Here is a 144,179-nt window from a genome sequence, read left to right on the forward strand (position 1 = left end):
ATAATATTATTTATCTGGACTGCAAGACGTTATACCATTAAACAGCTTGGTGGATTTAATCCTCAAGTGCAAGTTGATATTAAAATCATACAAAATGTTCTGACAACATAACTAACAACATTAGTTAAAGGGTGCAAGAATACCCAACCACTTTTTCAGTCATATGGATTACTTAAGTATTTTTTCCATTCTATCCATTCATTTTCCCATCTATATGGGAAAATCTGACAAAATAAATAGATTTTACAAGTCTGTGTACTTACTATTTTTCATGAGAGCAAAAACTTAAATCCCATGAAATCAACAACGATGGAAACATACTGTATAAAACTACTGATTTAAAGTTCTTGATTAAAAGTATTTAAACAATATATACATTTTTTTTTTTTGGAAAATATTCATATATTTGTAAATATATAAGCAGTTTAAGCAGTTGTAGGGATTCGATTGCATCATTCACAATGCGTCACGTGACAGGGCGATCGCTGCAGCTTTTGTTTTGGCGCACAATGTTGGCCTTTCTCTGCCGGATCATGGATAGTGTAGTTCTTCACAAAGAATTCCGCTATTAAACATAAAACTTTAAAGTTAAAATAACATTGACTGATGACTTCAACAGAAGCATTTACCATTGATTAGCAACATCAGTGCTCACGGTAGTTCTGTCTTTGCAGTTTTATAGGTTATCATTAAAAATCGCTTCGCCTATGGAGAGAATTAATGATCATTTTTCCTTAGGAACCAGCCTTTTGTGCTCTATTAGATGGAAACACCTGCTCAGATGAGAAAAAACTGTGCAGATGACTAGACATAGTGACACAAATGAAGACAAACAAAAGACCTTTAGACTTTTAGTTTCATATAGCTCTTCCATTTACAATACTACCACAAGCACTACATATGCAAAAACATTCAAAGGGGAAGCAAAAATTCTAATAAATAACACAAATCAAATGTATTCTTTTCCCCTCCATTTGGCGGTTTTCACAGAGTTGATGTGAATGAGGCAGTTTGAAAAATCAGAGAACATGGGCATAAGAGAGATAAAGACTCTTATTACTTTTGTATATGCATAGTAGTATGTAAACTGACTGTCTAAGAGGCAATGAATGATACAAACTTTGAGTAACTAGAGTACCATTTCTGTGCGTAGTTGTAACAAAGACACATATTTTTGATCTACTTCAGCAGTGGAGTGCATAGATAAAGTGAGAGATCATAGTTCCTGAGAGGAGAGAGAGCAAAAAAGACAGGAAAAGTAGAGAGAGAATGATGCAGCTGGAACAGCTATAGTAATGTCTTCCAACAACCACACAGCCAGTGTGAGTTCAAATAATCAGTACCTTCACATTAGACAAGATGTCCCTTTAATTAAATACTAGATCATTCTCTCAGACTTTCCTTTCCTGTGTGTGAGTGTCTGTGAATAAATGGGAGCACGCTATCTGCAATCTTCCTGTAGTGCTGCTCTCCACAGCTCATATATTATGCCTTTCTGTGCTCCAAATGTTTCCATTTCAAAATTATTTGGCTCTACAGTGAGAGAGAGAGAGAGAGAGAGAGAAAATGGGCAGTTCCAAGAAATCATTTCCTTGGGTCGTCTGGCTTCAGCCATGTCCCATCATCTTCTACTTTCTTTTCGACGACAAGGAGCATCTCCGCAACATCTTGAGAAAGCTGTTCAATGAGAAATGACCTAGAAGAAGAAGAAGAAGAATGAAGAATCAACAACAAACTGTCATTGGTAATCTGAGCAATATTACCCAGGCACAATTATAGGATGCAGAACAAAGGTAATTTAGTATGAACAAGAGCATACAGCACTTAATATGTCACTGTGTTACTGTTGATAAAGCACAAAAAGAAATCACTCAAAAGTCGACACGCTTTTACTCCAAAATATACCTAAATTGGAGAGGTGGTGGTGTAGTGGTCTAAGCACAATAACTGATAATCTTGTAATCAGAAGGATGCTGGTTTGATCCCCACAGCCACCACCATTGCGTCCTTGAGCAAGGCACTTAACTCCAGGTTGCCCGTGGGGATTGTCCCTGTAATATGGGCTCTGTAAGTCGCTTTGGATAAAAGCGTCTGCCAAATGCATAAATGTAAATGTAAATGTAAATCTCACCGAAAAAATTTTGTTTCGAGTGGAATGCTCGATGTTAATTGGTCATGTTCATTCAAGTGTATAAACTGAACTTTGTTGTTTCACATGATCTGTGTCACTACATGTTGAATTGAGGTATACTAAAGATATTCCATTATGCATATATGCATACATGTATGTATATACTGGATATATTTTGATTAACCTCCGAATGTGGTTTGAGTGAGTGAAACTGAAAACATATAGTGAAAGTCCCTTTCAAATGTACTCAAGTGAAAGCATTATTTTTAAATGCTGGCAACTGGTTAATAACCAGTTCATTTCGTTCCAATTTTTCATGAAACAAAATTGTTTTTCACAGTTAATTTTAAGAATAACATCACTTCCTATTGCTCCAAAAAGCATGTGCTTTGATCCTGAAAGAAACTGCTGCAACACACATTTCATTGTCTTATTGCACATTGTGGATGTAGCCTTCTATGATATGCTGAAGACCTCTTAGACAACTATATACAATTACTATACATAAGCAGTTAAACTAGATACAGATACAGCTGTGATCAACTGAGACAGATGTTAATGGCAGACTGTTAAAAATCTTCATCTATGGTATCTCACCTGAGTTCTGTTTCTCCTCCAATACAGGCAGGCCCCTTTAATTTGGAGTCTAGGTTATAATACTGTCCATTCACCTCTCGTACCGCCAGCCAGTGTCTGCGTCTCAGTGGGAGAGAAACAATTCCCAGTGACACTCTTGATGGGACATTCAGAATGAAGCCTTGAATCTTGTCCAGGCACAAATTTTGTACTGACCTAAAGGACAGAAAATGAAAAGGTTAACCATCCTTTTATAATTATCATGAAACACATGTAGATACATGACTTCTAAAGTGACAAACATATATGTCATTAGCCAATTTCCCATTCATTTTCGCATTGTTTATCGATAAAGTGAAGATGTGTAAAAACAAATTCTGAAATTTGCTGTCTTTTGCACGTTCCCATCACAATTGGCCATTTACTCATAAAATAGTGTGCAAGATGATGTCATCCTTAAAAAAAACACACTGTCACATACGTTTCTGGTTTATCGCAAAATAAATCTGCCCTTGAGCTGTTTCCATACAGAATTTGGTGTATATCGCAAATTGTGTACCTTTCGCTTCCCAGATTTCCCCAAATTTTGCCCCCCAATTTTATTTTAATGGAAAGAGTATTGAGACAATTAATTGAAATTGGCCAGCTTACTGTCATTTTAATTTAAAAAAGAATTGCAATAGTAGGAAATATCAGAAGCGGACATCAAAATGATATGACTGCAAGTGATTGCCCTTATGCAATGAAACCCATGGGTCTGGAAGAGATCACACAGTAGGGTGTTCTGCGAGGTTGTGGTGGAGAGACACTACAGAAAGTCTCTGGCTGCAACATTTTAGAATGTCACGGCCGATGTTTGAGATGCTGAGCCAATTCACTGGTCCTGAAGTTGCGCCCATCGCGGATCACCATTGCCCTGTTCAAGCTGGCAACCTGCGCTGAGTACAGAGTAGTGGAGGATGCTATCAGGGTTAGTAAAATGACTGTCCATCGATGTGTATATGCAGTGTAAAACGACCGTCCATCAATGTATACAGTATATGCTGTGTGCTTAGCTTTTAAAGAAAAACTGATAGGTCTTTATAACAGGCTGCCAAATGTAGTGGAGGCCAATGAAATTGCCTAACATAATTCCTTGGCACACCTTGTGCCAAAAATGTATTTTGTGCTGGATGGCACACACATCCAAATTCTTCTGCCGAAGGATGGTTACCACGATTACATAAAAGCAAAGGGTGGTCATCCGTCCAGGCATGTCTTGTCGATGAGAGGTACATGATACGTGATATTTGTGTTTCCACTCTTGGAAGTGCCCATGACGAAGCTGTGTTTGCAGCGTACGATCTGTACAGGTAAGTCTAACCTAAATTCTGTAAATTCTGATCCAGTCCCGTATTAGGCTAATCAAGCCTTCCGAGAGGGATAAAGGTCGACTGCAGAGGATCGTGAGGGAGAGAGAGATAGTTTACGGACATGTCCGTCATGTGTGTTGGTGTCCTTGTTTTAAGTTTCTCATTAAAATATTATTTATCTCGTCAAGCCGGTTCTCGCCTCCTCCTTTCCATTGATCCTCTACATATATTTATAGAATTGTTGTTATTAATTTCATCAGCTATATCGGTAAACAATTTGATGTCCTAAACCTTTTTATGCAAAATAATCCTTGAATGGTAACAGTTATTCACAGTTTGAGAGAATTGTGTGTTACCGTCACACTAACCTGCGTTTGTCCCACCAAACAGCAGCAAGTCCCCGACACTGCAAAGCTGCCATAATCACGTTCACGTCATAGTTTCCAGTGCCTAACACTGAGCGGTGTGGATTCATCACACATTGTGGGGCAAGCCTGCAAAAACAAAACACACAAAATTACATCCATCACATTATACCCAAGTTGACCTTTAGATGTTCTTTCATGCTCATAAGTTATTGCTTTTGTTTGGAATAACTACTGTAGTTTGGCAATCCAAATTCTGTCAACCCAAAATCATGTGTAAGACGCATTATTATGATTACTGTATAAGACAAGACTGAAGAGAGATACTGAAGTATGCAGGGGAGGTTCTGGAGCCCTTACGTGCACTGAAAGCCCATTGGAGCATTTTTAGGCATAATTCTCCAGCTACAACAAGGGTTGACCGTTTCATTTCAATGCTTTATGCCTGTATGATATAGTAATATATTCTTTAACCTAATTGTGCTAATGATATAATTGTAAAATTGTCAGCTCAAGAGAGCGTGGGTAGGAGAAACCAAATGTCAAACGAATAAAGAGCCAACAACTTCTAGATAAGCTAGAAGTTCAGCATTAGTTTTGCATCTTTGGACATGCCAGCTCCAGTTTCAGTTCTACTTAATGTGGATTATACCAGCTGGTGTAAATGTAAGTGCAAGTTAAGTTTCTTTTATAGTGCAATTTCCCACATTATTATCAGGAAACACTGGATCTGATTTTCTGCCTTATTGAATGCACCTGAGCCCAACTCGTTGATGGCTCTTATTTGGCAAGCATTCATAATAAAATATTTTTGTATATGCATCTGTCGGGTTTTCATTTCTGGAACAACATGCAGTACACACATATGGTATTATAATGAATCATTTTTTCCACTGTCTTTAATTTAGTTTTTTGCACTGAACAATGCAGAAACAATATAAATGTAATGCAACAAGTTCGGCAAATCAAACAATGAAGCGACCGAAGAAACAGCATGCAGGAACAAATTTAAAGAAACGGGTATGAAGAAACAGCAGCTAGCATTATACAGGGCCACACTGCACCTGCAATGGCAAATGTATTATGAATAGATGAAAAAACTAATTTGAACCCTTCTAAACTACCCCACTAAAGCCCAAATAAATGTATTATACACTAACCTCACCACATCAGTTCACTTCAATTTAATAATATATACAGATTAATATTTGAACTGTTGGGTACAGATGCAAAAACAAAAAGCAAACATACAACTAACTGGGAGAGAGAACAAAGCTGCAGAGTTAATCCTTCAGCTTCTCTTGCAAACGAAGTGCAAGAGAAGCACTAAATAGTTTATAGGAAAGATAACAAACACAACATCCTCTTTATAAACACCATTTATCAAATATCTAATGCGTGGCACACCAGTCTCAAGGGAAAGGCACATGTGTGCTCAGTAATGGAGAATTGAGCTTTATATTAGCAACCGCATTCTCTAATAAGAGGTGCACACTCTTGCTCAATAAGGATTGCTCATAGACACTGATAGACATAATAATGATATAAAATCTTTTGGTCACTAACGATGCATGCAACCTTTTTAAATTAATAGTAACTGAAGATAAATACATGCATTTAAAAATACACTTGTTACACTGGGTCATTTAAAACGAACTAGTGCATTTAAAAATGTGCTTAAAAATTCTTAGAAGAATCTTAAAGGAAACGGCGACCATTTAGAAGACCTGTATATGCTGATTATAGCCTACTGATTAAATTCTAACCTAAAATCTTGATGTAGCCTATCATTCATTTTAACCATGTATTTTAATGCATTAGTCATTCTAAAGAACAGCATGGCATTTTTCATGAGCCTGTTTGTTTATATATTTTAAAATTAAAATTTTCACTACAATTTGGTGAATCTTTGCTTGTCTTAAAAAAATGTCATGTCCATAAATATTAAAACAGAAAATTATGTTTTATATGTGTACAGGGGACATTTATGTTGCCCCCCTACAAGGACACCAGGCTCCACCCTGAACCCCCAGTCACAATGGTCTAGAACCACCCCTGAATGTATGTGACCTAGATGTACACTGCCTGGCCAAAAAAAGAGTTGCATACTCTAATATTTAATTGGATCGCCTTTAGCTTTGATTACGGCACACTTTCGTCAATGCATTGTTTTGACAACCTTATGCAATGTCACAACATGTATTTCTGTCCAGACTTGCATTCATTTTTGGCCAAGACCTTGTAATGATGACGGGAGAGTCGAACCACTCCATAAAGTCTTCTCCAGCACAACCCAAAGACTTTAAATGGGGTGAAAGTTAGGACTCTGTGGTGGATGTTTCCTCATGCTCTCTGAACCACTCTTTCACAATTTGAGCCCAATTAATCTTGGCATTTTCATCCTGGAATCTGCCCGTGCTGTCAGGGAAGAAAAAATCCATTGATGGGATAATCTGGTCATTCGGTACATTCAGGTTGTCAGCTGACTTCATTTTATTTAGACATGACCAACTGAAGCAACCCCAGATCATAACACTGCCTCCAGAGACTTGTACATTGGCACTATGCATGACGGGTGCATCACTTCATGCGCTTCCCTTCGTACCCTGAAATAGGGTAAATCTGGACTCATCAGACCACATGATCATTTTCCATTGATCTACAGTCCAATCTTTATGCTCCCTTTAAAATTGAAGTAGTTTTTTCTGATTAGCCTCACTAACAGCTGTTAGTCCCAAACCAGTAAATTATCGTTGCATTGTGTGTGTGGAAATGCTCTTACATTCACTGTTAAACATAGCCATGAGTTCTGTTGTCAATTTTTTTTACAATGTGACTTCACCAAGCGTTTTAGTGATCTCCGATAACGATCATTTTGGATTTTTTTCTGACCACATTTCTTCTGTGAAGATGACGGATCACTACTCTCAGGGGTGTAAAGTAACAAATTACAAATACTCACGTTGCTGTAAAGTTGTTTAAAAATGTATATACTAATGTATACTTTTACTTCAGTATATTTTAAGTGCTGTAACTGTGTTATTTTCCCACCGTCTGTGTTCGCTACTTCCCTGTCCTAATTTTATTTTTATCTATCAATATGATTGGCTAGAGAGAGTCTCGTGACTCCCATCAAATGAAATCACTCGTAAAAAACTTGAATAGCAGCTGCAGATTTAGCGCCAACTGTGGTGGATGCCTCACAGCACAGTTTACAGCTGAACATCTCGGCAGCACCTGAAAGGGCTTTTCGCAGTGAAAAAGGCCAATTTCTTGACTGTGTCATGTGAGTTTAACTTGCTCAAGCCAGATATCAGCATTAATCCTGCCTCTAATTTGAAGAAACATATCGAGATAAATTTCATCTTTCTGCTTACTAGATTCTGTGTGTCTATAATATAGCCTGTAAATTAACTATCTATCACTGAGATTATTGGTCTGCTGTGAGAGATTAATGCAATGTTATCAATAGGGCTGGGCAATAAAATTATCAAACTTTTGAGTAGTTTTCTATATTTAGCCTATATTCTACATCTATAACAGGGGTGTTCATTACATCAATCATGATACCAAGACAACCACTGGTTGGTTGATCTAGATGAAATATAAAAGATTTTTTGTTTCTTTTTATTTCTTGATGTCTGTAGCTGCGTGTTATTTGATTAACAGGCGGCTAATGTTTGAGCGCTAATGATCAAATACACTCTATAATTCCACCAATGCCCGTCTTGATAAAATATTAATTTAAACGCAGTCGTTTATGCCTAAAGTGAATTTAAACAGTGGGACAAAATGCGTATTTGCATCAAAATGTCAGACTTGAAGTGTACATGTCACCGAATTCAGCACTGTCAATGTCATACAAAGGCTATTAATCAAACAATAATATCAAGGAAACAAGAAAATTGCTCACTACTTTTGGCCGAATAACTTCTTTAAAAGTATTAATGTATTATAATGTATTAATATTATTAATGATAATATTTTTTTTTATATTTTTTGTTTTTTAATAATACCGACCCCAGATGTAGAGAGTGTGTTAATTGGTATAATAAATTACCATGACAGTAGAGATGATAAAATAATTTATAATTATGCTTAGCCTTTATAAATATAGAAAAGTATCAACATTTGTAGATAATACTTCAGCAGAATATTCCACCTGTCACAAACTTCAGAAAACTGTGCATCATGCATTAGAATGTGAACAACTGTTTCTGGGCTTTAAAGATACAAGAACTAAATCAATGTTGAACATTGTATCTCAAATGGAGGACAATGTGGCCCCCATTTGATACTTAAAGAAATAATTCACAGACTTCACACAAAAATGAAAATTATCCTATCATTTCCTCACCCTCATGCCATCCCAGATGTGTATTACTTCCTTTCTTCAGAACACAAATTAAGATTTTTAGAAGAATATTTCAGCTCTGTAGGTCCATTCAATGTAAGTGAAGGGGTGCCAAGAACTGTTCCTTTTTAAGCGTGATGTTGCCCCTGTACCAAACAACTTCTCCCATGCCTGCTCTTCCTCCTCTATTCTGCAGGACATGACATGCCAAGTGATCCTGCTTATTTAGCATTTTTTTTACATTTCTTGTCTTGTTTGAACATGTTTTACACACAACAAAAACAATCTGTCTGCATTAAGGGAAATGTAGACCCTACACATAAAATAGTTGTTATACATTATGATTTAAAATGGTGATCAGTGTATTGAAAATAACTATTTAATCTTTTCATTTCTGTTATCATGTCTCCCTATTAATTTTTTGGAATCAGATTAATGTAATGTTTATCATAGATAAGTGATGTATTTTAAAAGGCATACAGTGTTCATTATAATGGGTCATAGGTTTTGCAACTCAGTACTCAATATTCACATCTCATGAGTACTTTTAAATGAGCTTCTCTTTTACTCTTACTTGAGTAGTTTTTAGGACAGCTACTTTTACTCTACTTACACTACATTTTTTGGGAAGTAACAGGACTTCTACTTGATTTTTCAGTTCTCTTTCCACCCCAGACCACTATCCTTATAAGTTTTATTATGTGTTGGACAGTTCTTAACCCAATTCCAGTGATTTATCTCCTTAAAAAAAGTTGTTTTCTTTGCATGATGCAGGCCAATAATTTCCCCCTTCTGAAACACAGTAACATAATTTCCACAACCACAGGATACATCTTCTGACATGGTTGTTTAAGAAATGAGAAGCTACACACTGCATCAGTTAGGGTTAAAATAATTGTTGCCAGCTGAAACATATTAATCACTGCAATAATGATCCTATCATAGGTTCCTAATTATCTGCTAATTTAAAACCCTTTTTCTTTTTTTTTTTGCCAGGCAGTGTACAAGGAAGAGTGCAGCGCTGAACACAGTGACATATGCCGCACACTGCTCACCGCTTGCAGATGTCATCTGCTGTCTCCTTGGTGAACACTCTCTCTTGAAGCACGTTGTTCAAGGCATGAATGGCGCAAAGCTCCAGTCTCTGTTTCTCATGAAACACCTCGCCGTCGCTCATCCTCACCCTGCATTAATCACAAGTACATTTATGAAGCACACAGTCCATCGAATAAGGTTTAACTACGACCAAATTCTTATTTCTAAACGCATTATTTACTCATACGTTTACATTGCCATTGTATGTGAGCTGACAGCACATACAAACACATGACTGAATACATCATACCTTATGGGAGACAGTATCCGCAGTGCAATGACTCTCTCAGTTTACAGTTATCCACAGTAGGAAAATAAAGGGTACTGAGACGTACCGTCAAACTAATGTGTATTGTTCCATTTATTGTTCGCAAAAATGTAATAACCAGTTAATTACTAAACAAATGCTCTCTGAAATAAAAATGCTATCGGTATCTTGTGTGTGAGGATCGGGCGGAAGTTGCCTTGTTATTGTTGCGTTGCGGTAACGCCCCGTGAAGTCATCCAGAGTCATGTGACATCTCGAGTGCGTTCTAAAGGCTCTTTTTTTGTTTTGTTTTTCACCCATTGTTTAGCGTTTTGATCTCTGTCCACTAACGAAAGATGCTGTAATATGACGGCGTAAACCATGTGGATACCATTTTATCCTAAAAAAAAAAAAATGGTTTATGTTTTATAGGTAAGAAATCACATTTAGGAAATGATTGAAAGATTATTACTTATAATTATTATTCGGAAAGTATTACCTACTCTGAGAAATACATTTTTTATGTTATGTTAAAGAAATCTAAAGCCTGCCTTTGAAATCGTAGCTTATGGATTCGAGTGCTCTCTTGTGGTGGTTTAGTGGTACTACAAAACAAAATTAATGTCTGGGGGAATTTTGTGGGTTCACTGACAATGTCAAAATTTCAAAAACGAATTTGTCAGTCTGATTCACTGACAGCAGGTTTAATTAAATCTGTAATAATGACAACGCATGTCATTTAAAGGGGTCTTGACATGAGGAATAAACATTTTCTTGATCTTTTGACATAGAAGAGGGCATTGTTATATAAATACATACTGAAAGTGAACTCAGAACTCAAAACTTAATTCTCATTGCAAAAAGAGCATTTGTTGAAACTAAGCTGCTAAATCATCCAATTCTTTACTTCCTCCACATTGTGATGTCACACTGTGGTAGCAATTTGCATCTGACCGCCTCCATAACAAAGCGTCAATGCCTACTTTTCAGTAGCCCCTCCCACTAGCGGTGAGCAGTGAGACGGCAAGGAGAGGACAGGTCAGCCAAGAGCAGAGAGACAATCATAACAGTGGGTGTTTAATGCCAAGTCTTAAAGTAGAAACCACACCTAAACTGAGCGATTCTGACAGAGGGCAAGAATGAGGATGGAAAATGATCATGTTTAACAAATATTTGACTGTTTTTTATACAAAAAACTTAAATAAATTAAAATTAACCTCCCAGGTAACATATTAAAATAATTAAAAGGCATGTCTAAACTAATCAGTTTTAACTATATCATTTTAGTGATAAAGGGCAAAAACAATGCAGACAACTATTTCATTGCATTCAGATCACAGATCAGTCCTGAGTTACTGGTATCATTCATATCATTCTGAATAAAACATGTGACAACTAAAACACCATTAAAACTGCTGTTTAATTCAGGTTGTTGTGCATCTTTGGAAATTGTAGACATTTTAAAAAGCTAATAAAGAGGTGCATCCCATCCTTATAAAGTGTTGACCAAGAACATAAATAATACTACTTGTTAATTGTCATCATAGAAGAAATGTTAATCAAACGTTATGCCTTTTTATTCTTTCAGTTCTTTCACAGCTTTTTAATGGCACTGGTTGTGTAACAATAACAATCCACATCTGAAAAACAATAATATGAAGAGAGGGAGAGAGATGTATCATGTCAATAAATCTTGTTAGCTTATCTTTTGATTTTTTATTTTTTTTTTACACTTATGGAATTGCCTTCGGCTCTGATACTGTAACGAATGAGGCAGTGAAGGCAGACGATGGTTGAGGATCCAAACACAATTATCTTTGACTAGTAGACAGGCAAAACACAAAGGAAAGCCCACAATGGGGAAACAAAACAAACTAGAACACTCGGGCAGGAGGACACATACCAGGCTAACAACATACAATGATAGACAAGGACTGAATCAAAAACCAGGGTATAAATACATGAACATAGGAAAAAGGGGCCAATGAACAAACAGAACTCAAACAAGATAACAAGGTGATAAACAGAAGCAAAATGGCAAATTAACGAGGGCAGGTGCAACCAATGAACGTGAACACGAAAGCTAACAGAGAGACTATGGAGTTACACAAGGGACAAAAGTGAAAACTAAGGAATGCAAAAGTGACAAAAATGGCAAACAAAAGGGCAACAGTGAAACAAGACAAGGTAAACATAACAGAGCCCCCCCTCAAAGGATCGGATTCCAGACGATCCTAAGGAACAAAAAACGAAGGACAGAAAACCCACAAAAAACAAAATGAGGGCACAAGGGGCAGACAGGCAGACCGGGGGGGGGTACAAGTCCAAAGGGGCAACGAGTGGCAGACAGGCAGTCCAGGGGGGCAAAGAGGGGCAGACAGGCAGTCCAGGGGGGCCGAGAGGACAGGCAAGCAGTCTATGGGGCACAAAGGGACAGGTTTAGGGGGCCGGGGGCTGGCCATAAGGCAAGGGCCGGCTCAGGGGGCCTAGGAGGAGGCCACAGGACAGAGGCCGGTTTCGGTGGCCTAGGAGCTGACCTCAGGGCAAGGACGGGCTCAGGTGGCCTGGGAGCTGGCCACAGGGCAAGGATAGGTTCAGGAGGCCTGGGAGCTGGCCACAGGGCAAGGATAGGTTCAGGAGGCCTGGGAGCTGGCCACAGGGCAAGGATAGGTTCAGGAGGCCTGGGAGCTGGCCACAGGGCAGGGACAGGTTCAGGAGGCCTGGGAGTTGACCGCGGGATGAGAGTAGGCTTGGGGGTCCTGGGTGGTGGCCGCAGGATAGGGGCCGGCGGAGCCGCGTGAGGCGGAGCCAAGGAGGACTTCGGAGGCGGAGCAGTAGAAGACTTGGGAGGAGCCAAGGAGGACTTCGGAGGCGGCCGAAGGAGGCGTAGGCAGGACCGTGGGGGGCTCAGGAGACGGAGCTGAGGAAGGCTCAGGAGACGGAGCCGAGGAAGGCCTAGGAGATGGAGCCGAGGAAGGGGGCGCCATAGGAGACCTGGAAGGCTCGGGAGGCGGAGCCGAGGGGGGCTCGGGAGGCAGAGCCCTGGAAGGCTCTGGAGGCGGAGCCGAGAGTGTCTTCGTCGTCTCCTCCTCCTCCTCCTCCTCCTCCGGACGGACGAAGTTGGCCGTGCGGGTTCAAGGGAAGCCATTGGCGTGGGGGGTTGTTCGCTGACAGGAGGGGCTGGTGTGTCAGGGAGCGGTGAGCTGCACGCTAGTAGGGTCATTTCCAGGTAGTCGCGGAAAGTGCAGCCGGGCGCTGCCTGTGGCACCCGCTCCCTCAGCGAGGGGTTCAAGCTGTTCTTGAAAAAAACCATCAATGCAGAGTCCGGGAAGTCAGTAGCGTTCGCCAGGAGGAGAAAATAGAAAGCGTGGTCTACAAATGGGTGGTCTTCTTGCTGCAGGTTGAGCAGCCGACATTTGGCCCGAATAGCTGCTGGATCCATGTGTGTGGTCTATCGTTCTGTAACGAATGAGGCAGCGAAGGCAGACGAAGGCTGAGGATCCAAACGCAGTTATCTTTATTGACTAGTAGACAGGCAAAACACAAAGGAAAGCCCACAATGGGGAAACAAAACAAACTAGAACACTCGGGCAGGAGGACACATACCAGGCTAACAACATACAACGATAGACAAGGACTGAACCAAAAACCAGGGTATAAATACATTAACGTAGGAAAAAGGGGCCAATGAACAAACAGAACTCAAACAAGATAACAAGGTGATAAACAGAAGCAAAATGGCAAATTAACGAGGGCAGGTGCAAACAATGAACGTGAACATGAAAGCTAACAGAAAGACTATGGAGCAGAGCCGTAGAAGGCTCTGGGAGCAGAGCCGTAGAAGGCTCAGGAGGCCCGAGGGGCGGAGCCCTGGAAGGCACAAGAGACTTGAGAGGTGGAGCCCTGGAAGGCTCGAGAGGCTTGAGAGGCGGAGCCCTGGAAGGCTCGAGAGGCCTGAGAGGCGGAGCCCTGGAAGGCTCGAGAGGCCTGAGAGGCGGAGCCCTGGGAAGCTCGGAAGGCGGGACTCTGGAAAGCTCAGGAAGCTCGGAAGGCGGAGCTCTGGAAAGCTCGGAAGGCGGAGCCCTGGAAAGCTCGGAAGGCGGAGCCCTGGAAAGCTCGGAAGGCGGAGCCCTGGAAGGCTCGAGAGGCTTGAGACGGAGCCCTGGAAGGCTCGAGAGGCTCGGGGGGTGCTGGCTCTTGGACGGTCCTGGCTACTGGCGCTGGCCCTTGGACGGTCATGGCTACAGGCGCTGGCTCGGGGACGGTCAAGGCTACAGGTCCTGGCTCGGGGACGGTCGAGGCTACAGGCGCTGGCTCGCTGACCGTGGCTCTGGCTCGCTGACCGTGGCTGACGAGGGCTCTGGCTCGCTGACCGTGGCTGACGAGGGCCGGGAGGCGGACGCCTGTCTCCCCTCCTCCTCCTCCTCCTCCTCCTCCTCCGGGCGGACGAAGTTGGCCGTGCGGGTTCAAGGGAAGCCATTGGCGTGGGGGGTTGTTCGCTGACAGGAGGGTCTGGTGTGTCAGGGAGCGGTGAGCTGCACGCTATAGTAGGGTCATTTCCAGGTAGTCGCGGAAAGTGCAGCCGGGCGCTGCCTGTGGCACCTGCTCCCTCAGCGAGGGGTTCAAGCTGTTCTTGAAAAAAACCATCAATGCAGAGTCCGGGAAGTCAGTAGCGTTCGCCAGGAGGAGAAAGTAGAAAGCGTGGTCTACAAATGGGTGGTCTTCTTGCTGCAGGTTGAGCAGCCGACATTTGGCCCGAATAGCTGCTGGATCCATGTGTGTGGTCTATCGTTCACACACATGGATCCAGGGCAACAGTGAAACAAGACAAGGTAAACATAACAGATACTCCCTTTGAAGTAGCATCATTTTGGCTCTTTGTCATTTGAAAACTTTACTTGAGGATAAGTACACATTTAAAATTTTCTTAAAATGTAAAAGCCATAACAATGCAATATGTTGACATAGGCTCAATTTTCCTCAGGCCTAGTGGGACATTTCCCCTCATTATCACCATCTTGTCAATGCTGCTTCTATTTGACAACACGGCCCTTAAAAAGTCAAGCAGAACAATAGTTTATTTAACTGTAACTTTAGAAAAAAAAAATATGTTTGATACATAAATATTATATGAAATAGAATATCCTATTTTGCAAATATATATATATATATATATATATATATATATATATATATATATATATATATATATATTAGGGCTGTCAATTGCTAAAAAACATTTAATCTAATCAATTATATGATGTCCTGATTCATTAACCATGATTAATGGCATTTAATCGCATATACAAATATTTGCTGAGAACGCCCTCATATAACAATTCAATATATAATGAAAATAATTATACATAGTTATCTTTAAATATTAAAATTTTTATATATATATATATATATATATATATATATATATATATATATATATATATATATATATATATATATATTCTCAGGAATCTTCCTTATTACGGTCCGGATATATATATACAGGTATATATATATATATATATATATACACACACTGTCTGGCAGCTTTAAAGTTTGGAATAATGTACAGATTTTGTTCTTATAGAAAGAAATGGGTACTTTTATTCACCAAAGTGGCATTCACCTGATCACAATGTATAGTCAGGACATTAATAAAGTGAAAAATTACTATTATAATAATAAAAAAAATTATACTTCAAAGAGTTTTCATAAAAAATTCCTCCACGTGCTGCAATGACAACTTTGCAGATCCTTGGCATTATAGTGGTCAGTTTGTCCAGATACTCAGGTGACCTTTCACCCCACACTTCCTGTAGCACTTGCCATAGATGTGACTGTCTTGTCAGGCATTTCTCACACACCTTACAGTCTAGCTGATCCCACAAAAGCTCAATGGGGTTAAAATCCATAACACTCTTTTCCAATTATCTGTTGTCCAATGGCACACTTTGCACACTGTAACCTTTTCTTTTAGTTGTTCAAAAGTGGCTTTTTCTTTGCAATTCTTCCCATAAGGCCTGCACCCCTGAGTCTTCTCTTTACTGTTGTACATGAATCTGGTGTTGAGCAGGTAGAATTCAATGAAGCTGTCAGCTGAGGACATGTGAGATGTCTATTTTTCAGACTAGAGAATCTTATCCTCTTGATGTACTTATCCTCTTGTTTAGTTGTACATCTGGCCTTCCACATCTCTTTCTGTCCTTGTGTCAGTTGACCTTTGTCTTTTAAGAATGTATTGTACACCTTTGTATGAAATCTTCAGTTTTTTGGCAATTTCAAGCATTGTGCAGTCTTCATTCCTCAAAACAATCATGGAATGATGAGTTTCTATAGAAAGTTGTTTCTTTTTTTGGCATTTTTGACCTAATATTGACCTTAAAACATGCCAGTCTATTTCATACTGTGGCAACTCAAAATCAAACACAAAGACAATGTTAAGCTTCATTTTATGAACCAGATAGCTTTCAACTGTGTTTGATTTAATGGCAAGTGATTTTGTAGTACCAAATGAGCAATTTAGCATGATTACTCAAGGATAAGGTGTTAGATTTTTATCACAAATGACTTTTTTTAAATAGTGATGGTGTTTTTTTTTACATCGGTAATGTCCTGTCTATACTTTGTGATCAGTTCAATGACACTTTGGTGAAGTAAAATACCAATTTCCATAAAAAACAGCAAAATCTGCACACTATTCCAAACTTTTGACCGCCAGTGTATATTCTAACAGTCAAATGTTATATTTTAGCATCTTCAGAGTAGTCACCCTTTGCCTGGAATTTGTAGAAATTTACTCTTGGCATTTTCTAAACCAACTTCTTGAGGTGTCACCCTGGTATGCTTTTTAAACAGTTTTGATGGAGTTCCCATTTATGCCAGCACTTATTGTCTGCTTTTCTTTATTATTCGGTTAAAGTCGTCCATTTGTTTTTTAAATACTCTTTTACCTTTGTAATGAAATCAAATATGATATGCTGACACAATTATATTTTTGTCTAAAAAACTAATTTGAAACATTGCATTCATGCCTTCAGATCAAAGTTTATGAGAATCATTTCAGTCAAGTAACCCCAAACTTTTGAACAGCAGTGTGTGTGTGTATGTGTATATATATATATATATATATATATATATATATATATATATATATATATATATATATATATATATATATATATATATATATATGTGTATGTGTGTGTGTGTGTGTGTGTGTGTGTGTATTTTATTTTATTTTTTTGAAAAAATATAAAATGTTTTTAATTCCATGATTGATTTAACTGTAAAGAAAAAAACATGGGTAATCAATAAATAAACATATAAAAGCTTCCAAAAAGTTTATAAACCTCTGTATGTTACATTTCAGAGTTTTCATTGGTTCCTCCATTGAAATACATTTGTCCCTGCCTTTGGGAGGGCATGAGTTATTCAAACGCACCTATTACCAAGAAGCGTTTTTCGCATTCTCAACTTTCTCTGGTCCGTGAGGTTTCCATGGTCATCTACGTCAGTGCATCCTCAGCTTTTGATTGGTTATCCTGATTTGATTGTTTGGCATGTGCAGCCTTTCTCAGATTCTGATTGGTTGAAGCGCATTCGAAGCGCTTGGTTGAAGAATTGGTATTTTTGTTCCTGTGTCAAAGACTGCTAGCTGATAACTGGCTACAGTAGCAGTGGCACTAAGCTATCGGCCAAATCAACTTTATCAGAGACGAAATTGGCAATTTTTTGGACTGAAAACCTTTACACGGCATATTTTATCTGAGGACAACGTCGGCCAGTAATTTCACGAAGAAAAACTCTGGAAAACAGCCATATATTGAAATTGCTCAGCAAGCCTACCGTTAGCTTAGCTTGATTTGATAGCAATACTAGCAATCGGACCGAAAATGATTTTGAATTGTAGGATACTGTAAGTAGTTAAGGGTCTTCATATACTGTACAATTTTGATAGTTTATAATTTTTCGTTATAGCTGTTCTCAATCGAACTTGACATTGATCGCCGGATCTATCTAGTCTTCTTAGTTTTTATTTATTTATTTTTTTTCATCTGGGACAAATTCACTGGCTATCTGTCTGTGTGCTTCACACAGCTGGAAATGGTATGTATATTCTGTGCGATGATTTTTCTGGAAATTCAAATGATTTTGTTGATCTAAGAAAATAGAGTTTCAGTTTATGGCCGTACCTTTAAAACAGTTTAGCTTGTGAAATAAACCTAGCTTGTCTGCCAGATGCTAGCTTGTTTGAGCTGTAACTTTTTCTTATTTGTTTTATTCATAATTTAAAAATAAATAAATGTGTGTGTGTGTGTGTATATATATATATATATGTCCTGATTACGGCTTTGTGTTAACAGAATAGAACCCAGATTGTCCTATGCTGAGTTCGGAATGGAATACTACTATAGTATTTGCCATAGACAGATATGTCAGACGTAAAAAGAGTAGTATAGTATGCCACTGCGAGCTCCGCCATACAGTCTTATACCAATAGTTACAAGCTCACTTGGGAACTTTCGATGGTCATTTGCACTTCACCGAAGTAGTCGGGGAAATTATCAACACGAACAAGTTTATTTTCAGATCTTTGCCATTTTTAAGAATCGGGCGACTCTAGGATTTCGATCTTAGGGGGGCTCAGCCTCAATGACATTATTAAATGTGCACATTTAATGTATTCCACTCTTTAGCATAGATGGTGTTTTTTTTATTTTTTATTATTGTTCACATCATTCAAGCAAACTATACATTCAGAAGATTGTCTTTTTAAAAAAAATATATAAACGCACAAAGTTATAAAAAAAAAACTGAAACCATTCAAATATTTTTAATATTTTTGCAACAACAAAAAAAATTTAATTTAAAAAAGTGTTTATAACAGTAAATAATTTAGCAGCTTCTATAAATTAAAGTTATATCAAACACCACAAAAAACTATTATAATGATTATTGGTTGTATGTAAATAAATATTGGTTGTTTTTTAGTAGATTGAATTAACTCCAGATTTTGTTCTCTGTATGTCATTTTCTCATAACTCGAGTCTTTTGAATGTGTTCAAAAGAGAAAATTTCAATAGAATAACCCTGGTAATAATATATATATATATATATATATATACAGTGCTGGGCAAATTACTTCAGAATTGTAATCGTGAACTGATTTGCGACCATTAACATAATCACACTTAAATCCTTACTTTTAGATTACTTCCAACCTAACTCATTTATTTGATGTCACTTGCTTTTGTTGCCAAGTTTCTAGAAATATGGACAGGTTCCCGGGGCATGTTACACAAAGGTCATGCAATTTCACAAATGCCATCCTTGTGTGGTAAGAGATCAGACAAATTATGTTTGGGAATTAATGTCACAAAAACAGCCTCAAAGATATCTTTAAAGCAAAAAGGCATTCTGAAGCAAATTACAAAGCAATTAACAAAACTAAATCTTTTTACACCACTAATGCAATTGGATTACATCATGAATATAAGTTTGATGGACAAAACCTTCCAAACACATTGTGACACATGGTTCAATTATACACAGTGATAATTCAAATAATATTTCAAATGTGTTCATCAGGAAATAAGTTAAAGTTAAGAAAACATGCAAACATATCTTCAAATGCTTCTTTAAATTTGACTTTGAATCTTTACAGGCAAGAAAAGCCACCAAAATGCTTTAAACAAGTGCAGCATTGTGGCTGAAGCTGTTTTAAACACTTTCGTGCTGATTGCAAAGTCACAGATTTTTAGGGGGGCTAAGATAAATTTTAGGGGGTCTAGTTACTCCTATGGCACTAATGTACTGATGTTGCCCATCACGTTATCTGTGATTTTACAAGAAGATGTCAAGTTTGTAACACAATCAGTGCTGTATATGAAGGGTGTGACACTCACAATTACTTGTGTGTGTGTGTGTGTGTGTAGAATTCGAATGTGGAGAACTTGCCTCCGCAAGTGTTGAGACTTGTCTATAAAGAGGTTTCTGCCCTGGCAGCAGACCCTCCAGAGGGCATCAAAGTCTACCCCAGCGAAGAGGATATCACAGAACTTCACACTGCTATTGAGGGCCCCGGTAAGAAGTGAAATGATATTGGTAGTTGTTTCACCTTGTGTTCCTATAACTTTGTTGCAGTAGGATTGGCATGGCCCATATCAATTTCTTATTCTCCTTTTGTACAACAGAAGGAACTCCTTATGCCGGAGGGGTGTTCCGGATGCGTTTAGTCCTTGGGAAGGATTTCCCTGCTGCACCGCCCAGAGGCTATTTTCTGACTAAGATTTTCCATCCTAATGTTGGGCACAAGGGTGAAATCTGTGTCAATGTACTGAAGAGAGACTGGAAGGCAGAGCTGGGCCTGAGACATGTATTGCTTGTAAGTAGCATGACAGGCTGAACTGAAAATGCATCATATAGCTATAGTTCTTTGAAATATTGCCTTAATTATAACCAAAGATTTAGGGTATCGTTCATTTTTACTTGGCATTACTCATTAAGGTGAATGACTTTCTAAGGCATTCCTTGTTTTTTCTCTGGCAAATTATAAAGTTTTTGAGATCAACTTAAACTTTATTGCAGTTTTGGTGGGTAATTTTCATGAAAAACTGATTTCATTCAGGTCACATAATAAAAACAATATCATAAAATCAAGAAATTTTTTCAAGTTTTTAAACAAATTTCCGGTGCATGTCCATTTATCGTTATAGCTATACAGAACTTTGGCCAAAAAAACAGGAGCTGATATGTTTGAGAAAACAATTCAAATTAATTTTAACTTTACATAAACTTGCATGTCAATTTAGGTGAGGCTTTAGGTATTTCTATGGTATTTCACACTTTGTTTTTTGTGTGTGTTTCAGATTAACCCAAACAGTTTATATATAGGTTTGTCTATTTGATTGACAAGGATAAATCATCAGAATTGGCATTTAATAATCATAAAAGCTTCTTGACCATGTAAGTCTCCTAAGGTATTGTTAGTATGTGTTTCATAAATAACAAGTTGCGGTAATGTGAATTAGTTCACAATTTACTGTTAAATAATTTTTCACACTCAAGAACCTAAATCATTATTCATACCCATTAGTGGCTATTAATGAAAAGTATTTTTGTCTACCAAGCCAACCTGATTTACTTTGCAAGTGATCTAGGTTGAGTAACATGTTGCAAAAAAGTCATAAACCGTGATACACATTAGACACTGACGTTTAGCTTTTGTGACAAGTTGTCATAATGGAACCTGCCATGTTTACTCTACAAGATAATTACTCAAAGCCCATCCCTACATTAAAGCAGTGGCATACTTTTAGGTTTCAACAAAAATTTCAGAAGGTACATGCTTTACTTGACTGCACATCCTAGCAGAGAACTGATTGTGTGGAGCAATACACACACTTATTAATTACGTGCAACGCATATCCTGTGCATAACAGCGGTGTAACGATTCATCTGATCTGGATTGATGCATCAATCAAATAACCAACATTGCAATGCAACGCGTAAAAAATGTATGTGTATTATTTTTACACATCAGCCATGTCTGTATGCATTTCTATTGAAGTGTGAAGTAAGTGCCAGGCGATGCAGCAGCCTAGCCCTCTAAGCAGTAGCAGCCACGGAAAAAAAACACTAACACATAGATGAAGTTACATTTTAAAAGCAAATGCTCTGCTCTAGCACTCCCGGGTTCTATTGACAGCGCAGAAAAGAACTGCTCTATATGGGTGCTTCGCTGAAGTTGTTTCAAAAAGATTATTGTAGGTTTGGGCATATTTTAATTCCAGATTGGTGGATCAGGAAAAACACATGGTTTGACATGATTTATGATATTTCATGGATATCCGTCATTTGTTATTTCATCTGCTCTATTTAGACTCATTCACACTGCAGCTGCTGTTGGTAGATTTGAATTTTTCAAGAAGGGATCGCACAAACGCTGATTGTAAACATATCTTTTCAGTTTCCAAAGTGCAATTGCTGAGACTGATATAAGGCCAAATATGATTTAATGTTGATCTTATATGAACAAGACCCATGGAAGATAACTGGAAGAAAGGGACCCCATCTCTACCACTGCAGTTCATAAGCTAATGTTTGAGAAAGGATATGTAAATAAAAATAATGTAATTGTAGTATAATACTTCTACAATTATGTCATTAAGTTCATTTTATTTTGACTGCAGTAACTTCAATCAAAACTGGCTGTTATTTGGTTTGAATATTGATGAACATTGAGGATCATATGTGTGTTACTTGATTGTTTATATTATTATAAAAATAGCCACTAATATCCTTTCATATTGGTCTCAAGCCCCTAAATCAAAATCACATCAGTAGGCATGGGTATTGCAAACACTGGATCGCTAGCTAAGAGAATTGATCGTTTGTATCTTGATGAAACTGGTGATTTATACCTGTAGTGCATAAATACTGGAGCGGATTTACTCTACAGAGAATGGAGACATCTGCAAGGGGTGAACCAGGTGTGGGAGAGATATGGACATGCTGTTGTATCTCTTTGCATCGCTGAAAATGCTCTCTCGCTGTCAGCTGAACCAATGTCAGAAGCGAAACTTCGTGAGAGAGACCCAGCGTGTGAGCAATAGAGAAAGAAAGGCAGCCAGAGAAAATAATAGTTTTGAGATTGTAAACTTTAAGAAATGAAACTGCAACATTCAATGTGTTTTATATCTGAATGTATAGTGTATAATAATACCTTGACATGGTACGCTTATGTTTATCTTGCCAATAAAGCTTGATATGAGTTGAATCTTCCCAGCCCACTATTGATATTTCAGAGTAGCTTTGCTCTACAACAGTTACAACACTTTCAGTCAAGGCTAGATGTGGCCATGGAATCGAGAAAATTTTGTGATCTTCGCATCTTTCCAATATTGAAATCTTTGATTCCCTAAGTGTCTTTGCTGAATATGCACAAAGATTTATTTAAAACCTCTAATTTGTATTTCACAGACCATCAAGTGCCTTATGATCCATCCTAACCCAGAGTCAGCCCTGAATGAGGAGGCTGGGAGGTTACTTTTGGAGGACTATAAGGAGTATGCATCCCGTGCTCGCCTCCTGACAGAAATCCATGCTATGGGAGGCACATCGGGGGCCCCTCAGGAGCCTGCTGATGGACCTCAACCCAAGAAACATGCAGGAGATCCAAACAAACGTGTGGCAGGGGCTGGTTTGGTAACAGCGGGCACTGGGACCAACAGCTCGAATAACAGCAGCACAAGTAGTAACAATAGTAATATAGTCGCAAAGAAGAAAACAGATAAAAAACGAGCTTTGAGGCGGCTATAAAAGAGTGAATCAGTATTTTTGTGTGTATATAAATATTGAGTTGTTCAGAACACCTTTTCCCCTCCTTAAATTGTCTTTCTATTTTAGGATAGCACATTCATTTTGCCATGATCCTACCCGAACACTCCTTTGCTTGTTTCTTTGAACTTACTCTCAGGACTTGAACTGTCCTTGTGACAATTCTCTTTTTCACTCACAACTGGAGTTTCATCTGTGTTTTCAAAATGTTACAATCATTCAGATTATGAATACAATAGTAAAGGTTTTTGTTTAATATTATTTGTGGCCTCTAGAATTATGTAATGACATTTTGACTATCAGTGAATGCTACAGTTTCCTGTACCCCCCTGTTCTGCTGGGGTGTACAGCCAGCACAGCCTTTCTAACAAGTTGTTTTGCACAGAAGTTATATTATATTTAGATTTCAGGTGTGACCGGTCAATTACTGTAATTCTGTCCTATTTCATTGGACTGCTAAATTACAGATGAGAGATGAGGTTTAATTCAGGGGATTATTGAAGAATAGTACCTGGCCCTGGGTATGATTGCTGTGTTTTTGAGTAAGATATATATATAAGATCAGGAATAACAGAGGGGATGGTTAAAATGTGGTCTGAATATAACCCGTGAAATATCACTTGTCTTTTCTTTTTTTTACTCTTGCGTTTTTTTTTTGTTTTTTTGTGAGTGCATATTTGTGTGGTATTATTGTCAATTTTTTTTACTAACTTTTAATTTATTTTTCTTTGGCCACTGTGCAAAAGGCCTTGTTCTCCATTTCAAGTGAATAGCTAAATTTTCCAGACACTTTGGTGCATGAGTTGAAGCCGTAAGACCAGTTGGGGTAAGAGTAAGGGGGCAACCAACTAGTTCATCATGCTGTTGAACCATTTCAAAAATATAGAGGTCACGCAATGTTTTTCCATTTTTAAATTTGTTTCAGAACCATTTTTAGTTTTGATGTTATATTGTCAAAAAGAACATTAACCCTCCCTTTTTATATGATCACAGCTGCACTTTTCTCTAGCACTGCTGGTCTCTCGATCAAAAGTCTGTTAAGAAATCTTCTCCGATAGACTTCAGTTCTGGGCGTCAGTTCTCCAACAAATTGCTCTGAACATTAGGCAGGATGTGCTTTCAGCGACTGTTTGCCCTTACTTAAAAGCTTGTGGGTGAGCAGTAGGGCATTTTTGTGACCATTTTAAGTTATTTAAATAAAAAAAATAAAGGAATTTTAGGGAGATATATATATATATATATATATATATATATATATATATTTTTTTTTATTATAATTGTGTTAAAGGAAAATCTGTTTTATTCTGTCCTTGTGTGTGCATGCATCTTGCTTTGAGTTCATCTGGAGTATAGCTGGGCAAGAAAAGTTAGACTATGGAGGATCCTTGAATTTAAAATACATGTTTGTAAATGCAGGAATTAACATTTTTATTTGCTAGAAAAAAATTATAATGAAGGTTGAGATTAACTGTAGGCAATATGATCTGTTGTCTTATTAGGTGCATTCTTGTCCACCCAGTGGTTTCATTGTCGTCTTGCTGTGCAGGCCACAAACAGGATCAACAGCAATATTTTCTGTTTAAGCATTGTATGAGAATGAGACCCATTCAGTGTATGTTACCCCTTAAAAATGTTTAACTCAAACAGCGTATCGCAGACTTGTAATTTGAATGGATATGAACGGATGAATGGTTCTCGTCGCAGGTTTCCTGAGCGGCCGAAAAAGCAGCCCACCCACTTGTATCGGAATAGCTTGGTGCATGCTGCTAATTGCTGTCTGTAGGAAGGAAAGCCGAAGAGGGGAGGGGGTATGTGAGCTTGCAGTACAACAGTCGAAAGACTCCAAGCATATACAGTACACAGCTCTGAAAAAATTATTTAAGAGACCACTGCAACATTATCAGTTTCACTGGATTTACTATTTCTAGGTATGTGTTTGAGTAAATAAAATTTGTTGTTTTATACTATAAACTACTGACAACATTTTTCCCAAATTCCAATTAAAAATACTGTCATCCTGATGATCTGGGGGTGCTTCAGCAAGGCTGGAATCGGGCAGATTCCTCTTTGTGAAGGATGCATTAATCAAGCAATGTAAAAGGTTATCCTGGAAGAAAACTTGCTTCCATCTGCTCTTATAACTTTCCACAACTTGAGAATTGTTTTTTCCAGCAGGACAATGCTCCATGCCACACAGCCATGTCACTTAATATGTGGATGGAGGACCACCGGATCAAGACCCTGTCATGACCAGCCCAATCTCCAGACCTGACCCACTTTGAAAACCTCTGGAATATGATCAAGAGGAAAATGGATGGCCACAAGCCATCAAACAAAGCCGAGCTGCTTGAATTTTTGTGCCAGGAGTAGTATAAATTCACCCAACAGCAATGTGAAAAACTGGTAGAGAGCATGCCAAGATGCATGGAAGCTGTGATTGTAAATCAGGGTTATTCCACCAAATATTGATTTCTGAACTCTTTCTAAGTTAAAACATTTGTATTGTGTTGTTTAAAAATTAATATTAACTTGTTTTCTTTGCATTATTCCAGTATCTTTTGTTTTATTTTGAACAGTTGACATTTTCAGCAAATATTTATTTGGAATTTGGGAGATATTTTGTCATTTTAGAGTAAAACAAAAATGTTAATTTTACTCAAACACATATCTATAAATGGTAAATCCAGAGAAACTGATAATTTTGCTGTGGTCTTAATTTTTTCCAGAGCTATATATAAACGAGTTTCAAATTTGTCAGATGCACACTTTAAACATGGGCCTAAAAAGAACTTTAGTCCACAAAACAGCTTGCCATTTCATTCTTGAAATTAATGTGTCATACCACCAAGTGGTAAATATTTCATGACCTCCACGGATTATGTACTGTGCGGTAGGGTATACATGCATGATGAGCTGATTGCATCGCTCTCCATGGTGCTGAAATGGCAATTGACGGCTGTCGATTAGACAGGCGCTGATTATCCACAGAATCTGACGATGTATTTATGGACTATGTGCAGTCGCAGAAGAGTAATTTTATATTTGCTGTAATAATGGAGGTGATTTATGAGTAGATTATGTGTACATTAAAAATAGAAATATGTGCTGATCTTATTATGCATTTCAGCCTATTTGCATAGATGTATTTTATAGCAGGTTGGCAATAATTGTGTAGTGATTATGTTCTCCTACCTAAAATACAAAGTTTTTATTATTGTAAATATGTTACACTTTATGCACGAGAGAATCGGATACTGTGATTACAGTTTGTGTCGAGAATTACCCTAAAAGCATCTACAAGTAAAACATAAAATCAGTAGACTCTTGTATATTTAAAGTATAACGTGAAGCTTTTACCATGGGCTTGGGCAGTGTCATCATGCCGGGGTTTTTCCCCCCCACCCGTTTATCTTTTTTTAATACGTTGCATTTTGTTTACGAAATCAGTCACGACCATTAACACTTAGCAATTGTGATTATTTCGTCTTCTACAACCAATTATCTGAATCTTGAAGGGAAAGGCATCAAAATGATTAGAGTCACAAACAAAATGACACTGTTGCCATGGCAACCGATCGGTGTGACCATAACCTCAATATGTTTAGCCAGCCATATTCATGTTAAGATAAGAAGTAGTTTGAGAAAAGAAACACTTGAAGCGGTCGGGAGTCAACATCGTCAGCGTCTCGTGAAACACAATAAATGCACTTTTCAGCGCAGCGGACCTCTGTGAGACCACCTGCCTCATTCCACCGGTGTTTCGTGACAGGGTCGGAATGTTCTTGTGTGCACACTTTGCAGGCGGCGTCGATTAACAACAACGTGAAAGAGCAACACTCGCATGTCGTTTCAGAGAGAATTAACGTGAAAAGACATTAATGGCAACAGGCGTTTTTGTTCCACCTTTGCCAACCGTTATACTGACCGTTATCAAAAGTATATCAAGGACGCATTTGGTAACTTAGGCAGCGGTTAACTTACCTGGAACACTTTCTCAGTACTATATACAAGCAAAACAGTTGAAATCAAATTGCAAGATCTGTTGCATAGGTAAAGAAAATGTATGCTTTGTCTGTAGTACAAACATGGAAACAACTGAGGTAGGTGAAAGAAATCCTGGAAAGATATTAGTTACTAATTATTGTTTTGCTGACAAAAGACAAGACTAACATCAGTAAGGTTGTGCTGCAACACTTTGGAAATAACAGCCATCGTCGTCGCTCAAGCTTGAATGTGATGTGAGATCGGTGGTGTCGTGAGGCTCAACAGAATTCTGTACAGGTAAATCACCTAAGTTGGACTGTACTGCTGCATGCATGTCATCTAATTGTCTAATCAATCGTTCCCTATGTTATTATGCAAATGTTTTGTTCTATAGCATTCTATTCTCAGTTAAGTTTACTGAGCTGTTCCTGGTTGCGGGGGGAGGGGGGTTAGTGGTTAAAATGCGTAAGTGGGATCATTTTATGTTTTCAGTAAATTAGCAAGCGCCCAGAGAAATATCTGTAACATATGCAAGTGTAAAGTGGCTACACATCACCTTCGTGCGATTCATTGCTCTCTCGCTGGTTGTCATGTACACCTACTTACCCTCGTGCAAATTTCAAGTCCTCAATCCGCATGAGACACGCTGATACACGATGGTCATAGTCTCTTAATGCGTAAACAATCTTTGTGTTATCAGAAATGGATCAAACCCTCTTATCTAAGGAGTGTTGCGCTGTAGCAAGACCAACAAAAGTCGGATTTGCTTGTTTGGTTGCGCAGTGTACTGAACTGCGTTTCATTCTGTGTGTGTCTGTACAGGTATGATGTTTAATGTTTGTTTACGTTGCCTTATATTACATTGACTAATAATTTGACAGGATCCATGAAACTCCAATGTGCCCTATAATGCCTGATGGTGGCCTACACATCACATATTTGGGCACTATCTTTAAAAACAATTGTGAGACAATAGTATGACTTCTTGAAAGGCAAACGTTGAGGTTATTCTTTCCTTGCACATTGTTTCAAAAACAATTTTTCTTAGTTCCACTAGGCTTCCACTGTTAATCATTTATTTGTTTGTTCACTAGAAATGATGTTGATTCAGTATGGATTGTATCTTTTAATAGGGTTCGATTGGTAGCATTCATTACAACATTTTCCAGGATATTTGACAAAAAGCTAATTGTTTTGGATAGTTTTGTTTGCAAAATTGACCTGCAATAAAAGGATATGTGCTATCAAGGTGTACCAAGAACAGCAGATTTCCCCACAGCCATTCAAATGGCAACTGGCATTTTACTGGTTTGCAACATATTTTACTTATGAAGTCAGACTTTTTGGGACTGCTATGACAAAAGTCTTGCTTGTCTTTACCACAGTCTCTCTCCTATACACTCTCTTTCATTCTGTCCGATGTGATAATTACATGCTCTGCCTTGTAATGCCTTTAGATCTAGAGCTGAACGTGGTCCATTATGCACACACAATGGCTTTTTTGTTTATTCTCATTGCATTCATTTTATAGTATGGGCTCCAGACAAGCCTTTTAACAAGAACAAAGCAATACATTGGGTGAATACTGATTGTTTGTATGTGAGAGGGTGGTGCAGATGCATAAGATTTGGGATGTCAAGGACTGCTACTGTCATACCACCTCACTCTGTACTGTCAACAGTACAGAGTGAGGTGGTATGTCACAGTGGTATGAAGGAAAGGGCCATCTCTTTCTCTTTCAAGAGAAAATCTGTGCCATGTATCTCAAAAAAAGCTGAACAAATTCTGGATTCCAGGATTGGTTTTGGTTTGACAAAACTCACCAAAACCAACCAGGTCCCTGAATCACTCGTTACCAACTTTCTCTATCAATTCAGAGCTTGATCCCGAGGTTATGATGAGTTTACTAGCACGTTCACATGAATGAAGCGAGATTTACTTCTCCGCTGCAGATATTTATGAAAATTATGATAAATTATAAGAATACAGTTACAACAGTTATAACACTAACCCATGATCAATCAAAACACATTTACACACGAATAATCACAATTAAATCATGAATAATTATCATACATTCACACAGCACTAAGTATGACTTGTAAATGTTAAATAATTTAAAAGCATTTACACAGCAAGAAGAAACATTACTGCTGCTGAATGTGAAGAAAATATTAAAATAGATAATATATTGATGTGAAAGTAACTTTGTATAGGTCCACAACATTCAGGCTTGTAATTTTAAAAGTTTAATATCTTGATTTAGAATGTAAAAAATTGAAATGAAAAGCTTTAGTATTAATTTAAATTACTAACTTAATATAATTTAATACTATTAGACATCACACATTTCTGGTATATCTACAGTATATCGTGAAGTGACTACGTTTTTATATTTTATTCGATCATTATTGATATTGTATTAATATCTTACTTGAAATTATATGATTATTTTAAGTTTATTTATTCATATTTTATGGCCAGTGTGGGAAAATTATTGTCTTTAAACAAATGCCAAAATCTATTTCTTGCAATAAATAATGATCATAAATAGCTTATTTTGTACATTTATAAAAATGTCTTGTTGAAGTGCACTTTAAATTGGAGTGAGAGATACAGGGGGAGTGACTTTCACTTTGCTCACAGCTGATTGGTCCAGAAATTGGATGAGATCTCTGATCGGAACATGACCTGCCCCGGAGCAGGTTAGCTGATTTGTGTATGTTACTATGGCGAAGAACCCCTATGAAAGCTACTTTACTGGTACTGAAAATTCAGGGTTTGCTTAAACTAAGCTTAAATTTATCTAGCTAGCTGCTTAATCCTGCTTTGTGACATAGGCTACAGGTTTAGGGGAGAGAATAAGGTCAATACATCCTATCTATCTATCATTGTCTTTCTCCTTCTATACAATTCTGAACTACTGCAATGCTATTCTAAGAGAGAGTGAGCTGCCTCAACCCACGCACTGAATATCAGAGAGAGAGAGAGAGAGAGAGAGAGAGAGAGAGAGAGTGAGTGAGGGAAATGAAGGGAGGGAGATAAAGAGAAGTCGAGAGAACATTCAAAACAGAGATGTTTTGCAACAGAAATATAATGAAATTGAGAGAGCAAGAGCAAGATTTCATAATTCCACATTTAAACGAGAAGAATTGCCTTTAATATGTCTGGAAACTCTAATTTCTTACTGTTCTAGAAAGTGTTTGTGAATGCGCCACATCTTCAGTGTCACATCTCTTAGAAGTCGCCCACAGTGCCTTGCTGACTGGGTGCCGTGTTCAGGAAAAGCTAATCCAGTTTGTAGAGGCGCATACTGTTGCACAGAGACAAGAAGGTGTTGAAATGGCCTACGCTTTATTATACATATGCAAATGAGAGGTTACTGTTTTTAATGTTATAGACTGTTCTTAATATTGCTCCTGTGAAAACTGTAAATGCTCACAGACCTTTGCATGAATCACTCAACAATGCACCTGTTAAGATCAGTGTTCCATGTATACATTTTTCCTTGTTGCTTAGTGTTTCCAACAGAACTTTTGACAGGTGTGCAAAAATACAATGGCAAAAATGTGAGGAAAAACATTCTTCCCACGTTGGTCAAATTAAGTATGGTGTTCATTGCTCTGTACGTGCAAGAACTGTAATAGCATCTGTCAATGCAAAATCCTTTCTGAGTGTTCTTTGGCCATTAAACTCTTCCATATTAATTATGCAGAAAATGGGGGCAAAACCATAAACGGGTTGTGTCCTGCTAATTATGAATGCTTCATTATAAGCAGCTGTTGTTAGGAGAACATTTTATCATAGCATTCATGAAGTCCCCTGCATTTCATAAGCGAATACAGTCTGATCGTTTGAATAATTTTTATATTATTTGTTGAAAATTTGCATTGACCATGTTTCAGGCATTAAAGGATGTCATTTTGGTGTCTGTATATTTTACAGTTAACTACTGTACACCCAAAATATAATTCTTTGCTCCTCGTTAAATCAAGTTACTTAAAATGAGCTAATGCCACACTATTCTTGAATTCGTGTCACAACTTATTTTCATTGTGTGCAATCAATTTAAATGTGTAAAATTGAAGTTCACGTCATCCATTTGTGTTGGGACAACTTAAAGAATTTTCAGTGGCTAAAACCAAGATGTGATGTCAGGTTCCCAGCGTTCACCACAGCATGAGTAAAAACCGCATGTATCAAGTTCAAGTTTCAAATGCTGGCATACAGAACAGTCACCGGGTCTGCTCCAGCTCACCTACAATCATTCCTGCAGAGCTACGTTCCCACCAGAAGCCTGAGTATGCAAACGAGAGGTACCTTGTCATACCAACACAAAGCAAAAAAACTTTCTCTGACTTTCGGCTTCATTATGCCTCTGGTGGAACGACCTCCCCAACTCCATATGTGTCCTCCATGTCCTGTGGAGCACCTATTCCAGTACAGAGTAGTTTCTGGTGGGTCTGGTCGGGGAATTCCTCCGCTGAATTTGCGGACCAGAGGGCTAGGGAGGAGTCATCCAGGGAGCTGAGTAAGTGGGATCTCCTGGGATAAGAGCACACATGATCGCCTCAGTGGAGGGGAAAGGCGCTAGGTGCAAGCAGTACACCTGGTCAGTTGTTCCGCTTTACTGAGTTATCTGCTCGGACCTGAGAAAACATGGGAAGAGACCGACTCAGCCCTGAGATTGTAAAATCTCATAAAGGTATTGGGTGTTGCCCAGCCCGCTGCTCTGCATATGTCTGCTAGGGAGGTGCCATTGGCCAGTGCCCACGAGGATGCCACACTTCTCGTAGAGTGTGCTCGAACCGGTAAGGGGAGGGGCACGGCTTGGGTGTGATAGGCCAATGCTATTGCATCAATGACCCAGTGGGAAAGCCTCAGTTTGGAGACGGTGTTCCTTTTCCGCTGTCCACCAAAGCAGACAAAAGAGCTGCTCAGAACATTTAAAGCTCTGCATGTGGTCCACATAAGTACGCAAAGCGCACACCGGACACAGAGAAGAAAAAGGCTGAAGTGGTGGTGTTGTCTGAACGGATCAAGACGTGCTTGCCCCAATTAGTGGGAGGAACCTCCGTAGTGCAAGAAATACAGCCAGCAACTCTAGGCAGTTGATGTGCCAAAGCAGCGGGGGCCCTTTCCCGTTGCACACGGCACCCCAAACCTGTTTGGAGGAGTCTGTGGTGACCAGAACGCATCGGGACACCTGCTGTAAGAGGACTCCTGTCTGTAGAAAACAGAGGTCTGTCCAGGGTTTACACCTGGTGGCAGGGGGGGGGTGATAAACACGCGGTGCATGCCATGGTGCCATGCCCATCTCGGGACTCAAGTCTGGAGCTAGTGCTGAAGCGGTTTCATATGCATCAACCCCAGTGGCGCGACTGCCGCAGAGGATGCCATATGCCCCAGGAGCCTCTGGAAATGGTTTAGAGGAACCGCCGTGCCTGGCTTGAACAAAGAGTGGGCCAGGATGAGCCAGTTGTCGAGGTAGTTGAGTATGCGGATGCCCACTTCCCCTAGCAGGGCAAGGGTTCTGCGACCTTCATGAGGACGCGAGGGGACAGAGACATGCCGAAGGGGAGTACTGATACGCCTGGCAGTCGAACGTGAACCGTAGAAAGGGTCGGTGTCGAGGCAAGATAGAGACGTGGAAGAATGCGTCCTTCAAGTCTACTGCTGTGAACCAATCTTGAAGGTCTTGGTGACCTTCGTGGCCCCGGGGGGCGAGATCGGTCGTCGAGTGCAGTTCCTGCAGCACATCAGGAACAGAACTAACCAAGTGCTGATCTTAAAGAGCTTTGGCCTGGTGGATTGCAGGGCGGGGATGGCATGCAGGGCGGAGACAGCTTGGAGCCGCTCTACCGTCGAGGGTAGTGAGAACGGAAGAGTGAGGAAGCTGGTTTCGGGCAGTAAAAGGTGCCCTCTACGGCTTTCTCAACTCGTCATGTAACTCCGGGAAGAAAGGAACCGGGGGGGCATGGCTGTGACCGGGCCTGACCCGGGGAACCAATCGTCTAGCCATGAGGGGTGAGGGGGGACAGAGGGTTCCAGTCCCGCCCTCGCTCACAGCGGTCCGGGCAAGCATAGCGGACATCTGCGTGTCAGGCTCAGACTGGACGAGCCGACCCGGAGGTGGAAGCCCAGTCGAGTCATCAGCATCAGACGCCCCTGTGACACCCCGATGCAGTGGCAAAATCATCATCCAGCTTGCGGGGTCTGAGGGAGTAAACAGTCTGGCCATGAGGTGAGCCGCTCACACCTCGAGCCCGAACGGAAGCAAACAAGCGTGCTGGGGAGCGGGTGGTTCGTGGGGATTTACCCGGCAAAACCGAGCCCGCTGTACGGCTTAAGTGGCTTTCTCTCGTGAGGAAAGAAAGCCATGACCGCAAAGTTGCCATGGCTGTGTTCTCGCACTGAGAACATGAACCATTCATAAAACGCTGCCTACGTGTGATCGCAGCCCACGCACACGCGGCAGCATTTATGACCGTCAGAAGTGGAGAGAAATTTGACCGCATCCAGGAACTACACAGGGGTGGAAAGACATCTTTAAAAGAAAATTCTGAATGGACAGACACATATTTCGCTCCCTTTATACCCGTATGTCCGGGGGCAGGACATGCAAATTCTGTCTGCCAATTTCTCATTGGCCTTTTCTCAAGTTCAGAGATGCATGAGGCTCTCAAGAGAGACCCCTAGTGTCAACACAATGCCGAAGTGAGTGACATACGGGCAACAACAACAATAATAATACAAATAATAAAGCATATAAATTATTTAGTTAAACTCTAATCTCTTTCTTGGATACAGGGGAAATTCTAAGATTTAGATTTTAGCGGGGCTCAGCCACTAGTGATACTATTAGATGTGCACATTTAATATATTCCACTCTTTAGCATATATAGTGATTTGTCATCAGCAGCCATATCACCCTGTAGCTCAAGACCCATTGCCCACTGAAGCTAAGCAGGATTGAGCCTGGCCAGTACCTGGATAGGAGACCTCCTGGGGAAAACTAAGGTTTCTGCTGGAAGAGCTATTATTGAGGCCAGCAGGAGCTGCTCAGTCTGTGTGGGTCCCAATGCCCCAGTTTAGTTACAGGGACACAATACTGTAAAAAAGCACTGTCCTTTGGATAAGATGTTAAATTGAGGTCCTGACTCTTTGTGGTCATTAAAATTCCTCATATTGGCCCTTCTCAGTCATGAACTCCTAATAATCGCCATCCATTAATTGGCTCTATAACTCTACTCTCTCCACCAATAGCTGGTGTATAGTGAGCATGCTATGGCTGCTGTTGCATCATCCAAGTGGATGCTGCACACTGGTGGTGGTTGAGGAGAGTCCCCTGTTCACTGTGTGAAGCGCTTTGAGTTTAGTGTCAGAAAAAGTGCTATATAAATTTAACATTCATTAATTTCATTCTTTTTTTTATACTGTGTTTACATCATTCAAAATAGCCAACTAATGAACATTTAAAATATTGTCATTTTCTATATTAGACACAAATTTATATTAGAATTATATTAAACCGATGACAGATTTTTTACAAATGTATTTTCTATTTATTAACAATAAAAGTTTTTATTATCATAAAAAAAATCAGGAATTTTGCAACTTCTATAGATTAAAATTATGACAAACACCAGAAAAACCTATTATTACAATAAAAGTTACATTTAGCTTGGTTGTTTTTAGTAGAGTGAATTAACTCCAGATTATGTTTCTCTCTATGTCATTAACTAATGACTTCAGAATTCATCCAAATGAGAAAATCACTCCAAAAAGAGATTTCAATAGAATAACACTGGTAATATACTGTATATATAAAAACATATATAGTTAATATAAATATATAATTAATATAAATCCACACACAGTAGATTAGATCAGATTTGTTAAGTAACCATTTTTGTAAATCACTCTTTTACACCAGTACGTGGCAACAAAGGAATGTCTTTTATGTGTTTTTGGGCCATTATACCATTGATAGAGCACAGAAATGTTCACTACATAAAGAAGTCTAATTGTACTTTTTAAATCAGTGTCCATTAAGAGATTTTGGTAGTGTTTAAATATCATAAGTGTTTTATCCACAAATGACAACAAAGCTTATAATTTTGTGCCCTGCTGTGCATGACCATCAAGGTATACAAAAAGGACAACATGGCCTGTAAGTAATTACAGGTTTTAATTGCATCCTGATGTCATTGTAATGTCATTAGTCACTTTTACTTTTAATGAATCCAGCGCCTTTCTAACCTTGTTAAACGAGATTACCTAACTAAAAGAGCAACATGCCTCTGCTTCAGTCGATCAAATGACACGGATCCTCATTCGTTCATGAATTGAATGAAGTAAATGGGGTGTATTCGTTCAGTGGGTCAAACTAATGATATGCTCCTTCACAGTCCACACTCCAATGCTATTGGCTCGTGCTTTAGTCAGTCTTTACAGGCAAGAAAAGCCACCAAAGCACCTCATGCTTCCAACAAGTGCAGCATTGTGGCTGCAGCTGTTTAAAACACTTGCGTGCTGATTGCAGAATTTTAGTGGGACTGAGGCCCATCTAAATAAGGTCTAGTTACGCCTATATTTGAATAGTAATTTTCAGAAGCAACTGAAAATTTGTAATGCATCACTTTTCGTTCTACTGTCTCCTTTAAATGAATCGCTTATGTTGTATTCTTTGGATAAAAGTGTTTGCCAAATGAATAAATGTAAATTTAAAAATATGATATGATGCCATCCTCTATTGCTGAGACTACAAGTCACAGCTTGTTACACTTACAAAATCAAATGCTTGCTAAATAAAGGGAAGTGTGTAAATTAAGTTGCCTCAATGTAATAAAAAAAAGTTGCCTTGTTTTTGAGTTTTTTATTTTTTAATTCATTTGAGTGGAAAAGATTTCGTTTATTTTCTAAAGTTAATTGAACGTTTACTTTTTTTAGTGTTAATATCATTAAATCGTGTTTATATACCAACCTCCTGGAACTACAAAAATCAGCTATTTCTGTATTGTTAACCACTACTACTACCAACCATAGTAATACAGGTGGTGAAACATAAGAACACGATGATCTACAGTAGATTTCACCAAGGATGGCCCTACAAGGGGTATAGCCAATAAAAATGTAAAAACACTACAAAGTGTTACCCAAACCAAGACAAATCACCATCAGGGTACCAAAATTGCAATAAACATTAATTAACAAAATCAAATGAAACATCACAATGTACATAACTGATATCTAAAATAAGAATAACATTCTGTTGATTTGTATTTTTATAAAAAGTAATGAAATGTGATGAATTATGCAGGGACTTCTGGGAACACCTGGTTCTTGTTTTTCACCGTAATTGTAACAATAGGTTACTGTAAAACTACAAGTATTGTCTTGTTAAAGGTAATGTTCTCTGTTAATTATAAAGTAATTAATTCTTTTTACATCAAATTCTTTTTTATATAAATTGTTTTGTTAAATATAATTTTTCACCTCATATTTTACACTGTATTTTTTTTTATTTAAACGGTAAAAGACTGTAAAAATGCTACAGTAAAAAAACCTTAATTGGTAAATGTGTAGTTACCTTAAAATATACGGTACAAAATTGTAATAGATTTAAAAAGACAATATATGTAGTTTTACAGATTTTTTAGATGTAAAAAGTCTGATTTTCCCATATAATTAATGGTAAAAATTTATATAATGTTTAACAAGAGAGTATATGTACTTTTTACTGTAAATTACAGTAATTTTAACAATAACATTTATTAATTCCTCAAATTATGGTAAAAAAACACCTGGAATTCTGCGTAGTCCATCAATTTGGCAATTAAGTGTTTGTGTCTCTACATGGTTCCCCTTCTGTCACTCACTCACTCAACGTTGTGTCGATGTAGTGACACTAGGGGTCGCTCTTGGGAGCCCCAGACACCTCTAATCTTTGATTAAAGGCCAATGGAAATTAGCAAAAGGAATTAGCAAGCCACTTCCCAGGACATACGGGTATAAAAGGAGCTGGAATGCAACCACTCATTCAGATTTTTTCTTCTGAGCCGAGCGGTTGTTTTCAGAGAGCCTATTTGTTTATGTATTATTCCTGGTTGCTGTTTCTATCTCTCTGCTTTTGACGGCAACTATCGCTGTCTCACATGTTCGGGAACTAACCATGTGGAGACATTGTTTGTGGATGGTTTATGTCCTCATTGCGATAACATGACCATGGCAATGTTGCGGTCGTGGCTTTCTTTCTTCAGAGGGAAAAAAGCCCCGTTCCTTTCTTCCCGGAGTTGCATGAGGAGCTAACGTGATCATGGCGGGCACCTTTTACTGTCCGTACCCAGTTCGCAGGCTCCTCCACTCTCACTACCCTTGACGGCGGGGTGGCTAGGGGGTACTCAGCGTTTCCTCAGGTGGATCAGTCGGTCAGAATCATTGTTTTCCTTTTCTTATGATTTCGCCAGATACCCAACGGGCTGCGGTACCCCTATTTTCAAGAAAAGAGCCATTTCCTCACTTCCTGGGCCATACAGTCGGTGTCAACGGGCGTCGATATGACAACTGTCAGGCACTGTTTCCTTTCGGCAGGTACGGTGCCTCGTAGCTTAATCCTGCCCCCGACGTTATGGTCTCGACAGGTCGCGATGACAATTTTCCTCCTCCACCGTCCCAAACCGCTCCGGGGGTGGGCTCAAGGAGCCAGGTAAGTGCTTTAATGTCCCTGAACCTCAGACTTTGCCCGTCGCAAAGCCCCACCCGCTGGTACGTCCGACACGATTGTTCCTTTGGTCCCCCTCGCTCGGAGCTTGGAGGCGTGGCTCGCGCTTCCTAACCCATCGCAGTGGCTGATCAGAACCATCCGACTCAGCTACGCAATTCCGTTCACCAGGTGCCCACCCAGGTTCAACTGCATCCGTTTCACTTCGAGAATGCCGCTGCCTTGCACGTGGAGATTGCCTCTCTTCTACGGAAGGACGCGATAGAGCCTGTTCCACCAGCCGAGATGAAGAATGGGTTTTACAGTCCCTACATCATCGTACCCAAAAAAGGCAGTGAGTTGCGGCCAATCTTGGACCTGCGAGTGCTGAACGAGGCCTTGCACAGACTCCCGTTCAAGATGCTGACGCAAAAACGCATTTTAGCTAACAGAGTTAGACTCGGTTTCAATGATGACGCACCTCACGAGTGAGCGCAGTCGGTGCTAAACTGTCTAAGAACGTTTAGGCGGTCTCACTGAAGTCATTTCAGGGGCTCCTGGGGCATATGGCACCTTCAGTGGCGGTCACGCTGCTCGGGTTGATGCATATGAGACCGCTTCAGCACTGGCTTCAGACTCGAGTCCGAGATGGGCATGACGCCACAGTGCACACCTCGTGCTCGTCATGCCAGTCTGCCGCCGTCTGTTCAAGCAGGACCGACCTAACATTTCTACAGCCAGAAGTTCCCCTAGAGCATGTCTCAAAGCACGTTGAGGTTAAGACGGATGCTGGCAATACTGCTGGCAATACGACACTACATTTACTGCTCAAATCTCTGCCTGCCTGGCAGACGTCTCGGCCTGGATGAAGGAACACCACCTGCAACTCAACCCAGCCAAGACCGAACTCCTTTCCAGCCAACCCTGCTGTTGAACACAACATCACCATGCAGCTGGGTACAACTTCCAAAATGGTCAGAAATCTAGGGGTAACCATTGATAACAAGCAAAATTTTACAGACCACATCTCAAAGAATGCAAGATCGTGTAGATTTACACTGCAATATCAGGAAAATAAGACCCTTCCTCTCTGAACATGCCACACAACTGCTTGTTCAGTCACTTGTCATAACTAGACTGGACTACTGTAACTCTCTCATTGCAGGCCTCCCTGCATGTGCAATTAGACCTCTCCAAATTATCCAGAATGCAGCAGCACGTCTGGTCTTTAATGGACCAAAGAGAGCACATGTTACACCACTCTTTGTCTCTCTCCTCTGGCTGCCGATTGATGCACGTATCAAATTTAAGACTCTGATGCTGGTATACAGAACAGTCACTGGGTCTGCTCCAGCATACCTAAAATCATTTCTGCAGAGCTACACACCCACCTGAAGCCTACGGTCAGCTAAGGAATGTCGCCTTGTTGTTCTAACACAAAGAGGCACAAAAACACCTTCCCGGACTATCAGTTTCATCATACCACATTGGTGGAATGACCTTCCCAACTCCATTCATGAAGCTGACTCCCACTCTGTCTTCTAAAAACGACTTAAAACGCATCTTTTCCATGAGAACTTAACCAGTCACTAAAATAAATTAATAAAAATAAACCTTGTTGCAATTTAATCTTTTTTGAATACTAGTCTGATGCTATTGAAACTTTGTAATATGGCACTTTTTGTACCACTGTTTTCCTCTTTTGTAAGTCACTTTGGATAAAAGTATCTGCCAAATTAATAAGTGTAAATGCAATATTGCTAGCCCTGTGGAGGCTTTTGCCATTGATCCAGTGTTGGTTCGGACGGACAATACAGTGCTGTACATTAACCACCAAGGCAGCCTACGCTCTCGTCGAATGTTGCAACTCTTCTGCCGTCTCCTCCTCTGGATTAAGTAGCAACTCAAATAGTTGAAAGCCACGCACATCCTGGGCAACCTCAACAGCACAGCGGATGTGCTGTCGCAGCATGTCACGCTCAGGGGAGAGTGGAGTCTGATTTGGAGTCGATTCGGTCAAGTGCAGGTAGACCTGTTCCCTTCCTGGGAATCCTCCCACTGTCCGCTCTAGTATTTAGTATCTGCCCCTCTCGGCACAGATGCGCTGGCACACAGCTGGCCCCTGGGGCTCCGCAAGTATGTATTCCCCCAGTGAGCCTACTTTCCCACCTCATGCTCCTCGCGACAGCCCCCCCCCTGGTGAATTCCCTAGAGGAAGATCCTTCTTTCTCAGGGACGGGGCACCATCTGGCACCTGCGACCAGAATTCTGGAACCTCCACGTCTGCGACTGTCCATGCCCCCTCTGCTAGGAGTGTGGCTGCTTCCTGGGTTCTGGCCAATGGCACCTCTTTAGCAGACATCTGTAGAGCAGCAGGCTGGGCAACACCCAAGACCTTTGCAAGATTCTATAATCTCCGGGTTGAGCCAGTCTCGTCAAGCAGGTAAGTTCCGGGACAGCTGGCCTGGTGTACCGCTTGCACACAGCACCTTTCCTCTCCCCTCCCTTGTGCGCTTTTACTCCCAGTCGTGTGCTTACTAGGCCCTGTGCTGGGGAAGGTGCTCCACATGCGCTGGTTACCCATAGGTAACCATACCCATATTGATGAACTTCAAGCCATCATGCCCTTCTAGAATTACTACAGTGATTATCAGTACTTATAAAGTGTGATGTATTTTCCACAAAATGGTATTCCCGTTGGTAAACCGCGTCTTCCTTGGAGGAACCTCTGCCCCTGGTCACCGTGTTTGTAGAACACCTCCCCACCCAAGTAGGACCTACCATGGGACTTCTCCACTTGAGATGCTTCCGACAAGGTTCGGTAAAACCATTTTACATATTTCCACTCAAATGCCCCCCTTTCCGGGTGGGCAGTGGTCTCCGCTGTGTCCTCTCCTCCAGAGGGACACCCCCGACACGTACCCTATATGGCCCCCAGCTGAACGATTTCATTCCTTTTGGTGAAAAAAAAGCAGCTGGGTCAGCCGGTCCTTATTTGTTGGGCAGTCAACTCGTCTCAGAGGTGCAGGGGACAGTTTTGACACTTCTAAGAGAATTGGGGGAGGTTACGTGACAGCCGGGTGCTCTGGCTACAATCCACACAGAGGTCTGCCCATCTCGCACCACCAGTCCATGTAGTTCAGTTAATCGTGGCATTTAGTATAAGGAACCCTAGTGTCACTACATCAACACAATGTCGAGTGACAGAAGGGGAATGTCTCGGTTACTGTTGTAACCTTCGTTCCCTGATGGAGGGAACAAGATGTTGTGTCCCTCCTGCCACAACACTGAACTACCCGCTGAAATGGCCGGGACCTTGTCTCGGCTCCTCAGCACAAAACATGAACGAGTGGTTGCATTCCAGCTCCTTTTTACACCGTATGTCTGGAGCAGTGGCATACAAATTCCACTCGCCAATTCCCATTGTCCTTTTCTCAAAGATCAGAGGAGTCTGGGGCTCCCAAGGGCGACTCCTATTGTCACTATATCAACACAATGTCTCGTTCCCTCCATCAGGGAACGGAGGTTACAACAGCTGTAATGAGACCACAAGGTATATTTTCCAGTGGTATATTTTCGTTGCCAACTCTGAATTTCCTACAATGGAATTTTGATAGATTGTAATATGACTTTTGTCACCACTTTTCTGCTCTGTACAGGTAATGTTCCTTGATGACATCCGTGGTTAATTAAATAAAAGATGTGGCATTGGTGTCTCTGGTGGCTTTAGCTTGTTGATGTTTGAACAAAACATTTGTGTTCTCATTCTTTTTGTGGTCTATGCACATTATAATATCACTGCAATATTTGTGGATTGTGTTAGGTGGTACGAATGTGATGTAGTACAAGAGTGTGTTAGGATTTCTTTACTATGTTATCAAGCATGCTGTCTGCATGTGTGAACATGTTTTGCAGTCTCTATGTTTGGTGTTAGTACTGCATGTTCCTAATGTTGTGTATAGTGTGTACTGTGTATACAGTATGTGAATGTGTGTTAGTAAGTGTGTCACTGAACGCTCTCCATTCTCTTCCACCCACTCACTGCACTGCCCCATACACACATGCACAAACATCTCTCTTTGCATTTATCTCTCTTTTTTATTTTTTTCCCTCCAACCATTTGCTATTTCAATGGTTTTCCACAGGTCCCTGCAATTTCAGTCTCTCTCTCTCTCTCTCTCTCTCTCTCTCTCATTCTCCCTCCCTCCCAGTGTCATGCATCATGCTACGCTCTCTGAAAAGAACTGATCACTATTTGTTCAGATCATTACTACTATTCACTTCTTTAAATGCTTCTGATTCATAGTGACTTGTAATAACACATTAGACAAATGGTCATCATGCTTTTCTTTATCAGAGAGTGTGACGTTGGAATTTGCATTTGTACTGCATGTAATATGCACCTTAGTGTAAATGTTATATTTACTGTAAGTTACCAAACATATTTAAAGAATAAATATTTTCTGATTAACATTTTTTATTGATTAATATAGATAAAAATCATAAGCAAAACATACACAGAATAAACATTTAACTCACACTATTACCCCTCCCAATCCCTAACCCCACCCTGACACTCAACAACATCCCTGTGGTCACACATGATTGTAGACACACACACATCAAAAAAATTAAAATATAATAATGATAAATATATATATATATATATATATATATATATTGGATAGTAATGGAATACATGTAACATATTCCGTATTTAATACAAAATCTAACTAACTGCATTCCACTACAGTTACAATTTAAATAATTGTTAATTAGAATACAGTTACATTCAAAAAGTATTTTGATTACTGAAGAGATTACTTTGCATTTTATTGTAATTTATAAAATGTTATATTTAGTGCTTTCAGATTGAAAACATTAATACATATAAAGGATGTTATACAAGTGCATTTGAACAGCAGTGTAACACTTTCTTATGATGTGTTACACTCATACGAGCAGACAGAGAAGTAAGTTTGAAGTAAGTTTGGAGCAGAAGAAATAGATATAAACCTTGTGTAAATTGTCAGCTTAACACTAAGCTAAAATGCTATTTCTAGCCATTTTACATGCACATGTTACTAGGCACGATCATACTTTCTTTTTTCTAGTAAGACCTTTGATATTAGGGCAAAAATCATATTATTGATAATAATTTTTGTATTGTTTTCCTATTAAAATATCTAGAAATCATTAAAACAAGATCAATTAAATTAATCTCGTTTTAGAAACAACACTCATAAAATATTTAGGTTTTCCAGAGAATGTATTTTTATCATGTGCATTTTGTCTTACTGTACTGGCAGAGTTTTTACATAAAAAAAAGTGAAGAAATCTACCAGTCCTGAAGAAGTAATCCAAAGTATTTAGAATACGTTACTGACCTTGAGTAATCCAACGGAATACGTTACAAATGACATTTTACAGCATGTATTCTGTAATCTGTAGTGTAATACATTTCAAAAGTAACCATCCCAACCCTGTGTGTGTGTGTGTGTGTATATATATATATATATATATATATATATATATATATATATATATATATATATATATATATATATATATATATATATATATATATATATATATATATATATATATATATATTTGTGTGTATTAAATAATCACATACATTTAAAACAAACTTCTCTCTCCACTGCCCCTCCCCGAGAGCCCTCCTAAAATGCCAAAAAGCTGCCCCATTTCCCATCAAACGAATCCCAATTCCCCAGCCTTCTACATAACACTTTCTCGAAAGCCGCCACCCTCCCCATCTCCATGCACCATTCTTGAAATAAGGACACTCCAGCCAACTTCTATCCCCATAAAACAACGTGTCTGCTGATCATAACACTGGTTAGGACCCAATTTTATCCCCTATATTGATGACTGCGCCATCACCAAAAATAAAGAGTCTGGGGCAAACTGAAATTTTAGGGCCTAATACATCACACATAAAACTCTGAACCTTCAACAAAAATTCTTGGATCGTAATACACCACCTAAAAACATGGGTTGTGTCGCCATCTTCTGATTGAAATTGCCAGCAGGTGGGTGTGTCTTTAAGACCAAGCCTATACAATCTAGACGCGGTCCAATAGAATGATGTAAAATATTGAATTGCATAAGGCGCACCCTTGCATCTTTAGATGCAGACTTGACGTTTTTTAGAATCGTAACCCACTCTCCCTCCTCCATTACCAAGTTTAGATCTTTCTCCCATAATCTCTTGAGAAGCTGAAGCTCCATCCCCAGACTCATGAATAAGCAGGGAGTAATACACTTATGCCTCTTGAACTTTTCCAAAAGCAGTAATCACCACTCCCAGAGTATCTGCCACTTTTGGAGTTTGTATGCTACTCCCAAAAATAATACAGAGCAGGTGGCGCAGCTGTAAATACCTAAGGAACTGAGGTCTGGGAATCCCAAAATGCTGAACCATATTTTCAAAGGATCTCAACACTCCAACTCTCATATAGGTCACCGAGCATATTAACCTCCCTCCCAATCCACTCTGTCCAGCAGAAAGGGGACTTATTAAAACAGTAATTTTTCTACACAAATGACTGCACCACCAAGGACCCCTCTGTCAAGCTCCTGAAGTTTGCAGACCACATCACTGTCATCGGAAGTGGGAGATACACATCGACTCCATTGTGAAAAAGGCCCAGCAGAGGTTGTACTTCCTTCACCAGCTGAGGAAGTTCAATCTGTCACAGGTGCTGCTGAAACAGTTCTACTCAGCAGTCATTGAGTCTGTCCTCTGCACTTCAATAACTGTCTGGTTTGGTGCAGCTACGAAATCAGACATCAGAAGACTACAAAGGACAGTTCGGTCTGCTGAGAGGATTATTGGTTGCCCCCTGACCCCCTTCAAGAACTATACACTTCCAGAGTGAAGAAAAAGGCTGTAAAAATCACTCTGGACCCCACTCACCCTGCCCACTACCTTTTTGAACTGTTGCCTTCTGGCCGGCGCTTCAGAGCTCTGAACACCAGAACCGTCAGACACAGGAACAGTTTTTTCCCTCAGGGGGGAGCAGGTAATAGCACATCGAGAGGCAAAAGCACGTCCTGAGGTTTGGGTGCTGAGAAAAGACTCAAAGTACTTACCTTGCTCCGCGCACCCGGCAGGGGGTGGTTTAGAGATTGAGGAAGATGTCCTGGTGAGGTGTCTTCGGAACTCGTCAGCGCTGGCGGAACCAGGACTGTAGGATTTTGGAGCCGGGGCACTGTGAGAATGGCACGCTGGATGACCCAGGGAGTGAGGAAATCGCTGTTTTATTGAGAATGTGTGTACCGGCAAAGGAAAATAAGGGAAACTAAGATTCTCCCCCAGGCCCTCCACCGGGGGACAGAGTGGTCTTGGTAGTGAATATCCGACTGCCCCGGTCATCCGTATCAGGAGCGCTTAGGAGCTCTCCAGGTCCTAGAGGGGGTCCTGGAGATGGGGGGCGTACGCCGCCCGTGAAGGCTGTGGGGAGAATGAAGGTTTCCAGTCCAAGTTCATGCTCACGGCGGCTCATGGGGATTTACCCACCGAAACCGAGCCTGCTGCCATCCCCAAATCGCCTCCATCGCCAGCCGGGTCATCCTCAATCCAGTGAGAAGAAGAAGTGAAGCGGGGGGCGGTTGAAATGGCATTCACTTTAAGAAATGAATGCCGTGACCGCAACACTGCCATGGTCATGTTCTCGCAGTGAGTACATGAACCATTCACAAACGCTGCCCTAGTGTGATTGCTACCCAGGCACACAAGGCAGCGTCTATGACCGTCAGTCTTGGAGAGATATCGACTGCATCCAGGAACTAAAAAGACACGTCCTGAAAAGGACGTTCAACGCCTGCTGTGTATTGCTCTTTTGTGAGTGAAAATGAAACTATTTTAGAGAAATATACTCTTTTAGGAAGGAACACTCTTTCAGATAGAAGTGCTGTCGAAGTGCCCAGGGACGTGGACTGCACAGCGTGCAAAGAGGGAGAAAGCCGCTGGTAATGCGTCGTAGATCCAACAGCAGTGCTTTGCCAACAGAGGTGAGCAGAACAGTAGTGAACTTCAGCTTGCTGCTGCACAACCGCTCGGCTCCGAAGAAAAAAATCTGATGGACAGATGCACGCCTGCTTCCCTTTATACCCGTATGTCTGTGGGCGTGACATGCAAATTCTGAATTTCAGAGGTACGCGAGGCTCTCAAAAAAGACCCCTTGTGTCACTACCTTCGACACAATGTTGAGTGAGTGACAGAAGGGGAACTCCACCTTTCCGTGAAAAAATAGTATTATATCTGTATTTCAATCAGGTCAATTCTGAGGTCATCAGATGACATTCGACACGTCAGCTCTGCCTCTGCACTTTTAATATTCCCTTCCAACTCTATGAGTTCGCATGCTTTGGATTTCTTGGTGAATGAGGCATACTGTATGATCCGGCCCATAAGAACCTCCTTAAATGCCTCCCAAGCCATGCCCACAAAGGATACTGAGGACCTGTTGGTCTCCATATAAACATTGATTTCAGCCTTTAGCATGTGTTAAAATTCAGGATTTTGCAAAAGGGATACATACAAGAACCAACTATATGATTTATTTTCTCCATACGTGGCAACACCTCTAAACTCACCAGGGCGTGATATGTGACTAAAATGTTTCCAATTGAGCAATGAACAAAGGATGAAATGAGGGACTTCGATATATAAAAAAATCTCTTCAAGAAAAAATCTTATGGACTGATGAAAAAAATTTATATTCCCTACCAAATGGGTTCAAAAGTCTCCAAAAACCTGTAAGATCAAGATTTTTACACATCATGTGAAGTGTCAATGTTGCTCTAGGGGGCTTACACACATTTGCTTCACTATGATCAAGGACTAAGTCCATCAAAAGATTAAAGTCTCCTACCAATATTATATCATGAGAGGTGCCAGATCTATAAAAAAGCCCTGATCATCAACATTAGGTGGGTAAATATTAGCTATATTAAGACTTTGCCCCTAAATTTCTGCTAAAACAATAATTACTCTTCCTAATTTATCTTTAATCTGTTTGAGACATTTGAATTGTAGATGCTTACTTATCAGTGTAATGACTCCCATGCTCTTACTTGCGCCAGCACTAAAGAAAACCTGTCCACCCCATATCTTCCCAAATTTTTCATCTTCCTAAAAAAGATGCATTTCTTGAAGAAACACTATATCATATTTCTTACACTTAAGAAGAAAAATAACCTTCCTTCTTTTATTGGGGTGCCCTAACCCAATCACATTCCACGTGGAGAGAGACAATCCACTCATATTAACATTTGGCATTTTGACATAATAGAAAAAATAGATTGTGTGTCAAAAACAGGATTATAAAGACCACATTCCAACATTAGTGCAACAATCAAACCCCAAACTTCCCCCCGAACCAAACAAACAGAAACAATTTAAATATACACATTTACACCAAACCCCGTGCAAACTGGCATCCATCCCTCTAAACTCAAAAGTCCATTTACGCCTACGAGAGCCCCTGTCACAACTTTGCCATCAGATTGCACAAGTTTGGTGTTTTTATAAAAATCTTGTGAGCCAGAATTAAACAAATTATAATCTATAAGACAAACTCCAGCCAATAGGTGGAATAAATATAAAGCACGTGTAGATTCATCCACATAACTGTCCTGAAGGTGTGTTCCTCCACAAAATAAACTCCAGCCGTCAGGTGGAACCAGGCCATCATTAGCATCTATTCTCAATTTGGCAGGTAACATCAGTGCAAAAGTGACCTTCCATTGATGGAAGCTTCTTGCATTCCTTGAATCAATCACGTTTCTCTCTTGTTGAATTCGCAAAGTCTGGGAACAAGAAAATGCTGTGGTTCTTCCAAGAAAGACTCTCTTTACTCCTTGCCTCACATAACACAAGATCTTTATCAGATGATCTCAGAAATTTGGCCAGAATTGATCAGGGTCTGTCTCCCTCAGTGGATCGCCGAGCCGGAACCCTGTGAGCTTGCTCGATTTCCAGCGTATGGCCTGCTATATTGAGCAGACTCGGAAAGAGCCCGTCCAGGAATTTCAGCATATCCTGAACCTCTTTGGCCTCAGGAATTCCAACAATATGGACGTCGGCTGCCATATCACCCTGCGGCTATTGCCTGGTTGCCCACTAAAGCTAAGCAGGGTTGAGCCTGGCCAGTACCTGGATGGGAGACCTCCTGGGGAAAACCAAGGTTGCTGCTGGAAGTGGTATTAGGGAGGCCAGCAGGGGGTGCTCACCCTATGTTCTGTGTGGGTCCTAATGCCCCAGTATAGTGATGGGGACACTATACTGTAAAAAAGCACTGTCTTTTGGATGGGATGTTAAACTGAGGTCTTGACTCTCTGTGGTCATTAAAAATCTCTAGGGCACTGTCTCGTAAAGAGTAGGGGTTTAACCCTGGTGTCCTAGCCAAATTCCCCCATTGGCCCCTATCTATCATGGCCTCCTAATAATCTCCATCTCTGAATTGGCTACATCACACTACCATCTCCTCTCCACCAATAGCTGGTGTGTGGTGGGCGTTCTGGCGCACTATGGCTGCCGTCGCATCATCCAGGTGGATGCTGCACACTGGTGGTGGTTGAGGAGATTCCCCCTATACTATGTAAAGCGCTTTGGGTTTGAGAAAAGTGCTATATAAATGTAAGTTGTTGTTGTTTTACCGCCGGCTACGGTTCTCCAAGTCCTCCAACTTCTCCCAGACACGCTCCAAATCCACCTTGCTTGCTAGCGGATTATCAGATAATTCCGTATTTAATACAAAATATAAGTAACTGCATTCCACTACAGTTACAATTTAAATAATTGTTAATTAGAATACAGTTACATTCAAAAAGTATTTTGATTACTGAAGAGATTACTTTGCATTTTATTGTAATTTGTTTCTTTTAATATTTAGTTCTCCTCATATGTAAAACATTTATACATATAAATGATGCGATCCAAAGTGCATTTGAACAGCAGAGAAACACTTTCTTGTGATGTGTTACATTCACAAGAGCAGACAGAGAAGTAAGTTTGAAGTAAGTTTGGAGCAGAAGAAAAGTAAGACCTTTGATATTAGGGCAAAAATCATATTCTTAGTTGAGCAACCTAGTGGCCTAGGTTGCTCAACAATTAAAGATGCATACTACCACACCTGGAGTCGCGAGTTCGAATCCAGGGTGTTCTGAGTGACTCCAGCTAAGTCTCCTAAGCAACCAAATTGGCCCGGTTGCTAGGGAGGGTAGAGTCACATGGGGTAACCTCCTCGTGGTCGCTATAATGTGGTTCTCACTCTTGGTGGGTTGTGATGGTGGTGGTGTGGTGATGGTGAGTTGTGGGTGGATGCCACGAAGAATAACGTGAGCCTCCACAAGCAATATTTCTCTGCGGAAACGTGCTCAACAAGCCACGTGATAAGATGCATGGATAGATCTCATATATGGAGGCAATTGAGATTCGTCCTCCACCATCCGGATTGAGGTAGAGTCACTACACCACCACGAGGACTTAGAGTGCATTGGGAATTGGGCTTTCCAAATTGGGGAGAAAAAGGGGATGAAAAAAATCCTTATAACAAGCTCAATTAAATTGATCTTGTTTTAGAAACAACACTGCATTTGTTAGGTTTTTCAGATCATTTATTTTTATCATGTGTATTTTGTCTTACTGTACTGAGTTTTTATAGTCAAAACAAGTGAAACATGCTGAAGAAGTAATCCAAAGTATTTAGAATACGTTACTAACCTTGATCCTTAATTTAACGGAATACATTATAAATTACATTTTACAGCATGTATTCTATAATCTGTAGTGGAATATATTTAAAAAATAACCCTCCCAAAACTGCCTGTTAAACACTTCTTAAAGGAACAGTTCACCCAAAAATTTTAATTTGTCATTCAAAAAATGTTGCTCAAAACTCATATGACTTTCTTTCTTTAAAAAGGGTTTATTGGCCATATAATTAACATTTTGGGCATTGCACTAACTGCTTGCTGGACTGTGCCTTCACCATTTTGGCATACTGTATGTGTCATCAATTTTCATATTGGTTAAATATTAACTTCTAGATTTTCTGTTTAATTTTAGGTTTACCTTTTGTATTTGTAATGGATTTGGGTATTAAAATCTTATATATGTTGTATTGAGTGTTTCAAAACATGCAGACCAACCTCATGAAATAAATCTTTGCAATAATTCTATGGACTGATATACTGATTGCATTAGTTACTGTATACCTACATGTCATATGTTTCACAAAATGAAAAGAATATGCTGCCATGTTGATGATGAGCTTTGCTCTTTCAAAAACACTTAAGTTCTATGCATATGTGTATGTTGATGTACCATTAATGTGTTGATTTTTTGTTTCAGAGGCACGTCGCTCTTTCGTTGAACACTTGATAACTGTCAGTGGATTCTGAGGCCAACCCTGCAAAAATAGTGAGGAAACAGCCATGTCCACACCATGGGATTTTAAACCATTTCACCAAGAGGTGCAGCAAACTGTTTTAAAAATGTCTCAAAGTCTCAATGAAAACTGGGCTTATCAGAAAAGCAAATCTGCTGCATGAGGGACTGGAGACTTTCTATTGTGAAAACATCAGCCTTGCAAAATATTTTACCGTCTTTTGTGCCATCATAATTTTTTGGTGTCTTTGTCATCAGTTTATTGAACATTGTCTAAAATCAAACTCCAATAGACTGAAATACATGTAGATGAATTTGATATGTATAATATGACCCATTTTTAACCTGACAGATGACTAAATTCATTACCTGATTTCTTTCAACCATTTTAATTTTGAAACAGGCTATTTTAAATTTTCTCATAAGATTATCCATTTAGTAATTATTTACATGCTGAATGAAGAAATTAACATTCATTTCAATTCAATAATGTAGATGTTTGCAGGCCAACACTTGGAGAAACCTCTGAGTAAAATAAAAATTATTCCTCACCATGCTGCTCTCACCTAATCAAAAGAGAAACCCATTCTGAGTAGCCCGATTAAGATGTTAACAAGTGCAGAAGAACGAAACAATTAACAAAGAAATATTGACTTTGTGTATGGAAATTGATTATACTAGTTTATAATGGAATACATTCAGGGAGAAATACAGGTCAGGGAAATTTGCCTAAAGACTAAGTGCCATTGTTGAATGTAGGGAGTGCCCAATTAAAAAAATATATATTAAAAATCATATTAAAAATTATTGTGAGGGAAACAAAGAGACAAGAAAACGTTAGTTTACATTTCTAAGATGTTAAGAGTTGTCCCTTAATCTAATAAATGCCAAAATAGGGGATTGAACATAAATCATTTTAATGCACTCAGTTGTACTACAACTTAATTGCCTTCAAGTGTTAACAATACACTAAACTATATATTAGGTAATATAAAGATGATAATGAGAGAAGCCATTTCTTGTTTGTCTGCAGATATATAATATATATACATATGAGGACAGTCACAAAAGGGAAGATTTTCCTTTGCTTTTTTAATACATGCAAAACTGACAATGTTAAATATTCTTCCATTTTCTGATTGTACAAGAACTGGCCAATTTGATGTTGCCTGCTAAAAATATTATCGGCATTTGAATTGTTTTATATATTGGTCTTGTGTTCAGCTAATTGCTAGAAGGAATCACTGCATGATGAGGACAAGAGAATATGTGTTTTATAACTCTTGTGGCTCACCTTGAAGCTGAAAGCACATCTAAATGTTTTTTTCCCTCTGTGTGTGAGAGTTCACAGCACACACTTTTAACAGACTCTGAAAACAGATTTTTCTTTTGAGACTGTTTTAATATAGACTCTGATTTCATACATTGGAGGGCTGCTACAAGAAAATTTTACATGTTAAGCAGACTGGTTTCTTTTTTAAATCTAGATTGTGCTGTGGGTTGAGTCAGCGAGAGAAAATATCAGCATTAGTCATGTAAAGATGATGCCCACCTTGGAAGCTCAAGTGCATATCATCATTCTCTTCCTGCTAATCGCTATCCCACTTAACGGTTCCTCAGCAAGCATCCCGGGCCCCTCCAGAAACACACCGAATGGGCCCATCACCATCACCCCAACACCCAGCCCCAGATCTCAGGGTAGAGGGTTTCTGTTCCCCCTTTCTAAAAATGGCGAGAGTATGCGAGTGAAGTCTATGAATCGTTGGCCAAAGCAGCCAACTGCAGCAGCAGAATTGCCCCTTAGGCCGCTGCCTCAGATAATGCTGCCAAAGAATGTGACTGCCAATGCACTGAAGCCCCCACTTAGAGCAGCACAGGTAGTGCCACCTCCTCGCAAACTGGTGGAAGTGGATGTTTGTCGGGGTTATTATGATGTCATGGGGCAATATGACCTCACATTTAATTGTTCCAAGGATGAATTCATCTACTGCTGTGGGACCTGCCATTACCGCTTTTGTTGTCAAGACCGCACTCGAAGGCTAGACCAGAACATCTGCCACAACTACCATTCCCCTGTGTGGGCCAATACTGCCCCACCAGCAACCAGGTCCCCAGCACCAGCTCATCCTGACCTCAGCCGCATTGAGCAAAGCAACAACACGGTCTACGTCATTGGCGGAGTTATCTCCTTTACAGTTGCTGTGGCAGTGGCCATTAAGGTGGCATTCCACAAGGCATCACGACAACCTAGGAACAGAGAACTCAACATGCCCAGGTGAGAGGAGGCAACCAAAAACACTGTCTAGTTACTTCAAGGAATAGGTCACTCAAAAAGGAAATTCTGTCATCATTTACTCACATTTATATTGTTCCAAACCCATATAACTTTCTTTCTTGCATGTAACACAAAAGGAAATGTTAGGCAGAATGAAAGCCTCACTTACCATTTACTTCCATGCTATGAAAGTGAATGCTGACTTAGGCTGTCAATCCCTAACATTCTCCCAGACATCTCTTTTTGTGTTACACAGAAGAAAAAAAGCCATATGTAAACTATTTTGGATGAATTATCCCTTTAATCAGTGCTCTACTGACCAGAATAAGACCTGTTTAATGCTAATATTTCAATATATATTTATGTTTAATGCAGTCTATTTTCCAAGAAGCCTAATGCACCTTAAACTGTATCTTCTTGAGTAACTTATTCCTCCTTCCGTGTCAGGGCTCTTGTGGAAATGTTGCGTCACCAGTCAAGTCCAGTTCAAGAGGGAGAAAGAAACAACAGTGTAGCCCAAGGAACTGGAGGAGGAGAGGGGACACTTGGACGACCCCCCAAAAACCTCTATCCCACACTACAGAGTAAAGATAACCGATGTGAGTAGAAAAAGTTCTCTAAGATTTGCTTACATACTATTTTGATCCAAGTTATCTGTGAATTACAGTTATAACTTGTAAGTTTAGGCCAGAAATCCAGTACTGGGCATACATTTCATTTCTAAATGGCTAAAAAGCCTGTTAGTCACATGTCAACTGCTATTATGTGGAACCAAATGTCCTGGGTCAAACGTTTTAATGAACAGGACAAACAAGATGTTGCATGGTTGCACTTTGTAGTTGGCTGGTGTTGTTGCAGTATTTGTCATACAAAGTTCCTTTCATATTTCTAACTCAGCTTGAATCTTGTGAACGACCAGCAGCATAAAAGAAACTAAGGAAAAAGCAATAGCCAAATGATGAAAGGGCATTTGTGAATTATTTAGCATCAAGCTGTATATGGCATTAGAATGAACAGACTGAACAGTGTAAAATTTTCAACACTTTGTGGAGCTAGAAAGAGCTTAGTAGGGCAGCATTTAGAGAATGAATAAATGTACTTAAGTTATTTTGTCACTTCATGCTAACAGTATATTTTTGCTGACAAAGACATCACTGGGAGCATGCGCATGAAAGGTTCAGTGCCACCAATGAAGAAAACGCTAACCTTTCTTTCCTCCAGAAGAACGAACACACACACACACACACACACACACACACACACACACACACACACACACACACACACACTTTATGCCTTTGTTCTGTTTCACAGTGGGGAATCTACAGCATAATTTCATCCATACCAAAGGCTCCAGCCCCAAACATACAGCTACCATTGGTAGGTAACATCCACAGTTCTATGAAATCAAAACAATATTCACTATTGTGTTTCAAATAACCTCAACATCAATAAATGCTGGTTATGTGTCTTTAAAGAGCGTGCACCACGTATGAACAACATGCAGATTGGCACAGGTGGCACACTGAAGCCCAGTAAGCATACTAACGCCATGAAGCCCCAGCCTTCCTTCCATCACTCCCTACACAACCTGGCTCAGCTGCCACCCTCTTATGAAGCTGCCATGAAGCCCGAGATGAACAGATACTCCTCTCTCAAACGTCTAGGTGAGTGTTTAATTAACAAATGATTATCCAAGATTCTTAGTCCCTGTCATATTGTTTTTAGTCCTTTGTTGACTTGTTCCCTATTGGAAGTTGGGCCGGACATATCAAAGGTTTCATTCTTAAAAACAAACAAATAAAAATAATAGTTTTTAGTTATGTCAAAGGCTCAAAGCCATGAATCATGATTTGCTACTTGCTATTGCTAGAGAGCATTTGATTGGACAAAATGAGGGAGTGTGTTGTGAGTCATACATTTTTTGGTCTGTATTTCCAGAAGAGAGACAAAATTTTAAATGTGTATATCTGCTAAAAGTGGATTTTTTTTCAATGCTTAAAGTGCAATAGCATGTAGATTGCTTCAAAGCTAACAGACATGAACTAAAAGCAGAAAAGCTAAAATTTTGATTTAAGGAAATGTTTTCAAAGAATTACATAAAAAGTTGTCATAACTTTTTTCTTATTATAGCCCACATAATTTCAAAGAAGACACAAAAAATATAAATGGTATAGAGAAAAAGATATAAAATAATATAAAAAACAGTGTGACAGTTAGATGTGTTGTGTCTTGAAGTAGAAATTACCTGCTAGCTGATGAGGATACAGTACACTCTCATGTGGGACTCACAGCATTGCATTAAAATATTAGTCTGTTTAGGCTTATTTAGATTATTTAAAGCACTGCCAGTGTTTCACTGGAACACTTGGGAGATATAAATATTTGTGAAGGTCATTTTAATGAGGAAAAAACCAGGCCTCTACAGCCAATGCCGGACTTACCGCTAGACTGGGCTCCAGCCCATGGGCCCCACCCAGTATTGGACCCCGCCTTAACCCAAATATAACATATGTCAACTAGGGCTGTGCGAAGGGACGATGTATTCGGATATCGACGATATCTTACAAATATCCTGATTGCAACACTTTCATGGTATACCCCGGTATTAAAATTTACGGTTATCATCCCATGTACATTTGCTTATCTATGGTTGTAAAACAGTTAAAGAATGGGCAAGGAGGAGGCGAGAACTGGCTTGTCAACATAAATAATAATTTAATAAGAAACTTAAAACACAACATAAACAAACACACATGCGGACATGCCCGTAATTCTCTCTCTCTCGAACAATCGTCACCGGCCGCCTTTATCCCTCGCGCGCCTCATCAGGCCGATTGGGGACCGGGCGCGCGATATTCCGACCCGGCCCCGCCCCCCTCCGCTCCACAACGGTATTGAGAAATGTTGCAACGAACAGGCTTGCGGAGCTCAGACCTACAAACTGATGTGACCAATTTCAATTCTAGTGAGACTTTTCTAGTTTAAAGCGTTACAGAGGAAATCAAGTCGAATCTCTCGAACAGTAGGCAGACCTGATATGCCAAACAGCACTGAGGAGGAAAAGCACAACACTGTGTTATGTGCTAAAAAAATAAAATCATTACACAAAATTACAATCACCTTTACACAATTGTTTAACGATTTTACATGAGTAAATGTAACTGTTATATTTTGACAAAATGTTATAGTTTCATATGAAATAATCTAAAGGAAGAATCTATTAGACCTCATTTTATATCAACAGTGGCAGTTGTAGTTAAAGTTTCAAGATGTGTTTCAGCTAGTATTTATTTTTCATAAATACTATAATTTGTTATTACTATTACTATTATTTAAGACTAGCTACCCTAACCATAGTAATGAGGAGCCTTTCCTTCTTCGTAATATGTGTGTTCTGTTTGAATGATGTTTGAAATTACAAAAAAATGGGATACTAATGGGCTCATATAAGTAAATATGCTCTTCATTTTTTAAAAGGGGGGAAAGAAAACTTCCTGTAGATGTTGACATCAACAACAAAAATAATGTCACTTGATGAATGTCCTTGCACTTGAAAACCATTTATTATATATTAAAGACACTTTATTATATATTAAAGAACAGACAAAAGAAAAGCCGTCAATTCTCATGTCTGATTCGCTCTTTTGAAGCATGCAGGGGGAATGTGACTTGTGAAACACGTGCATGTAAAGAGTTCTCACTGTCTTTGTCAACTGTTTCATTCATCTGAACAGTTTGCAAGAATATTGTCATCGATGAGAATTCTGCAAATTATCTCTGACACTTTGTGAATGCAACTCTACAGTTTCAATAATAATAATAAAAAAATATTAAAGAAACAAAGATGAAAGTGATTAAATCTTAAAATATAATAAGACCACGTTCACCTTGAACCTAAAACTGAGCTTATTTATATTTTATTTTAGCAGCACTAACTGTATTAATGAAATTTAATACAAATTCGATAAGAACACACATTTGGCAACACTATTTTGAGAACAGAATGGAATATATTAGGCTTACACCTACGATGAAAACTGCTGTTTTCTATTTGTTTAAGCATAGACTAAGTGAGGTAATGAACTTAAGTAGAAATTATGTGGATTGGGTTGAGCTTTCTAGAGGTAAAAATTATTTTATATTATATAGTGCATGATATGAAAAACCTAGAGTGGAGTTCAAGCAGAGTGATTACAGAATGTATTTTGATGTCAATCACATACTGTATAATGCTTCTGTTCTCTCTGTGTTTGTAGCTAGAGCCTGAAGCATTTATATGGTTCTCTTTGAAATTCTTTAAATGTTTCTTTCCAAAATGGTAGCACTATATTTTATGGTGTAGGTAACACCCCAACAATGAATCCAGCCCAGGGGTCCCTGCCACCCTAAGTCCGGCCCTGTCTACAGCCTCTCTCATCTAGACATGAAACATCCTGGGAAGTATAAGTTACAGTTGGACAAGAAAGTTCTGCACAGGCAAAGGCTATACAGGCTGATACAGTGACTCAGACATAATAAGCAAAGATGAATTGGCTCAGGAATAAAATCTGATCAAATAAATACTATTTTTACAGTGATGAAACCAAGTTTTGCATTAAACACATTGTTCTAGGTTGGAGGTGGAAGAACTTTTATTAAGCAATAGTAGAGTTAATTTATGTAAGATGGGATGAAGGTTTGAATGAAAATCTGGCTCAAAACTTGTAGACATTCATAGTAGTGCATCCATGTTCTCTGGAACTTATACAGTGTATTCTCTTTTTTGTTGATTTAAATTACTTGCTTCACCCATTTTCCTGATCTTTTGAAACTTGTTTTCCTCCACCAACAGAGAAAGGAGGATTGGAGGATTATTCAGGTTACTGTACCACGAAACGGAGGCCCAACAATGTCCCTCCCTCCTTCCATTCTTCCCAGCATCATCTTCCCTGGGGAGGTGACTACACACTGGGGGGACGTGGCACACTTCCCACCCATGCCACTCGTCCTCGAATACCTCATCCACAGTCTGCCCCAAGCCACACACCCAATCCTTACCCTTTGGATCCACCAGAGACTAGGCAAAACCAGAATTATGATACACTTTCCAAACCACCACGCCGTGTTAAGTCAACCGACCAGCTTCTTGCCCTCGGTGATGGCAACACATTATCAAGGCTCTCCAAGAACCAGCAGCACCAATACTACAAAGCCATGGCCACCGCAGCAAAGAACTCCAGTAACCAGAATACCATGCAGAAGTCCAAGGACAGGCTGCTAATGTCACCAGAACATCTAGAGGAGGTTGAATATGGTGAAGGTGGAAGTGGGATGGGTATGGGTATGGGTGACTACCCTGCAGGAGGGGGAGGTGGGATGGTGCCCACCCTGCCCCGCGTGAGTCACCAGAAAGCTCAATCACAGCAGAATGTTTGTGCGACACCGGCAATTGACCGTCATCATATGATCAAGATGAACTCGCACCCAACATCAGGACGAGAGCAAGAACGAAATTCGGCAGCAATGTCGGGTCACCTGGGAGGAGGTGGGGTTGGAGGAGTGGGATGGGGCGACATGCCAGGAACAGGGGTTGTCATGGGAACAGGAACTCTTGGTGGACACAGTGCCAGGAGGCTCGCATTTGCAGCAAAAAGGCAAAATACCATTGAACAACTTCACTTCATCCCGGGTGCAGGGGGGAGTGGAGGAGGAGTGGCAACAAACCAAGGGGTTAGAACAGGAAGCAAGAATGAGGTTACTGTGTGAGCAAGAGGCTGGAGAGGGTAGAGAGTGAATGAAGGGGAAAAAGAGAAGACGGGTGAGGGATAGACTGTGCAAAGAGCTGGAGGATAGTAAAGGGACTGTGAGAGAGAGAGAGAGAGAGTAGGCGAAGAGAGAGAGAAATAACGAGAGAAGGAGTAGGAGTATGGTAAAGGAATCAAGGAAACAGGACTTGAAGTGATTGAAACAGAGCCAGATGGCACCACATATTTACAAATATACTGTATATTATATAGTGGCAACAACATAAAATGAGATTAGATAACAGCAGTTATAAGTCAGGTATGATTGAGCTTGTTGTGCTTTTTATGTTTATGATATTGCCGATATAATTATAATCAAAGTTGCCATATAATACAACTATTTATTTGTGTAAAGTTTGCCTATATCCAACTGCATAGAATGTCAATAGAGTGTAATATATATTTCACATGTGACAGATGAACTGCAACTGACAATTTTCATATATTTGTGTCAAATGTTTTATATTCTCAGATATTTTTTTCATTATTACACATAACAGATATAGCTGCTATGGGGCCATATATTTCAGAGAACAGCTCTTATCTTATATGGTGGAAACTGGGAGACTAACAATTACACAAGCTTATGTAACATCTGCATAAAAGGAACCAATTGAACAAGGAGCAATCATTCCAATTGATGAATTGTAAAGCTTCTTACAGGTGGACAAACACAAGTAGAATCAACAGGAAAACATTAAAAAAAGAGTTGGGAGTGCAACCGTAATGCTGGATCTTGCCCCTTTTTAACCCCAATCTACCACTACATAATGATGAAGAATGGCAGGATTGTTACAATGATTGTCAAAATGAATGATGATGGAACAATTTGAGGACTGAAGAGATTTGTTTGAATTTCATAAACTGACAAGAATTAAATTAACTTTAATGGCTGTTGAAGACAGAGAAAGCAAGTAATAGCCTTACCATAAATGTGTTTCACCTGCATCTAACCCAGTGTGACTCATTTAACATGGATGTACAAAGTGAGACTCTGTTCACTTTGTTTTGTTTTGTTGGAATCCTGAAAATAGTACACAACAAGATTTATATTCTCAAGTTAGCCATTCAGTATATAACTGGAGATTGCTATGAACTATGAATGAAAGCCATTCTGGAACACCATTGGGCAGAATAGCCCAGAAGTAAACCAAGAGAAATGTCTGACAATCGTCTTTTTTCTCCATTTAAAAAAAACTCATAATTGATCAATGGCACTTTGTTTGGATTCTGAGCCACCACTTTCTACAATGTCCAAGTGCTGGGATTTATAAAGGAGATTCATCATATGGGACACTGAACTACCAAAAGCACAAGAAAAATACACTAGATTCCTGTAATGCTGGGTACATACATGCCTGTTTATGCTCCTCTTATGTACACTGTTTAGAAGACAAAAGGTTCTCAATTGTGATCACCTTAAGCTTTTGAATGTGGATCAGAGGAGAAAACTACACAACATTAAGAGCACTCAAGTGTATTTGTATGTTAATATTTTTACATAAAATTAGTGCATGGCAGTATTAAGACAAACCTCTTGGACAGCTTTTTGAATATCCATGTTAAAACTGCTGTTAAAACTGAGACTCCACAATCAGTCCAATGTTACAGGCATGCAAAAACTGCTAACCAGAATTTCAAATCTACTGAGATGTGGACACACAACACATCATAACTGATATCTTCATAACCAATAACGCTTATCATTATTAAGGGCTATACAACACATATGTGTTAGTTGTACAAATGTTACCCACGGCTTATTCATTATTACATAAATGATAATAAACTCATAAAAGTTCAGAAATATATTTATGTAGTTAGTAAATATTAAAAGAAAATGTTAATGTGAGATTGGTTGCAAAAGAGCCAGCCATCATTTAATGGTTCTGACTTTTGAGAAATATAGGACTCTTGAACTTATTTTACAAATGAAAAATATTCAATTTACATATTAAAATCACTAATTGATCATCTTTTTGTCAGAGACTTTATACCGCTTGGTTAATGTTCAGTGAAATACAACAGTATAAGTCACAGACTATTTGAATATGTATGACTCCCAGTAAAAGTGTTAAGGAGTAGTATATATTGTATGCATAAGAGGAGGATTGGTGGTAACACATTCATGTAACTTTTCACTGAAACTAGTGTGCATCTTAATGAAAACTTAAAGACAATCTTCCTAACAGCTCTGTAATACATTTGTGTTTTTTATTGTCATTACTATGACAATATTAATATTATGGTTATTGGTGAAATCTATTCTTGTTGTTATGGTTATCTTATTATTATGATAGTGATTTTTTTCTTCTTCAGTGGTTTTAGTGCCAACTTGTTTTAGATATATTTATAATGAAATTATTTTCAAATTATTAGTAGAATATAGAAGCACAAACTTTTTAGCCACTCATTGTTTGCCAATTCTTCATGCATTCCCAATGAAGAGGAGTGCCTTCAATTTCTCAGTGTGATGTCATATTGTAATTGTTCTAATCCTGAAAATGTCATTACTTGTCACAGAGACATCACAATGGGTTTATAAATGATGTCATGGGATGTATAATGTATGTTTGTAATTGAATGTCTTATTTTTGTTGATTAAGTGAAAATTCAACGTATAATGTTTATTTCAGGGACAATTAGAACAGCTGAATCAATTTAGAATGTTTGTCATAAAAAGTCTGTAGCAAAGTCTGTTCAGTTTTGTGTTCACAAGCCATAATTCTGACAATGTTTATGAAATTTATTCACAAGGCATTTCAATGCAGAAAATAACAAACAGTGGATGTGCAAATAAAGCCCCAAGTCATTTTACAATATTGGTTTTACAGGTTTGAGAAAGCTGCACTAAGATCATGTGTTTTAAAATGTTTATGTAGAGAAGCAGAATGAATGTTTGGTATATCACTTAAACTCAACCATTAACCCAATGATGTTTACATTGATTTCCTACTCTATAAAGTTGTCTCAAATCACAAATCTCTCTTATACTGAATCATCCACTTGATTTCCATATAGGTTAAATTAGCTTTTTATAGAATAAAATCAACTGATGAAACTGTTGCATCAAATGTCTGATGGCGTACATCAAAGGAAAATAGAATGTTTAAACTTTGTATAAACTTTTAAAATCTATATATATTTTTTATTCATTACGTTAGCACGTGTTAAATAATGTTAACAATCTCCTTGACTTTTTCCATCAAGTATCAGATTGGAAAAAAAAGACTATCCAAGGCAGCCATTTTGATAAGGACTGCCTTTGAATTTGAGCTGTCTGTATGTAATAAAATGGCCACTAAGGTGAAAACATATTACTAAAGGAATCATAGAATAAATGAACAGCTAACTCGGTATATAATATCAGGATTACAATCGCCGAGTTGTAATTCGAGTTAAATTCGTAATCTCGGAGGTGTGCTATTTCTAGCAAGCCAACATAGTCAAATTTGACAGCACTGTAAACGCTTACTTTAATGCTAAACGCATATCTTCTGCAGCTGAATGGCAAGACGATGCATAAAGTTATTACAAATCTATAGATAAGGATGCTAACATTAGAAATGCACAAGGCATACACATACAACAGCGGACAGCAAGACGAGATAGCCGGAAGTGTTCCTAGGTCCGGAAACGACCAATGTTAAATGCTCAACGTCACTCGTTCCTCTCTAAAACACCAACATAGACCGTCCAAAATATTTTAGCCTGCAAAAAAAAGCTAACGAAAAATATAAGAGAGAGAAAATCCTTCGTAATACGGTCTGATATTATTTGCACAGGACATATCTACGAGACTGCATCCCGATATAAGAGACACTCGGTGTCATGCAATCGCAGCAGGGTTACAGTGCAAATAGGGTCCGCTAACTAGCTGTAGCAAAAAGGCTAACCATTGGAAAACAGCACGCAGAGCTGCTGGGGTACATGAGCGAGGGGGCAGGGTGGGACAGAGTGTAGCAGGCCCTGTTCATCTTGACCAGGCTAAAAGATGGATACATAGGTAAAAAGGCCTATTTTATTATCTCGAATTTGATTTGACTATGCTGCATTTATTTGGACAATATAAATGACTATTTGCTCATGCATATTTAGGCTTGCCTTCGATATGTCGCGCTTAATGTACTGATAGCAAACTAAGCTGTGTCCCTTTGCCAAATATGTAGTGTCAGCCAGCTGTTTTGCATGCTAACATGTTACACGTAGCCCAGCGCTTAAAGATTTCGCGTCCATTATTACGCTATTAAGATGTTTTTAAGTAACTGACATTCGAATAACATTTTCCCAATTCGTAGACTGTTTTCCATGACTCCCCGAAAAGTGTGTACAAATTGACCTTTTCTTTTCTTTAGAGATACGCGGTTCATTCAGAAGATGTCATAATTAGAAGAAATTCACCTCTGCCCCTGACGATTCACACTGCACTCAGCATCTTTTCAACACGATACCAACAGCTGACAATCTTATATAAAGTAATACAAACACGTCACATTTTAATGTACACATATGGATTTTTCTTATGATCTTTATTTAATTGCTAATGTCTTGTGAAAACTATGTTATAGTACTTTTGTTTTGTATCAGTTGTGACTATAAAATATGACACTCGTTAAGTACATCCATGCTAGACAACGTGTCAATGGAGTGTGATGTCCTATTATATCGATATTATTTAGATGTTGTTGATGGATTAAATGGACTAATGTAATAGTTCTCAATAAACGCAATGTATAGTTTCAACGTTAATTAATATGATATTATGAAGGTTAACTAGGAATAATTAGAAACTGTATGTTTTACTATTTTAGTATACGAGTGAGAAAAAACTCACTAAATATTAGAAAAAAATGTAAGTGATTAATAATGTTCAGATGCTAAAGTAAAGCAACTAATTTGTTTTAAATATTTTTCAGAGATGTGCCAATATTCTCAGAATTCTTCTCACAGAAGTCAGATCTGCTGTGTATAATATATATATATAATCACACACATACATATAAACATTAAAAAATTATTACCAGCTCTAATAAACTGCCTGTTGTTGTCATTTATTTTTAAATAAAACATTTTGGTGTTTTTATGCATGTAGATGGTATATTGATGGTAAGCAGTATTATAGAAGAATTGTGTCCATATTTGTTTAAAATGGACCTTTTAACATATTATTCTTTTTTCCCTGCACAGTGAGAAGAGGAGTAGCAGAAAAAATATTTTTCACAGACCTCAAGAATGGTAGAGGAGGATTTTGCTTCCAACTATGGAACAAAGAAAGATATATTAACTGAAACCAGGAAACAGTGATGTAAACCACTTTTTTCAGAAGGATTTTGAATTAATAGATATTGGTTGTAATGAAGTCAGCCAATGGGAACTGGAGGAATCCATCCTACTGTAGGATGGTCGTGAACTGAAAAAATGTAACCCAAGAAAGTGGATTTATTTTTTTATTTGACAGATCAAACCACATAAAGCACTTCAATTGCTCTTCCCAAAATGTGAAAACGAGATTGTTGCAGCACATTTTCTTACCAACCCATACGTATTTGCCATCTCATGACACACTGAGACTGAAATCTTTTGATATCAAAGGTTAAACAATTCAATATAACTGTGATACAATGTGAAGCCAAAGGGGAATTGGTTTTGGTCATTACATTGTGACATCATGAGCCATTAATCATTAAAATCACACCAAAGGCTCAAACACAAGAATGAACTGCTTTTGTTTTTCAGAAATTCCACATTCATGTTACAATCAATTCAAAAATGTCCACTCATTGCCTCACTCTCACCCTGTGACTATTTGGGTAAAGAATGGAACATTGAGTGCCAACTTAAAATAAAACTATACCGGTAACATAAGAAACACTGGTGAAATGGAAGGTGAGGTGGAAGCGAGCTTGTGAGGTATCACAGATTCCCCATCGGTACTGCTTTTTCTGACCACAACTTATTAGAGAACCACTGTGGATATATTGTTGCTGCTCTTAGAGCAGAAAGTCTTGACCTTGTACAACCATGTTTTAGTAACTGGGAGATGTTCCAGTTTGGAAAGTACAATGTGGACATCATAGAGATGCTGAGTGGACACCAGGCCCATCAGTTTAAAGGTCTTGGGTTAGATCGACAACTTCAACACCAACAGCAAGTGCAAATTCACCAACACCAGTTACAGCAACAGCAGCCAGGTGAGACATCTGGGTCAATTTTGTCTGGACTTGGCTTAGGCCCACTACAAGGATCTAGAGGCAGTGCCTTTTCGGACTCTGCATCATTTTTTGCAAAAATGAGTGCACCTCCCCCACCCCTACAGCAACAATCCCTTTCTTCATCCTCTCAAAGTTTGAGAAAATCAAGCAAAATGTCTGGTAGCAGCAGTGGAAGTCATGTTACTGGATATCCCCAATTTTTGCGTTCTTTTCATTCAACTGAGGCAGTCCTTGCACAAGAGCAGTTGCATTCAGGAGTAGGGCGATTTGATAATTTTACCAGCAGTAGTGGAAGTGGAAATACAGGGGGAATTGGAGGACTGGTTTCATCTGTTCCACCACCACCCCCATCGCATCCAGGCCTATCAGTACCCCAAGCATCCCCTGGGCCATCCTCCTCCTCTCCATCATCTTCAAGTTCTGTTTCAACCTCTATTAACCCTCCCAGCAGTAGCACAGTAACTTCCTTGAGCCATCAGTTGGCAGGATCTCAGTCTGATCCCAGGAGCCTACACCAACAGTTTAGCTGCATGTTAGCGGCAAATCAGTATTTTCTTTCTGGAGTACCAGCCAATTCCAGTCTAGAACAATTTTTAGTTCATCAAGGCAGTCACAACCATCTTGGTCTTGGTCTGGGCCATGCTGCAGGAGAAACAAGCTCAGCTCTTGCGCCACCCCCTGCTCTTCATTCTTCACACACTCATGGTCACTCAACCACTCTATCACAGTCACAACAACCACCACCACAACAGCAGCATCTGCCACCTCACACTTTGTCTCACCCACATCCACACCACCCACTGCACTCCTCCCAGCCCTCTTCACTTGGAAGTTTTGACTTTCAAGGAATCCCAGTGCTCTCCTCCAACCAGTTTGCATCTCTGATGCAGCAGGAAGCTGGTTTACCACTTCCTCTTCCTCTACAACTTTCCTTGTCCAAGGAGGAGGGAAAAGGTGATAGTACTGCTGGAGGAAGTGGAGGTGGTGGTAGGAGAAAGAAAGCAATGGTTGGTTACCTGCCACAGAGAAAGACTGAAAGCAACAGTAACAGCCAAAGCTCTACAAACCCTAACTCCCACAGTAGCACTTCAGGGGGACTCAACCAGGATAATATGCCGGGCTTGGATGGAACCTCCTCCACTTCTATTGTCTCATCTTCTTCCTTAGCATCTTCTACTATGGCAGCATCAGTCTTGGTGGCAAATGACACTAAAACAGACAACCATGGTTCCATGCCACCTCAGTCTCAGCCTGAACAAGAAGTACTTTATCATTGCGGAGAGTGTGGTAAAAATTTTACACATCTCTCTAGTCTGCGAAGGCACCTACGTAGTCATGAATTAACCACAGCTGGCACAAGTGGCACGAGAAGTAACATTGTAAACCCTGTTCTGCATCCTGCTGATCCAAGTATTCCTCACGCTACTCAAGATGGCTCAGCCTCATCTTCTTGTGCCAGTCCTGATAAAAATTTTCATTGCTCTGAGTGTGGCAAAGGTTTCAAGAAAAAAGGGCACCTCCTTCAGCATGGTGTCATCCACTCTGGGGCTCGGCCCTATGCCTGCACTACTTGTAGTCGTGCTTTTAATCGTCGTGAGTCACTCACCCGCCATGAAAAGATCCATGAAGAGAAACCATTCCATTGTCTAGCTTGTGGACGCTGTTTTCGGGAAAGTACGTCCCTTTTAAACCATGCAGCCTCAGGTACATGTGGCAAGTCGGGACGTGCACCAAGATCTAAGCATGAAAGTAATATAGTTGAAGGCAAGAACAATAAAACAGGGGGCTCCCATGATGGAATAGCAACTAATGCAGCGGGTGAGTAACATCTGGAAGAGTGTATATTTATAGTAAACCCAGTGAAAGCCAAACTTTTATTAGACTCTGTGATGTGAAAGTTTGTTTGCATAGCATTATTACTGTTTAGTCTGTTATGCAGGTTCTTACCGGAGTGATGGTTTCAGTGATGACTACAAGGGCCAGCGGTCTCAAGTTAACATGTATTCTGCAACATCCTCATTTGGTGGCAGCATGACAGGGCCTGCACTTAGGAAGGCACCATTAGCTCCTACACTGCACCCACAAAGCCAAACGCAGCAGCAGCATCAACAGCCACATGTCCCCCTTTCATCTCTGTTAGATGATTCAGAAGATGATGTCACTAGTTCTGTAAACAATGCCATTTCTGCCATCACTGCTGCAGCTGCAAATTGTATGAGTGGTGATCTTACCCACAATGGAGGTAGAGGGGATGATCGAAGGGATATCATTGGTGGATTACTTGGAGGTCTAGGTCTAGGGCCCCTTGGCTCAACTAGTGGTCCATCATCCACATCTGGTTTGGACAAGTCCTATAGAGGTAGTGTTAACCAGAGTGCTGTGGCCCTCAACCAGCAACCAAATCAGCAGACACCTGGTGGAAAGACCAAGCATCCCCGTAAGCCCCGCAAAAAAAAAGAACCTGGTGCTATTGGTGTTGAGGCCCCAAAAAGAAGACAGTCCTTTCACAGACCAGTTGGGCTTGATGGGGATGTTAGACCATATTTGTGCAGTGTTTGTGGTCGAGGATTTGCAAGAAGAGAGACCTTGCGGAGGCATGACAGAATACACACTGGAGAAAAGCCTCACCACTGTACTGTGTGTGGCAAGTACTTCAGAGAGGCATTTCATCTTAGCAAGCACCACACAGTGCATTCTGGACAGAAGAATTACAAATGCATTCTGTGTGGAAAGGACTTTGGATATGCCCAGAGCCTTAAAAGACATGGCAAGCTACACCAAAAAGGAGAACTGGAAGAAGTGCCAACAACACCCAGGGGGGACAACCTTAACAGCTATTCATCCACTGGTGGTAGTTTGATACAGGGAGGTCAAGGCATCTCTTCTTCATTCTATTCTTACTCTCAAGACATCAAACCACAGACATCAAACCCTCAGCCCACTCCTAGACTGTACACATGTGCTATATGCTGGAAATCATTCCGCCATCACTTTCACTTGACTGCACATCACCAATCAGTTCACGAGGGTGGTGGTGAAAAGCTGTTTTCTTGTGAAGTCTGTGGGAAGGCTTTTGCATATTCCAACAGCCTTACAAGACACAGGCTTTCTCAACATGGCTTAACACGAACTAGCCAGGCAGTAGCTCAGAGGAGCACAGGTGAAGATAACAGTGTTGGTGGTTCAATATCTGAAAGTGAAGCTGCTACAAATGCTTTGCTTCAGCTTGCACCGCCAAATGGCACACATGGCGAACAACAGTCTCATGGTGGAGTTCTTCATGGCCAGCAGCCTCCTCCTCAACCTCAAGCTGGCTACTCCTCTCTCTTCTATCTACCTGATGACAATGCATCACACCCCCCTTCATCTAATGCCTCCACTTATTCTTATTCTCTGCCCTCAAGTTCCTCAGTGCCTTTACTTTGTAACCATCAACAGCAACATACTGGGGTAAAGGGTGAGCCCATTTACCAAACGGGTCATGGACATACTTTTAATCCAAACGCACCTGTACATTCCCTTGCCTTGCATCCATCACAGCCACATCAGCAGCACCAGAACCCCCAGCAACATTCAGCAGAGATTAATTCTACGCACCAGCACACTTTTCGAAGCCAAGAGGAGCTGAGGAGACGGAAAAAAAAAAAAAGGCCGCAAGAGAGAGGGGAGATAGGCTACAAATGTATGCCAGCTGCAAGAGTGGAGAGAGAACAGGTGGAACGCTCACTTGGGGAAAGGCAGAAAAATGAGAGAAGGACACTACAAAGGAGACAGAGGAGAACAATTCATAGGAAGCAACATACAATTAAGAAGCGTATGGCTGTGCTTGTGAGAATCACACGAGGAAGTGGAGGAAGTGCCATGTATGAACTGGGCCTTCCAGGTGGACTTAAGCTTAACAGGCTGCATTCTATTAAAGTTCCTCTGAAACGGAAGTCCTGTCCTCTGTGCCTTGGAGCTACCTTTTCACAGCAGGCAGCACTTAAGGTTCATATAGCAGCTAGACACTGTCCAAGAGTGAGTGGCCTTCAGCATCGTTTGAGATGTCCAGTTTGTGGAAAACAGTCTCGCAAGTTCCTCTCAGCCCTCATCCATAGAAGCTCCCATTTAGCTAACAGAGCATTTTCTTGTAAACATTGTGCCTGTCGTTTCTGGAATGCAATGCTCCTCACAAGACACAAGAAGGTGTGTCGAGGGATGCTGGCTAGTTTTCGACAAGAGAGGGCTCTTTGTGTGAAATTAGTGTTGGGATCAACATACAGGAGGTTTGAGTGTAAAGGGAACTCGTCAGCCCTGCATATGGAATACAATCACTGAGTCCTTGTCATGAAACACATTTTCAAATGCTGTGTGAGGAGAGATATTGAGCGTTGGGATTTTCCTGACAAAAACATTGATGTATTTGACTGGATATCCCATTTACTCATTTAGTCGTTGACTGTGTGTGTTATGAGAGCTTTTTCTTTTCTCTTAGTCATAATAAATTTCCTCTCATAACTTGCACCCCTAGAAATGAACACTCAACAAACTCACAAATATATCAAATGCATTTCAAAAGAAAGGTTCAGCCTTCCCATCTATCCAGTTCTAAACCAATATTCTCAGAGGAAACTCTTGTTCATAATGAAATTATCCTTTGCTCCTTTGATGGCAATAGATAAAGTATTAGTGATTTGACTAATATTGTACTTTACCCTAACAGTAGGCTATTGCTCACTGTTCCTCAACATATGCTCTGTAGAATTATTCTGTCTCTGATATATATTGTGTTGTTGGTGTTCACTTAGAGCAAGAGTGGAGTTGTGAATTTGTTGATGTAAAAAGTGCATTCAGTAGCAGGAGAAAAGAAGGGTCCTACTATGAAGATAAGTGTTTTGTTCAAAAGAGTATTTAAATTACTGCATGTTGGACATAGCTGTCCATGTATTGAAAGGTCAGTTTGATTGATGACACTGTGAACTCTGATAAAAACCTGTTGGCAAAACCATTTGAAAATGTAGAAAATCTTAACTCTTAATAGAGGAATTAAAAGAAACGAATACATCTTACCAAGCTGATTAACAATTCACAATATCCAAGATAATTTATTTTTATGTATTCACTGTTTGGAATGAAAACTAGCATTAAGAGGTAATGCCAGCACTTAGGAAAATATATATTTTTTTCCACATAACCAGTAAGAGGACAAATAAAAGGTTAGATGTGAATTGACTGATTCTGGGCCCTAAATAAACTTAGGGCAAATGCCTTACCAAATTGAGACAATTAAAGGACACATTTTATTGGTAGTATCATTTATGTATAGAGTTTAAGGGAGGAATGGAAAAACAAGTGTACTGTAATGTAAAATGTGTCAATATTTTATTATGTTTCTTTTTTCTTTTATAATAAGTCAATTATCTTCATAGCTATACTTCAGGTAGTTAGAATTAGGAATTGATACTTTAGACCAGGTCTTGCCAACTATGAACGTATTCCACATTTTCTCACCTTTTATGTAGAGATGCCATACTACTTATAGTCTCTCTTTTTCTATAAAAGAAGAAAAGTAATAAGTATGTTTCTATCATTTTAATTAGATATGATAAGCTGGTTGTTGATAATGCTCGAGCATTTAATAAAATGTTATATCCTCGTTAATTCAATGGACACGTTTATTGGTATATGTTACAGCTATGTTTTATATTTTAGTTTGCATTAAAATAAGCAGAAATCTGCATTTTGCTAATATATTTTACGCATTAATCAATTGCAGAATGTTTTTCTATTTTATTTAGAGGTTTGTTGATTTAATACCACTGTTAAATCTTTGTTATTCTGTTTAAAAACAGTATTTAGTACTTCATTAATTTGCTGTAAGGTGACCATTATTCCCATGTAGGCAATAGCTTGAACTCACACACATTGCACTTATTTATTGTTCTAGTAAAGGGCTGTGCCTCTGTATTTCTGAGTATATATCCCCATGAAATCCTGTTAACTGTTCAATCCAAAATTATGTTCCAGTGACATAAAAAATACGACCATGCTTTTTTCACTTTTCTAATGCATAATCAGTCCAAAAAACAAAAACAAATCTGTATTATTATTATTGTTTTTAATAGTTATTTAAAATGTCCATATTACAATGGATATTGGTTCTAAAAAGTAGTATCATCCAAATAATTAAGTATTTGTTGCAAGTTATTTTGAAGACTTAAAGAGTAGCTGAAATTATTATTTTTTTTATTATTCAGCAAAATATTATTCCTCTAGCAAATGTAAAGATTATAGAGCCAAGCATTACAGTACACTTACTGCATGGACAATCTCCTAGAGCTATGTCTCTCGCATGCTTATACACTGGTGATGGCTCTCAAATGTACTTTATCTGGGTTTGAGCTTGCAACCTTTTATTGACTTGCTTGTTTTTTTTTAATGCCACAACACCCACAACATTGGCATTTTTCCAAAGAGAGATGCAATGTAGAGTTTCAATATTGCTGAGATAGCCTGCTGTTGTTCCAGGCAAATGGCTTTGAAAACTAAATATCCTTTTGATAACTTATGAGGCACAGTCTCATAGAAGAAAATATGACTGCAGTTTTGGTGAAGATTAGACAAGATTTGTAGAAGGATTATTAAAATTACAAGTCAGTTTTTGCTGACACTGTATTGTACATTATCATGGACAACATTTAAAGAAATTTTACAAATGTTACTTTTCAATGTGATACTATGACATGTTTTACTAATATTATCTCTCAGCTTCACCCTAAAATATTCAAACTATTATTTATGGAGTTTTAGTTATAATTTTTTTTAATTTTTTTCTGGTGTGTCACATGCCGCCATGCTTTGTTTCAGTAGACAATTTATTTTAAACTGCAGCAATGTGTGATATGGTAGTCATAGCATCTAATAATTATTTGTAATTTACACTGCCTGGCCAAAAAAAAAAAATTTGTATAATCTAATATTTCGTTGAACCACCTTCAGCTTTGATTACGGCGTGCATTCGTCGTGGCATTGTTTCGACAACCTTATACAACGTCGAAACATTTATTTCTATCCAGACTTGCATTCATTTTTGGCTGAGATCTTGTACTGATGACGGGAGAGTCGAACCACTCCATAAAATGTTCTCCAGCACATCCCAAAAATTTTCAATGGGGTGAAGGTCTCTCTGTGGAAATCACCACTCCGTGGTGGCCAATTCATGTGTGGAAATGATTCCTGATGCTCCCTGAACCACTCTTTCACAATTTGAGCCCGATGAATCTTGGCATTGTTGTCCTGGTATATTCCTGTGCTGTCAGTGAAGAAAAAATCCATTGATGTGATAACCTGGTCATTCAGTACATTCTGGTAGTCAGCTGACTTCATTTTATTGCCATATAATGTTGCTGAGTCTAAACATTACCAATTGAAGCAACCCCAGATCATAACACTGCCTCCAGAGGCTTGTACATTGGGCAATATTCATGATGGGGGCATCGATTCATGCAATTACCTTCTTACCCTGACACGCCCATTGCTTTGGAATAGGGTAAATCTGGACTCATCAGACTACATGAGTTTTTTCATTGCTCCACAGTCCAATCTTAATACTCCCTAGCAAACTGAAGTTGTTTTTTCAGATAAACCTCACTAACAAGTGGCATTCTTGTGGCCAAACAGCTGTTTAGTCCCAATCCTGTAAATTCTCGTCGCATTGTGCATGTGGAAATGCTCTTACTTTCACTGTTAAATTGATTTGGGGTACTCAAGTTCGGGCTCGAATCACAAGTCCAATTTGAAAGGGCTTGGACTTGTCACAGACTCAGATGCATTTTTATAGGACTTGATTTCAACTAATATGTCATGAAATAGGCCATAATGTAAATTGTATAACTCAGTCCTTCATATATTTGTAGCGCAACCTCTGTGTGTTACCTGTAAAGCTGGTGCTTGGGTTTCAATGGTAAATAAGTCCAAATACAATGAAGAACACAAGTGAGGGGACAAGTATCTATTCACCTATTATCCATATTAAATATAATGTGAAAAGAATGAAACGTCAGCCCAAGGTGAGTTTGATCTAGACTTAAGGGAAGTAGGCTGCAACTGGACACAGCAGGAGGACTGAAAAGTGTGAAGTGTAGTAGTGTTGTATGTAAATATTTTTTTTAATGGTAACTGATCTAATCCCCATCCATTAATTGGCTCTATCACTCCACTCTCTCCTCTCCACCAATAGCTGGTGTGGTGATCGTAATGGCGCACTATGGCTGCCGTCGCATCATCCAGGTGGACACTGGTGGTGATCGAGGAGAATCCCCTGTTCACTGTGTACAGCACTTTAAGTGTAGTGTCAGAAAAGCACTATTTAAATGTAATGTTCATTTTCTGTTTTTATATTCTTTTGTTGTATTTAATTTTATGGGCATTATTAGATGTTTTAAACACATTAAATGTATTTAATTAATTACATTAAATGTATTTCACCCATCATTTTAGATAAAACTAAATTAAATGGACAAATTGAAAATGAAAACTGAAAATGAAATAATAACTGGTTGTAATAACTAACACAGCTTTCACTTTCTTTGGTGTATGTTTGAGTGGAGGGAAAAATAAACAAATAATTGTGTTGATCACCTAAAGCATATGCTTTCATTCTGAAACCACTTTGAAATTTGTTCAGCAGGATACTAATCTTTTTTTTTTTCCATTTATATTGACAAATAGTTTTTCTTTGTTGTGGAGGTTAAAACAAGCTTAAAATATTGATGTTAAGTTTATGGTTACAATTTTAATTCCGTTTCTTGAACAGATACATTTGGACTCGACTCGGACTCGGCCTGTTATGGACTCGGTCTTGAATCTGACTCTGCCCCTTTTGGACTCAGACTTGACTATGACTCGATTGTTTAAAGACTCGGACTTGACTCGGACTCGACTATGGTGGACTCGAACCCTATTAAACATAGCCGTGAGTTCTGCTGTTGATTTTTTACAATGTGACTTCACCAAACGTTTTAATGATCTCCAATCACAATCAGTCAAGATTATTTTTCTGACCACATTTCTTCTGTGAAGTTGAAGGTTAACCACTATCCTTCCTTCTAAGTTGTATTAATGTGTTGGACAGTTCTTAACCCAATTCCAGTGATTTATCTCCTTAGTTGTTTTCTTTGCTTGATGCAGGCCAATAATTTCCCCCTTCTGAAACACAGTAACATAATTTCCACAACCACAGGATACATCTTCTGACATGGTTGTTTAAGAAATGAGAAGCTACACACTGCATCAGTTAGGGTTAAAATAATTGCTGCCAGCTGAAACATATTAATCACTGCAATAATGATCCAGTCATAGGTTCCTAATTGTCTGCTAATTTAAATCCAAACGGTTACTTTTTTTTTTTTTAGGTAACATCAAATAACAACGATCATTAAAAAAAAATCCACAGAGAATTGATGTCTATATTGGAACAGAAACTGGGTCTGAAAGGGTCAATGAGGGTAGATTTTAATGAATCACAAAACAATGAACTACAAGGGAATGGAACATTTAGCTAATAAACCAATTTATGTCATGCATAATGCACTAATACAAACCAAAAAGTGCGATATATATGCTTTTAGAGTGCTAATGTCGTTGTTTAGCACCTAAAAATGCTCTTCACTATGTTGATCAGTTGGTGGCAGCAGGGGACTCTACAACCAATCCAAAGAAGGAGGCCCAGCAGCACAGCTGTCACATGGATTTAAACGCTGTGGGTGGAAAACAAGTCCGTGTGCGTGTGTGTGTGTGTGTGTGTGTGTGTGGAGAGAGAGAGATAACCAGAATATTAGCGTTCTGTTGTTTGTGTTTATTTAGCCTACTGTATATGAATGATGGAAAGAGTGAACCATAAAGGGGCAGATGCCTTCTAATCTGATTCTTATGCGCAAAACTGTGTCTTTATTAATTAATTATAGTTATGCTTAATTAAATAATAATTTAAAGCACACATAATAGTTTTGGTTTTGAAATCACAAGACCTGCATTGAGCATTTGAATACTTTAATTATCTAGTAAGGTTGGGTTCATCAGGTTCAACCCTAACGAATCTATTTCCTTTATTCCTGAATCTTTTGTGTGTGTGTGTGCGCCACTCTTCTCCTGGATGCACGCATTTTCTGTGTTCTCACGCGGCTGTAGCATGGGTGGGATGTGTGGGCGGTTCACTGTTCTCAACAGTAGCCAGTAGCGGGGCGAGAAGGGAGGAGACTCTTTTTACTCAGCCAATAGCTGCAAAGGCTCAGCCGAGACTCCGCGTGCGAACACCATGTGCACTGGAGAACGCGTCTGTGTTTGAGAGTGTCAACGTGTAGTCTCCTTTGGACTCATGCTCACGTTTCCCGCGGATTATTAGTGAAGCGGAAAAGTGTGCCCATTCGCTTTATAATTCACCCCCCCAGACAAATCTACCAAAAGTACCTCTCTGGTACACACATAGACCAAGAGGACTGAGTTGGCAATTATTGCTGTATTTGTAATTGATACATTTAATGCTTGTTAAAACTGTCCGCTTCCCTTCCTGAAAAGTGGCTGCACGTTCATGCTGTTTTAGGGTGCGGAACATTGGCATCAATGCGCAATCTGTAAGTGAATATAGTGAAATTATCGGCCAATTTGTTTTTAATCGTCGCTGCCCACCCCAGGGGAGCGTGCCTGTCACTTGAAGGTGGGTCTTATTAATATTAAACAGTGACGCGCCAATGTACCGACTTCGCGCCTCTACTCTTGGAGGCGTCACGTCACGTGAGTGGCCCGTGTTCGTTCCAGCTGAGCGAAAAGATCGGCCAGTTTGAGCTCAAAGAAGCCTGCTGTACACAGAGAACTGAACAGAAGGGGGTGACCACAAGGGGAAAACGATTGAGCGGCTAATGGGAAAAAAATAAAAACGACAACATCCAGCCAATCGCACTACGCAGCAGAAATTGACTCAGCAACACTTTCCTCGATTTGTTTTCATTTGTTATTTTTGAGACGACGCAAGTTTCTTTGCTCCTTTAATACTTGAGTTCAACCCATTAAAGTTATCGTTTGCATGATTGGATTTTTTGCATGCACCACCGTCTTCTGGCGGAGCTGTTGGATCCGGTTAAGTTGTTGCTTTTATTTCACGGTGGACTTGGACATAACGTCGCTGCATCAGTTTGATTTTTAAAAGTTCAAAACAGAAGATAAGCTTTCAGCACTTTCTGGAAATACTAGGGAATGTTTATTTTTGTCCACACGACGAGTCTAAAATCAAATGTATTCAGAAGTACTCTCTTTATTCAAATAAAGGTAATTTGACTTTGGGTGCATATTTGTTTCATATCAAATGTTTTGGCGCATGTGAGCGCTGTGCTATCATTGACAATGTAAACACGGTCTCGTGTTGCATGGCTTTTTAGTCTTCGCAACTTTTGTGCTTACTAACTTGTATGCAACTTTATTGATATAAATGAATGCAATACATACATTATATATTGTAATATGCATTATTGGGTAACGAATTGATGATTTATTTTCTTGTTGTTTCCACTATGAATCGTCATGTGATTGATTTGACGGCTGATCATTAGTATTGAGCCACCAAAGCATCTAGCGGTCAAGGGAGTTCAGTCCGGCGAACGTTGGATGATGGCCAGGCCCCTTTCACAGCTCCTGCCCCCGGACCTCCCCTCTGCCGGAGCGAGCCCGCAGTTTGGCAACAGTAGTCAGGCAGGAGGCTCGCATGGCGGTGGACACTTAAACTCCGCAGCAAACTTAAAGTCGCTACTGCAGCTCTCCGTGAAGGAGCGCGTCAAAGACTCTTCTGAAATAAAGGGTGAGAAAATGCACCTGCTTCCCTGACGAGTGTGTGCCAGGAACCCTTTCTCAGCCTTTATGTCGTTTGTGTTTGTGCCCCTTGAGTAAGTCAAAATAATGTGTTAATAGTTACCAGGCCACTTCCTAACTGTTTTGATAATAGCGTTTAAAATGTGTGGTCGCACGTGTGTAATGGCAGGGTCATGTGTAAGCATACCTCTCTGTCAGCCTCAGATAGGACATCACATGGGACTTAGTTGAAGAGATAAACAAGGCCAGGCCATTCAGCAGGTACTTTGAGATCAGCTATTGGCTAAGCCATTTTGTTTACAGGCCCGTGCAATGATGTACAGAGTAACCACCACACTGACAGTAGGTTTCCACTGCCTTTGAAATACTGCAATGAAATCTGATAAATGTGCAATATTGTAAATGGTGAAAAAGCTCCTGTATGTATTTGCTGACAGGGCCATTGTCAAAGTGACTAGGTAAAATGGTAACCCATAATACAAATTGATCCTGAATAGACATATCTCAGTGTGTATCTACAGTAAATGCAGTGAAAATTCAGGATTTGTGTGTATGCAGCACTGCATGCTATTTGTTTCATCATTACGACAGTGTAAATAATGTAATACTGTTACTTTTGAACTCTGATATTCAAAAGACTCTCACAATTTGTTATGTGCATGTTTTTAGCAGACTGTCTGATGGATATGAATAGAAAAAATAACCGAAACAGAAGAAACAAATATTGATTGTTTGTTTTATACAGTATATTTCAAGCTGTCTTCACTGGTTTCCACATGCACTTTATAATGCCTGATTTAGCCTAACCATCAGCATCATTAAGATTTCAGACCCCACCCTGACCCTAGAGTGTCTTAGACTCCACCTAAATGTTTTAAGATGGAAACCTGGGATCAAGAGCTGCTATTTCACAATTGCAGATTGTTGTTTTTCATTGTTCCTATAGATTATAAATTGTCTTATTCCAGCTAAGCAACTTACCAGAATATTAGTATATTAGCTCCACTTAAACAATGCATCTACTGTAAACTATATCTCAGTATAATTATTACCGGTATCGTATTACTAAGTTATACTAATGTAATATCATTATGCTATATGATACACACCTAGCTTTGTTGTGTTTGTTATGTTATAGCTTTAGTTCAGTCATGATACCATAGTTATGTCATGTTTAGCCATTGCAATTACATTGCGCTATTACATTGTAATAGCTTTACCATGAGCTTGCAAGGGATGTGAAAACATGTTAATCTTTTGTTGTTTATAGTATAGTGTTGATCAAGGGAATTTCATGATGCATTGATACACTGGGATGTAAAAGGAGAACTATGATATGTGTTGATATTGCAGAGGTAGTTCTCCCAGAGGGATGTGAAAGTTGCAGTGAAATGTTATTCTGTCCCTTAACACAAATGATCAAGTAATCTGAGCACCATCATAAGAGCAAATAAAAAAATACAGATTATCTAGAATTGGGTTTGAAACTGCGTCCTTCTAAAGACGGTGAAGTAAATGAAGAGGTGTTTGTGCTTGGCTTGTGTCCTGCAGCTAGTAACATATATTTTTAGATGATTCAAGGGTGTAAAAGTTCCTCTTAATCTCATGAGAGATGACAGTATTTTGTAATAATCCTGCAAACTAAATTGTGTTTTGTTATTCTGTTTCCTATAGGGAAGGACAGTTTGGATATTGAAGAAGACTCTCTTGGTCGCTGTCCTCTGCGCAGTGGCTGCAACAATGGACTAGTTGGTGACAGCAATGGAGCAGGCACAGGCAGTTTCTCTAACAGCAATAACAATTCCTTCCTGGGCCCGTTGCTATGGGAACGAACATTGCCATGTGATGGCGGGCTGTTCCAGTTGCAATACATGGATCTTGAAGAGTTTCTGACAGAGAACGGAATGAGCAGCATGCACAATACCTCCAACTCCACCTCCGCTCAGATACCTTCTCAGAGCCCTCAGTCTGCCATCCCAAACCAGGGCTCCCAGTGCCTCCCCACCTCCCCCCAACACTGCTCCTCTTCCTCCTCATCAACATCAACCACTGCCTCTTCCTCACCCTCTCTGCTTGGGCTGGACATGCACACGCCACAAAGAATTCTTGGAGCTGCAGACTGCCTGCACAGTGAGTTTATAGTTTAGAGATTTAAAGTGAAAAACTTTCTTCCGTGGAACACAAAAGGAGATGTTAGGTAGCAAGTTATCCCTAGTCACCATTCACTTTCATTGCATGGGAAAAAAAACAAGCTATGAAAGTGAATGTGACTGAGGCTAACATTCTGCCAATAATCTCCTTATTGTGTTTGGCAGAAAAAGGAGAGTTGTATGGGTAACTGATGACGAATTGGAATTTTTGGGTAGACTAACTCTTTATCCAGCCGCAGAATATAAGAGAGAATGTTGAGAACCCAAGTAATGAATAGTATAAGAAAGGAAACAAAAAATAAAAAAAAAGAGGCCTACACAGTTCAAGGACCTTATCCATTCTGCTTTCAAGAATTCTCCTTGGATTTCTGTCTTCGTGTGAGTAATAAAAGAAGTACTAGACAGTCTTTTGGGTGTGTGTTTCTGTTTAATTTGAGTATTAATGGTTTGGGTGTGAGTGTTATGACTGTAGATTGATGCCGATGGTGTGTATTTGTAGGCTGCAGAGTGGTAAGAGGTTTGGGCAGTTTTTGGGAGTGAGTGTTACTGGGTGTGCAACTATTGGTTGTATAGGTATTGTGTATATATCATATGAGGCACTGTTAGATTGTGTATTTATGTGATTTTATGAGGCGTGGGTTGTATAAAAGGTGACTGGGGGGATGCTTGAGTGTTTTTCGGTTGCATCGGGTGTATCAGGTCTTTGTGGATCTCTGTTGTTTGTAAAGAATGGGCTGGGTTAGTGTACAACAGGCACAATCTTTGCACGGCTGACATGCAACAAGGAAAAAGAGATAGACAAGGATATATAGGGAGGACGGTGAGTGAAAAGAGTGGAAAAGATTTGGATATATAGCTGAGAAAGAGACACAGATTGAAAGGCAGGGAAAGTAAACAGTGAGAGAATAAAATATGGAGACGCAGGTGGGCTCAAAGCAAAGAAAGAGAGAGAAAGTGCATGTTCGATTGTACTCGCATGTTTTTAAACCTCTTTATCTTCTCACACGCATGGTCCATGTGCGTGCACTCAATCACGTGCTGAGGCCGAGGCAAGCAGAGTGAGAGCGAGTACAGGGGAGGGGCATATGAGAGGAGGTTTACGTCGAGTGTGTATGTGTGTGTGAGAAACAGTGAGGGAGAGATTGAAAGTTTGAGATGGAATGACTCAGTAGAGTTGATACTGTACTTCCGATTAGATGTTTGTTTACTTTTCTGTTGTGGCTCATAAGAAAGAGAGAGAAAGATTAAAAGTGCTATTGGTAAATATTAAGAGTTTATTTAGTGCAATTTTAAATCAAAGTGCAACAGTCATCACATTGCATATTTGCAGATTTTATTATCAAACTGATTGTAAAAAAAAAAAAAAAAGATAGCCTGGGCCACTGCATGTGCACACTAAAGAGGATAAGTGCCAATGCCAAAGGCATACATTTTGCCAAAGGTGTGTATTTTGAGGTGAATTTTGATATTTCAACCTCATTTTCAGTCCTATCTATGATATACTTTGTACACAAAATAGTTACACTCTGGACCTTCAGGACAAAAATGTCCTATAAAATGTCCAATGCAATATTTGATCCCAGTGCCATTAAAGCATAAAATCATGAATTCTATGATATTATGCTTTCATTCCGGAGCTCTGGCTTGAAAATTAAATGTTTTAAATATTTTCCACCAGATGGCACCAATTTTCTCATGTTTAGACTATGGAGCAAATACATGCTTTTTTCTTTTGCTGTACTATAAAGCACTGCAGGCCAATTGAATAAATGATGCAGCTAAAATTGTGTGGGTGTGTTATGTATGTCAGAGTGTGTTTTGTATGAGTGTATTGAGAAATGTGTGTGTGTGTAAAAAGCAACAGTGGCATTATGTAAACAAACTGGCATATAAAGGGTTAAAATCCTGAAAATGAATTCATATTTGGTAGTTTTTATCAGGACTAAAAAAGTTGGTAAAAAAGTTAACTCATTGGAAGTGGACAATAATATTAATATATAATATTATTATGGCAGTTTTATGACACTGATATTTTTGTCCTCTAAGGACCTTTGTGTAACTTTTTTTATTGACGCACAAGGGTTAAGGGCACTTGATAGACATTGGAAAACATTTAAGTATACTCTGCGCGTGTGTGTGTGTGTGTGTTGTGGCACTCTTCCAGGAAGGTTAAAGAAATGTAGTGTGTGTATGGTGTGTATAGCTATAGTTTATTTATTTTATTTATTCTAAAAATGCAGAAAGTTTTCTTTTAGGGTAGAGTGTAGGTTAAGGCTAGTCTGTAGTAATTATAATTGATGTAAAGCTTTATATAAAATTATTGAAATCTATCGGATGTCCCCATTTAGATAACTAAGTAAACATTCCTTTTTTAATTTCCCTTCATATTCCCTTCTAATTTTCTATTTTTCTATTGAGTAGCTGAAATCTTGATAAGTTTCAAAATCTTGTTGGTTCGCTTTGCATTAGTAGAGATTTACTATCATATTATACACAAATTAAATTAAACATCAATAAAACCACAAAAATACATGTTCTGACAGACAGAACTAAGGGTCAAAATATTGGACAATGGAAATAAAAGGAAAGCGTTCGAGGGATTGAGTTGTGATCTGCTGCATTTTACTGCCCACTTGTGGTTCATTTGAGAACTGTTTTGAGAAATAAACATGACCTAACCAAGGTATCTACTTTGTGTTCGCATATACAGGCTCTCCGCCAGGCAGCTTGGAGCCAATGCCCTCACCTTCCTCCACTACCTGTCCACCACTTTCTACTCCGCCCATCACCAATTGTAGTGACTTGCCCTTTGACACTGATCCTGCAGACGTTGCACTGTCAAGTGTGCCTGGACAGGAGGCGTTTGACCCCCGCAGGCACTGTTTCAGTGAGGACGAGCTCAAACCTCAGCCCATGATTAAAAAGGCTCGCAAGATGCTTGTCCCTGAGGACCTGAAGGTGAGAAGCTCAACATCATGTATCACATTCATTCAGTATCATGCTATGGTCCTAATGAATTTTATTTCCTAGATATTCTTTTAGTAAAAAAGTGTTTTTATTTCACTTAGCATCTTATACAGGTGACAACTCAGTTTAGGTTTGTTCAAAATAATGAGTGGAGCATGTTCATATAATCTTGCTAATTACGAAGCTACACCTTTAAATTATTTAATATCCCTTAATGCATTATATGAACATGTGAACTTAAATTTTGATGACAGTGTGGAGATGTGACCTCTCCTCTGGGAGAAAATTTATGATATAGATACTTTAACAGAAAGCAACCATATATAGAATATGATAAATATAAATAGAGGTTAAATAATGGAAGCATCTATAATCTTAATAGCTGAAATTTTAAAGTAACATTTGATAAATATTAAATTTATTTAAAAAGTTGTCAAATAAATAAATGCCATCATGTGAACTGCCAGGGTTTTTCTTGCAAAATCGAATATACTGTTCCCCACTACTAGTGACAAGGTGGTGTGAACCACAGCCCTGTGTCTGGCACATTGAGGACAGCCTCTGAACCACAGCAGCACTTTGTGTGTAGTGCTAAATAAACATCAGGCTTTTTGCTGGCTCAAAGACATTTCTTACCGGAATATCACTCATAGTTGCTAGAAAGATGGCGTACATACATACGATTACCTATTCACACATACACAAACACACAAATCCTATTAATCAGGCAAAAATTCCTTGTTAGAGACCCAACACAGATGTCAATAAAAAGTGCAAATTCGTATGTGTTACGATTCAGAGCATTTCCTATTTCCCTTCCTCTCCCTGCTGTCTTTCATCTTCAAATTTCTTTTCATTTTTTTCCACAAACACTCTTCTCTTTCTTCAGTGATGTCATTTTTCTTTTTTGTGTGTGTGTTTTTATTTCAAACCACTCTAAGCTTTACCACTATTTTAATTTATACTATGGAAAAGCATGAAGAATTATGTTCCTGTATTAAACGCTCTGTCTTTCTTTCTCTCTTTCTTTTTTCTTTCTCTTTCTGTGATTTCTCAAGGATGAGAAGTACTGGAGTCGACGTTGTAAAAACAACGAGGCCGCAAAGCGTTCTCGTGATGCTCGTCGACTAAAGGAGAACCAGATCTCAGTACGCGCTTCCTTCCTGGAGCGTGAGAACGCTGCTCTGAGACAGGAAGTAGCCGACATGCGCAAAGAGCTTGGCCGGTGCCGTAACATCCTGAACAAATATGAGAGTCACCAAATGGATCAGTAAGAAAGAAGGGAGGAGGGAAGATATCGGGAAATGAGATGATGGATGAAGAAAACAATGAATGTTACTATGATAGTCATGCTAAAAGACAGAGGAAACAGACAAGTGCATCAAATATATGGAATAATGTATGAAGATGGCACAAGAGCTCAAGATTTAAACTGGAGGAAGAGAGCATGTCATTTATTTGTTTTTGTTTCCCAGTAAGGTACAATGGCAAGATTTTAATTATGGAGAGAATTGTATATTTTTATATGGCAGAAATATGCTTAATGGGGAAAGGACATTTTTGAAATTGACTTTTGTATATTTTCTATATCTTTGTGAGGATTGTTAAGTAGAGACTGAGTGATTGAGAGGTCTGGTATAGGTTTTACTGTTATATAAAATAATTTTAATGTGCTATTTTTGAAGCAATCAACACTTGGGTGAAGAATTTGGACGAAAGCAAAAATGAAGGTCAGAATTTATAAGACTAGCCATTCACAGAACTTTTAAAAGTAGAGGATTGAGAAAAATAAATTTCTAAAGAGCTTAAACTGTAAAATAATGAGACAATTTTACATTTGTATGGAAATGTTGTTAATATAGATTTGTTAAAGCACATACATTGTAATGACCCCATGTATAATGATTTGGCAGAGCTGACAAAGTACAATCATAGATAAGGGGAAATAGAGAAGGACAGGTGCATCTCAATTTTTTGGAGAAAACAATTCTTATCAGTCTACTGCTGATACATCTTTGTCATTCTCAAAAGAAAACTGAACATGCATTGAAAGAGAGCATCATCTGAAAGTCATGCATTAATTATCTCACATTTAATAGCATTTTTTCCTTTAATGTTGAACTGAATAAGATTATTTCTCCTAAACGTGATATAGCTTGTCTACAATATACTCATCTGTTTTTATATAAGTCTGACTCACAGTTACAAACAAAAAGCTGTGAGCATTTTAGTGGCAGCATACAACCACAACACACAGCGAAGGATCTTATGTGAACTTGCAGAGGCTGTTCTTGCTGTGCAAAAACACATCTTTGACCTCTATGGATTGAAAATATGGGACATGGCTCTCTGATTGTATAGAATGATTCCTTGTATTGGATGCACAGGAAATTGCATTTCGAAACAGGTCGATATGTAGATGTTTTGGAATGTCTGCTTTTGCACCTGTATATGCAAACACAATCAAGCCAATGAGCAGTCACACTTGAACTGGAACAATGTTGAATTCTTACAAACTGATGTCCAGGATCAGTCAAAATGTTTGAAATTCTGTGGTAAAAATCCACTTGTTTTGGTTTGTGGCTCCTCTTTATTTCTCCAGTCTTGTCTGTTTCTTTCCTTAATGACAGTTAAAGTAATTTCACTTTTTATGAATTGTTATTGTTCTGATCATTATTACTATTGCTGTTAATACTACGATTGAATTATTTTTGTTGTTGTTTTATTTTCCTTGATATTGTCTACTTTCTTATGCTCCTCTACAGAGAATACCCATGTATCTTCTCAAATGTGGAGATTTTGTCACTTCCTGTTGGTTCTAGCATTCTCCGTCAACAACAGTTGTAAAAGAATTGTCGCCATGACAGCCAGGTCAATTTGTGCATCTGAGGAACACTTGAAATAACTGTTGCCCTTGGCGATCATAAACTCTGCTTTCCCCACAGAATTTTTCTCTTTATTTCTGCACACATAGCATTATATTGACCCGTCATACCTTTTGCTGTCTTGTTTTTCTCCTTTTTGTGCATGTAGGTGTTTGAGCAAACTGACTCCATTTTTCCTCAGTAATTTGCTGCCTGTTTTCTCATCAGTGGCAATATACTTTCGCAGATGGACCTTGGGTAATGTTGTCCTTTTCTGCACTTTCACATGTGGATGACTATGAACATCTTGTGTTGTGACTCATGTTTTTTGATGTACAAATGCCCTAATGCATCAGTGTTACCCACACTGCACCTAGCCAAAGTAATGCAGGGGAATGTAGTCTTTTCTCCAAGACCACAAATAAACAATTGTTCTTACTCACTAAACACTAAGATTCATTGATTTGTTTGTCATTCATGTGTCTTTTCCTTTGTGTAGTATTTACCACTCTCTTACAATACAATAATTAATAAATAAAATGTGTTTGAGGGTGTCAACCAGGAAGATGCACGTTGTCCTTTAATTTTGCTTCGCATGCCATCAAGCACACACACTCTGTTGTCATTGACTGCAGTCCAGAAAAGGCTTTGTGCCTTTTGACATTTGAAAGTATTATTTCTAAATATAAGATGAGAGATGCAAAATATTTGCATGCATGATGAAATTGATGTACTTATGTACATATAAATTGTCTAATGATATCTATATACTGTGACTTTACCATTACTGTATTTTGTGGAAGAATAATTATTCTGTGATGGAAATGCAATTTATTATGAATAAGGTCCATAGCTTTGCGAATAATTTTATTCTTTAGTATAGAAGAGTTCAGCCTTCCTGACCAGTTAGCAACACACAAAATGGTGTGTGGATGTACTGTAGACTACATGACCGTAAGTATATGTGAGTATATTATTAATGCATGTAAGTATATTCATTTCAAAACCATTGGTATTAATAAGGAGCTGGCACCTACCAACAGCTTCCACTCCTCTGGGAAGGTTCTCCACAATATGTTGGAACATGGCTCCTTGGATTTTCTCATTTTCAGACACGAGCATTAGCATTGAGGACAAGCACTGATGTTGGACGATGGGGCTTGCCTCTCTGTCAGGGCTCCAGTTCATCCCAGTGGTGGTCAGTGCAGTTCAGGTCTGAGCTTTGTGCTAGGGATGTCACTTTGTTCACTGGCACGTTTTCATGTTGGAACAGAAAAAAGCCCTCTTTAAACGGTTGCCATAAAGTTAGAGGCACACAATTCTCTAGAATGTCATTCTATGCCATAGCATCAAGTTTTGTCTTCAGCGTAATTAACGTGCATAGCAAAATCTGTTCATTATAAGGGGGTGTCCACCAAGGACTAAAAATGACATGTTTTTCCTTTTGGTTTATTCTGAGCAAAAACTGACATTTTTGTTCCGGTTCAGAAGTTCTGCAGTCTCTGTTCCAAAAAGTAACCAGTTAAAACTAAATAAAAGAACATTCTTTTTAAAATGACAGTACTCTGCGGTAAGGGGTGGGTGAAATACCAATTGTAGTGTTGCCAGATCTCACAAGTGAAACAAGCAACCTGGTCTGGAAAAACACATCTAAAATAAGCCACTTGCCTCACCAAAATAAGCGAAAATATGCAACTAAATGTTTTCCATTGTGGTGGATTTATCTGCATAGAAATCATAACAAGCATACAGTTATTTAACAGTTAAGTATAATTTTAAATACAGATCTGCTTCTCAGTCAAAACCCTGCAGCATCAAATCTGTTTTAATGCATATACCAATAATTCAGTGAAGACTTGGAAACAACTGAGAAATGTACTTTTTACCTCTAATAATGTTTTCCTTGTATCTGGATTAGCCTAGCATGTACTGTATATAGTAATTATACATAGTTGTTAATAATATCTTAATTCACAGAATGCAACATTTACAATGGGCAATTAGGCAGAGAAATCTGTGATGCAGCAGTTCAGGATCAAAGCATATTTGTAATTTTTACAGGGAACATGATGTGGTGTATTTCCAAAATTGTTCTGCGATAAACCCCAGCCTTTGGTTTCATGAAAAAATAATCGCATTACCAGCATTTTCAAATAACGTTTTCACAAATCACTTTGTTCCCATTTTCGGTTATGTTCCGCAAAACATTTAGTTAGTTTTCATTTTCATTCCTTGAACCGTTTTTAGTCCCTGGCATCCACATAGTTTTAGCTATGTAGTGTACTGTATGTGTTCATCCTTTAAAGAAAAGTGAGAAGAAAATGTGCTTCTCCAAGCGTGTTAAATTCATCAAAATTGTGAGAGACAGAACAAAATTGGTGGACCTAACCTGAATTTGTTGAGTCTTTGTTGGTTTAGCTGGTTGATCTGTGTGGGAGGTTCCTTTATTTCTTAGGATGCTGAGATGCTCTGCAGAGTTTAATTATGGGCTGGTGAGTGGACCAGCGTGCATCTTAGAAAAGATAGTTTTGTTGAGATGAGTGTATATTGGGTGGGTCTTTTCGGACACATTATGGCAGTGTTTGACTTGGCACATGTGTATATGGAGAAGTGTATACATGTGCTTGTTGATGTGTGTGGGGGTGAGTGTTTGCACTCATTTGGCATCAATGGAATGGGGTGAAAGGTCTTTTATTTCTGCTAAATTCTACCTACACTCAAAAAAAGATTTTTGCCTATTTTTAATATGTATTCATTTCAATTTAATAACAAATTTCCATCTAATTGAATGTTTAAAAATGCAAGTTTTATTAATTACATTTTCTTCAAGACTATTTAATTCAATTATATGGAAATTTGTTATTAAATTGAAATGGATACATCTTAAAAATAGGCAAAAATATTTTTTCGAGTGCTGAGATCCAGTTTAACAAACCTAGAGTTCAAAACACTTAATACGACCCAGATGTGTGTGTTCTTGCATGTACCATGTCTCCACTCCTCCCTCACCATCACAACACCCCCTACTCCAGACTCTTCCCCATCTTTATATCCACCTCTCCTGTCTCATTACCTCTTTCATAACCTCTGCAGTGTGTGTCAGGGAAAGATGGAGCAATCTCTACTTCTCTCTCTTCTGTGTGTGTGGGCCCTCTGCAGCCTGTCTACAGCATTAGGTGAGTGGTATGTGTCTGTGTTTGCATGTCTGAATGTGTCAGAATGATTGGAAAGATTGTGGGCCGTGCCCCAAGTTAAACTGGATTTTTATTTTTTTATTAATTTCATAATGAATGAATGACAGCTGGATTTTTGACCACTTTTACGGCAGAATAATTAAGCGTAGAATTGTTGTATTTCTGTTTTCCATAATTTTTTTCTTTTGTTTATAATGTTCTGCAAATATTGTAAATAGATGCAGGCCTCTAATCATTCTTTAGAAGACTTATGTTTGTGATTTTAGTATTCATCTATTAATGTGCACGGAGTGACTGAAAAACTGAAGATTTTACCACCATCCCCTCTCTTTCACATATATTATTCTGACAAGCTGTTTCTAAGAGTTCTGTTTGCTTTTCATGAAATATGGAACAAATCTTCTATTTTAGCTAAAAATAATTTCACAAACATAAATGACTGAGATGCAGTGATTGGCAGCCCCTCATTGACAGTGTTTAATGTAATATATTTAGTTGTTCCTGATTCTGTGTGTATTTGTGTTTAAAAGTGATTACTGTTAAACTTTTACTGTAACATACTGTAATGTTACATCCTGTAGTTGGAACAGCTACATTTTATATAGTTTATATAGGTTTATATTGTGTGTTTTACACCTAGTTCAGCTCAGAGAATAGTGTCTTGGGCAGACTTCCAAACATTTAAACAGCCTTCTATTAAGGATTCAGTAGTTAGTAAGACAACTACACAGTTTGTGAGTGTGTGTGTGTGTTGTTGCCTGCATGTAGTATGTGTGTCAGCCCACTTGTGTGCACTGTAAACAATGGTAACTGGAACTGTTACATTTATCTTATCTTCTTGCGCCACTCCTGTTCAACCTGTATATGCTCCCAATGAGCCAAATAATGAGAAAGAACCAAATTGCTTACCACAGCTATGCAGACGACACACAGATCTACTTAGCCCTATCACCTAACGATTACAGCCCCATTGACTCCCTGTGCCAATGCATTGATGAATTAAACAGTTGGATGTGCCAAAACTTTCTTCAGTTAAACAAAGACAAAACTGAAGTCATTGTGTTTGGAAACAAAGATGAAGTTCTCAAGGTGAATGCATACCTTGACGCTAGGGGTCAAACAACTAAAATATGAACATATCACACCAGTCCTCAGGTCTTTACACTGGCTCCCAGTTACATTTAGGATTGATTTTAAAGTATTATTACTGGTATATAAATTACTCAATGGGCTAGGACCTCAATATATTGCAGATATACTCACTGAATATAAACCCAACAGATCACTCAGATCATTAGGATCACATCAGCTAGAAATACCAAGGGTTCACTCTAAGCAAGGAGAGTCTGCTTTTAGCTATTATGCCAACCGCAGCTGGAACCAGCTTCCAGAAGAGATCAGATGTGCTCCTACAGTAGTCACATCCAGACTCAAAACACATCTGTTTAGCTGTGCATTTACTGAATGAGCACTGTGTCACTGTGTGTCCGACTGTTTGTACTGTATTTTATTTTATTTTATATTCTAAACTGTTTCAATTATTCTTATTTTTTTTATTCTTATTTTAATCTCTTCTATGTAAAGCACTTTGAATTACCATTGTGTATGAAAATACTGAGTGCACCTTGCCTTGCCTAAGGTGCACTCAGTATTTATTTTTGTGCATGTCGTCTTGGATTAACACTGACATCTTGGGGGCTGGATGCTGAATCATTCAAAAACAATAGTTTTCAGTTGCTGTTGTGGAAATTTACTATTTACAGTCACCCAAGATTAATTTCACCCATGAGAAAAGTGCCAAATAACAGGGTTGTTACTGAGATTAAGCCAGTAGTATTCGGCTAGTTATATGATTCTTACATTGCAGCCACCATGAAGGGACCCTCTCCATGCACAATAAACAGCTTTTATATGGTAACTTTAAATAACTGGATACTTCATATCATGTGAGTGCTTGTGATTTTATACATATGTTTCAAAATCACAATTCATTTCTTAGGGAGCAAAACGTTTTAGTGAGGAAAAAAATGACTGAGTGCACTTTTAAGGAGCTACAGTATATTTATTTACTGTATTTGTTTTTATCTTATCTGACCCGTTTGAAAATAGTTTGTTGGTGTAACCTAATAGTATGGTTGATTCAGTCATAGTAAATCATAAATCCTATAGCAACATTTAGGTTAAACAAACAATTTTTCAGTGTTTGAAACAACGTCCATTCTGCCCTACAAAGTCAAAATGCAGTAACTAAGCCAATATTGAAACTGAGAAAAACTTTATTTTGTGGATTTCAAAATCATTTTCTCATAATCTGAGCACAGTTGAGCCTAACCTGTTTGACACAAAACAGATTAGTCTAGAATAGGGGTTTTCAAAATTTTCAATGCCAAGGACCCTCAAATATGATTATCCCCAACCCCCAGAAATTATTTTAATGTATAAAGTCACATTTATACTGTGTGACAAAAATAGAAAATGTGATATTATAAAGACAACATGTTGTTGGTTAAATTGAATAATTGACTCTTACTGTTTGCACTAAAGACAAAATAAATTATTAAACATTATCAAGAAAATATTTACTCTGTATTGTTGACAGTGTATCTTTTTACTTCACGATACTACGGTATTATAATATTAGATATAAAACCTGAAGCAAAACATTTTCAATTCAAATGTATTGTACAGCAATTTACACTGTACCATCACAACACAAGTACAATCTATTGTCGAAAGTTTGTAAAGCACATTGCAAGGAAGCGAGATAAATAAACACTTAGAAATAAGAAATATTTTTTGCACAAAATTATTTGTAGATTTGTTTTAATTTATTACTATTAAAATCTATGGCTGTCAATAGAATAAAATAATCAACCTCATGCTTTTCGACCAGTCCTTGAAAGCAGAATTAAACTCAGTTTTGACAAATTTTATTTTTAGGCAACATTAATCTTCATATTGACTTTTAAGTGTATAGATATATTTGTGTACTGTTTCTCCATATGCTTAACAATCTGGTAGAGGAGGCAATGGAACAATGTCCAGAGAGAATACTGGGTAATGAGAGAAGACGAGCATGTCCCAAAAAGTGCCAGCATGACAAAGAATGTGGCAGTAAGCGTCAGTGTCTCTGTGACGGGCAGTGTGGAGGTAAAAGCTAGAAATCAAATAATACATCTGAACACATTCATTATGATATATGTATGCAAATGATCAGAAACAATGACTGAGGTTATAACAAATCATGCAATGTTCACAGTTTTCATGAATTTCACTCTTATTTGTGACTAGGTCGCACGTGTCCATGGCCTCTCCCATCTGCCAAAAACTTTGATGTAGCTCTCCTTTCCCCTACATCCTCTTTCTCCGCTCTGCATGAGGTCCATTGTAAGCCTGGGTATGCCATGCCTTACGAGTTGGATGCTACAATACGCCGTTGCCAAGGTGACCGGCAGTGGAGTGGAGACGAGCCTGTTTGTACAGGTACAAAGGACTAGTCACATTGAAACATATTTATTATTTAATACTTTTTTACTGTATAACAGGTTATCACAGGTAATAGTTAAAATGTCATTTAATTAGGTATAGCTTTTTAGGTTATTTATACCACTTACATATTATCCAGTGAGTCTCAATTGCAGTTTATTAGATTTTCATAGTGTTGGATTTCAGATGATACAACAATATAACATCTCTTAAGTAGTTCTTTTTTAGCACATATTCAGCAAACCCTCTTCTCACCAAAGGCTACAGTATTTTCAGTTTACTGTGGAGGATTTTTGAGTTGAAGGATTAATGTGGCTCTTTGGAGGTGAAAAAAGTTATTGGTGTTAGATAATAGGTTCTTCACACAGTATTCATTTTAGGTATCATCTGTCATGAATGATTAACGAGGCAGACGAGGAGATGCGGATCCAAACACAGTTTGAGTTTTATTTAACCAGAAAACAAAATGAACAACCCACGATGGGGAAAAGAAACATAAACTGGGTAAGCTGACCAAGGTAGACACGAACAGGGCACTAGGGAGAGAAGCACACACCAGGACAACATCAAACAACGATCGACGAAGACTGAACAAAGACACGGGGTATAAATACACAAACATGGGAAAAGGGGCCAATGAAAGAACAGAACTCAAACAAGATAACAAGGTGATTAACAGGAACCAAAGGCAAATTAACAAGGGCAGGTGCAAACAATGAACAGTGAACACAAGACTATGGAGGTACAAGCGTGACAAAAGTGAAAACTAAGGAATACCAAAAGTGACAAAATCACAAACAAAGGGCAACAGTGAGACAAGACAGGGTAACCGTTACATCATCCATTGGCAGAGGAAAAGTGAATTTTCATAGCAGACTGTATAGGTGATTTTTTTAAAGAACAATAACAATTACTCTAATTGCATCATGCTGCATTAAACGGACAGTTCAGGCAAAAATGAAGATTCTCTTATCTTTTACACTCATGCCATCCTAAATGTGTATAAGTTTCTTTATTCTGCAGAACACAAAGTAAGATTTTTAGAAGAATATTTTTGTTCTGTAGGTCCATACAAAGTGAATGGATGCCAAAATTCTGATGCTCTATTAAGCACATAAAGGCATCATAAAAGTAATCCATATGACTCCAGTGTTTTAATCCATATTTACTGAAATGATATGAACGGTGTGGGTGAGAAACAGATCAAAGTCATTTTTTGCTAGAATTTCTTCTCCCTGCCCAGTAGGGGGTGAATGCATGAAGAATGTGAATCACCAAAAACACAAGAAGAAGAATGTGAAAGTTTAAGTGGAGATTGACACATCTGGGATGGTATGGGGTTGAGTAAATTATTAAATAATTTTTGGGTGAACTATTCATTTAAGATTGATGGCATTGCACGCAAACCCATTATATGTATGTAAATGTAATATAAACTTGTAAAACTGGTATGTGAGATGTAGATATTGGTCTTGTTGGGTCAAGTTCCAGTGGTGTTGTTTGTAAACTGACATGGTATTGACAGTATTATGCGATTCAGAAGGAATGCCTTCACAGAAGCAATATACAGTATTTATGTATATTGTGGTGATATGAAGTGTAATCAGGTGGGATTGCAAGAAGAAAAGGAGAAATATGTGTGTCATTGCCTGTATAGTGTATTGTAGGTTGCATGAGTATTTTGTGGAACAAAAGCTTAGAACCAGTGTATGGGTCACAGTATGCATAGACCCATGATAAGCCTGTTTCTGGGCTGAAGGGTTGTTCTAAAGAGAGGAGGCGTTAATCGACAGAGCTCAAGGCTACAGCATTCCCTGTATCACCTCCAATATAACACATCATGCACACATTTACACACACATTTCCTGGAGTAACAATAAGAGGTATTTCAAGGAATAAGCTGTCAAAAGAGCTGAGGTGTGGGCGTTTGAGGTCTTAGCAAACTATCGTGTTGCAATACTCTATGCATCTGCAGATCATTGACACTCAAAGAATATTTAACAAACGGAGATAGGCATATACAGTGGATACACATGCAAAGTTCAGCAAAGTACAAAGACAAATTAGTGTGCAATGGAAATTTGGTGTATGTGAGTGTACATGTTCACTGTGTGATGTCCTCCCCCCTACAATAATCAGTCATCCTCACAAAAAGGGGGAGAGATGTGATACATAACTGCATGAGTCAACTGCTCAAGAGGGAATGTGAGAACAGCTTGTTCCAGATGGATTTTTTTCAGATAAAACTATATGAAGCAGCATGCTCTGTCCATCGATCATATGGGTACCTGCGCATTCACACAGTAACCTGTGAATCCATTTGTCATTACATAACACATCTACATCCACTTGTCCATTCACTCAGTCATATAGGGAAAAATGAGCCTTAAAAGTAGGATACTTAAAGGGTTAGCTCACCCAAAAATGTACATTCTGTCATCATTTACTCACCCTCTTGTCTTAAGACTTTCTTCTGTGGAACGCAAAAGTAGACGTCAGGCAGAATATTAGTCTAAGTCATTATTCACTTTCATTTTATAGACAAATAAAAGAAGATGGAATGAAAGTGAATGGTGACTGAGGCTGTTAGTCTCAAACATTCTCTCTCAAGTCTTCTTGCTGTTCCACAGTAAAAAGTAATACAGGTTAAGAACAACATGAAGGTGAGTAAATTATATATTTAATAAATATTCCCTTTTCCTCTGTAAAGTTTAGCTATTTAAAATGGTAATTGGTCAGTTGCTAAGCCATTTGCCATTTGGCCTTATTAGTGCTCACCCCACCTAGTGGGTAAATTCTCCATGCAAGTATCCAAAGGGTCATCCATTTCAATTTCTGTCCTGAGCATGCACTAAGAACCAGTTATGCTGAATATCAGAAGGCTCTTGGCTTTAATATCTCTGCCCTTACACTGTCCACTTTTGATTTATCCTTAACCATTCAGGAATAGTTTACCCAAAAATGAAAAGTCTCTCATTTACTAACCCTCATCCCATGCTAGGTGTGTATGGCTTTCTTTCTTCTGCTGAATACAAACAAAGAATTTTAGAAGAATATTTCAGCTCTTTATGTCCAATCAATGCAAATGAATGGTAGACAGATCTTTGTAGCTCCAAAACGCAGCATAAATGTAATCCATAAGACTCCAGTTGATTAATCCATATCTTCAGAAGCGATCTGATAGGTGTGGATAAAAACAGATCACTATTTAATAATGTTTTACTATAAATCTCCACTTTCACTTTCACATACTTTTAGTTTTGGCAATTCACATTTTTTGTGCATATCTCACCTAAAGGACAGGGAGGAGAATTTATAATTAAAAAAAAGACAAAGTGATAATTCACCCCCCCAAAAAATTATTTCTGCATTTACTCACACTCATGCCATTCCAGATGTGTATGACTCTCTATCTTCACACAAATGAAGATTTTTAAAAGAATATCTCGGATCTGTAGGTCCATATGCAAGTGAATGGTGACCAGATATTTAGTCATTGTAAATGCAATCCATATGACTCCACTGGTTAAATTAATGTCTTCTAAAGCAATACGATCGATTTAGTGTGAGAAACAGCTCAACATTTAAGTCCTTTTCACTATAATATTTTACTTTTGGTCACTCTCCAATGCACATGAGAGGACCCAGTTCACGCACCCTCTCGCGTGAAGACATTCATTTAACCACTGGAGTTGTATGGATTACTTTTACTACTCTCTGTGCTTTTTGAAGCTTTAAAGGTGCTATATGTAAGATTTATAACAAGTGTTTGAAATGGGTCTGCCCCGCCCCAGACTCGAAGCTGATGTGGGTTGCCAGAATGAGGACAACTCTTTCTAGTGGTGGAGGTGCTTGGACCCTTGTTGGTAAAAAGAATATGCCATAATCAACCTATGTACACAGAACATTGTACCTAGTTGAACTAATATATCTACCTAGCAATCTAACACTAGCAACAGTTCACCACATTAATTGATTCAGTCACAAAACACAATAAACTCTGATGTAAGGTTTAAGATAGAAATAAACTGTAGCAAGTAGCTAGGAATGGGCATGAGTAACGTTACTCGATTTGGACATCAGTATTCATTAAACGTATAATCGCATTTGTAAATTTTGAGTCCATTTTGAGTTAAGCTTGTGGTTTCTATCGTATTTTCTGTCACGCTGGTTGTTTCCGAGGTAGTAAACAGCCGTGGCCCATCTGCTTCACTGCATTAGTCGGGATCACTTCACAGGCGGTGTCTTACTGCCTTTAAACCAGGCTGCTCATGAAACACAGAGTATGAATGCGAGTACTCAAATGTAGAATTTACTCAAAATGTCCATCGCTACTAGTAGCCGAGATAAATTAGATAGCTAATTTTAGGTGACGCTCAATGCTTACTTGCTATGGAGAAAATTAGCCAACTCAGCATCCATTTTAAATGATTTCTGGGCTTTAAGCTCTTCCATTGCTGTAGCACACAGTGTTGTTTGCCTGCAAACGTGTTAAAATCTGGCAACCCGGTGGTGTAAAAATACAATTGGTAAGTGGGCACTGCACAGACCAAAACATAAACAGAAATTCCAGCCCGGAATGGAAACTTCAAAGTAGAATATACTGGCTGTAGCATTGTTATCGGAGAAGCCAGTATTTCAATTTAGCATGTTTCCTAAATCTCAGATGACGTATTATGGTCATTTTATGATTTAGTACAGTAAAAATATTACATATAGTACCTTTAAAGATCACTATTCAAAAATCTTCAATTGGGTGAACAGAGCGAACTGTTCTTTTAACGCCACTTAACCTGAATCGGGGCACCCCACCATCCCTGACCCCCTATTTGACATGAAATAGGATGACTGCACTGTAATCACTAAACAAACATATTTTAAGACAGACTCAGAAGTCAAGACATAAATCAGCTGTTTTTTCGCCAGCTTCCCCAGGTCTTACAGCAGAGCCGATTCTGGTGCCTGAGGTGCCCCGTTCTTTGCCTGAAGATGATGATCCGCTCTCTGTGCAGGGCAGCACATTTGTGGGATCCACCACCCAGTACAAATGTGCACCTGGGTGAAAAATAAATATCAAAACAGAACAAATTAAATCAGAAAGATAGATATAAAAAGAATATATTTTGTCATTACGCTTTATCATGCACTATCCAATAACTTGTCCTCTTTCATACAGATATGTGCTGGTTGGGCATAGCGAGAATTTCTGTCATGAGAACCAGAAGTGGCAATACCCTCACCCCAAATGCCGCCGTAAGTAAATTTGTACATATTAGTTCCTCCACCTGGGAAGGACTGAGAAAGACAGGAAATAGCAGGCGCTTTCCACGCATGATTGCCATGTGGATGAGACTGATTAAAACTGTTAAAAAGACCTCAGTTTGTATGCTGTTGCACACAATGTTACAAATTATGTGTGAGAGAGAGAGATTCATATTTGGACCATTGGGAAAATGAAAATAAAAACCAAAGCAAATTAGAATGTTATCGGGGCCTAAATAGAACATATAATCTGGCAGAATATCTGCACACTGTAAGAGATCCAAAACAGAGACGGATCCTCACCAAATACAGACTCAGTGATCACAGTCTGAACATAGAAAAAGGCAGACACAGACAAACATGGCTTCCAAAGGAAGAACGAGTCTGTGCTCACTGTGACACGGGTGAGGTCGAGACAGAGACACACTTTCTCCTTCACTGTGAGAATTTAACAGAGCTGAGAGAGAGCTCCACAAACTCTCAAACCTCATGCCACAGTTTTCCAGTTTGGCAGAAACCGATCAGATGCTGGTGATACTGGGGGAGGACCATCATGCATCAGTTGCAGCTAAATTCATTTTTGAAATGCACACCCTCAGAAACCAATTACTGCCTTAATGTACTTCATTCACAGTACTTTTATTCTCTTATGTTCATAATGTCCTGTTAAATGCATATTTTGAGTGAGAGAGAGAGAGAGAGAGAGAGAAGAGCAATAAAGGCTCTGTGGGTGTTTGAGTAGGTGGATAGGGCACAATGGATAAATGAATTTGAATATGTATAGGTCTATAGTAGCAGCAGTGGAGCCGATAGTAGATCTGACTTTGCGGGTGCAATACTGCCCTCTGTCGAATCAACATAATTTGCCATCTTCTGACAACAACAGGTTTTAAGAATGCATCAAGTTGTGGTTTAAAACTGTATTCTGGAGTGCATTTAAGTGAATACACTTGACCGAATTTATGTTTCCATATAAGACTGTTTTGATTTGATCTTTTCTTGTCACTACTGAATTCTCATTCTTCCATTTATGTTATTTAATTTTTTTGATAACTTGACTATTGTTCTACATGTAAAGTAGTAATACTAAAGACTAGGTGTGTCCAAACTGGTAGTTTAGGAAGTGACAGGTAGTGTACATGTATTGCTGTATATCTCTGACCTGAAGGCATATGTGTAAAATTCAGGCCTGAGTTTAATATTGTGCACATGTTCTCTGGTGTGTTTTGTCCTCCTCCTAAGGAGGTTGATCATGGACACCTGGTGGCTGTCCAGAGAGCTGAATATGAGGTGGGAGACACAATCTATATTACCTGTGCAAGAAGACCTTCTTGTTGGATGGGCCAAATCAAGTAACTTGTCTACCTAATGGCACATGGAGCACATAGCCTGCTTGCCAGGGTAAGGAAAGCATGTATAGCCAGGTTAAAAGTAGGGGCATAATTAGAGGGAGGGCAGGGTGGGCAGCAGGCCTAGGGCCTGAGGTGAGAGGGGGCCCGCAACGGTCAACCCGAGGGGTGATGAAAAACGGCCAGATAGTTTCTTTGCACTGGGGCACGCAAGATCCAAGTTACGCCGCTGGTTAAAAGACATTCAAATAAACAACACAATACATTCATAAAACAGTCATCGTGGCTGTGTTGAACAGGTGCATTGAAAATTTATATTTTAGTGGATATAAGGTTTGGAATATTTGCATTACCATTTGTGAATCTAACCTTTTCTTTGCCTGTTTATTATTTCCATTCCCTTTTGTCATGACAAATATCGATCTCCCACCATTTTCTTCATCATTTTCTTTTCAGCCCGTTGCCCAATCCCAGCACAACGCAGCAGAGTGATAGTGGGCGGAGCAAAGCGCTGGCCATATGATTTGATGGATAGCGTAGTTGCTCATGGACAGAATGTGACATTTTTCTGTAAACATCCTGACAAACTATGCAGCTTCACTGCCACGGATGTCTGTGTGGATGGACAGCTCACGCCACCTAGTTGCTACCTTGGTACACAAAACCAGACACAACCACAGTCATACATAAATAACTGCACTTGACTCTTAAAATGTATACAAAAAATTCTGCATCATCTTCATCTCCATTTGTATCCCTCTTCTCTTTAGACCCCACCTGGCTGCAGTTCAAGCTCTTTCCTCATCGGCTGGTTTCTGAGATTGATGCATGTGACCCTGCTGACCATCAGTGAACTTGTAAAATTTCACTAGGACGGCAAGAGATTTAAATTGAACCTAAACTCTGATTTCTGGAAAGGCATATCGGCACACACAGCTCTCTCCTCATAAATAATAAATAATAATAAATAAGCTGATTAATGTGCCTTATAAACAACATTTCTGACTGGATCCTGGTAGGATCTCACAGTTATGTCTCATTTAACACTGTATTCTATTTTGTATGTTGCATTGACAAAGTTACCTTAAACAAAGCATGGAGATAGAAAGTTTGCAAACACCCTCATACTTGTTTGAGGTCTTGGTACAAGTCGCCATAGATGCTTTCCTTTCTTGTATTTTGTTGTTATTCAGTGTAAGTGTAAAACACAGTTTTTTAGGTAGCATTTATGTTTATCTTGTTATATATATCTGTAGTTTATTTCTTTGTTACAAAAGTGTTTTCCTGTTTTATTAAAGCAGTCCACTTGTAAGACTGTTTTGTTCAGAGCTAAATAATTTTTTAGTGGGCTGCTTGATTGAAGAGTATAATTGTTCAGAATATTATAGCAGAAAGGCCTTGCAGATAAAGCCTCACTTAATTATTTCTTCCAGAAGGATTCAGTTTTGCATTATACAAACGTCACAATGAATCAAATTTGAATGAAAATTTGTTTTTCCCTCTTATACATTTTACAGTATCCTTTTTTTGATCAAGGATGTTGATACAATTATTGCTCAATACATTATCTGTTAACTTACTGGTAAATTTGTGTAAATGGTTTTATTGATAATTTCAAGTGTAGTGTAATATAATCTCTTCGGGCCGTGCCTTTGGCCTGTAGCTGGGATAGGCTCCAGAACACCTGTGACCCAATATTTAAAGGAATGGTTCACACGAAACTCGACTCACTTCAGAAGACATTACTTGATCGGCGGGAGTTGTGTGGATTACTTTGATGCTGACTAAGTGTGCTTTTTGGACCGTCAATTATTGGTGTCCATTCACTTGCATTGGATGAAGCTAAAAACCTGGGACACTTTCCTAAAAATCTTAAATCCTGTTCTAATGAAGAAAGAAGGTCATATAAATTTTGGATGGCCTGAGGGAGAGTCAATTTTTCACAAATTTTCATTTTTGGGTTAACTATCCCTATAAGCTGGTATAGAAAACAGACGAATGAATGGATGGGTGTAGAAACGGTTGGATAGTGTAATGTACAAGAGGTTAGCTTACATTTCAATTTATTATTTCATTAAGAACACAGAAGAGGCATACTTAATTAGGGAAAATCTCACGAAGAAACAAGTCATATTACACCCTAAAAAGAATTATAATAAAAAAAGGAAATAATAATAAATTAAATTACATGATATTTTCGTATTCCTATATATTATTATATTTAAAACAAATAAATTATCATATCTATTAACATATATCATACTTCACATTTGGCTTCATATAAGGCTTCATTGCCCTACTACCAAATGCATGATGTTAGAGCAAAGATTTTCTTAATGTAAAATATATAAAATTGTAAAATTCCTAACCATGTCCAGGTCGGACGTAGAACACTGCAACACGACCCCCGCCCCCCTCCCCCTCGCGCTCAACCTCTCCGCCCAGTCATTCATTCATATTTGGTCTTCCGGAAGTATCTCAGGGTCGGGCCAGTCAGTGCCTGTGCGAGCTGACTCGTGTGGTGAGAACAGTTTCATATTAAATATTTCAGTTGGAAAGAATCAATGTGAGCGAATTGCTGTAAGCGTTTGGGGAAGAAATGTGTGTTCTTTTGAGTAGCAGTTAAAGAGCGTTGGTTGTGTTAGAAAGTTTGCTATAAGGTTTCCACGGCAGCAGTCTGAGCGCTGTCACCGGTTCGAACCCTCGGTACGCATAAAATGGCTGGTCGCAGGTTCGAGTGAAGTCGGAGCTTCAAGTCGTAATATGTGAATAATCCAAGTGTAATTCAAATATGTACGTTATGCATGGATTTATCTAACTGATAAAGACGTCAGTCGTATATTGGCACGGGTTCGACTCGCTGTCTGGTCTCCACAAACATCAAAGCGCCGTGTTTGGTTAAACCCTTATAACACGGAGACATTCGCGTAATGGCGTCCCCGTGTTGATCTTTCACTCTCCCCCAGTGCTGCATGACAGAGTGTGCGGGTAAAGGCATTGCTGTCAAACCCTGCGCCGTGCGCGTTAACAGATGAACGTACTTAATTTGTGATGGAAATCACGGGAAGGAGTGAACCTGCTATCTTGACAGCTAGTCTCTCAAACACGTTACTGTTTTGCGTTACTGCCAATTTCATGGTATTTGAGTACTTCTGCAAATTATACAGAAACATTGAGTGTTGTTAAGCTTTATTCGTCAGAATTGTTAAAACCAAACCCGTCTGCCTTAACACCTTTATAAACACGGCTTTTTGAGTTTGTATCCTGTCAAACTTTCCGTTTCCAAACAATTGTCCGGCTTGCCTAAAATGTGTGTGTTAATTTGTAACATTTGAGAACTTCTTTTAAATGTGCTGTTTAGTGTTTATGCAACAAAATATTGCCTATATGGCAACCATTTTAAGTGTCATTCACTCAAAAAAGAAAGTAGGATCTTGTTGGTTTTCTTTGTTTAATGTTATTATTCATTAACAATATGCTATAGTAAAATATAATATTGCTTATTATCTTTGTTTATTATTTTAGTTTTTTCCGATCCAAATGAAATTGCTTCTTGTCTGTGCTAATTAATGTACTAGTATCGCCATTTTCATAGTAAACTACATTTAAATACACATTAATGATCAATAATGTATAACGACATCTATTCTAAATAATTCATTAAAAAATTATAGAAACATATTTCATAAAAAGATTATTATAAAAACCTGCCAAAAAGTGCATTGCAGTTATTTATTTATTTGCTGTACTGCTATACTTGCAGGGGAAACATCATAGTGTCAACATCAGATCCTGACACATCTGAATGCATGTTTTGGTGGGCATTAATATTTAATTAAAATAATATGAAATGGAACCATGTTTAAAAAAATTATGGATGTCACTATTGTATTATTATTTCTTATAACATTATTAGCCACTGATCCCTAGATGAAATCTAGATTTTTATTAAGGCGCCCTCCTCTGTCTATCTGTTTTACTGCAGTAGCTGCCATGAGGAGAGGTTACAGTAATCAGTAATACGAGTTTTTGTAAAAACTCTAGTTACACCAATGTGCATTTTCTCTAGCAGTGGTATTGTATGGTGGATTCAAGCACCTATAGAAAATGTTTTCACCACCAATTAACTGTCATCATATTTTTATTATAGCTCTTGGGGAAAAAAAGCAAACATAGTCAAAATACACTGGCATACATTATGGTATGGGTTAGCTATATTAAGAAAGCAGATTTTTACAGAAAGGTTTAAATGTGGAAAGGTATTTTTCATGAACGTCAGGGTATGTTGTCTCATTTTTATCAGGGCAGGTTGTCACATGTTTTAAATGTAATACATTTACTAATTACAATATTTATTGGCCAAAACTACATTTTGATATTTTTGCCCATTTGTTTTTCTCCATTTTGTTGTCTCACAGATGTATTCTTTTTTTTTTTTTTTGTCCACTGCATAATTCTTAACACTTCATTTAAAATTTAGTTTAAAAGCTAAAGCTTATAATAGGACATTTAATGCAGGAGTAGAATTAAAGTGAGTAATCGATTGTGTTGTGGTGTGTGTGATGGAAAGGTGTTGCGGGAATGTGTCCCCCCCTAATGTTCAAATTAAACGTATGCCACTGTTTTAATAGCAGCTTCCATTGTGACAACTTACCCCATATAATGCAATAACATACCCCATTTTTGGACAAGATCATGTTCAATGGGCAATATTGGTGAAAAGGTTCAGGAAAGTTATGCAGATTATTATGCAGAGTTCGGTTATATAGAATCTGACTTTCAAAAATAAATCTACCCTGACAAATATTCACTGGTGTAAAAAGTGTGACAACAAGCTCCGGTCTTCTCTATTTCACTACTTATACCAATACAACAGGAAGAATGTGAAAACAGCAAATATAGTTACATTAAATAATTTATTCAAACAACTTGTGATAAGCATGCAAGTTGAGTATTAATTGAGTAAAAAAATGTAGTTGATTTATAAATAATGAGAGTGTACTAATGTTTCCTTAATGATTGTTACCTTATACAACACAACAGTTTATTTATTTAATTTATTAGCTGTAGTTCTGTTGTTTCTATAACAGAATGTAGAATCATGTTTTTTGTCTTTTATTATTATTTTTTTGATTGATGCCTTAGATGAGTGATGGCAGTGCCAACAACCAGGATGAAAATCAGCAGGAACACCAGATGGGCAAGGAACTGGAAATGGTGCCATTTACATAGATTGTGCAAGATCTTGTGGCCCTGCCAGGCAAAATTTCAGTGTTCTCTCAGGTTATAATAAACAGATTTACTCTATGAGTACTGAAAAATATGATTCCTTTGCTATGCTCAAACAATAAACATTGGGCAGGATAGTTGAGGCCATTCCACATATTAAGTGGATTGATCTTACTGCCACCAAAGATTGCCAAATGTCAGTGGGTCAAGAAAGTGAGCTATCAGATGAGGGGCTCTCAGTGGAGACTGAATCTAAAGACAAAGCCCCCCATAATGTGTTTCTTGTTCCACCACAGGATCAGACAGGTGTTGTAAAGGATTACAGCAAGCAAAACTCACCAAAATATGTCCTTGATTCAGACTTAGACCAGACTTCTCTTGAAAATAAGAGAGACATGCAGCTGATACCCAAGATGGTGTCTGATTATGTTGGGACTGAAGGTTGTGAAATAACAACCAAAGCTACAAACTTTGCAAACAGCTCAACCAATGATTTACTAGAGATTAAGGCTAAACGACAATCTACATTTAAAAAAGGTTTCTGTGATAAGCCACTGTCACCTGACAGAATCAACCATACAGACAAGGAGATGTGGACTGAGAATGAGACACAGGTTGTTAATTTGTCGCATACAAGAGGGAGACAAAAGTTTGAGACACCTTTGATGGACATAAATTCTACTGATTCAAAGACAGAAAGTTTAGAATATAGGAAAGACTGCATTGTAGACTATAAATCACAAATGTTGTGTCACGGACGAGAGGAGAGATTTGAATCTTTGGATACTGGATGGATTATGGCAATGTCAAGAGCAGGAGATTCCTTGGAACAAAATGATGAGGGTGAGGTATTAGATTTAAGCCTACCAAAAAAGAATGAAAGAAATAAGGAGAGACAGTGTGAATGGATTGTGGATCCTGACTATGAAGGCTCACTTCATATGGAAGTTGATGAAATTGAAGATGAGCCCCAACATGTAGAAGTGGAGCAGGAGGATGATTATGAAAACTGCTGGATTCCATCAATAAGTGAAGCTCATTCATATGTCCCACAGCATTGGGATGGACATCTGCCCTTCCCCTCATTGGCAACCTCGCCAACTACCATGTATACCAATATAACCCCTGATCCGATTGATCCACTACTCATAGATGATCAGGGCATTCCTTACACACTCACCCCAGATGGACAGAAAGTTCCGCAAATTGATGATAAACAACACACAGAGGGCCTCTCTGAACAAACAGCTCTAAGCCGAAGGCAAGTAGAAGACAAGCCATCTTCCATTGCTGATGTCCAGGATATTGCAGACTCCAAACAACAGACACAACCGAATCGACTGTGTGCAAACCATATACCATCTATCTTACCTGCTGTGTCTGACATGACGTCAGTTCCCATTCAGATTGTGGCTAATAATACAGGGTCAAACACTCCTATTCTTCTTCTTCCTCCATCTCAGCTTCAGTCACTTTCTTCACCAGTTTCTAAGGGTAACCCAGGAGTAATGACCCTTTCTTTACCAGTTCCTCTTAGTCAGAGCACTCAGTCCTCCCCCATGTTCCTTGTTTTATCATCTCCACAGGTGTCTTCCACTCAGAGTTCATCCTCACCAGGGACATTATCACAGATTTCCTCCACTTCCACTGTTGCACTTCCATTAGCTACTTGTCCACTTGACCTGGGATCTACATTATATTTACCTCCCTCACTTCTCAACCTTAGCACAATTTCCTCTGCCACAACTACAGAAATCTCAGGACCAAATAACCCCTCTAATCTTCCTGGTAGCCCTACCTCTTCAACTGCTTCCTCCAGCTCTTCCACTGTGACCTCTACAAGTCCAACCAAGCAATTCAGCAGTGATGCCTACTCTGACCCACCAGTGCCCACTTCCTTTCGGGAGGCTCTTCTCAGATTAGCTGTGTCTGCTGAGAAGAAAAATGAAAAACAGCCTCAAAGCCCTGAGACACATTCAGTCTCTACTCCCTCTTCATGTTCCAAAACAACCAAGCCAGATTCCAGTTTACATGAAATGAAAAACCATCAGACGGAGATAAACTGTGAAAAACCATGTCAAGCCACTGAGACTGGGTCTACCTCAGTGGACCAAAAAGACTCAATAGGAAGCATGTCCACCAATGACCTTTCCCACCTTTCTTCCACCTCACCCCTTCGTCCTGCATCACCCGTATTACCCATCGATCACCCAAAGAACCAAGACTCGCAATCATTAGGCCCACGTCGCATTCTTTACTGTCAGTACTGTCCTCGAATCTTCTACTATCTTTCAGACCTTGAGCGGCATTCCATCACACACTCACAAAACAAACCCCATGTATGCCAACTCTGTGGCAAGGCATTCAAAAGATCAAGCCATCTTGAGCGACATAAACACATCCATACAGGTCAGCGAAACTTTGTGTGCCAGCTTTGCCCAAGGCGTTTTCGTGAGTCTGGGGAGCTAATGAGGCACCAAAGAGTACATACGGGTGAGAAACCCTATCAGTGCTTAATATGCCATATGCGTTTTGCAGAGCGCAACACACTGCGACGTCATACAAAGCGCAAACACCAAGGCCAGCAGCAGGTGATGGACATGAATGCAAAGGCAGAAAGTGGAGAGATTTCCCTCACCGGTATAAAGGGAGAGCCAGAAGATAACGCAGAGTGGTACAGTTCAACAGTTCCTGAAATGGAGTCCAACAGTGACACGGGGGGAGAATGAAATATAAGGGCATGAGCGAAAACATGTTTTTAGAGTTTCAAGGGAAGTATTGCTGTAAATAAATGTAATTTATTCTGTATTGCTATAACAATTCCTTATTTTACTGTTTTCACTACTATGCTATAATCATCTATATTCCAGTTTAATCTTGACACCTTAACTGTTTATGGCGTAACCTGGCAATATCTGCTTTAATATGCTTCAGATATTTACAAAAACATCTTGAATTACTTTAAATTACCCCAAACAGCTACTTATTTGTTGTTCTTTTTTCAAATAATTTTTTTTTTTTATTATTTACAGCATCATTCCAGAAATTTGATTTACTGAATTCAGCGCTCAGTTGTTATGAAAACTCGAAAAGACTCAAGACTTAGAGGTGGTGTATTAACCCCTGCTGATTAATTATGTAATTTACCATGTAAATAACAAAACATGCTGTGACTGGACACTTAGGGCTGCTCTACAGTTCTGATGCTTAAATAATGAATTTTAGGTTTGATTAAAAATCTGAATATTTCTGTCTGTTTAAAGCTTGTCAACCCCCTTGTCTTTTTCAGGGTTCCCCATGCTTAATTAACAGTGTAATTTAGTTTGCTTTAGGCTTACTGCAGCACAGATACCACATCGTATTGAAGTATCCAACTGCAGAAATGGTTTGGACAGTTGTTTACAAAAATTTTTTACATTCAAAATATATTTAGATCGATTCAGTGTTATTTATTGAGCTCATTTCACTGGAGAATTATCACGCATATAGAAAAATGGATTCTTATTATAATTTAAATATATATGATGAAATCTTTTATGTCTTTTTTTTTTTTTTTTTTTAACAAAATAAGAGTAATCCTGCAGCAATGAGAACTATTTATTTATGGTGGAAATGTATTATATTGGAAATGGTGTAAAATGTCAAATGACACATATTTAATATACAATTCAGAAACATGACCACAGATATTAAACAGACTAATTTCTGTAACCTGTTTAACAGGATTTTGATAAATAAAACAATTAAAATCAAAATTTTTGCAAGCCATCCAATTTTCAGTTATAAGGGTTTTTTATTTTCTTGAGTAGTTTGCTGCACATAAAAGTTTAGACTAATGTGAGAAGTGTAACATTTCATATTCTTGAATAATAAATCATTGATAATGTTCCTGATAACAATTTCATTTGTAGTATTATATTTAAACAATTTTTTACATAACTTTTTGTAACAAGTTTACATTAATAACTTTTTAAGTTTAACAGGATGTGACATTTTATGAGTGTACTGTAAAATCTTTTTAGAAAAATAAGGCTTTAAAATGGTCCAAATGAATGGTTCATATAGTAATGATACATCAGATTTTAAGTTTACATGCATGGATGTACTTAGCCTCCTTTAACCCTGCAAGCTGTGCTAGACAAGAGTGTCTGTATATGTGTGAGTGACAGCTCAGATGTGCCTTTGGTCTGAGTTCCATTTGGCTCCTCCAATCAAGCCGACAGCAGGTGTCTACAGTAAGTGTTGAGTATAATGTGTGTGTGTGAGAGTGAGAGAGAGATAGAGACTAAAATGTAGCATACTTGTTTCTGTAAGACTAATTACATTAATATACTTGCCATTTATGTGATGTACAGTAGACAGTGGATAAATTACATTAATGGTAAGGTCCTGTGCAGCTGTTAAGACACACGCCAAGTCATGCCTCTTATTTACCCACAGCAGTTAAATATGTATTGAATATAGTATGTTGTAGTTGCTACAGATTTTAAATGATCTTTTAAGAGTTGTATTTAAAATTTTGGTTGAATAAACCTTAATTCCATCAGGAACAAGAATGGAATCCTGAACCAACAGGCACCCTTCATATGTAAGGGTAGCAGCTTGGCGTGTGTGTACAGCATGACGAAGGACTGAACAATGCACTATTCAGGAAACGCCAATCCTGCACCACCAAAACAACACACTGATGCCATATTCACTTTATTTTGGAAGATTCCATTACCTATGGTAAAATAAGTTTCCTGTCATATGTGTATGTATGTATTATTGCACAGTTAAAAAAAAGTTTATCTAGCAGTACAACATAATTTTAATAGTATGTTTATTCCATTACATTATATATCATTTTATATGTCAGACTATGAGTTTGAATTCATTTATACAGTGAAAAGAAACTGAGTTTTAAAAGTCAAAACAATGTTTCTAGGCCCAGTTCAGAAGATCTGATTTTCAATGGGTTCCTGTTGAAGAAGAAAAAAGGAATAATAATAATAATAATAAAAGAATAAATATATACAAAGAACATTAATGTGTACATAACTGATTATACAATATATGTGTGCATAAGATTATGTTAAATGTATGCAATGATCTTATTATTACAGAGGCATAGAATTCCAGATTATAATAAAATGGTTAAAAATTTAATATTTACCATAATTATTCTAATAACTTGATACATAACGCTTAATAACATCATGCAGTTTCTGCATCATTCAAGCACATAATGATATCCAAAGTTTGGCAAGGATGTGATGGAATCTTCGAAACCAACTCCTGTGCTCAGAATGTAACCTAGATGTTTTGGAAGTGCACAGATAAAAGTCCCTTTTGTGACATTATCCTTATGAGACTGCCCTGTGGTAGCAGATGCTGGCAACCACTGTTAAGACTCAGCATATGTGCAAAGCATTTTTGGACATTAAAAACATGGAGTGGCATTATTTCTATGTGCACAAGGGGACATAGGGCAGATGGTTGGTTGGCAAGGAAAGGCCTGCTGTACACTGTAGTTGTAATCGAGGATGCACTTTATGTTGAACACGGATCAACAGGACCAGACAGTTATTGTAATGTGGTCCGCAGGGGTCATTTAGGACAACATTAAGTGATTTCACATGCCTGGAGGCAATTACTGTCTGAGCATCAACTTAAGTTGAGAGATTTGATGAAGAAGATCTTGGCTGAGAATAAAAGGAGGTTAGTCAGGATTAAGCTGGTGTGATGGGAAGACATTATGTTTGATATGTGAGAGAGACATGCAGAGATTGTGTATGATATTTTAGCTAGGCAGAATGGGTAAGAAGATACAGTTATGTGTTGTTAAGGTGACAGATGCGAGAGGAGCCCATATGATTGGATGATAGTTCTGAGTGACCTGGTCTAGAGAGATAAAAAGTAGGGGTTCAAGCACAGATTCTTCTGGATCTTTTATTCATGTGCAAAAGGAGGTAAACACAATAAATCTAGCACGGTTAGGGTGCTGTTACATATTTGTGCCATCAGGGGGCAAACTGATTCCAAGTTATGCACATCCTCATCAAACTTAAAGTTCACATAAAAATTCAAATCAATTACTCAACCTTATCTCAGTGCTGTCGCATACCCGAATTACTTTTTTCTTGTAACACAAAAGGATATGTTGGGCACAATGTTATATAGACCATTCAAGGATGTGTGTGTGTGTGACAAATTACTTATGTTCCTCATTTGTAAGTTGTTTTGGATAAAAACATCTGCTAAATGACTAAATGTAAAAGTAAATGACTTGCACAGTTTCATTCATTATTATATAGAGTGCTTCCTCTTAAACTTATAATTAGTTGCCATAAACTGTTCACCTGCCATAAACTGTTCATCATCCTTATTACGGTCCAGGGGCATTGCGATTAATTGAGTAAATTTTTTTTATGCTTTATGTTTAATAAAATTAATCGCACTGAATTAACACTTTAAATCGACAGCCCTAATATATATATATATATATATATATATATATATATATATATATATATATATATATATATATATATATATGTAATGACTCCCCTGCTCTTACTTGAGCCATCACTAAAGAAAACATGTCCATCCCATATCTTTCCAAAATGTTTATCTTCCTGCGGGGAAATATGCATTTCTTGAAGAAACACAATATCATATGGGAAGAAACGAGGGAGGGAACGAGAGGATGTGTCAAATAAAGTGACACAAGGGGTCTCCCTTGGGAGCATCGCGTACCTCTGAACTTGAGAACAGGCCAATGCGAAATTGGCAGACAGAAATTGCATGTCCCGCCCCAGACATACAGGTATAAAATGAGGCGGGCGTGCATCTGTCAGTCAGGTTTTTGCACTGAGGAGTCTAGAATAAGGCATGGCCATTTACAGTGATAGGTCTAGTGCCGTGGCAGGAGGGACACAATGTCTCGTTCCCTCCCTCATGGAACAGAGGTTACAACAGTAACCATGACGTTTCCCTTCTGTCACTCACTCGACGTTGTGTCGAATGAAGTGACATGCACTGCCCATGTTACGTGAACTGCTGAGACAGGTGCAAGCAGGCTGCTGCATGCTAGAGGCAACTGTATAGGCTGCACGTAACCCTCCCCACGCCCCCAAAAGAGATGTCATATACATACCTTAGGTTTCCAGCACCCCTGAGGGGGGAACAGGTTCTACATGACTAGCATGGGAGCAGGCCTGGCAGCCGTGGCCTTTTCTCTCTCTATGTCTCTCGCATAGAGTGTGAAGCGGCTGGGGCTATCTTAGCACTATGAAATGCATCGGGGAAGGCGGTCTTTCCCGGTCCGATTCTTTCAGGGGGAAAAGACCCTGCAGAGGCTACATCCTGCACCAACTAGGGGGAGGTAACGTGGCAAATACACCACGAGGGTTGTGAAGCTTTATGTGGGAGCGGCACGTGGTAGGTCCTGCCTGATGAGGGAGGAGCTGAACAAGCACGACAACCGGGGACAGTGGGAATAAGGGAGGCGCGGGTCCACCGACAGGGTGACCGTACCGTGAAAATACATCACAGGGAGTTGCCTGAAGAGGGAATTAAGCCTGTGGAGCCCTACCCCAGTACAGAGCACCTGTGGCTCGTAGTAGCTCTGGACACGAATTGCTCCGCTGAATTCGCAGGCCAGAAGGCTAGGGAGGAAGAACATTCAGGAAGTGACGCTTAGTGGCTAACCTGGGAGAGAAAACGCACTGGATCAAATTGGTGAAGGTCAGTTGTTCTGCATTACCGAGTTCTACTGACAACACGGGACGAGACCGACTCAACCCTGAGATTGTAAAACCTCGCAAAGGTATTGGGTGTTGCCCAGCCCGCTGCTCTGCAGATGTCCGCTAGGGAGGTGCCATTGGCCAGTGCCCACGAGGATGCCACACTTCTCGTCAAGTGTACTCGAACCCGCAAGGGGGCGGGCATGGCCTGAGTCTGGAAGGCCAAGGAAATGCCGTCGACAACCCAGCGGGCAGCCTCAGTTTGGAGACAGCGTTCCCTTTCCGCCATCCGCTGAAGCAGACAAAGAGCTGCTCAAAACATCTAGAGGTCTGTGTGCTGTCCAAATAGATACGTAAAGCACGTACCGGACACAGCAACGAGAAGGCTGGGTCTGCCTCCTCCAGGGGCAGCTTGCTTGCAGGTTCATGACCTGGTCCCTGAAGGGGATCATAGGAACCTTGGGCACGTAGCCCGGTCGAGGCCTCAGGATATGTGCCGGACTGAACTCCAGGCAGTTGTCGCTGACAGAGAACGCTTGCAAGTCCCCAACCCTCTTGATGGAGGCTAACGCGATCAGGAGGGCAGTCTTCAGGGAGAGGGCCTTGAGCTCAACTTAGTCTAGCGGCTCGAAGGGGGGTCTCTGGAGGCCCAAGAGGACCACTGAGAGATCCCAGGAGGGAAACAGGCACCTCTAAGGAACCTGATAATCAAGTCATGCTTACCCAAGTATTTACTATCTACTGCGTCATGGTGGGCTGCGATAGCGGCTACATACACCTTCATGGTGGAGGGGGACAGCCTCTCCTCCAGCCTCTCCTGCAAGAATGAAAGCACTGACCGAACTGCGCATCTCTGCAGGTCTTTGGCTCGGGAAGAACACCAATTTGCGAACAAGCACCACTTCAGGGCGTAAAGTTGCCTGGTAGAGGGAGCTCTGGCTTGGTTGATCATGTCTACGACTGCGGGTGGTCCGGGTGGGCCAATAGGGAGCCACCAAGATGACCTGTTCCTCGTCCTCCCTGACCTTGCACAGCACCAGTACAAGAATGCTCAATGGGGGAAATGCATACTTGCTCAGCCCCTGGGACCAGCTTTGTGCCAACGCGCCTGTCCCGAGAGCGGCCAGACCGGGCAGTGGGAGTTGTCCTGGGAGGCAAAGAGATCTATCTGTGCTATGCCCAATCGGTCCAAAATCAGCTGGACCACCTGGGGGGGAGGGGCCTCCACTATCGTGTTGTGGTTGCCAGGGATATGAGTGGCGTGCAGCGACCTGAGTACAAAGGAGGAGATGGCGGGCGAGTTGTGACATGCACGCCGCCTTGGCGATTTATGTATGCTACCACTGTGGTGCTGTCTGAACGGATCAAGACGTGGTTGCCCCGATTCAGCTGGGGGCCTGTCCAGGAGCCAGCGGCAGCGTGCCCGTTGCATACGCCACCCCAACCCGGGTATGATGAAGTAAGAGCTGTAGAAACCCTTCATCATCTCGGCTGGAGGGACAGGCTCCATCGCATCCTTGAGAAGCAGAGTCATGATCTCTGCCCGTAAAGAGCTGGAGGTGGAGCAAATACCGCTGAAACGAGGCGAGTGCTGAAGTGTCTTTCTCTCGTGAGGAAAGAAAGCCGCAACCGCAACATATCCCTTTGCTATGTTCTCGCACTGAGAACATGAACCATTCATAAAATGCTGCCTGTGTGTGATCGCAGCCCAGGCATGCGAGGCAGCTTTTATGACCTTCAGAAGTAGGGAGAATTGACCGCATCCAGGAACTACACAGAGGTGGACAAGAAACGTCCTGAAAAGGATGTTCAACGCCTGCTATGTACTGCTCTATTATGAGTGAAAACTCAAACTCTTTAAGAGAAACAACTCTTTTAGGAGGGGAAAACACTCTTTTAGGCAGTGAAAGCGCTGTCAAAGCACCCAGGGGCATGGACTGCACAGCGTGCAGAGAGAGAGAATGCCAGCTGGAAATACGCCATAAGATCCAACAGCAGTGCTTCTTGCCAGTAGAGGTAAGTGGAACAGTGGTGACCTCAGCTTGCTGTTGCACAACCTCTCGGCTCTGAGATTGACGCACACCCAATCCCCTTTATACCCGTATGTCCGGGGGCCGGACATGCAAATTCTGTCTGCCAATTTCACATTAGCCTTTTCTCAAGTTCAGAGGACGCGAGGCTCCCAAGGAATACCCCTTGTGTCACTGTATTCGACACAACATCGAGTGAGTGACAGAAGGGGAACTAAAATTATAAAGACCACATTCCAACATTAGTGCAACAATCAACCCTAGAACTTTCCCCAGAACAAAACAAACAGAAAAAGAAAAACGCACGCATTAACCCCATATACCATGTACGCCTACGAGAGTCCCCGCGACAAATTTGCCATCTGATTTCTCAAGCTTCTACGGAAAAAATTTGTAAAACAGAATTACACAACAGAAGATAATCTAAAAAACAAACTCATAAGCAGAAAAAAAACATTTATGTATATTCATTCACTTAATTGTCTTGAAGGTGTGTTCCTCCCCATAACAAGCTCCAGCCACTAGCGGAACCAGCACAAAAAACAAACAAAAAATGGGCCTTTCATTTCTTTGGGCAGTCAATCTCACTCCAATGTCCTGCAAGAAATATTCAACAAACCCAACTTCAGCCAACAGGAGACATAAGCACCCAAAACATGCAGATTCATCCACAAACTGTACCGGAAAAATTATATTACGCAAAACACACTCCAGCTGCTAAGTGGAACCAGCACAAAAAGAAACAAAAAAGGGGCCCAGTTTCCTCGAACAGTCAAGTGTATTTTTAATGAGACAGGTCCACTAGGCAGCAACATGAAAATAACCAAATGGCTTACTCACTCCAATGTTTTTTATGAAAGACAATGCTTGATGTGGGCATGTAAATTCTCTAAGTCCATCCTTAGTATCTATTCTCATTTTGGCCGGAAACATCAGAGCAAAAGCAACCTTCAGTTGATATAAGAGATTCTTGCATTCCCTGAATCGTTCACATTTCTCTCTTGTCGAATTCGTAAAGTCTGGGCACAAGAAAATGCTGTGGTTCTTCCAAGAAAGCTTTCCTTTGCTCCTCGCCTCGAGTAACACGAGATCTTTATCAGATGATCTCAGAAATTTGGCCAAAATTGATCGGGCCTGTCTCTCTCAACCGATCTGCGAGCCGGGACTCTGTGAGCTCACTTGATTTCCAACTTATTGCCTGTTATGTTGAGCAGACTCGGGAAGAGCCCATCTAGGAATTTCTCTGCCTTCCTCATGCTCAGGAATTCCAACAATTCAGATGTTGTTTCACCAGTTATGATTCTCCAAATCCTCCAGTTTTGAGTTAGCAGCGAATTCCCTCTCCGATGACTCCAGAAAATCAATCCGTTTTTCAACGTCAGACAATCTTGTAACCAAATCAGAGAATGAATCTCCATGGAAGTAATCGATCGACATATTACAGCCAAATCCTCCAAGTCTGCAACATCCTTTGTCAGCATTGTCGACACATTCATCAATTCATGCTGGATTTCTTTCAGTTCACCATCCGAATTAAATCTGAGGCTTCCGGCCTGCCTCTGCGGGGAATCAGAATTGGCACATAAGTGTCTTTTAATGACTCCAGAGCCTGAGGATTAAATTTTTTTTTTTTACATATTGTCTTCCTAGAACAGTTCAGAATCAGGGTGTATCGAATCTCACTGGGTTATACTGGACACAAATAGCATTAAAACTAGCAAAGTGAGCAGAACTCTTCGTTCACACGTCAGCTCCTCGCACGGCGCCACGTGACCTCCCAACTGAAGCTGTACAGAGTTTCATATTTTTGCAATGTTCCTTTCAGGGTTCCTGTAAATAATATTTTGTTGACTGAATGATTTGAAACATGGCCTTCCATGATAATTGTTTTGACACAAAAATTTCACTCCAATTCTAACCATAATATATTTTCAACATATTAATAAATGTTGCCTATAGTATGGTATGAGATGTAAGTGGAGGTTTCTATTTTCATTTTAACATTCTTGCATCTCTCAAAATCAATTAAAAACTAGCTTGGCGTCATCATAATAAAAAAATAAATATATTTTTTTTAAGTTAAGCTGAGCAATATTTGCCACAAAATGATACAACCTAATGGAGGTGAGCAGGGAGGGATGTCAAGAGTCTAAGATGGACAGTAACAGGTGCCTATCACAGAGGGATTCCCGAAAGGGAGGCTGAGGAGGTTAATGTAAGGCAGGGTGATGACATCACTTTTCCCCCAATAGTACACAGTGGCATAAATTGTCACACAGAAACACACAATGGCCTTGTTCAGGAAACATATGCAGAACAATTTTCTGTAAAAATAGTTCATAAATCTATATGTATGTACATTTCACCACAATTATCTATGGATATATGAATGATTTACCCAGAAATTCATACTGCTTATGGGGACAAATTCTGTGAATGCTGTCATTTACACCCTTCATGCTCATGATGGTCCCTATATTTATATTCAGTTTCAAGGTTGTCAAAATGTCTCTTATTAAAATGGCTAATTTTACCATCACAGACACACTGTACATTGTGACTTTACCAGCTGCTAACTGCTGCCATATTTACGGTCCATATTAAATGATCAGAATCCAGCTTCCTGTGTCTTTCTTCTTTCCCTGTCCTATCCTGTCTGATTTTCTCTGTTTGTCAGTTTCTCATAGACTTTCATGCTTACAACTTGTAACTTATTTTTTGGACTGTTTTGCATGTTTTTTCTCTTGTATCTTTCTCTCTCCCCTCTCTCTCACAGACACTCACTTGCTGGCTGTCTCTGTCTGACCTGCTGATACAGCAGCACACACCAACCTGTCTGTCAAAGCCACCAAACAGGTGGTGCGGTAATGATCTCCCTTTCCCAACCCCCTGCTCTTTCTCCACTTCTCTCCCTCTCACAAGCATACACATAGACAAACATATACCCCTGTTTGTGGGTTTAAATGTATTTTATCGGATGGTGGTGTAATGATGGTCACTTCATATTTTATGTATCTCTATGTATGCCTACACATACAAAACTATGAAAAGAACATTTTCAGAGTTATAATTTTATTCCTTGGAGTCGTCACCAGAAATAGAAACTTTTTTAATGTTTGTATTGGTGATGTTGTCTGCTTTATGCTAATGTCTACCATATCACAAACATACTAAAACAATTGCCATAAAACTTTGATTCAAAGAGAGAAACTCCATACACAGTTCACAGTGACAAACTTCTTAATAACAAACAGTCAAATACCTTGGAAGTTATTTGTTTCTATGGTAACACTCATTACACCAAAACAGCATTGTCGTTGAGAACAGCTACATTAATTCACCACTGGGCGGATTACTTACAGTACTCAGGTACTGATTACAAATTACATGACAAAAAATACAATCACTAACATAATCATGTAGATTAAATTTTTGGGGTAACCTAATCCGATTACTTTTTGATTACGTTCAATCTAATTCTGCATGGTTTAATTTTTTGAGTGGTGCTTATGTCCACAAATTCAGAAGAATTATCACAAATGTAAAACTATGAAGGAAATTTTCATGTTTTCATGTTTCCCCCCATGATGCTGATAGCGGTCTAGGTCCTCCATCAAAGACAGATTCAAATATGGTTGAGTTTAACAGGCAATTTCTTATTGGAGTTTCTAAAATTATGGACAGATTCCCGAGGCACGGTAACACAATTACAAACGGTCACGCATTTTACAAAGACCATCCGTGTGTGGTCAGAAGTCAGACCAGTTATATTTGTGAATCAACATCACAAAAACGTCTCAAAGTTTTCATTACACCAAAAGTGCATTGATATAAACATTTTAAGCTGACTACAAAAAGCAATTTTAGAAACAAAGTAATTTTATGGTGCTAATCCAATTGAATATGAAATTATGTGTATTTGTGCATTTTGATGCATTTGATGGACAAAACCCTTCCAAAGACATTGCGATACATGTTTATATTACACAGAGAGTGATAATTCAAATAAGGATTGAAATAAATTTATTTGAGTTGGTTAGAGTTGCGATAAGTAAAAAAAAACTTGCAAACATACATCCAAATGCTTCTTCAGATTTGACTTAGAATCCTTTGCATTTTACAGGATATTAACTTTTGGAAGGCAGAGCTTACATTGCACAGTGATGTTTTTGCCCAGTGTCCTCTTAAAAATGTAATTATCTCTGTAGATCCAGAGGTTAATTGCTGAGGTAGACCACTCCATCTTCACCTGGCTGGCTAGCAGCAAGTATCAGTTCTTAGTGCAATACACACAACCCTCCCCTCCTCCTCACTTCCGAAAACACTTGCAGGCATGCAGAATGTATATCAGTGGTGTGCTGATTTGGAATGAAAAATGTAAATATTGAAAAAACAGAATGATTAGGATGATAATTAAATTTTACTGCCGTTGCCATTTTAATATGTAATCATGTAATCTATAAAAAGTAATTTGAGTCTGATTATGAGTATTTTACAAGTACTTTTAATCCAATTAATGCAAAATGCTAAATGTTTAAGAACAAAGAACATTTTCAAGGTGACAATGGCATAATAAATTGCATATCAAACAGAAATGTGTGTTCACTACTTTTAACTGTTGAGTTCACTGCCATATTAGTTTTTACGTGACATCACAATTGTCTAGTTCGAGCTTTCACAGACATTTTTTTTTTTACATCTCGTAAATGACTAGGTTCAAGCATAAAACTCTAAATGGCAATGATAGGTTGATAACTTGCTAACTGTTAGCCATTCAGCTCGCTCACATGTAAAATTTCAAGCCAGTTGGCTCACATGGTACAAGCTGATTGGACCTTTGACATGTAATCGGGTGGGCAATCAACTTGCATAGTCTTTTTGCCTAACGTTCATATTTGCACTACAATCATATTATAGTTTGGAAGTAAGCTGGTTTTACAGCAGTGTGCTGCAAGAGTTTTCTCTGAAACCCTCCACCTCCCCATGTCTAGATCTGCTACATGGGGATTGTATTTATGTCTAATTGTGCAGCAGCATTTCATGCATGCTTGATGCAGCATGTCTTGTGTTTTTCTAATGGTTCAGCAGGAGCAGCATGTCCACATGCTAAGCTCAGTAAGTCTGTGTATGTTCTAGCAGTAGCAAGTCCCCGTACATATTTCCAGATATTTGATCATGTGTGAAAACTGTTGTTCTGATCAATTAGAAAGGTCATAGCAACCATAGAGTCTGAAGCTCTGGTAGGAGTTAAAAATTATAATATTGGTCTTGGTTTAGGGATTATGGTAAAAGCCTAAACCAAGTCTGTAGAATAACAGTATGTTGCAAACATAATTCAATTACAAAGAAAACTTAAATGCAGCATCTCTGTCTAGTTGGATAGAACTGTGGCCTATGTCTGTGGCCTATTGCTTTTATACAGTACATAATGTGCCACTGAAGGTCACCAGTTTTTACAGGCTCTTCCAGCTACCTACAGTATGGGAGTACGCCTGGCCCTATCACCCCCTGGAGAAAGAAGAGATAGGGCACACCGTAAGTTACCAACCCAGAGTCATCCCCCCATCTGTCAGCAGAAGCGCGTGCGCGCGGTGTGTGTGTGTGAGACTCTGGCGTGAGGACTCTGAGGGGGCAGGCAGGGGGAGGGTGTCAGGGTGCTGTTTTGATAGCCCTACACAGTTGGCTCAACCCCTCGGTATGGGGGTAGAGAGAGAGAGAGAGAGAGATAGATAGATAGAGAGAGAGAACGAGGTGCACAGGGTGAATTCTGTGTGGACGAAAAGAGGAAGAAACAGGGCCCTTTTCTTCCTAGATTCACCTGTGTAAGGGAATGAACAAACAGGCGAAACAAAAGATAAGGATCAACCTTGTCATACCACGATTTAACGCACCACAATATCTGCTTCCATTTTCTACCTCAATCGCAAGAATCTCTCTCTCTCTCTCTCTCTCCACTTTAATCTCTGTTTAACACCACTGTGCCAGCCCTCTGGAGAGCTCCGCCTGACTCTGTAAGTATTTCCTTCCATTCATACTACTGTGTCTATAAATATTATTTGTGAATATGCTTGTTCATTTGTAAAGCAATATCTGTGTTCCTTTGAAGACTTCCTGACGGACTTACAGTAAAAGTTTTTGTGATCATCATCTAAGGCCAATTTGTTGCTTGAGTAGTGTGTACTGTAGGTGTTTTGTGGATAGAGCACTTCTGATTAATATTGAAGAGAGATGTACAGTAATTGAAATTCAGCTCTTGGCAACATTAATAAAACAAATTATTTCTGTAACTCAAGCATCTGTGCACGCATTCACTCTTATCTGTACTGTCCATTTTTATCTTCAGCTGTTAAGTAAAAATACACTCCCATTACAATACTTTAAAATGTAGAATGCCTTCGAATACTTTTCTGTTTTATCAAGCAATGCTGTTTACAGGCTCTCTGTGATAATGTTAGAAGTAGCAGTTAGCATTTGAATCCTCCTGTCTGTGTCAGTCATACACACACTACAGTCAATTGAGTGTTTTTTTTCCTTTAGTCTCTTGTGTTTTTCCTTCTCTGTCTTGACTGTGACTAGCATAAGTTCAGGCCAAATATCCCTCATACCTCCTGTGACTCTCTTGCTTTGCTTCTTCTGTCTTCAGGGATAAGGAGTGTATAAAATCATCTTAAATACCTGTCCTGCAGGAGAAAGACACATCTTTAAACGCTCCATCACTTCTTCCTCCATAATCTCACCATTATGACCTTGTTGGCATCTGAAAGGTCATTGCTCATCCGCAATAAGTTCCGCTCAGGTAAGACCACTGGAAGGATTGCTAGTTTTGAGAGCCCCAAAATGTAGCCATCTGTGTGCTCTGGTTGGTTGTGTGAGTTCTGATCATACTTCTAGTGGCTTTCCTGGTGAGTAACCAGAGGAGTCTGGTAGCCCTTTTCCACCAACATGGTTCGGGGGTGGGTTTCTGGGTCGGTGCAAATTCTCGAACTGTTCTGCGTGCTTCTACTGCAGAAAAGGATGTTCCGGGGCCGGAAAACTCGTTCTGTACTAACCCCAAATGCTTGCTATTCTCTACGCAGGAACCAATTAAGTCAGAGTGCGGAGGGTGGGATAATGTTTCCAAACAACAACAGTAGCTACTGTCTGCAGCAAGGAGTAGTTCTTCACTTACACAAAAATAAAAAAACCTACAAAATTATAAGACATGAAAAATGTTAAAATAACGCAGATGAAACAAGCTCTACTTGCGATTTGGTCTTTACGGAGATCCAAGATAAATTTCAGAGATCGCAAAGGATAAAAATAGTTGACGAGAAGATACAGCACAAAATTATACATGCCGGCTTCAATCGGACAATTGACCAAATCATAAACAAACTGAAAAACACTTAAGGGAGTGCAGGGACCATTAGAAGGACATGAACAAAAGTGACAGTAGACAAAGCGGCAATGTTTTGGACTCGGACACCAACCAGCCAGCTATCTAACCGGGCATTGATTTCAGTCAGTCAACCTTGAGATAAACACTGAATAAATGGTGTCCTCAGTAACTGATCTCATTAAGTTATTATATTTGCCAACTATGTTAGCTATCCTTTCACTATTGGCATCTTATTTTGTGCATTGTTTTGTTCAGTAAGGGGTTTAAGCTACTCACTAAATTCAGAAGATCTGTTGAGTAAATTGGTGGGATTCTCAAACATTTAAATTTACATTTATGCATTTGGCAGACGCTTTTATCCAAAGCGACTTACAGTGCACTTATTACAGGGACAATACCCTGGAGCAACCTGGAGTTAAGTGCCTTGCTCAAGGACACAATGGTGGTGGCTGTGGGGATCAAACCAGCAACCTTCTGATTAACAGTTATGTCCTTTAGCCCACTACGCCACCACCACTCTAAACAAGATGTAAACATAATATTATACAGTATGCCATGGAAAAAATCCAAACATAATCATCTGCTACACCAATGTTCATAATGATTCCACTGTTAGTTTAGAGAATTTGCAAATAAACTATAGATCATACAAAATAATGCAATTACATTCTTTAGATGTCATATCTGACAATCTTGTTGATCAATGTAATAACGTTGGATTGCATTTCTTTGTATGTTTAAATATGTCCTCAAAAACAGAATTTAAAGCTGCATACATACACTGTGACACACATGTTTGTTTGTGGGCAGGTTAGGTATTCACGTGAAACTACCACGTAGCCGTTTTGTCATCATTCGGTTCTCAAGTCAGTGGAAAAGCACAGCCGGTTACGATTTAGATTGCCCCAGCCGTGAACAAGATGAGCACAGGCTCGTCACAAGAACCATTGCCATTTAGTTGGAAAAGGGCTATGGTTGGAGCTCTTTTGCAGCTTTGGAAATCCTGGTATGGAGGTGAATGCAGCTGGACTTACAAGTGGTTGGCATTAGTTTAGGGTGGACTTGCCAGTATATTTAGGATAAAATCAATTGCTAGATGACCTCTGACTTTGTGAGGTTCCACATTCTCTTATCCTTCTCCCATATTGTACAGATGTGACTGAATGGAAAACTCTACACACTAAAAAAAACATGCCAAGTCATATATACTTTCTCATTTTCACATCTCATTTAAAATGTCATCGGAATGACATTTGTTTCTAAAAATTAGTCTTAAAAGGAATAGTTCCCCCCCAAAATTAAATTTTGTCATAATTTACTCACCCTAATTACGTTCCAATCTCAAACGACTTTCTTCTCTCTGTGAAAGTCACACAAAAGCAGAATGTTAGCCTCAGTCACCACTCACTTTCATTGTATGAAAAAAAGCAAAAATGAATGGTGACTGAGGCTGTTCCTTAATTTCACATAACTTAATGTGTTCCATGGAGGAAAGTCAAATGAGTTTTGAACACCATGAGTGTAAGTAAATGATGACAGAATAGTTTTTTTGTGTATTTGTTTTAAAATTCACTAGATACAGTTTACTAAACATAAATTAAATCTGATTGTATTCATGTGTGTCAAGATATCATCTGCAATATGTTATCCAAGTAAAACGAGAGCTTTACAATGTGATACATCTTTATACATCAAAATAAAGTATATAATGTGGACCTTTAAGTACTGGTAAATCTGTCTTGGTTCAGCATTTTCTTTTTCTTCCCCATATTTTACAAATGTGGGCAGCAGTACCGTCCTTGCTGAAGAACACATAGACAGTGGACAGATTGCCCTTGTTGGTTCCCATCTGTGGTTGGAACCCCTTCAAAAGCAGTGCCCCATTTTCTTGGGTTCCTTATAAACATCCCACTGGCAAGCTTCTGTAAACACTTATTAACAGTCTATCTGACACTCAAGAAAGGGACAGATGTAAAGAAAAATAGATACAACAAAATACATTTAAAAAGAATCAACAGAGAATCAGAATTCTTAAAGAATACAGCACAGAAATAGACTGAAAGTCAATAGATAGAAAGTAGGAGAATCTATTGTGATGTGAAATCTTATCCTGCTTTGGTATATTGGATACACTGTCCATTGAATCAGCTGAGACCTTGAATACGCTGCTTTGTGCAGAAGATGGCTGCCTCTTTGGCAAATCCTGATCCATAGTGTAAACAAAAGGTTATTAAAGGGGCTGTAAGCGATGTTTTCATGGAAAAGTATGCAAAAACATTCCTACTCCCTTAAAGATATTAATAAAATAAGTGACGTGAGATATCTCACCAGTCTCTGTGACAGCTGCAGACTTTGTAAACAGCAAACAAATATCTGTCTGCAGACCACGGACATTGATGTTTTCACCTGTCAATCATTTTGCTCGTTCTCATAGTGTTGTATTTGAAGCAGATAATTGAGGCTATGATTCATAATGTTTGTCAGTTGAGGGTGCTCTTGTGCTACTGTTGAATTTGACAGCCACAGGAACAAACAATGCTGCTCTTTTGCTCAGGTTTGGTCTCAAAATGATCTTTGGAGGGCGGGTTTTGGATTAAGGGGACGTTGCTAATTCTACGGCTCAGTCACATGAAAGCTTCAAAATACTAAAATCGCTTACAGCACCTTTAATTTATAAAACAGAGTTTATTATAACTATTACAATATGTCAATATTGTCATGAAAGGATTTTAGGCATTTGATCTATGTTTTCATCATTTGTTGGTTAATACAGCCAATATGTGCTATGGCTCTATCAAAACATTGCTTGCCTTGTTTGAGAAGTCCAAATACATATTGTTTGGTGCATTGGAAGACAAGACAAGAGCCTTGCTCTTGCTTGGTAATGGCAGAATGGGGGAGAGTTTGGAAACACAATTTTTGCAATTCTATTGTGTTTCAGAAGGGTTTAATGGAAAAACCTAAAGGCAACACAGTTTCTTGTTAAAAAATAACTACCATATTTCCATGAAACCTCACAGATAAGGGATCATTATGTGGGCAACTGTAAAAATAAAGAGAATTCTGATTTTTAAAGATGTCACATATTATCCAAGTGTTTGGATGTCCCAAAGGGCACTGTTGGTTCAATTATCACAAAGAGGAAGCTTCATCAAACCACACAGACTTGGCCAAGAAAAGGTCATCCGTCTAAACTTTGTGATAACAAGGATGCTGAGAGAAGCTACAGAGAAGCTAACAATAATTTTTAAGGAGCTGAAGAGTTCAGTAGTTGAAAACGGATTAAATGTGCATCAGTCATCCATAATAAAAGCTCTGCATAATACAGAGAAAACTGCAAAAGGAACCCATTACAAATTAGTTCACCCAAAAATAAAAACTTCTCATAATTTACTCATCCTCATGCCATACCAGACTTATGACTTTCTTTCCTTTGCAAAACATATTTCTCCCCCCAAATTTGTTTTTAATATTTTGTGGAATGTATGAGGTGGTTTTCTGTCCGTACAATTTAGATTGTTCATGTCTAAAACCTTCAAGCTCCTAAAAGGCCATGAAGGCTGCATAAAAGTAATCCACACCTTCTGAAGTGATGTAATAGTTTTAGTTGAGAAACAGCTAAAAATGTAAGGCCTTATTCACCATATATTTTAACATCCGGCCAAACTGGAACTCAGTGCAGGCTTCAAGACGTTGATTCTTTGATTATGCAACTGGTTGCCAGGTCCTCAATTCCGTAGCACATCAGTGAGTTACAATTTCATTTTCTAGTGTTTATCATCAACATTTTGGTGACTGCAGCACATTTTGCAAATATCCCATAAACTCAGCCTACTACTCTTTTATTTTAACTAGCATCTGCATTTTCAAAATAGCCCAATGTGAAAACAGTGAACCTGGCAACTTTGTGTCTGGTTTGTGTACAGCAAACTGCACATGTCAAGTGTGAGGAAGTGTACGAACAAGCTTCTCTCATGAATGCACAAAAGGGATTGCAGATGTCAAGATTTATAGTCATTGAGGACTTAAATGTTGGCCTGCTCTCTCCTAAAGCAATCATATCACTTCAGAAGACATGGATTAAACTACGCAATCATATGGATTACTTTTATGCTGCCTGTATGCCCTTATTAGAGCTTCAATGTTTTGGACCCTATTGACTAACATTGTATATACATACATTCTTTCATTCAAATTTAAGATGGCATGAGGGTCAACCATTACTTTAAATCAGCTGAAGAATGAAGCTAAGTCTTGGGATTAATATTTACACCCAAACAGTATGCAAAAATATTTACCGAAAAAATGTAATAAAAACAATAATCATAATTTATTTGTCATAAAAAAAGCTTGAAAAAGACCCAAAAGTACGTAAAACAAAACCTCAAACAAAAAACATGTTTTAGTGCTAAACAACGCAAGTGAACACGCAAGCCACTGTAAACAAACTTATCTCATAGTGCTTTGAATGTGCAATGGACATCAGATTTTCATCAAAAAATTGACATACCTTCTGAAGACTTATATGAAAAATTAAGCATGAATGCATGGACTAGTTTTATGATACTTTTGGGTCTTTTTCAATGCTTTAAATTGAGTGCCCTGCTATTCTATTGACAAGACCAGAATATTCTTTACATTTGTTTAATTTTTCAGCTTCAGAAAGTCATATGAAAAAATTGTGACCACATTTTTATTGAACTTTTCCTTTAAGAATTTTTGCATTAAATTTTGCATTCACTAAAAAATTTTTACAGAGAATGAATTATAATTGTAGTATTTGTGATTTTGTTCAATGAGAGAATTGGCACAGTGTCATATTTTCATACTCAGTGTCATATTTAAATTTGTTCACTATAGTCAGGAAACAAAAATGATTTAATACTAACCCTCATCTTACATTGAATTATAAAACATTTGGGTGTTTTGATTATGTATTGGTGTTCAAGCATTCTCAATAGTGATCTTAACAGGCGCCATTACTGTTGAGTAGAATCTTACAAACCTTAAACTCATTTTGCATCTGTGCCATTATGTGGTCGAGCACACCAATCATCATTACTAGAAGTTGCCATGGCACGGCATTTCGTGATTTTTTTAATTCCAGTATTCCAATCTGATTTTGTCTTATGTCACTCAACATGTCATTCTCTTTATGAGTTAGGTAAAAAAGAGGAAGAATTTATTTAGCACAGATGACAGCAAGGGAGTGAGAGAAAGAAAGAGGGAGAGACAGCTGGATGGGGGATGGGAGGGTAACAGAAATAGACCTTCAGAGTGATAAATAGTTACCCCCTTCCTCTCACGTCCACTCTCAGATCTCAAAACTCAGCATAGAGGTGCATCATGGGAAAAGCCACCATTCCTCATGACTCCTACCACCTCTGACCTAGCCATAATTCACCTGCTGCTTTAAGCATGTGTTTGTGTGTGTATATATGCTTTTAGAAGTTCTATAATCAGTAACTGGGTTTTCATCCAACTATTTTTATTTGCATTTTGAAATTGCACAAAAGAAAGCCTGAATTGAAATGTTTCATATGTGAATAAACTTTCAAAATCCAATAAAAATTTAAACTATGCTAGGCAGAGGTGGATTTTCCAAAGTTTCACATTAGTTAAATATGCAGGTGATGGAAATAGTTTGTTTGCAAATCTTTGATGATTTCTGACCATTTGTGCACATGTTATGATTATACACTAGTTTGATGTGACTGGCCCAATGAAAAGCCTGACTTTGGAACAGAATTCTGCTAACATTGCCCTTAACCCACAGCTGGTCATTAAAGTGGATCCTCACAATCCGCCAGTTTTGAGATTGGGCACTCCCAGGTATGCGGAGGCTGGCGGAACTTGTGCTTTGCAGCCATTTGAGCCCTCATTATATCAGATATTGCACTTATTCTGTGGTGTCTCCTGGCAGAATGTAATAAAATGAGGTACTATTGCTCCAGTTCTGCAATTAAAACTCTCCCTGAAGCAAGGAAGTCATTCAGCTGCTCCATCATGACAAGGCAGCTTCCTCAAGATGCGCATGACGTAGTGGATGGAAATGTGCAACAATTTGTGTTTTCATTAGTTGAATTTTTAGCACATCAGACTAGGATAGTGAATAGTGTTTGTAAGTTAATAGTAGCTAATATAAGTTATGGATTTATGATCATCCAAAGGCACTGAGTTTTGCAATGTATTTGACATGCACTGGGCTTAGAGTCATAAAAGCTGTATGATCTGCATAATATAACATTGCACGTCCTTCAGTGTGAGAAACTCAGGCTTAAGATATGGCTATGTTCACACCGCAACTGAATGTGACCCAAATCTAATTTTCTGGCCGAATCTGATTTTTTTGTAAGGTTTATCACATTACATTTTAGCATAATATGTAATAACATTGGGAAAAACAGCACAACATATACAGTATGAAATGTAAGAGTTCAAAAGAAATTCTCAGATTTTCTTTGATTTGCTTGTTTTATTTGTGTGTTTTTTTCCTCTCCATTTCCCCTCAATTTGGCATGCCCAATTCCCAATTCCCAAAGTCCTCATGGTGGCGTAGTTACTCGCCTCAATCTGGATGGCAAAGGACGAATCTCAGTTGCCTCTACATTCGGCATCTTATTGCGTGGCTTGTTGAGGGAGTTACCTCAGAGACCTAGCGTGTGTGGAGGCTTCATGCTATTCTCCGTGGCATCCACGCACAACTCACCATCTGCACAACTGAGAGCGAGCACGACATTATAGCAACCACGTGGAGGTTAACTCAATGTGACTCTACCCACCCTAGCAACTGGGTCAATTGGTTGCTTAGGAAGCCTGACTGGAGTCACTCAGCATGTCCTCTATTCAAACTTGCAACTAAATGTGTGGTAGTCAGCGTCTATACTCACTGTGCTACCGTGGCATCTGTATTAACTGCATTAACTACAAAAGTATTGACTTACAATCAAAAGTTTTAAACAATAACATGTCTATATATGCTGTAAATCAAGTGCGCAAATGACAAATGTTGAGCTGGATTGATGTAAAATTCACATTAAACCTGACCTGGCTTTTCACGCTGAGGGTACACTAGGAACAAATTCCTATGACGTGCGGTGTGAATGTAGCCAAAGTGTGTATTTCAAATAGTAAATATTGTTTTTATTGCAAATATATATATATATTTTTTTTTTCAGTTCTGCAGTTAAGAATACAGAACCGCAGACAGCAAAATGAACTTAATAGAGAGTCTGGTGAGTTTTTGTGTGTGTATTTATGAATTCTGATCATTGTGCCTCTCATATCGATTTTTCTTGCACCATCTGCAGTGTCACTTTTGTCTCTTATTTAAACGACATTCAAACATCACTCTGGTGCAGTGTCTGAGAATTCCATTAGTTTAACCAAGATTGAACTTAATTGCTCGAAAATAACTATAATCAAATTAGTTATCTAGTAAATGTATACCATAATAAAACATATTATGATTGAACCAAATTATGTTTTTTCGACATTATAACGTGATAATAGCTGAAGTTTGTCAAGGTTTTAATGGGATCCTCCAAAATGAGGTGTAAATGTCATAAGAGTGTCCTTTTGGTGGTGACAGATTAAATGTTTCCCTTTCTGCTCTAGCTCGGCAATAAGAGGTCTTCATGAAATTTCTTTGATTTATACTTTTCAAACTATTAGCAGCTTCTTTTCTTCACCTTATTTTGTTCTTTCTCTCCTCTGTAGGTACAAAGACCCCTGTCCCTGATAAAACTGGAGAGAAAGAAGTCAGCAATGGCTTGGTGAGCCATTAATTATCTCTGTGTAAAGTGGGGAAATATAGAGCATGAATCACATTTTACAATAGATGTGCTTCTCTATACTGTACCTTTCTTCTATCATCCCAGATAGCCAATTAGCAAAATTATTTACACTAACTGACTGAAATTGTATCATCTTACAAAACTTTCACTTCATTTGAGGGAGACGTGCTATACTAAAACATTCAATGGCAGTAGTATTACATATTACAGTAATACAGCAGTATTCTGAATGCAATTCTTTATATTAAAACAGCAAAAACAGGGAGCCAGTGTAGATAATCTGCAAAATACTCACAGATGACAAAATTATCTGATAACTGATATGAGTTGGTCTTCAACCTCTTTAGCATAATTTAATGTTTGTAATTCATGTCAAGTCAATCTTGTAAACTATTAGTATTTGTTGGGAAACACTGTTAGCACAGTTAATTGTGTTGTAGTAAGTCAGTAAACAACAGCTGGTTCAGCATAATTACTCTCAAAAGCTCAAAGTGTAACAAACCAATGGGAACAGTTCTTTTTGGGTATGTTCACCTTTGTACTTTCTTTCACAAATACTTTGGTAATACATGTTTACAGTAATGTGATAACATTTGCTGCTGATAACAGTTGATCTGACTGGGCTATTTCCAAATGCAGCGTCAGACAGAGGATGGCTCCACTCAGAAGTCACCCCCTAGTGGTCTGACTGCTCAAACTGCACCAGGTGATGCCTCATCCATGGCCATTGAGAGTTTTCCAATATATTCTGTCCTGCAATCATAGAAGAATATCCCAATACCTTTACTAATCAAAGCCCTAACCTTAAAGCTAGAATGAGCATTTTTGCCATTAGCTATTCATACATCCATGGGTCTCCATTCTTCAAACAGCTCTTTGTGTTTGTAAGCCATGCAGCTAAAGGTCCTTCAGTATTGAAGTTATTGTTAGCAGCTTTTTCTGAATGACTGAATTGGATTACCTAACAACAAATTATTTTGTGAAAAATAATTTATAGTGGCTTTAATATCTGTCTTGAATATATTCCCCCTTTTTCTCTTTTCTTATTATAAAGCAGAGCAATTGATCTGCCATGCACATGCCCCATCTTATCTCACTATCATCTTTTTCTCTCACTAATTCTCTTACTCTCTCTCTCTCTCTCTCTCTCTCTCTCTCTCTCTCTCTCTCTCTCTCTCTCTCTATGTCTCTCTCACACAGACAGGGGTTATGCTTACAGGCAGAAGAAGGCTCGTCTGGCTGAAGATCTGCATGAGAAAATCCAGAGATGGCCTGGCCCACTTGATCTCCTGCAAAGGAATATCCTGCCTCTAGAGAACAGTGAGATATTTAACTGAAATGATGCCTAATAAACTGAAAATGAACTCAGACATTAAACTCCTTAATAAACATAAACACACTATGCACACCACACATTAATACACATTGTACATACAAAACTTTAGTTTAATTACATTTTTATCGTATTACACCACCTCAGCAAGGTGATATAGCTTTTTAACATTAACTGTGGCCATTTCTTTCATTTACATTGTGGGGACCAGTAAGGCAGTCAAAAGCAAAACTGATCAGTGACCAATGTCATTGCAAAAATGCACTTTTTAAGTTTTTAAGCCCTGATTAATCTATTAAATGAGCAAAACTGTCCTATAACATAGAGGTGACCATGACATTGTGAGTAGTAACTGTTTAAATTGAGGGATAAAATGACTGAATGTGTAACAAAAGCCATTCATTATACTATATTTGACTAACACACTTGTAGGATACTGTATATTATATCCAGAATTGCTGCAGAAAAACTCATACCTGACCTGTTTTCTTTCTAATTCCCTTTGCCTCAGCTCCTTCATTGCCATCAGATGTCTTTGAAGATAACAACTCTACCTCCTCTGCATCTCCCGAGCAACTCGGGATGCACCAATCTCCTGGCTTCTCATCATCACCTGGGCTAGGCGGTGACCAATCGCTGAGTGATGCGTCACCTGTTGGTCCGCCCATCAGCCCAAACGGTGTACAGGTAAAGATGTGTGAAGGGGCATAAAACAAAGACACAGTATCCTACAATTTGTTTTGTTTACAAAACACCTTTTTACTTTTTACATTTTCCCCCCTGCCTTCTTCAATTTAATTTAAGTTCAGGTTAAAATAGCTGAAAGAATTATGGTTGTTCCACATTTTCACCACTGCCAATCCATCTTTACTAAGCAGGGCAGATTGGCATTGCTCCCGGCAACCGAGTGCATCAGCCAGCCAATGACCATGCCAGTAACAGGGTCAAACACTATATCAATGACTGGGAGACCCAAAGGGATGTATATTCCCTCCCAGACACCTCCACTGCTGCCAAAGGTACACAATCACACAGAGATTTCCTCATCCCATTTCATCTCTCTTCCATTCCTTCAGTTCGCATATTTTTTCCACATTGAATTTCTCACATTCTCTCTATGTATGCTTCCAAGACAGCACAGTCTCCAGCTCCACCTTCTCATTCCATTCTGGCTGGGTCCTTAGTCTCATCCCGCCCTCCACGGCCAAGAAAGCCTCGTGATTCTAAACCCAAAATGAGGAAGCTGAAATACCATCAGTACATTCCCCCAGATCAAAGGGCTGGGAATGGAAGCGGAGGTGGGAACACTTCTCAAAAGAATAACAACAGCCAGACTCTGCCCATTGATTCCTCCTACTCCCACCTCTTGCAGCAACAGCAGGTGTTCTTACAACTACAGATTCTTAACCAGCAACAACAGCTCACTGTGCCAAACAGGTAAACCACCAAAGTACCCATAATGTAGACTATGAAACTGTACAAGTCATTTATTAACCTCAAGAACAAGGTACGCCTATGAGTACGTTTACATGTGCAGTTATAATTGAGCTACAGCCTTTATTGGTTTGTATAAGTATACGTTGTAAAATCTCATTAAATGGCTATATAATAAACATAATTATTTGGCCTTGTATAGTGGACTAGAAATTGCATGTGTTTCTCCAGAGAAGTACTTCTTCAACTTCACCTAATGTGGTCTTCTCAAATAGCAAAGTGAACCATATAAGTAAACTAGTTTCAAATTGACTTGACTCTGTGATATCATTATAATTGTCATTAAAGTAACGTTATTTTTTTACTTTTCATTTATCAGTACATAGAGTCAAGGCAATTTTGACAAGAAAATTATGACTGGACACTGCATCATTGAGGACATTGTATTCACCCCAATATTTCTTAGTGCACATTGGTAAATGGTAAAAATGGTCTGCACTTATATAGCGCCTTTTATTAACCTTAGAGGTTACCAAAGCACTTTACACTGTGTCCCCTTAACACACACATTCACACTCTTACACCAATGGCGCTATCATGGCATACATGGCTAATGCCATGCAAGGCACTAGCCTGCCATTAGGAGCAACTTGGGGTTCAGTGTCCTGCCCAAGTGGAGTCCATGTGGAGTCCTGTGGGCCGGGAATCGAACAACCAACCGTGCGATTAGCAGCCGACCTGCTCTACCCGCTCTCTATTTGGGAGTTAGTCTAATTTCACCAGTGGAAATGCAAATCACCCTAATGGTGACTTCATACAACTACTAACCAACTACAAATAAATAACAATAGTTAAAATAAATAAAACTATATAATATTTTTATTTCAATTAATATTATATTTCCCTATAAGTTCCCTTGTCTTGACCAAACACACATAATTTATTTAAGCACAAGTACCTATGAGTAATCCCCCTCATCCTCAATTTTTTAGATGATCATTTTGAGTCATTGATTGGCACTTTTAGATTTGAGTTATGATCCCAAAACTTTAAATTTCAAGTAACGTTTAATTTGGTTTACTGTGTGCTGAGGAGCCGAGATAGGGTCCCGGCAATTTCAGTTCAGTGTTGTGGCAGGAGGGACACAATGTCTCGTTCCCTCCATCAGGGTTACGAAAGTAACCAGGACGTTCCCTATCTGTCACTCACTCGACGTTGTGTCGATGTAGTGACACTAGAGGTCCCTATATGAAATGGCACAACTAACTGAATTGTATTTCATGGACTGGTGGTGCGAGACCACTGCGTGCCTCCTAGCCAGTGTACCTGGCTGTCACGTAACCTCCATCAATGGTCCTACGAGCTTCGTAAGGTCCCTTGCACCTCGTGGACAAGTTGACTGTAAAAAATGGGGACAGGTCACCCCAGCCGTGGCCTCTTCTCTTTTTTCTCCCCCCAAAAGAATGGAAATTATTCAGCTGGGGGCTGTAAGTGTCCGCAGGGGGGATGATAGACACCACGGAGACCACACCCTGCCCGAAGAGGGAGGCAATTGTGTGGAAATACGTCACATGGTCTGCCCAAGGAAGATGCTGGTTTACCAACGGGGAAACCGTCTTGTGGAAGATACATCAGACGGGGTTACACACAGGCAACCAGCGCATGTGGAACACCTACCCCAGTACAGGGCCTATTAGCGCTGTACTGAGTACTGGGCCCTGCATCAAGTTTCTCTGCAAACTTGCCTGCCACAGGGCTAAGGAAGAGGGATATCCAGGGTCCATGACTTCGTGAACACGGCTGGAGAGTAAAAAGCGCACGTCTCCCCCTTCAGGAGGGGAAAAGCACTATATGCAAGCGGTACACCAGGCCAGTTGTCCCTCAAACTTACCTGTTTGTACCTGACAACGCATGGGATGAAACCAGCTCAACACAGAGATTGTAGAACCTCGCAAAGGTGTTGATTGTTGCCCAGCCTGCTGCACTGCAGATGTCTGCTAAAGAGGCACCATTGGTCAGGGCCCAGGAGGCCGCCACACTGGTGGTGTGTGCTCGTAGCCCCAAGGGGGGTGGCATGCCCTGAGCGTGATATGCCAGAGCGATGGCATCAATGACCCATGGGGCGATCCTCTGCTTGGAGACAGCACTCCCTTTCCACTGTGCTCAGAGCATCTAAAGCTCTGTGTGCGATCCAAAAATATGTGTAAAGGATGCACCGGACACAGCAAGTGTGGGTCAAGACCAAGGCTGGGTCTGCCTCGTCCTGGGGCAGCGCTTGCAGTTTCACCATCTGATCCTGAAACTGGGTTGTAGGAACTTTGTGCACATAGCCCAGTCGGGGGCCTCAGGACCACGTGAGAATATTCTGCAAATTTGCCATGGTCATGTTCTCGCAGTGAGAACATCACCCATACACGAACGCTGTCTCTACGTGGGCAGCGCCCAAGATCGTGAGGCAGCGTTCATAGCTGTCGGAAGCAGAGAGGTAATGACTGCAACCAGGAATTGTATACAAACGGAAAGGCATCTTTAAAAAGACACTCTCCCTCAATGCCACTCTTTTAGGATGGAAATATACTCTTTTAGAGGATGAATATACTCTTTTAGGCTTTTAGGCCCAGGGGCATTTTCTGCACGAGGGGGAGAAACCACTGTAATGCGCCATAAATCCAACAGATGAATGGAACGGCAGAGGGATTAAGCTTGCTGAACACAACTGCTCGGCTCCGAAGAAAAAAAATCTGAATGAGTGGTTGTGAGCCAGCTATTTGTCGGGGAGAGTGGCATGCAAATTCCACTCGCCAATTCCCACTGGCCTTTTCTCAAAGATCAGAGGTGTTTCAGGCTCCAAATGGCAACCCCAGTGTCACTACATTACACAATGTCGAGTGAGTGACAGATAGGGAACTTGATTAAAACTATTAAGAATAGTGAAATAGCAAGCTTAAGTAAGCTAATTCATTTAATTTGAGATAGCTATTAGTATTAACACGACACAATGAGTAATAATTAATGTAGATGTTTTCCAGTTGACCTTTTCCGTAAAGTTCACTTCTGGCTTTTTGGCAATTTGTATTATTTTTTTAATTCACTGTTCTGTCCATCCATGTAAAAATGTTCAGCACCTTCAGCTGAAACAACATGAATGCAGTTTTCTCATCCATTTACAAACGTACAGTATGTTCCTAGCATTCGCCATGATTCACCTCTACCTTGTGTTTGTTGCAATCTACTTAAATATATGACCGGGTTAAATACATGACTGGGTTAAATACATATCGTGCATCGCCTCAAACTTTCAGAGCATGAACAATGCAAAGGCCAACAGTGGTCAGATTACCATGTATACATGCTGGATTAAGCCAAGCAGTAAACGCCATCATCCAGGTGTTTTTGGTAGATTTCTCAAAAAACTAACTGGTACAATTTCAATCGATTGTCCAAACGAAATCAAAATTATAAATACTGACTGTCTGCATATACTGTATTCTTGAGGCTTCAAACGTATACTGTGTACTAAATGGTAAAAAAAAAATCATAAATATTCTGTGATCAGTAAAGACTAATAAATATCTATTTTACACCTCCATCAATAGTGAAAGCCAGTTGAATATTTCCAGAACCACACCTCAAAGCTCCCCTCAGTCAGGAACACCATCAACATATCCATCCACCCCTGATACAAGTCCAAGTCACCAGGCAGAGCTACTTCCTTCAAACCTAGATGACCTAACAGTAAGATTTGTATTGGTCTAGATGGCATTTACATCAGTTATAAAATAAGTCTTTATAAAATGTTTTTATTTGCAATCTTTGGAGAGAATTGTGAATATATAGAATTTTCCCTGTTTCTCAGGTGTCAGTGCTTCGTCAACAGTTGCGGAAACGTGGACTCCCTGTTTCTGGCACTAAGCCTGCACTGCTGGAGAGACTTCGCCCTTTCCAGATGCCTCGTCCCCCAGTAAACCTCGCTCCACTTTGCCAACTTGGTGCAAAACTAGAACCCTCTCACCCTGCTGGCCTCAACCAAATCCCCACCAGTCTAGATGCCACCACCAACCAGGCTCAGATGTTCATTCATACCCCAGGATTAGCAGAGCAGAGCTTTGCTGGTGATGGCTACCTCACTTCTCCCTCTGCTGGCTCCAGCCCCAGCATATATATACCCTCCCCTCCAATGCCCTCTGGTGCCATACGGAGACCAGGCCAGGCAGCAGATGAGCTTAATGTGGAGCTGGAAATAAGAGAGAGGGTGAGGAGCAGACCTAGAGAAGGAGTAAAAGACACTCAGGTGAATATAGATACCTGACTTTTGGGAAGGGGATAAACAGCCAGGTTAAACATTCATCAATGATTAATAATGTAATCTGAATCATTTGGCAATTGTTATATGATTTTCACCATTTAATTGTAATGGCTAATCTTCATGTAATACGTATAAAACAATTGCATAAACAATTGCATTAAAGTATTAGATTGAATGTGATATTAGCACTTTGTTATGCTTTTTATTTATTGTAAATCTTCATGGTCATATACAAGCCATATGGAAACCGAAAACTCCAGAGATATCTGCAGAATTGAAATGTCATTTTCAAAGTTCTACATATGTCCTACCCTTTGCATTTTGTTTATATATATTTTGGCCAATTTGGTTATATTTTCAACCAATATAGGATTACCAGATAAGATAATATTGCTAGAGTCTCAATAAGGGTGTTGTACTCTCACCTCTTTGTAACACATTTTACAGTTTAAATAGCTTCTGCAGAAAAAAAAGTCTGCAGATAAGTACATTTGATATGCTGTTTTCTGCAGATTTGTGGAGGTTCCCTTAATCCGTTCCTGCAACAGGACCCAGGATGCTCCAGAAGGAAACTGGACTCAGATCATCAGGAAGTGCTCTTTACATACTGCACTGGTGATGGGAAAGTATGTACTTTGAGTATTTAGTGACATGGATGGGTGGAAAGTGTACAGAAAAATAATACTTAAGTAAAAGTACTGTTACTTGTTAAAAATTTTAGTTTGAGTAGAGTAAAAGTACCTTTCCTAAAAACTACTTAAGTAAGAGCAAAAGAGTAGCTCATTTAAAAGTACTCATGAGTAGTGAGTATTGAGTACTGAGTTGCGAAAGCTATGCCCCTTTATAATAAAAACTCTATGCTGCAATTTAAAAATGTAGCACACAAACCCTAATTTACGTTCCCTTTCACGGCTGTTTGCAAGAATGAATAAAGAATATAGGTATTTTATAGGTGTTTGTGACTGACAAATTTTAAATACATCACTTATCTATGATACTGTAAACACTACATTAATCTGATTTCAAAATAAATGTATGGGCGACATTATTACAGAAACTAAACTATGAAAGTTATTTTCAATATCATAATGTATGAAACAATTACATTAAAATCAGTTTATGTGCAGGGTCTAATTTCCCTTAATGCCAACTGAGAGAGTTATTGTTGCACATAAAACATGTTCAAAACAATGCAAGGAATGCAAAAATAAAATAAAAAACACTAAAAAAGCAGGGTCACTTGGCACAATAGAGGCGGTAGAGCAGTTCTTTGGTACAAGGGCCACATTAGGCTTTAAAGGAATAATTTTAATTCTCACCCTTATGCCATCCTGGATGTGTTTGACTTTCTTTCATCAGCAGAACACAAATTAAGAGTTTTAGAAGAATATTTCAGCTCTTTTGGTCCATACCATACAAGTGAATGGGTGTCAACATTTTGAAGCTCCAAAAATCAAATAAGTCAACATAAAAGTAGCCTAATCCATGTGACTCCAGTGGTTAAATCCATGTCTTCTGAAGAGATATGATAGATTGGGTGAGAAACAGGTCAATATTTAAGTCATTTTTTGCTATAAATTCTCCTCCCTGCTCAGTCAATCTCCACTTTCACTTTCTTCTTTTGTATTTGGTGATTTGTCTTCATGCATATCACCATCTACTGGGCAGGGAAAATTATTTCTAGCAAAAATTGAGGGTGAATAAATGTTTCTTTTTTTTAAGATAAACATCAAGATTGTTGTTAAATTTTTTTTAAATTTAAAATATAAAAAAGCATATAAAATATAAAATTTATCTTGATGTGTTTCTTCAAATTAGAGGCAGGATTAATGCTGATATCTGCTTGAGCAAGTTAAACTCACATGACACAGTCAAGCAATTGGCCTTTTTCACTGCGAAAAGCCCTTCCAGGTGCAGCCGAGATATTCAGGTGTTGAAATGTGTTTAAGGCAATCTCCACATCCATAGTAGTTGGTGCCAAATCTGCAGCTGCCATTCAAGTTTTTTACGTGTGATTTGATTTGATGGGAGTCACGACACTCTCTCTAGCCAATCATGTTGCTAGATAAAAATAAAATCAGGAGAGGGAGGTAGAGAACACAGAAGGTTGGAAAATAGTGCATTAACAGTACAGTTACAGATTCAAGTAAAATAACTTTTAAACTACTTAAAAAAGTACAATTCCTGGGAAAAAGTAGTTAATTACAGTAATGTGAGTATTTGTAATTTGTTACTTTACACCCCTGGTGACATAGTACGCCTGTATAAGGACATATTACTGCATCATAAAATTGCATCTTGATATTACATAATACATTTGCATTCTCTTTAGCGCGACATGTTTGGGGCAATATTATCCCCCATAAACATGCACAGATGCATACTTGATCATTGAAGTTGATAATTTTTTCTTAATTATTCCTAATATCAGGTGAACTGTTGTCAGCTTTGCGATGTGATTGGCCAAGATTTTGATTTGCCCATGCAAATCACAGCCAGTCCAACACAAGCCTCACCTGCTGTCCGCAGTTTAGAGGAGGAGCTACAGGAAGCTATTCAAAGAGTGCAGGTAAGTGTATTTGTGTTGATGTGTTGCCGGCTGTCTTACAATTAACTAAGTCATGCAACTACTAATGTATTAATTGCTCTACATCAACAATGAGAAGTGACTTTGAACTGTGTTCGACTTCCTGTCTGCTTTTTCTTTCACCATGTTAGATGGACCCTTCTCAATCCATAGATGACATTCTGGATGAGACTATTGGTTGTTCAGGTAAGTGCCATTTGTTCTAGTGGCTCATAAACAACATATTACATGCTGGTCATTGTTGGTAAATAGGTCATTCCACATCTACTGAACATTTCAAAGACCATGACTTCACCATGAATTTATGTAATTATCTCACAGATAACACTTCTTTCCTCACAGACCTCCAACAATCAGCCACTACTGTTCTGTCAGGATCCTCCCCTGCCTCACAGTACGACCAATCACAGTCCTCCAAGCGTCAAAAAGATGACAACTTCCTTTCCTCTCCTCTGTGCTCTTCACTTCTTTTGGAGCTCCCTCCATCTCCTAACAATGCTCCGCCCCTTGGTTCTACCCCAGCTCCGCTTCCCCCTCCCCCTATCTGCACCACTCCACCATCTAGCTCGCTGTCCAGGAAAAGAAGGTCAGAGGTTCCTGCTTTTGACCCTGCTGACTGGCTAGAGACCTTGACCTCTGGCCTACACACACTCACACCTCCTGCTGCCCCATTTCTAGAGAGTGACTTTGGCCTTGACGCAGACCTGAATGTCAACAGAGTCCTTGACCTGATGGTGGAGCAATGGTGAGGAAAGGGCGAAGTGTGCGTTTGTATGTGCGTATGTCTAATTGTATGCATGATTGGAAATTCACCACCTGTCAAGTCCTGGTCCCAGGAGAGGTGACTTCCTCATCCTCTCATCCATTCTTCCATTTTTGCATCCATCCATCTTTGTCAACTGATGTGACCAAACAGATCTGACTTGTGTTGACTGCTAAGCTCTACTCCACGCAATGTCGAGAGAAAGAGACAGAAAGGGAGGAAAGAGAGAGAGAGAGAGAGATGCTTTGGTACCTTGTTCAGAACAATTCACAAATCTTTGCGCATGCGCACATACACCACACTTCCACTTTTGTTCCAACCAAATATTAATATATTATACAAAAAAGCGGGTTTTCTCATTGATTCGCCTCTTGCTTCGGTGCCAGACAAACTGTCGGCATGTGGCAACCGTGTGGAGCAGCGGGAGTGTCAAACAATCTGTGTGTTTTTGCAGGGAAGTGTATGCGCTCCCTGTATGTGTGAGTATGCTTCTCTTTGCTGTATGTGTTTGTGTGTTTGTGTTGGCATATACACACTTGCCAGCATGTTCTGTATCTACAATGCACCGTAAATGAGGTGCTTAAAGCACCCAATTGCACTTGTTTCTGTTTATACTGGTGTATATTTTTTTCCCCCATTTCTTGCAGTGTTACACACTGTTCGTATTAAGTTATGTCCTGCTCTTTCTGGACTAGTGTATCGTGGGGCTAGTGTTAACTCAAAAGCATTAGCTCAAAAATACAACCTCTAAATATTTAATAGTAGAATAACTGTTACTACCTTTAGGCACAAATATAGTCCAAAACAATGCTGGTCAAAGGCCAGTGGGTCTCTTTAGCTTGATTGCAACCTCAAATTAGGTAAGGACTTATGGAGAGAACAGGCTTTTAAAGAAGACAAATGTAATGTCCTTGGAAAATCCAAAGGTCTTGACCCTTGATTTATCAGCCCAAACAATGTGTACAAATTAAGGTGTGATCTTTCAACCTTTGCTGTTTAAGTTTTCTTAATGGGACCCATACAATGTTATCTACCATTTCTGTTTACTGAAATTTGACCTTTCGTCTGCCGTTATGCACTGCTCTGGACATCGCAGTACATTACTCGGAGCAATATGCTTCCAAGAAAGGGCAAAGGGATACAACACATTTAAATGTCCAAAGAAAGTTGTGAAAACAATCTCTTTATTCTTTCCCAGTCTTATATGTAAAAATTCATGTGCGTAAAGGACAATATTTTTGATAATCAAATATAATGTCCAGAGATCAGTATGCACAAAAGTGCTGGAGAATCACAGCATATGTGCCGCTGAACATTTATGGTTCTCAAATGTATTGGACTTTTATTTCTGTAACCCCAGGACACACACAACTATGGTTGCTAAGCCAAATGTTGTGTAAAAATAAAGCAATGACCAACCAACCAACCAAAAAGCAAACCGTTTATGTGTTTGATCAGATATATTCATTGATATATTTATTGAATTATTTATTATAACTCTGCCATCTATCCATGTTAAAATCATATTGTAAACTGTAAAATTAAAGTCTTAATTGATTTTCCCACCTGTAATCTTTTTTGTCATTTTTTTTATGAATGAAAGAATATTTAGTTTCAACAGAAGAAGCATTGAAGCTTAAGTATTTATAATCATTAAAGGGATAGTTCACTCAAAATTTAAATTCTCTCATTATTCACTTACCCTGATGTCATCCCAGATGTGTATGACTGTCTTCAGCGGAACACAAATTAAGATTTTTAGAAGAAGATTGAGCTCTGTCAGGTCCTTCTAATGCAAGTACATGGGAGCAGAACATTGACTGTCCAAAAGTCACATTTAGGCAGCATTTAAATAATCCATACGACTCCAGTCAATCAATGAATGTCTTTTTAAGCAAATCGATAGGTTTCTGTGAGAAACAATTTGATAATTAAAACGTTTTTAACTTTAAATCGCCGCTTCCGTCAAGGGCTCTGATGCAGTTTGAAATGGCCTAACTCTCGCGTGACATTAGTTCTTCACCTGCGCGCTTCATGCAATAGCTACGTGAGTCAACAGCTGTCACGTTTTTTAAAAGTTAATAGCATTTTAATTATCAATTTATTTTTTACACAAATGTATTGATATGCTTCAGGAGACATTCATTGATCGACTGGATCGTGTGTATTACTTTTATGCTGCCAATATGTGACTTTTGTACCATCAAAGTGCTGGCACCCGTGTACTTGTGTTATGAGGACCTGACCTGAGGACCTGACCTGAGGTCCATCTTCTTCTAAATATCTTTGTGTTCTGCTGAAAAAGACTCTGGGTGGCATCAGGGAAAGTGAATAATGAGAGAATTTTTAATTTTTGGGTGAACTATTCCTTTAAGTTTACTCAATTAAAAACTATAAGGATGCATCAAAACTGAATCTTGAAACTAAAATAAGTATATCTTGAGTATAATAAGTCAAGGTGACCATGGTGGTGATCACTAAGGTTTTTTTCTTACAGGAAATGTAAAATGTCCCTTAGGCAACTTCTCAGTAAATCATTACACAGCCCAAACTGTTCCTAATGTGTTTGTCAGCAATAAAGTCAGCTCTTTCTTACCCACTTTCAGTATCAACTTTTCGCTGCTTATTCCTGCTGGAAATGGGTTGAACAGTGTAGATGGTTAGAACTAATTGGGATCTTGATTGCTGCTCTATCTACATCAGGGTTAGGGTTATATGAAACTGCAAATCATCTGATCAGAGAAGGCCTTTAAATACCCAGGCACCTGCTCTAAATAGAAGATGAATGTGAAAAATATGGATCAGGCAAGTGGCCCTAGTAAATACAGTTTACATAATAATGCATTATTCATGTTTGTTACCTTTTGCAAAGCAGTTTCAGTTTCTCTGTGGCTTTATTACTTGAATGTGTTAATTTGATTGCTCAGAATGTTTGATTTTCAGCCCTGACATCATTTTATGATTTATGGTAAGAATATGTGTCCTTTAGATAGGATTCATTAATATTGTTGTTTATGTGATACTAATATAGTTTTAGTTTACATTACTGCAAATTTGTTTTTATAATTTGACAGTTTTTACAAAATTACAGTGAAAGCTGAAATTTCGGTGCAATCTAATTTATTGCGTCATCAAATGGAATGGCAAAAATAATCATTGTTTTCAAACAGATATAGATAACTGCCCTCCTCATTGGTTGTACAAACAGATAGTCCCACCCCAAGACAGTGTTGCTGTGTGGAGCTGGACAGGTTGCTCAAAAAGGAATGTTTTAGCAGCACTACTACTAGAGTTACACTTTTCGTTACACTCATCACAGCTAAGAAAATGACGACAATTTCACAAAATGGAAACACCTGTTATAATTACCAACAAATTCAATCTGACATACTCAGATGAATTAAGATGAATAACATAGCATATGGCTCTTTTAGCATTAAAGGCGCCTCTCAGTTTGAGCTGATTTTCCCAAATTCTGGTTCTGAGAGATGAAAGGTTCTTAAATGTGGGAACTGTGTAAGGCTTACAATCAAACAAGCAGCCTAATCAAACATAAATCAAGCATTCTGTCTCCACGCTGAAGGCCTCACACTAGCCCCAGTCCAGCGATTTAACACACTGCTCACGTGAATGGTATGCAATGAGTTTCCATATAATTACTTCTGCTGTCATGGATAACGTGCTTTCTTCCATTCTGCTGAGCTTTACTCGAGCTTCCTGGAAATTTCCTGCTAAAAGGTAAGTTTCATGTGTAAAGCTGCCAAACAGCAGAGGTAGAGACAGGTTGAGTCTGTGTGCGTGCATTTTGTATCTCCGTTCTTCCTCAGCGGGGCTCCGCCGGGACGCACTGTAGGTTAGATCACTGGAAGAAGGTCAGGTTAGTTCGATCGCACACAACTGGCCCATCTCTTTCACCCCCTCGGGCACTCGAGCGGAAAGAGCAACAGAGCATGATATTTCCTTGGTTTTCAAATTGGGGTTCAAGAAAGTACTGCAGGGGGTCGTGAACTGTTATTGTAAGGAAGGAGAAATTTATTTAGAAATATACTATATATTTTAAAATGTGGATAATTTATTCTAAAGCTGCAATGAACTCACAATATGGCAAAGGATGCAAAGGGAGGTAAACACCAGTTTAGCATAATAAGGTTTATTTATGCTATTCATGAACTTTTTATTATACAGTGCGTTACCAAAAAATCTGGAAATGTTTGACTACCTCTGACTTAGTGGGATTGAACCAGTAAATTCAAGTTATGTGTTTTGGCTGCAAAGCCACTAGTGTGCATGAAACACTGTAAATAAATCAATCTGTTTCTATATGCTACAATATGTGTGTTTGTGTGTGAAACAGAAAGAGACCATGAGTTTGAGGAGCTTGTGATCCATACGGCTTTACGGATACGGATCAATCTTTATTGATCCCTTAAGATTCTCTTACCTTGACTGATCATTTTTACAACTCGATTGATATTCACTCCATTAAACACTGAAGACGGACCACACATCAGTACTACGTGATAGCTTTACTGAGAACTGGATACTTATGCATTGCTCAGGGGTGTGGTATGGTTAATGTTATTTTGATGATGTTTTTGTTACAACTTCTACTAAAAATAATTGGCCTGTTTCAGACCAAAAATAAGATGCCCTGCTACCATGACTGAAAAGTGATGGAGCATGGAGAATGAAGAGATTGAGGAGTTAGATTTGAATGCCTCTCATGAGCAGGAGAGTCCATATGCCCCTTTATTATGGAACAGTAAATTAACAAGGAACGTTAGAAAGATGCAAAGAAAAAATAATAATATGGTCTTCTTGATTTATCCCATTGGGCATTTCCAAATTAAGACTAATCTCCTGCTGACTGAATGAAAGACAGTGTTAAATGGTGGCTCGTCTGGGCTATGACATCAGGCTTTGAATAAACAGGCTGCATTCCTGGAGATAAATAAATACATTTAGATATTCACGAGCTCATCATGCATGTATTATGCAAATGGAAGCTGCCACAGGCTCTGCCTGCCCTAGGACTTGAGGCAATCTTTCATTACTGCTGTTTTCAGAGAAAGTGCAATAATGGTTAATTGGCATGTTAAGCAATGATTGTTTTCGACTGTTCAAAGGCCATATATGGGTTTGCCATGTCTCCATCTACCCTAATGGTCAATGGTCCCAATGAGTCCATTTATAAATCAGCCACTAAACATGACAGAATAGATGGAATATGTTATAATAACCAATTAGCACAGTGCTGAAAAAACCCAAAGCAATTACACTCTTAATCAGCTGCACCCACTGACCCTCAGTTCCTCACAGGTTGATGAGTCATCAACACCATTGCAAAGGAGCTGCCCATGGGGGAATGAGTTGCCCTGACCTACGCAGACAGTGATAAACACACATAGGGATGCACATGAACAAGCAGTAGCCTTACTGAGACATACTGCAGTGCTACACCTGTTTACCACCACCTTTCACTTTTCACTTTTTCCATCTTTATCCTGGTCTTAAGGTCTATATTAAAATCAATTAGCAATCAGTTATGTTAGATTTATGTCCCACTTTTTAGAATGAGCATAGAATTCACACTTAAAAGGATAGTTTTCCCCAAAAAGCAAATTCAGTCATAGTTTACTCACCCCTGT

The 144,179-nt window shown here is 39.1% G+C and overlaps 7 protein-coding genes and 1 pseudogene across 14 annotated transcripts; 7 read left to right on the top strand and 1 right to left on the bottom strand.

Moving 5' to 3' along the window:
- Window positions 1–844: 844 nt before the first annotated feature.
- josd2 (Josephin domain containing 2) lies at window positions 845–10,346 on the bottom strand. Of its 4 annotated transcripts, none has more exons than XM_052147127.1 (5): window positions 10,124–10,346; window positions 9,834–9,962; window positions 4,428–4,553; window positions 2,729–2,824; window positions 845–1,696 (listed from the first exon to the last, which is right to left on the bottom strand). In XM_052147127.1, the coding sequence occupies exons 2-5, from the start codon at window positions 9,953–9,955 to the stop codon at window positions 1,585–1,587; spliced, it is 456 nt and encodes a 151-aa protein (XP_052003087.1). In that variant the 5' UTR covers window positions 9,956–9,962; window positions 10,124–10,346; the 3' UTR covers window positions 845–1,584. The 4 variants fall into 4 exon arrangements, with proteins under 4 accessions (XP_052003087.1, XP_052003083.1, XP_052003084.1 ...); XM_052147123.1 differs by having other exon boundaries at window positions 2,729–2,923; XM_052147124.1 differs by lacking the exons at window positions 9,834–9,962; window positions 10,124–10,346 and adding exons at window positions 6,663–6,842; window positions 8,782–8,959 and having other exon boundaries at window positions 2,729–2,923.
- A 7,433-nt stretch (window positions 10,347–17,779) lies between these two features.
- ube2s (ubiquitin-conjugating enzyme E2S) lies at window positions 17,780–26,066 on the top strand. 2 transcript variants are annotated; one of them, XR_007972358.1, is made up of 5 exons: window positions 17,780–18,226; window positions 20,056–20,203; window positions 20,314–20,504; window positions 23,102–25,266; window positions 25,634–26,066. XR_007972358.1 is itself a non-coding variant. In XM_052147193.1 (4 exons), the coding sequence occupies exons 1-4, from the start codon at window positions 18,224–18,226 to the stop codon at window positions 23,438–23,440; spliced, it is 681 nt and encodes a 226-aa protein (XP_052003153.1). In that variant the 5' UTR covers window positions 17,780–18,223; the 3' UTR covers window positions 23,441–26,066. The 2 variants fall into 2 exon arrangements, 1 of the variants encoding a protein (XP_052003153.1); XM_052147193.1 differs by having other exon boundaries at window positions 23,102–26,066.
- A 1,204-nt stretch (window positions 26,067–27,270) lies between these two features.
- Window positions 27,271–64,546, top strand: LOC127657876 (protein shisa-7). Of its 3 annotated transcripts, none has more exons than XM_052146829.1 (9): window positions 27,271–27,739; window positions 50,530–50,651; window positions 52,053–52,840; window positions 53,288–53,439; window positions 54,155–54,220; window positions 54,319–54,507; window positions 57,675–62,632; window positions 62,982–63,101; window positions 63,814–64,546. In XM_052146829.1, exons 2-7 carry the CDS (start codon window positions 50,613–50,615, stop codon window positions 58,586–58,588), a joined length of 2,148 nt encoding a protein of 715 aa, XP_052002789.1. In that variant the 5' UTR covers window positions 27,271–27,739; window positions 50,530–50,612; the 3' UTR covers window positions 58,589–62,632; window positions 62,982–63,101; window positions 63,814–64,546. The 3 variants fall into 3 exon arrangements, with proteins under 3 accessions (XP_052002789.1, XP_052002791.1, XP_052002790.1); XM_052146831.1 differs by having other exon boundaries at window positions 50,530–50,598; XM_052146830.1 differs by lacking the exon at window positions 62,982–63,101.
- Window positions 64,547–64,554: 8 nt separating this feature from the next.
- On the top strand, window positions 64,555–73,422 carry LOC127657875 (zinc finger protein 865-like). Its single transcript, XM_052146828.1, has 2 exons — window positions 64,555–66,656; window positions 66,778–73,422. Exons 1-2 carry the CDS (start codon window positions 64,667–64,669, stop codon window positions 69,153–69,155), a joined length of 4,368 nt encoding a protein of 1,455 aa, XP_052002788.1. The 5' UTR covers window positions 64,555–64,666; the 3' UTR covers window positions 69,156–73,422.
- Window positions 73,423–75,377: 1,955 nt separating this feature from the next.
- Window positions 75,378–85,215, top strand: LOC127658248 (hepatic leukemia factor-like). Its single transcript, XM_052147449.1, has 5 exons — window positions 75,378–76,139; window positions 76,421–76,665; window positions 78,351–78,806; window positions 81,537–81,784; window positions 82,852–85,215. Exons 2-5 carry the CDS (start codon window positions 76,476–76,478, stop codon window positions 83,065–83,067), a joined length of 1,110 nt encoding a protein of 369 aa, XP_052003409.1. The 5' UTR covers window positions 75,378–76,139; window positions 76,421–76,475; the 3' UTR covers window positions 83,068–85,215.
- A 2,524-nt stretch (window positions 85,216–87,739) lies between these two features.
- Window positions 87,740–98,830, top strand: LOC127658296 (beta-2-glycoprotein 1-like; annotated as a pseudogene).
- A 1,595-nt stretch (window positions 98,831–100,425) lies between these two features.
- Window positions 100,426–106,956, top strand: LOC127658122 (fez family zinc finger protein erm-like). 2 transcript variants are annotated; one of them, XM_052147233.1, is made up of 3 exons: window positions 100,426–100,469; window positions 103,094–103,231; window positions 103,474–106,956. In XM_052147233.1, exon 3 carries the CDS (start codon window positions 103,573–103,575, stop codon window positions 105,904–105,906), a length of 2,334 nt encoding a protein of 777 aa, XP_052003193.1. In that variant the 5' UTR covers window positions 100,426–100,469; window positions 103,094–103,231; window positions 103,474–103,572; the 3' UTR covers window positions 105,907–106,956. The 2 variants fall into 2 exon arrangements, with proteins under 2 accessions (XP_052003193.1, XP_052003192.1); XM_052147232.1 differs by having other exon boundaries at window positions 103,094–106,956.
- Window positions 106,957–118,618: 11,662 nt separating this feature from the next.
- On the top strand, window positions 118,619–141,121 carry LOC127657558 (myocardin-like). The gene is made up of 15 exons (XM_052146411.1): window positions 118,619–118,945; window positions 119,578–119,730; window positions 127,491–127,547; window positions 128,032–128,087; window positions 128,748–128,814; window positions 129,309–129,428; window positions 129,953–130,128; window positions 130,320–130,460; window positions 130,574–130,878; window positions 134,472–134,610; window positions 134,732–135,166; window positions 135,694–135,807; window positions 137,613–137,750; window positions 137,900–137,954; window positions 138,111–141,121. Exons 2-15 carry the CDS (start codon window positions 119,676–119,678, stop codon window positions 138,515–138,517), a joined length of 2,265 nt encoding a protein of 754 aa, XP_052002371.1. The 5' UTR covers window positions 118,619–118,945; window positions 119,578–119,675; the 3' UTR covers window positions 138,518–141,121.
- The last annotated feature ends 3,058 nt before the right edge of the window (window positions 141,122–144,179 follow it).

Source organism: Xyrauchen texanus, chromosome 17 (genome assembly GCF_025860055.1).
Source record: "Xyrauchen texanus isolate HMW12.3.18 chromosome 17, RBS_HiC_50CHRs, whole genome shotgun sequence".
Classification (NCBI taxonomy): Eukaryota; Metazoa; Chordata; class Actinopteri; order Cypriniformes; family Catostomidae; genus Xyrauchen; species Xyrauchen texanus.

Coding starts and splice junctions, on each gene's coding strand:
- josd2 (XM_052147123.1), bottom strand. CDS start 9,955: ATGAGCGACGGCGAGGTGTTTCATGAGAAACAGAGACTGGAGCTTTGC. Junction 4,554..9,833: donor GCAGATGACATCTGCAAGCG/GTGAGCAGTGTG, acceptor TTGTTTTTGCAG/GCTTGCCCCACAATGTGTGA. Junction 2,924..4,427: donor GTTTGGTGGGACAAACGCAG/GTTAGTGTGACG, acceptor TCTGTCCTTTAG/GTCAGTACAAAATTTGTGCC.
- ube2s (XM_052147193.1), top strand. Junction 20,204..20,313: donor CACTGCTATTGAGGGCCCCG/GTAAGAAGTGAA, acceptor TTTGTACAACAG/AAGGAACTCCTTATGCCGGA. Junction 20,505..23,101: donor GCCTGAGACATGTATTGCTT/GTAAGTAGCATG, acceptor TGTATTTCACAG/ACCATCAAGTGCCTTATGAT.
- LOC127657876 (XM_052146829.1), top strand. CDS start 50,613: ATGTCCACACCATGGGATTTTAAACCATTTCACCAAGAG. Junction 53,440..54,154: donor ACAGAGTAAAGATAACCGAT/GTGAGTAGAAAA, acceptor TCTGTTTCACAG/TGGGGAATCTACAGCATAAT. Junction 54,221..54,318: donor CAAACATACAGCTACCATTG/GTAGGTAACATC, acceptor GTGTCTTTAAAG/AGCGTGCACCACGTATGAAC.
- LOC127657875 (XM_052146828.1), top strand. CDS start 64,667: ATGTTCCAGTTTGGAAAGTACAATGTGGACATCATAGAGATGCTGAGT. Junction 66,657..66,777: donor AATAGCAACTAATGCAGCGG/GTGAGTAACATC, acceptor TCTGTTATGCAG/GTTCTTACCGGAGTGATGGT.
- LOC127658248 (XM_052147449.1), top strand. CDS start 76,476: ATGATGGCCAGGCCCCTTTCACAGCTCCTGCCCCCGGACCTCCCCTCT. Junction 78,807..81,536: donor AGCTGCAGACTGCCTGCACA/GTGAGTTTATAG, acceptor TCGCATATACAG/GCTCTCCGCCAGGCAGCTTG. Junction 81,785..82,851: donor TTGTCCCTGAGGACCTGAAG/GTGAGAAGCTCA, acceptor TGATTTCTCAAG/GATGAGAAGTACTGGAGTCG.
- LOC127658122 (XM_052147232.1), top strand. CDS start 103,372: ATGTCAGTGGGTCAAGAAAGTGAGCTATCAGATGAGGGGCTCTCAGTG.
- LOC127657558 (XM_052146411.1), top strand. CDS start 119,676: ATGACCTTGTTGGCATCTGAAAGGTCATTGCTCATCCGCAATAAGTTC. Junction 119,731..127,490: donor CCGCAATAAGTTCCGCTCAG/GTAAGACCACTG, acceptor TTTTTTTTTCAG/TTCTGCAGTTAAGAATACAG. Junction 134,611..134,731: donor CAAACCTAGATGACCTAACA/GTAAGATTTGTA, acceptor CCTGTTTCTCAG/GTGTCAGTGCTTCGTCAACA.